The following is a 113,321-nucleotide window of genomic DNA, read 5'->3' as shown; positions in this document are numbered from 1 at the left end:
TTTGATTTGACTTTGAACCTAATCTTCAATGTCGTTTTGAGATAAACTTTGATTTTTCACACGGAAATCCCATTTTTGGTTCCAGAATCCAAATTTCCCGCTCTTTCCGCTTCTGGCACGAAAAACGAGCGTTGGAAAATGAAAATTAATCTGAAAATGACCTTGAAGATTAGGTTCAAAGTCAAATCAAAATTCACTATTGAATTCCTTGTTTAAAATTACCTGAGACTTAACGTTGTCAATTTTTTTTTCACCGAACCCCGTGAGATCTCTATAAGTTTCCATACGTTTTCCTCACCCTGTATGTACATACGCGACGTGCATTTTAACGCATAAATTATGTTGAATAGGAGGAAATTTTTTTACCGTCCGTTTATTACGTCTCCGGATCATCTCCTAATTTCAATATTACCTATAGAACAACGCGGTGAACGACGATGACTAGGAGGCAATTAGCTCGCCATTATCTTCCCCTGCAGCTCGTCACATTTCTGCCCCACCGTAAAGTGCAGCCGCTGCTGCAGATGCTCGCTTTAATGGTTATTGACTCGAAGCTTATGTAGCTATAAACCGGTAGGTATATAATTATGATTTATACATATACCGCCGGCGGTGGCTGATTGCGAAATGTTGATCGATATTTCCTCACTAGGTATTATGTATAAACGTGAGAACGAACTTCCCGTGCATTATATGAATATACTTGGTCACGTATCGCTCACAAATTTACATAGGTTATGTACCTATAAGACACGCCTTGCAGACGGTGCACGAGAAGAATTGAAAATCTTCGAAGTAGGTGCTATTTAGTATTCCATATTTCATGCAGAGATGAAAGTTTTAAAGACGGTGTTTTTCCATCGATCATGATCTTAAATGCAATTTGGATCGAACGTCAGACTGTCGAAGTAAAAAAATATATCGCTGTACATACATTTACCGAAATATTTTAAAATAAACGTATAATTCACAGGTCTGCAGGAAAATATCTAGATTTTGTGTGTATGTACAAGAAAGAGGAGGTATATAATATAGACAGTGAATTCTTAACCACTGCATAGGCCGTCGTCTGCTAAAATTTGATGCGCATCAGCGTTGCCAAAATTATTTTATTTTATTATGGAATCAGGGCCGTAAAATCATAGTATTTTCATGGTACAAATCATACTAGGAAAGGAGAACAAGATAACGAGTGTATGATATTCATAATTTTTTGTCTTCGAACACGTATTTATTTGAATAAAACATCGAACAATACTCATCATAGTTGCTCTTTGAAGGAGAAAAAAATGAACAAACAAATATATTATATTTCCGAAATTACGGTACAAACTCTAGTATAAATTGTGAAATGGCCAAATTACGGTACTACATGTACTACACAGTTACGTGTTGGCAACACTGGTGCACATGCGCTACAATCCGAGAGCGGTTGTTAGCCAGGACTACCAACCATCATAAAATTGAGCGACGGTGCGCCGCGACTTGTGTAGCATCAAAAATTGTTACAATTGGTAATTTAGCACACGCGCCAACGACAGCTGTGAAAATTTTTGAGTTTACACAAAGCGCGGGAGTTGGTCACCCTGGCAAGCAGCCGTTCTCAGATCGTAGCGCATGCGCGTTAAATTTTAGCAGACGATGCAGTCGTTAGGAATTCAGTCTGTAGGTATACGAATGAGGGGAGATTCCCACGTCCATCCAGGTTATAGCAGTGCAGTGAAGGTTGGCACTGGCAGATGAATAAGGGTACCAACTCTCTCGTATTCATATTACGTATACGGAGCGAGGAACGAGGAAATAAAATCTGCCTTTGTCGGCGCATAGCGGATAAATAGAGCCAAACTTTTACGCCGCGTTAGGTATACTTATACAATATATACATACGTGCGCACTATAGCGAAACAAACGAGCCTGCCCACCGCGGTTACTGCAACGGACACATTTCAACCTCAACTCTTGCAGGATAGCTTGAAACTTCGCTTAATTGAAAATAATCTCGTTATTTATCCGCGTGCTCCGCTACTCGCCCTGCGACAATGACGGACTACTTACGCTGACTACGGCTTGCTTATTAGGTGCGCACCTGAACATGTCGCGATGATTAACGCAGAGTTCAGCAAGTGAAACTCGCGTCTCTTTTTTCCTAGACACATGTTATACAAAGAGAATAGTTTCGTTTGTTACAGTTATATGCCAGAACATTTCGGTAGAACGAGTAACGTTACGATAACATTTTTGAAATTACAGGAAAATTTGGTACAGGTATAACGCGTAGTCGGTGCGATTATAGTTTTAAATGCCATATTTTATGGTTATTGCAAAATTAAATTTGTTTCTTCAGTTTGTTACATTTTCATTCGGTCAAGCGAAGCCTTGGCAACAATTTATTTGACTCGCATTTGAAATTGTCCCCAATGTGTTACGAAAAAATATAGTTCGTGTGACCGTAATGAATTTTTATTTTGTAGCTGGAACTACATGTTCGATTGTAAAACGAAGATAGTTAAAGACCCAATCTAGAAATATTTCCTCCAATCAGTGCACCGAATAAATTGTATCGTGGGTATCGTAAGTAAGTATATCCCAAGTCTGCGGCCGCGTTGCGCAAATTATAAAATAGTACGACTGCGGTGCAGGGGCGCTTATCTTCGTCTTATCTCGAATGCTTGAATTCTTCTTAACCTGATACCCGAAAGTTTGCTTGTTACAAACACCGCGGTGCAGCATGCAAGCCGAGGTATATAATAATGCGCACAGTGTACGCCGCGAGACTTGTGTCCATAAACGACGCAGATGCGTTATACCGTAATCTACGACCCACGCAGATGCCGTGCAGGCTTTATACTTCATGAGATCGTATAATATATTTTAATAACGCAACAGCGGTATAAGAGAAAAACTACGGGACGTCGCTCTGCCGCTTTATCCATAGGTTGCATAAGAGTGACGAAGTCGTCGCATCGCGCGGCTCCTATGCAGGAATAGACGAAAATCTAATTCAACGATGTTATAAAGGGTGTTACAAAATTCACGCAAGAAGTAATTTTCATAGAAAACAAAAGCTATGATCATGAAAATTTCGAGGAAAAAAAAAATGACAATTTTTAATCGATGGCCTATGTTTTCTCTCAAAATTACTTGCGTGAATTTTGGGACACCGTTTACACCATCGAATAAACAAATTAACCACTTGCGATTGAGTTGCTGAAAAATTCCCAAAAAATCGGCACATCGTGCTTGCGTAAGAAATTACAGTACCTCGTATTCAAAAATTATTCGACAGCAAGGATTTTTTGATATCGAAATTCTGCTTGCTGCTGGTTCTCTTGAATCCCGAGGATACACGCGTTGTTATACAGTTGCGATACCGTTAGTCACCCCTTCCGTATTCGCTGGCGGATACACGCGTGTCTAGACCTTAAGCCTTAGGAAATAGATCAGCGATAGAGAAGGTGACAGCGACACTGATCCAAGGGTATTGTGTTCTCTCCGCATAATGCAGGCCAGCCAGTCTATCTCGAGGGTTTCGTCAGCGGTGTCGTAAATTAAACGCGCTAGTCGCAATAGGATCACGTATTTACACCTATTTACACGTATTTACACGTACGTACAATGGGCATACATAAATACATGCATACATGTGCAACGCGGTGTAACAGGCCACGGCGCAACGAACCGCTCGGGTCTTTTGTTCTAAATCCGGATAAAAATAGCCACGCGTTAATAGGCTAATAAGTATAGGTATAAAGCCTATGATAGTAACAACGATTCTGACTAACACGGTTTAAAAAGCATATATGTAAATATCGCGGGGGTAAAACATTCGGCGGTCACAACCAGCTGTTATACGTGATACGGAACGTTCAACTTTAATCGTTTAGTGTACGCCGCAATGGTGAAGATGATTTCTACGATTTCTTCGAATTTTTAGGGAAATGTTTTACTCAATTTTTCTAGTTACTATACAAATGAAATTTTTCTCAGTGTAACAGAGGTTATTATCCGCGGATATAGGATATAAGTTTTCGGTCCCAATTATACGGATAGGGTGATTTAATCCTGCTTACGTAAGCGCGGCGTAACTCGCACTCGAATCAACCCTCGTCCTCCAGGGCGCAATGGATCCTCCACAACGTCAATCGTGTCTTCATGGGTTCGGCGATACCCGGCCGTTCATTGTTGGTTCTATAAATAAAGCTCGGATAGCCAGCGTAGAGAGGGTGGATCTGGGGTTGTTGACCATCCGGTGGGTGTGGCGCCGCCGTAATATCGCTAAGGGATAGAAGGTGGCGTCTGTCTCGCGAAGACTAATGCCCACGGCACCTGGGCACGTAATCTGCACCTTTCTGGACCGAGGGGAGGGGTCGAAAGTTGCAATTAACTCGATCGTCATCCCCTACGTCAGATAACGAGAAAACAAGTAAATTAGTACATTTTCCATCCCCGCGTACTTGAACGCAGGATATATTCACCAGAGATAAGAGAATCATTCGCCAAACATTTCTTCGCGTTATACGTATCTGAGCTAATAATGCAATGAGATTCGTGATAATTTCCAAATGCTCGTTAGTTTAGTTGGTTGCTAATTACAGTCGAGTCAAAGTAGGTTTGAGTTAAAAATATTCGGGATATGGCTACATTTTTGTGTGCTAGTTATCGACATTCAGGAACTCGAATCTGAAGTCACTTTTGAGCTGGATAGTAGACGTTTCGAGAAAACGGAAAGATTTGACGTTTTTTTAGTTTTTCTCAAAAACTGCTATCGATAGATGAAAAATGACTTGACCGTCGTATACAGCGAAAAATTTTGCATCGAATTATGCCCTCACATGTGGGAAACGGAGTCGGATTATCAAATTAGGAAAAAAGAAATTATTTCACCAAAATTCTTTTTTATCAATTTATTAATCCGATTCCGTCTCCGACAAACGAGGACACAATTCGACGTAGAATTTTCCGCTCTACGCGACGGTCAAGTCATTTTTCATCTATCGATAGCAGTTTTTGAGGAAAACACAAAAGATATCAAATTTTCCTCATTTCTCGAAACACCGGCTATCCAGCTCAAAACTGACTTCGCATTTGAGTTCGTGAGGGTCGAAAACCCCTGTTGTACGAGAATGCAGCAATATCCCGAATATTTTTAATTCAGATCCATTTTGATCAGACTAACTCGTTGTTAATTGTAATCAACGGGACTGAAAAGTCTCGAAAGTCTGCAATCAATTGATTCCTCCTTCCTCTTCCAGCACTTCAGCCATATAGTTGCGACGAAGGAGGGGGAACCGAGGGTCGCAAGCGTCTTGGTCACCAGTCGTTAATCAGCGTTGCAGCGTGCAGGATCATGATGAGTGACGATCGGCGCGACTTCCGTTGGTCGCTCCATCTGTTGAGCAGACTCGACAGGCAAGGGTTACTCACCGACCGGCAATGACCCCGTGTGGAGATCGACTCGCAGTCTCTCGAGGGAGAAAATTGTGTTCAGCGACAAGTTCTGACGGCGAATTCGATTCGGATGTCCGGTCATTTTTAAGGGAAAATACGTACAGTAATATTGTACAGAGAAATAGTATCTTCATGCCGTCGAATTAAGTTTTTGGATTTCGTTTCGGCGTTGAAAATTGAAAAGTACCCGAACAATATTATGAACAATTTTAACATTCATTTACTTAGCCTTTTCATTGGAATGGCAAAATCATTCAGGCAGTTATTGATTAGTTAACATGTATTGTTGAGAAATCACTACACTTCTCTTTGGAATAAACGTAAGAAAGTGTGTACAATTTTGTGACACCAGAATACAATAATAATTATCTTAATAGTAATAATAATAAGTCATCTAAATTATGTACAATTACTATAATTGTAAGAAAAACTCGTACATACTTTTTACATAGTTTGTTTTGCTTTTGCGTTGTGTCGATCAGTTTTAATCTTATTTTGTTTTTTCATTCCCCACGCTACTTGTAACATTATAAGTTGTTAGTAACGAGCAGAAGAACAAGTAACATTTACATCGTCCGGCAATGAATGATTCTGTTAAACCTGTACCGAGTTGATAATAATATTATTGATAGTAAGTATAGAAGAAATACATAAATTAATAATTACGACACGTAAAAAGATCGGATAATAATATTATCAGATACTTTTATCCGTCGCAATAACTTTAATGAATTAATATAATATTCTTTTATTCTTTTTTTTGATTTCTTTAACACTAGGTTAATTTGCATGTGAAAAAATCGTGCTATCTAAACACAAATATGAACTAAACATTCGTGCATCGAACAAAATTGGTTTTCTACCTGATTACTTACGATTCACTATAGTTATTACATTGTTTATGGGTTTGTTCTTATTAAATTTTTTTTTCCCTTTTCTTGAATATTTTGTTTCTGTACATATGAATAAATTGAGTTTATCTTATCTTACACTGTACCGAAAGTTTAGAACTTATTCTTATTTAACCTGGAACGAAGTCCTAAAAATTAAAACTCGGTTCAAGGGAAAAAAAATGAAACAGAATCTGTAGATGTAATGGCGAGTCAGGTGATCCCTGATATGATAAATATTGTGCGGTATAACTTCATCTTAGTCACAAGAAAGTGGTAATATCAGATGCAGCCTCGGCAGAAAAATGATACAGATAACAGTGAAGAACATTCAAATAATGTTTCCACGACTGAAAAAATAGAGTACGTTCTATGATAACGTTTGTGAATACCAGGAAATCGATTGTCTTACTTTGATAACACATTGCCATTATTTCATCGTCGTTTTAATTAATATTAGACCATTCAGAAAATCTAAAATTTTTTGTGAGTGCATTGAAAATTGGAAATTACGTTTGTCGCGATATCAGATAAACCCAATTACGTAATCGTGCCAGTAGACACATGATACACCATTGAATCAGAATATATCTTGTCCAAGTTTTGTTTGTATATTTAATGTACTTTATGTATATCTATCGGCCCAAATCTTACTTGAAATATAGGTAACATAATCATAATAAGCACTTATTTACAAAGCGCATTGAACTGGTTTCAATTTTGTAAGTTCGTCAAATTTTCGACGAGTCTTCATTTTTGTACCCAAGATGAAATTGGTAATTTCAATGTATGGTGGATGATAATGCTTACATATAACACTTTTCAATACCATCAAATCACCTGTGTTTTGAAATAACAAATTTCAAACTATTATACCGTATATCGTACCGCTAACATGTATTCAATTTAACTGTAAATCTAACTTCTTGCTATCCACTTTAAAAGAATTACTGAGCACGATGTAAATATGTTCCAACATCATTTTCGCCGCGCTCGCTTTACATATTACAATTGTTGCATAACCTAAGTAGTACCTCATATTTCATAATAAAAATAATAACAACATTAATAATAAGGTCATCATTACAATTATTATCCAATGTAAAAGCTTAAAATTACTACATATCTATAAATTATTATAATATGGGTGTTTATCTGTGGGTGTATGATCTAATCTGTTCACACAGTCTCTGCAATGTCACTGCTTATCACTTATGTATAGTTATATGTAACATATTTGAAGAGAAAAATATTTGACTATTAAGTAGGTAGGTAGCTATGTATAGGTACATTACCCCCGGTGTTTCTTTATTACGATATTGTCTGTAATAGATGAATATTGCTATCGTCTTCCTCGTCCTCTTCCTCTTCCTATGTACGAGGAAAAAATAGTGAAAAATTATTATCATTTAGGGAAAACAACGGATCACAATTAATGTGAGTATGAAGTTGTCACTCAGAAATTAAGAATTCAATTTATTTCGTTTTTTCACGCGGCATTGAACTGAAATAGTTAGTCAATTTACCTCGTCAAAACCGAAGCAGGTTTCCATGTCTTTTTGTAGCTTTGGATCGTTTTGCGATGATTCGGACAATCGTGTTGATTTTCTGGTATTATGGGTACTATCTTCTAGTTTCAATTCGATGGTTTCTTGATGTTCTTCTACTTCCTCTTCTTCTTCCTCCTCACCTTCTTCCGTTCCACCCACTACTTCATCCTGACTCAAAGGATCTTGCATCACCAAATCTCCATCTTCGCTAGCAACAACAGCCATCTGTTAGGAGGAAAGAAAGTAATTAATTATACAAACGTATAAATTATTTTCAGAAACAGGTATTTCATTTCAAGTTTGTTTCAATTCAATCAATAATATACCTGATCAGTTCCTTGATTATCTGCTAACTGGATCACTTCCAAGACGACATATTGCTGCCCGTCGCTTCCTTCGACGGCCATCATCTCATCCTCGTCTTCTTCATCTTCGTCATCGTAACCTTTAAGTTTAGAAGCTAAGTCTCCTGCCACGGCAACACAACACATGGAGATTAGTCAATGATCTTCATCATATCGTAAGCATCCTTGCGAAAATAATCTTAGTGTAGAGAATCCACACCCCACACGCAATCGGAATAGTTGAAGTGTTGAGAAAATGGGTCTACATTTTTCGATGTCACACTCCTTAAATCAGCCATTTCTAGTCTAAGATTAAAATTCTCATCGTATGGACAACTTTTAAGAACATTTCTCAACGTTTAAATTTCTTGAATTTGGTATCAGATTAGAAACAGCAGATTTAGAAGGTAAGGAGTTACATAATGACACCGTTCTCTTAAAAACAACGCAATGTAGTTCTGAAGAATGATAACTTGTGCCAACATACTTCAAAGAAAGTTTGGGTGGAAATTAACGAAATTTATCCATTTGTGTGAAACCGGCTGAATAGTAAAATGAATCAAATTACCGGTTCAAAAACTTCGACTTACCAGTCATAACTTCAACCCTTTGGCCATCAATGATTTGTATCTTCTTTTGACGTCCAATTTTAAGGGCCAGTTGTTTTTCTTGAAGGGACGATTCAGGATCATGTACAGCCATGTGTCGTATGAGGTTTCCTTTGTGCCTATTCAAATATCAAACATTGATTTATTCATCTACTAACATTCTATCAGATTGCATTCGACTTCTTTGAACCCCTTCGCTATCAGCAAATATTCACCTGTATTTAGCACCAGAACAAGACACTTTCCAACCCATAACCGGGTTGCAGCTGTTGATCAGAAAAATACAAATACATTTTCATCGTAATAATTTCTACACTTACGACTCTGACATTTGACATTGTTTTTATTTGTTCATTCTTTCTATATTCATAGCTTTTTTTTTTGTTTTGCAATAGTGAAGGGGTCAATTAACTACTGACTAACAATGTTATTAATTGTAAAGAAAAAAATTAATAATTCGTTTCAAACAATTGATCACATACTCATTTTAACAGTATTTAATTGTAAGATATTCGAGATTTATTACAACCACGCTTCAGTCGCAGTTGCCATATTATTTTTAGTTGGTTAATAATTTATAATGAGATTTGTAAACATTCTAATTCTCGATTGAAAAACGATAACCATCCGCATTCTAAAAGTTCTTTTGAATTTAGAATGACGAATTAGTTTAGTATCGATGATTTTATTTAACAATCGAGAATAAAATAGATGTATATACGCATGATTAATAACAATTTTATACCTGAACGGTCTTTCGCACTCTGGACATTGATGTGTCTTCTCTTGAGGTGGTGGCGGTACGTAGGAAGGATTGTGGTATAGATTACAGTGGCGTTTAAGCAATTGTTTTTGCCTAAATGATTGATAGCAATGATCACACTGATATGGTTTTTGATCCGTATGAATGAGCATGTGACTCTCAAGGTGACGAGCTGATATTGAAGCGTACGGGCAGAGGTCGCACTTGTAACATTTCTCACCTTCATGCGTTTTATTGTGAAGTTTGTAACTATACCTGTAACATAAATCCGCGATTTATGTCATCATTGAGTATCAAGTACCAAGAAGTGAAGTAGCCGTCGATTATATTAAGATTTGTCATAACACATCAGATTCTCACCTGTCAGGGAATGTCTTGCCACATCTCTTGCATTTCAACGGCTTATCAGAAGTGTGTAACTTTTGAACGTGAATTCTGAGGTCAGTTTTTCTTCCGCACGTTGTTGGGCATAATTCACATTGAAATACGGGTTTATCTCCAACTGAATACGAAAAAGTGACAGCTGATTAAATAACGCTCAGTCGCAGACGAAAACAGAAAAAAAAGAAGAAGGTAACAGGTTCAAGAATTTTTTTTCCACTCACCGTTGTGAACTAGCTTGTGAGCCTTTAAACTGTTAGACTGTGTAAATCTTGCTTGGCAGATATCACATTCATATGGTTTTTCGCCCGTATGAATGCGCAAATGACGTTTCAGCTTGAAGGTGTCTGGACTTGCATACGTACAATGTGGACACTATATCAAGAAAAATATATGAATGAAAACAATGAAGATCTATCATTATTTACAGGAATATATTCAAAATTGCTGGTACAATATATTTTTGAATTGCTAATTCAATTATGTAAATTGCAATGTGAACAAAGTGTTTTGCATGAAGCAGATAAGTTTTGTTAATAATTTATATTTTATGCAGAAAAGCAACTTAAGTTGGTAAAATTTGGCTAGAATTTTTGAAATTTTTTCAATAAATACGTAAGCCATCCCACAAATCCGTGATAAGGAAGGATCTTTTCGACCATCTTATTCTTGAAAGAAAGGCAAAGAAATCCGTTTTTCATTCATTAGACTAGGTGAACTGTGAGGTAAAGAACGTTATAGGATGAAAAACCTCGTATGGACGTTCTCCCGTGTGAATGCGCATGTGATGATGCAGTTTGTTCTTCTCAACACTAGCGTAATCGCAAATGGTACATTTGTGGGGTTTGTCGCGCGTGTGCATGTACCGAGTGTGACGAACCAGTTCCCCTGAATAATGAAAAGAAAAAGAAAATTGTATAAAGTAATAAAGGGACGTACCTGATAGGGACGTTCTCCAGTGTGGCACCTAATGTGTCGTTTAAGTTTGGACAACTCAACCGAGGCGTAATCACACTCATGACATTTGTGCGGCTTTTCATGGGTATGTCTGTACCGAACATGTCTTACAAGTTCACCTGCAACCAAAGATAGAGACCCACACTATAATCGCCAGTCTTACTCACGGCTTTTTTATTTCACATTCAAATTATTTTATACAAGAATGGGAATAAGACTAGAAAGATGGTAGTTTAAGCACAGTACGATATAAGCCACGTGCTGATTTTGCGCACTGGGATGTATTTCTAAGTGTTATCAGTACAAGTTTCTACAACGACAATATGGTTTTTTTATTTCAAAGCGTGGAATGGACCTCGAAAGCAAAGTATCTGGTGATTGACATGCACGAGGAGTTGGGATCTATATTATATAAGCACATATGGTTACTGTGAATAGAATTGAACTTTTCAAGCCACGTACAGCTGGCAACAAGTAAGGATGTTTTGTCGAATTAATCTAGAAAATTATAAGGTTTTGTAATTTAGTAACCACAATATTTCTCAAAGTTGATGTTCAGGAAGAAAAATAGAACTGGCGAAGTTATAAAAAGTAAAAAAAAGAAAAGATATTGTGAGACATTTTATTACACGGCTTCATTAGAATGGCATGACAGGGATAAGAAGTGTTAAGCAAAATGTGATTACCAAAACTGTCCAAGGCCTCCAGAAAAAAAAAAACATGTCGGTACACACAACGCATGCAGATATACACACAAATTCACAAGCATAACAACATTTACAAAGTATACAAAGAGCAGATACAATTCATGGTACACAGTATGAACATTTCACTTCGTTTCGATCCAGATCAGACCTTTGTTTTCATGAATTTTGACTTCAATTGTGTAATATTTAAACTCTTTTCGAATACTACGAAATAATAAACACTTTTTGCTGATAAACCTCAACGCATCGTAAGTTAGATATGACGGTCAAACAGGCAGGGACTGCTTTAGAAACATGCATACAATTTTCTAAAATGATTCAACTGATGTCGATTCTAGTATTACCAATTATTATTGCAAGAAGATGAAATGTTGTACCAGTTCATGACAAATTTGCAAGAAGACATGATAAAATTTATAAAAATATATCATACCAGACGTAGTGAAAGCGCTGTCGCAGAACTTGCAGTGATGAGGTTTTGTTCCCGTATGTGTGTTAACGTGGTTCTGCAGGGAAGCCAAAGTCTTAAAGCCTCTTTCACAAACGCTACATTTATGTGGTCTTTCCTCGGAGTGAGATTTCATGTGGCGAGATAAGAGATATCTGTTTATAAAATAGGCTTAGTATCATGTGGCGGATATGAAACGATAGCAAACCGACTAAAGTGGTTCAACATTAAACGATATGCAGATTAAGTAGAGAAATTATGAATATTTCTCACCGCTTGGGACTTGTGTAATTGCAGTAGTTACACATGTGAGCCTGTGTCACGGTCTGTGATTTCTTAGGGATGAATTTGATTATTTTTGTCTTATCATCTTCAGCTTCGGACTCAACAGGTGCGTCGTTGTCCTCATTGTCCTCAAAGTCATAAACAGTTAAATCTTGTTCCCCTTCCTCACCTTCGCCCACTTCCACGTCTTCCGTTCGACCATCTTTTTCCTCAGATTCAGGCTGCTGCACGATTAACACGTAGCTAACTTCACCTGGGTTTGTATCTGACGGCACAATTGTCACTGTTTGATACGCGTCACCAGAGTTAATAACCACTTGGCTATTTCCATTCGTGGATACTGTACCCTGATAAAAGAATAAAAGTGTTGAGTTCTTGCAGATGGAATTATGAAATCGATTACAGTTGTCTGAAAAGTAATCATGAGTGGTCATATAGTAATTCCGTTTCTATTCCATCTAGTTGACGAAGTTTTCAACCTTTTATTTCAAGCCTGAAATCTGACGAACCTGTTTACTCGCATTCTCTCCACTCTGCACATTCTCAAGCTCTTCTATTTCGTGGTACTGTTCATCCTGACCATCTTCGCCGTCGTTCTGACCTTCCCCATCGTCTGCTTCTTGAATTTGTACTTGAGTCATAACTGGTGGGTCGTCGCTACTGGCTTGATAATAGTACTGGCCAGATTGATCGACAAAGTAGGTGCCACCGTCGTCCCCACCGGTGAGACCCTCAACTTGTTGCACTATCAGAAATCAAAATTCTCAGGTGATCGTATCGAAAGAAAGAAATTCAGCGATGGATAAATCTTGGTGAAATTTTCAATTTGAACTTGAACCGAAGCAGGGAAAATTAGGCTTATAGCTGTGCTCACGTTGTACATGCTGAAGCTGTTCCCCCTGGCCTCCCTCAATTTCTTTGTTGAATGTCTCGAGGTACGTCTGTATCTCCGTGACAGACTCTTGCCCCTCTTCCAACTTAATCGCAGCTACGTTACCGGACATCGTGTGTAACCATACGCTAGTGCTCCTCGGTCCTCAATATTCTTCACCTGCAACACAATTGAGAAGTTCATTTTATTTGATTTTAATATGCTTTCTATGAATCTGTCGGTAGATTACTTCAAATGTCTTGGCTAACCCGTATTAAGTACCGCCAATTCATCTTCTGAATGGATTACCAGAGAACAGTGCTGCGCAGTATTTCGTTTTTAATTCCACCAATGGATTAATGGAATGTAATTTATTTTGGCATGGCTTAAAAAAGAACGAACAATTTATTTTCCAACACAACATGTGCATGTTTTTCAACCCTGAGTTGTTACTGTGTGTACAGCTACAATGTTTATCTGCTGTTATCAATGGACAAACGTGTCAAATATGCAGTGCGTTTTCATGCTATGTGTTGTATGTTGGGACTAACTTTCACATCCATATACGATCTCAAAGTCCGAAGAAATCATCAGGAGCTATAGTTACGTTTTATCCTGAACCAAAATTCACTGCAGCGAAAATACAAAGTGACGAGGAAAAAATTCCGTAAGGAATCAGCAGCAGTGAAGAATAAAACATGTATCAAATCAGGTAAATTTGCGTATCAACGGCAACGTGACACCACGTTCCTACATTGTTAGGGTGAAAATATTCTGGGCCAGCGTTGTGAGCTGCATGATGTTGTAATTTGGGGAATTCGTGGGTTGATGGGGAAAAATCAATAGAGAGAGAGGGGAAAGAAAAAATTTCATTCCACCGAATACGGAACGGATATACGCACACGCAGCAACGCAACAACGTGCCGATTACGCGGGGCCTCGACATATTCGTTCGGACACCCGTATTCCGACCGATAGATGCTCCAGATGATCAGCGAAGCCGAGAACGCCGAGCGGCGTCAAGCATCGGCCAAAGGAAAATCGGTGCGGTAAAGGAGGAACGGCGAGTAGTTAAGAGCATAGCGTGGCGATAGGAGGAAAGGCAGAGAACGGGACGTCAGACAGGCGAGCAGGCATGACTCGGACGCCATGGGCAGAGCGGCATTATCGTAGGCGATAGGCGTCGGGGCGAGGAGAGGGTCAGGATTGGGTTAGCGATGAAAAAATTCTTCGATCCTCTTTCAGCGGGAGGCCGCAGGTTGGATAAGAAATCGCGCATTCTGCCGGATAGCTTTTAAGACAATATCATGCTTTGGATTTCAGGACACAGGGGGCATTAACGGCAAAAATTTCAGAAAATTATCACCGTCGGCGCTGTCATCAATATGGAGGGCGCAGCTAGGAGGATGCGTTCCGTCCTCCGCCACAACGGACCGAAGCATTTACCGTAATACTGCGGGGTTCTACTCACCGTGAATAGTTCGATGCCGCACGGAGTTTCACACGCTCACTTAGTACGCGGATTATCACATTAACACTGCACTTCCAAATCGTTATTCCCGATAATATTCGCTTACCTTTTAACTCGGAATTATTCGTGTGAGGGCGTTGTGTAAGAGCTACAAGCCAATATGGCGACAATCGACTACGAAAGTTCAAATGCTGCGCGACCGAACATGCGCAGTGGTTCGAATGCATTTGCCCCCAAACTGGACGACTGGCTAACCAGAATTCTGCACACTTATCGTACGGCTCCTCTCCCGGCTTGCTACTTCTAACCGACGCATGATCCGCTCGCTTTGCCGATACAATATTATGTATTTCGCGATAACGCTGCCATGCTCCGTCTCCCAATACTACTCAACGCGATTTTCACTTTTATTTACCCGACAAAATTTTTAAAAAATCTACGCGTCATATTATACTGTATAAGTATGTACACACATCCGATTGACGCCAACACGAAATTTGGGCGGGAAATTAAGGGGAAAAAGATGACGCACGATCTTGTTGTGGAGTGGGGACACGGCCATTTGTAAATAAATAATTATTTATGAAATTCTCATACCCATACGATTGCTGAAAAACGTTAAATTAATTTCGTTCTAATTTACATACCCGATTTGAGCATTTTTATTTCCGACGTATATTTTGCATGAAGAGTAAAATTAATTGAACACTTAGCAGACAAAAAATTCTACGCATACTGCTACGTAAATGTATTAAATCGTTTATTCATCTGGTCATGTTCGTTGATCGGCACGGGGTGGAGATACAAAGGAATAAACGATTGAAACACGTTTCATGTTACGTAACATTTGGATATATATTTTTTTTTTTTCTATATGTATATATTTTGGTGGTACTCTAGACCGAACATAAAATAAATGATATCAACGGTTTTCTGTTTAATCTTTTCCCGATTCTTCTTCTTTGATACATTTTAGGTCGCATGGTGTAACATTATTTAATACAGATTATTCTAATACTCCGATACACAGCATAAATAATAATATTTATACGTATATTATTTATATTGCAGCCTAGACACAGAATTGAAAAATACAATTACGTATATTACTAAAAAATTTTTTCTATTTAATTTGTACTGAAATTATTCATAGCAGTATAATTACGAGATGTAAATAAAATGATGAAGAAACAAAGCAACTTCACAAGCTTAGTAGGTATGACGATAGAAAGAGAGAGAGAGAGAGAGAGAGATGTAGATCAGTATGATAGAAACGGTTTGTCACTTACAATCCAAAAGTTTTCCTTATTATTGAGTATTTCGTTTTTTTCATACTGCTCTAAGGCGGGAGAGTTAGAAACGAAAAAATGATTCAAATCTCATCAATAGTTACTGCATATTACGGAAGTCATAACGTTTGATTAGGTATAAGTACAGGTATTATATAAGGAGAGGTTTACATAAATGATAAAAAGTAAATGTGTAAAACGTAACTCGGTATTTGAAGACATAAAATTAAAAATCAGAAAATATCGTAAATGAGTAACTTTATGTGATGTTATATAGATGGACAGATATACAAAACAGAAACAAAAAACAAAATATCCAAAATATAATCACATACTTTTTCAAAAATCAAATTGCCTACAATGTTATGAGTTATGTGACAATAGCGTATAGAAACACGCATTTTGAATTAATACAATGGTAGCATACATCAAGTTACATAGGTAGTATATAAAAAAGCTTATAAAAATATGTGTAATGAAAATTTCAAGCTTAAATAGCACGTTTAATGAGTTGTACATCTTTCATGTGTTTTTTTTTTTTCTTTTTTTAATTAGTATTATTATTACGTTAATCATATGTATGAAAAGGTTCTCTCACTTAGTTAGTTTGATTTAGTGAAGTTACAGTCATTTCTCATATTACAAAACGTATCGTAAATTTTTGACGAAGTTGAGTTGATTTTTAATTAACGCATGTACGAGTGCGAAATTGCATTTCAGTTGTGCGCAAAATATGAAAAACATAATAGTCGAACACTTTCTAAATAAAATTTTATTGAATTTCTAAAACGAAGTAGTTCTAAGACTGAATATAGATAACAAACCCAATGAAAAATAGATATGAAATTCAATATTATTCTAATGGTGCTAAAAGCTAAAATAATTTGGACAAATCATAATATGAATAGCATACACAAATACTCGCTCGGTTTTAAATTTTTTTCTTCCCGTATTCTTTTTACAGTATATTCAATAAATTTACGTAGTAATAGTAAGAATGGTCGTCTTACGAGTATGTATGACATGCATGTGTTACGTCATATTTTTACGAATGAAAGTTAGTTTAGCACGTAGCTGCGGAATGTTATGTAAGAAATGGCAATAATCAAACTCCTTGGGTCGGACACAGTTGCACATCTAAGATACCATAACATTTACATCGTAATCTAAACTTGGATGAATTGGGCTTGCTCAGAGATCATTGCGACAACTCAGCCCACTCAACTAAACTTTCAGCAAAAATTACAATAATTTGGCTACGCTAAGTTTCTTTTAGGCACGAATTTCAAGTTGACAATTTTAATCAAGAGATGAACTATGTCAAACTATGGATGTAACAAATGAATTAAGTTGTCGTATGGCCGTGTATACCTAGCGTGTTAACAGCACCCACGAAAATAATGCTTACTCATTTGTTAGATTCAGGTATTGTTATTTCGTTCCATTTCAATTTTACATACTGTCCATGTTATCGGTGATAACACACCTGTTCAGCTGCGTTTCTAATATCCGATCTCAAAATGTAGATGATCCCTATTGCCATGAGAACGGTTAGGGCAATTGATATCAACTGTAATCTTCTTGAGAATACTAAATCTCCATGGAGTTTATTTTGACAGTCTTCTAACTGCGATACCTAGAAATAGAAAACAAGAAAAGATATTCATAAATCTGAACAGTAAAATAAAGATGTTTTAGGTTCGTGAAGAATGGTTAAATTTATATCCCGATTGTTCTCACCTTTGAAAACAGTCTATCCAAAGATCTATCACCACTCGAACCCGAATTGTTTGCAAAAAAATTCGATTTTGAAGTGTCTCCATTTTCTGAACCCAGACCTGCGCATCTCAATCTATGTTGCTGTGCACTTTTTCCCGAAGTCTGTAAGAGAATAAATGATCATATAATTATTGATGAGACTCAAAGTAATGGGAGAAAATTGAAAAATTTTCAATAAAAGCTGAGAAGAAAATGATTAATACTCTAAAAACTTGAGACATTATATTTTGGTGAGCTTATATTAATACCTTCCAAAGATCTGGTATAGAGGCGTTCAAATCTTTCATCGGTAAACACATGACTAGAAATTTATCGTTGCGAGGAAGTCCATGCAACGCATAACCGGGCTGCAACATTACGGTCACCTGAGCAATTTGCGCAGGTTGTAAAACTCCCATGCTAGGGCGAACTCTGAATTTATCTGGGGATGTTGTCTTGATCTGAAATAAAAAATTCACAACAGTTTTATCGATCAATTTTTTTAAATTAAAATTGACGAATACTAATTTGTAAATCGTTTAAAATAAATAAATAAAATTTGGAAAATTAGACTAAATATGTAAAGATTAGTTTATTAATCAACGAAAATAAATTGCTAATTGCATGATATTACCTTGTATGAAATGCATTTATCCGAGGTAATGTTTTTGAATGTTATTGTTCCAGAGTATTCATTTTTTTCCTTCTTAAACGTTATTACTTCAGAATCGATAGATAATACTGTAAAAATGAATATTATCCACATGAATTTAAAAAATATCATTGATTTGTTGTACTTGTATTCATTTGAATTTCACAATTCTAGTATCACGCATGACAAGCATATCTCCAGGCTACGTCAGCGTTTTAAATTTGCCAACACATTTATAAGTTGCAAAACATAATTTACTTCATTTGATTTCACAGAATTAAATGAGACTTTTTGTATAATTAAAAATATTTTCAACTTTACTGGGCAGCAATGTATACGTATATCCTGCTGCTTTTTTAAACAGTCATAATATTGTTAAATATGATCTGAATTTACTTACAAGATTCTTCATTTTCGTGATCCCCAAATCCGCTAGGTCCCTGTTCAGTCATTGGTGATCCATCGACAAAGTGAACCTGAAAAAATATCTATCAGTTATGAAGGGACATAAAGTAACGAGTATAGATTGAAAATAGTAGCGAGGCTATTGAAACATTTTTTAATAAGTGTTATACTGCCACCATCATAGTTGTAAAAAAAAGGTACGTATATTCAGATTAAAAAAATTTATGACGTAAAGTAATAAGATTACAAATCTATGAATATGTGATGCTAGACTCTTATTCAGCAGGATGCAAAAGACCAAGTTTAGTGTTACATAACTGGCCGTTGATACCTTTGGAGTTTGTTCCATGTCCAAAGACGAATGAATCTATGTATGACACAAGCAACTCGGCGATAAAAAGTGGTGGTATAAATGGTATACTTGTCAATTTGACAAGCAGGGTAGACGGACTGAGTGCAAGGTAAACTCAGCCACTGCTGAGTCACTAGTAACCGTGAATAGTTCACGCTCGAATCTGACCTTTCAGCAAAATGCCACAATTAGGTTGAGTGGGGGAAGAGGGTAGTGGGGTTTCCATCAATATAGGCAATCTAGGTCGAAGACCCTACTGACATATCAGACAGCTTGATAAAAGGACCTAATTAAAGTGCGCACAAGATATTGTCAATTCCATCAATTTCAGGAACCAATTAGTGATATGTCAAAGTACCGACGAGTGAAACTATTTTCAAAATGAATGTTTGTACAGGTGAGAAACAGAACCTTTAATCATTTATTCAAATAAAAAATTCATTTTTATTAACATATCCTCTGCTTTTCAAACATATATCTGAGTTCCATTAAAATATAACAGCCCTGAACGAATAATTTCCATTCAAATTTCTTTAGACTTTGTAGATTTTATGCAGCTTATTTTGCGAAAATTTTCGCGAATTCGAATTGACATTGAGAAGTACTTCATACCTTCTTGTTCTCCAGTTTGCCATTATTTGACGTGGTTGTTGCTCGTTCCTCGGGGACGAATGTGAAAGAATAATCATCATTTCCTCCCCATGCAGACAGAGCGTTATCTGCATCCACATATTCCTTCAGAGTCGATTTGTTGACAAATTTGATTTTCTGAATTGCCTTCGCCGGCAGCCAGGACTTTATTATTTTAAAAGCGGTGTTTAGGACCCAAGGCATCTCATAGATGATTATGTAGTTGAGAAAATTCGGATAATAGGTTTTAAAAAGACCTATCAAGTACTTGGTGAACTCCATGTCTAGATTCGAAAGACCAGTGTCCGCCATATCAAAGAACACAGATATTTGGGTTCCTTTGTCTTGTCTATAACATAAAATAATGGAAACTGTCTGTACCGATTTCTATCCTTAAGTTATTAATTTGTGGACAAAAAGAACATTTGTAATCGCGAATATTCTATTTATCACTTGTACCCCATGTTCTTCAATTTATGAATTGCTCAGTTAAAGAAACATTATCGTACGATTAACAAGTTGGAAATATGATATTTTCGACCATAACTGCAAATAAATGAAACATAACACCGTTTCTGCATTTATTAATAAATTTGTCAGGTGATATGGAACGGGGAACACAATCAGCAAAACGCCGACGACCAGAGGCACGGTTTATATACTTGTGATACGAACAGAACTTCAAATATTCTACCTTTCCAATCTTTCGAACCAGTATACGATGCATCGTTGTAATTCTCCAAAGTCTTTAGTGCCCTTGAAATGTAGTTTAGATTTAAAAATAAGCAGCGTTTTCCCATCCTTATCTTTGTTGTGAGGAAAGAAGATTCCTTCCTCTAAATAATCCCTCCTAACGTTGTTTTCAGTGATGTCTATAACAGTAATTATTTGCAGCTAGTAGAAATCTTACAAGGTTAGCACTCTGTGCGATCAAAGTTCCAATCAGTTTTTTGGTCTTGCGCCAGCATAATAATTCTGATTCTGTTACAGAGTTTAATTATCCTTGACCAACGTAAATGAAAGGTGTCAAAGTAAAGGATCGACATATGAAGTATACACTGACATTGTAAAAAATCCTATATTACCATTACAACCAAATTTTTTCCTCCAGTCGCACGAATCCCAAAGCATATTCAGTGCTTCTTGTACGTTCAGTTCGTTGTGTTGTAAAAACCTCTTCAGCCAGTTATCCGTATCTCGTATTCTGGCAATATCAGCCGGATGGAAGCCATCTGGAATGATATAACAGCAATATAAACTTCCAGTCGCATTCTTCGCATTCCAATTTCTGAATATTCAATTAGAAAACTGTAGGAGAAAACTCTTCATTTCTCTCTAAGGTGGGGATAGTCTTAAGGTAGGTATTTCATGCTTGGAATCCTCAAGTAGGCCTCAAAAATAAATCTGACACAATCAGCTGGAAAGTCATAGAACCGACAGATAAAAAGTTCAGCAAGTGCGATGAAAGTATTGCAATTTAATTTGGAAAAGCTAGTTATCAGAATGTTGCAAATAATTAAGTTAGATATCAATGTCAACTGTGAAAACTTCGTTCATTCATGGTAATTGCAAGTTTATAATTCAGTTATGATCTTGAAAAACTGGCTCCGACAGGTATGTTCCTTTTACATCGTGCTAGGGTTAAGAGGCTAATGATTGCTGCCAGTGCTAATGATTGCTGCCAGTGCTAATGATTCCGTTTTCTTTTGCCCCTTGTTTGTGATAACTTAAAGGGGAAAACAAAGGTAGTAAAAAGAATGGGGTTACCTACCAGGGTCTGGTGCGCCGTCTGCCTCGAGTTTCTTGAAAAATTTATTTCTGAGGTCAGTAATGAGTTGAGCAGACACCTCCATGATTAATCAATTTATTAATCTTTTCTTCTCACACGAAGCACACTTTGCGAAGCGTAACCGAATTGTATCCACGTATATTTCAATCGTGAGTTTCGAATGTCTCGGGACGTCGGCAGGTGGTTAAACAATAACACAAGCAGTGGTTTGTACGCGACAAATTCACCAGCTAAAATTGACCGCGAAACGTGCGATAAATTACTGATTTATCGTAACGAAATCTTACGCCGCTCCCGGTCTACGTCTTGTGCCGATATGCAATTGCTGTCAAAGTCCATCCAATCTCACTCCCTCCCCCCCCTTCGGCCCAAACATACCTTTGCCGCTCGGAGTGGGCGAGATAACCACGAACTGTGTAGATGATAAAACAAATTGGATGACGAGAAGGGGGGAGGGGGGATTGGAGAAAGGCAAAAACACTGTACGAAAAAGAAAAAAGCTCCCCTAAAACAGTATTCTGTCTTCAATTTGCTAGATTGAGCGGTAGTTTTTAAAGAAGGAACAATTTTAATTCATTGACTATGAATACATATATTCAATGTGACACATCGAATGGCTCTGATCTAGCACGAGGTCGGTTTTTCGTAAATATACACAACAAACTACGCACCAACGATTGAACTTAACGGTTAACAATTGAATAAGTTCACAGTTGTTTCAATTGGTGGTTTCCATAATCGACTGTACCTGTAGAGTCGCAGCATCTAGTGGCACTTGTTTCAGTCGTCACGGTTGACAGCCTGCACCGTTAACCGCGAAAATTGAATTTATCTTGGATCGCAGAATTAAAAAAGTCTTGATCATCATCACCACCATCCCCTTGACAGAAGGTACGGGGAATAATTTGTACGTCAAAGCTTTTAAGGAACCGCATTCCGAAAATTAATTAGGTAGAATTATTTACTTATTTTAATGAGACTCCGATTGGACGTTATACATAAAGTCCTGAATTTGAATGTATAAAATAGCGAGTGATTTTATTCAATTAGTAAAATATTTGTACATGGTTAATTACAATTTAGATCACAGTTAGGTACATTTTGAGGAAGGCTATCTTATTATCAAGCCATATATTCGTTCCGTATTCATATCCTTTTTATTTTTAGTGCGGATTTTACGGTGCTACTTGCTTTTTAACCGTTCCTCCACCTCTACATCATGGAGCAATGCAACTTACACTTTTTGCGTTTAACTTGTAATGGTCAAAGTTGTTTATTGCTAGCTTTTATATTTTCTAACGGCAAATCAGAACCATGAACACGTTCAAGTCTGTTTTCTGCTTGGCTTTCCGTACTTGATTTTATAGTTTTTTTCTTCAAAAGCGTTCCTCCAGTAAAACCTATTAGAAAAACAAAAGCGATATTACAACTTGTAACGGTATTGACTTCATTACACGAATAACTTTTACCTAACAACCCACAACCAATCGCCGTGAGACCACCAAATTTTAAACCAGCGATTAAGCCAACTGGACCTCCAAGACAGGTTCCAATTAGAGCCCCAGCTATTGGGTATGCCGCTGTTTTGTATTTTCCTGCTTTCTCTAGGAACTTTGTACCTTCTGTGACATTTACTTCAGTCTCTTCAGTATTTTCTTCTATTCTGTTTACAAACTCTTTTTGATCCTGTGAAAGTTTCAACAAAACGTTGAAATATTATTTGAAAGAATTTTCAAACAGTAATAGAAGCAAATTTCTCAAAAGTTAAACTCACGTGAACAAGTTGATTAAAGTCTACGAACAATTGATGCAGCTGTATCATATCATCCTGCAGAGAGTTCCAAGCATGCAGACAGGCCTGCTGCCTTTCCAATTCTTTCTCTTCTGCGTGCAGTTGGATATTGCCATCCTGAAATGGGTGGTTTGTGGCCTCATCTTCATCTTTGGTTGACAAACGGTTCATTGTAGGCAGATTGAGGTCCAGCGCTGCAATTATTGATAACTGAGTATTGTTGTTGTTATTATTATTATTATTGCTGTTATTATTATTATTATCATTATTAATAGTATGGAAGAATAAACAAATTATTTATAACATGGCTAGAATTTAATCATTTCCATCTTACAATATCTGCTTTACTTTTTAGTTTTTAGTTTTCAGTCAGCAGATGTCCAAAAAATTTGAACAATGCGAAAATTATTCAATGCTTACCCAAATATTCTTTGATGGCATTCATTGTACTTGCTCTAGAGTATGCTGTGAGTTGATCGAACTTAGCGATATCGCTGTCTTGTACTTGGCCTCGCAGAACATCCATTTCGTACAACAACTGTTTAAGCTGTTTGACCAGACGAGAAGCATTCGTCTGTTCTTTATAGATACGGTCCCAGTCTCCGGTTTGTTTTAGCTAAAACGTAAGACCATGATGATCAAGATTACTGATCATGTTAGCTGCCGTTTTTCTTCTCATGAGCAAAATATCGGGCAGATGGGAGATTGGGTTATCGATATATGAAAAAAATTCAACCTTGGCGATATTAGTCTTATGTCTTCTGAGCATTCCTAAGTGATGTGGTATTGCGACGTCATTGAATTTGCTAATTGGTATTTCCAGCCGTTTGATTGGTTGCTTATTTCCTACGGTTTCACTGTGCAACGACATGGTTTGCCTACGTGTTTTAACCCAAGAACACGTTAGCTGCTAAATTATCGTCTGACAGCGCTTGTTTATTGCTGATCCTTTTCAGTCACAAAACGACGTAGTTCGTTGGTTTGATTTTATTGCTTTCTAGTTACTTGAAACTGCAGATTTTAGCACCAGGCGCACTGAAAGTTGTTTTTCTTCTTTGTTATTTCTCTTTCCATTGGCGTATGTATCAAGGTACACCCCAAGACATGAAGACTAGACGGAAGGAGACCGAACGCTGTACTGGGAACGTGGTCTATAAAAGTGGAGTACATTCTTAGCGTTAAATCCGATAGGGGTGCTGCTGTCGCTAAGATGGGCAACAGAGAGAGACTAATAAAAGAGAGAGACCGCTATATCGAACTGAACAGGTCAAGGCCCTTCTCCCTTGTGCAATTTTTTAGGTTATGTACTAGTTTTTAAATTTTAGCGAAGAAAAAGCTACCTTTTGATGCTGGTAGGACATTAAAAATATTGCGGGCTTTATTCGATTTTAGGCACCCCTGTCGAGTCAAAAGAAGCGTTCCGAAACTAGTTGGCATCAGTAAAATCTCTAGGATGGAGGCAGAGCCAGCCCCTTGACACACGCTGCTAAAAGTGGTTCGCAAGATGTTCCTCGATTCTGCCACCAATTTCCACCACTAGTGACGCTAGTAGTTGTGTGACAAGCTTGCGCGCGGTCAGCGAGGGCAGCGAGCGTGTCAGAAGTCTACTGGCTCTACATAGAGGAACTAAAAAACGGGGACAAAACGCGTACAATTTTTTAGTATGCGAGCAGTGGTGAGTGTCAGGGGGCTGGGCAGAGCTACTCAAGAACTCAGTAGCGCAAGAGAGGTAATAGATTGTTGATAATACACTGGCAGCTAATTTCGGAACGCACTTAGAGGTGTTTTCATTTTCAACTGCGAGCCAGAGTGCCCACGAGTGCATTTTCCCTAGGATTTCGTCCTTACTATTGAGTGAAAAATAAGGATAAATTGCACGTAGTGTAGCCATTTGAAAACACCATAAAACGGAGTTAGAGCTACGCGCCTGATAGATAGGGTGAGAGAGATAGCAGATCGCTGGTAGTACGGGCGGCTAACTTCATGTTAGTCACGTACGGATCGAACAGAAACTGAACGCTTAGGATTGGTCGGACGGCAGATGTAAGAGTGCGCGACATTAGCAACGGCGTATTTGTTACCCAGTTTTCGCCCGTTAGACACTTTGACATGTGTTTATGTCATCGTGATGTTTTGACAGTAGAAACGTCAAAACATTCTATATCGGGACAAGAAAATCGAAATATAATTGAATTGGTGAATGGCTTCCGGACTTGGAAATTGATAGTCAAGTAAAAGACAAACGAACAAAGAGAAGTACAAGACAGAAATAAGTGATGAAGAAATTGATGTGATATCACCAGCTCGGGGCTGACGATGAATTCCCGGTGCATCAAAATAGAACCGCTTGTCGAATTCCCGGAAATTGAAGTGGTGCGGTAATAAATAAATATAATTACATGTTATTACAGTTTAACCTAACTTCACGTTCTGTCGATATTTTCTGCACACAAATAACAATGTGTGGGTATTCGATTTTATACTGCAATTGCTGAAACTATGTCAATACATGCAAAAATAGGGCTGGAAAGTATTTTAACTTTAAAATAGAAGCAAAAAATTCACAAGCGCTGCGATATTCATCATTTTAATTTTCGAAGGTTCCGATGGATACCGAATTTGATGCGACAGATAACAGATTAGTTGGGGAAGAGGTGCTGGCATTAGAAGAAGTGGATAATCCGCAATTCTACGCAACGATATTGATGAAAGAGGAGCAGTCTGAGGAATTCTATGAGGAGCCGAGCAGTAGATTGGATCATAATATATCGCTTTTGTCTGAGAGGGTGAAGAATCGTGGCGACGATATCAGTGTGGAAATAAGTTCGTTGAAGAGGAGTTTTCGATGTCCTTTATGCAGCAAGGAGTACGCAAGGAAAGATCACCTGAATTACCACATGAAAATTCATGCCGGTTTCAAGGATTTTAAATGCGACGTTTGCAACAAAGAGTTTCGACAGCGAGTCCACCTGCGTAATCATAAAAAGGTTCATACCGGCGAGAGGGAGTTTAAGTGCCAAGTTTGCGGCAAAGACTTTGTCCTTAAGCATCACTTGACCACTCACAATTCAAAGATACACACATGCAATATGCAGCATGTTGTCGGTGGCCCGAAGAGATATTTTAAATGTCAAATATGCACCAAAGAATTTGTTAGAAAAGATCACTTCCTATATCACACCAAGATTCACACAGGTTTGAGAGATTTCAAGTGCACAATTTGCAGCAAAGAGTTTAGGCAAAAAACTCACTTGAAAAACCACATGAAACTCCACACAGGCGAAAGAGACTTTAAGTGCGATTTGTGTGGGAAAGAATTTTCCCTCAAACACCATCTGACTACCCATAATTTGCGAATTCACGCCTGTAGTGTGAAACAGGTCAACGGTCAGGATAACAGGGATTTGCCGACTTGTAGAATATGTAATCAAGAATTTATAACCAAACGCCATTTGAACGGACACATGAAAGTACATTCCAATTCAATCGAGCTCAAGTAGCTGGCATCAAATACGAAGGTTTTGTTCAAAAGTATTTCCTATTTGCTGTATATTTAAGTGAGGCAATGAAGTGAAATTTATTTATTAGAATCGATACTGCTGATTTTTACATTTAAGGATACCACACGTTGTATAAATTTTTGTCTACTTTGTGGGGCTCACTATCAGATACAATATCTGTAAAATTGTACCAATCTGATAGAGATGGCTCTATTTATTTATTTATTTATTTATTTATTTATTTATTTATTTAATCACGCACTAATTCGTTGAATTATCTTAGGTAGATACAATATTTTGAGTGTATTTATACATTTATATATTTTATCCACCGAATCATGTCTCACTTCTTTCGATATGTTAGTAATCCATTGGTAGATGTTGATTGCTCACAGTGAACCCAAAAAAAAACATCCATAATTCAATGATATTTTCTAATTAAATAACAACAATCTCGAATCTTTAAATAAATATTCATCATTCTCGAGAGCGAACATCTTCTCGTACAGGATCTCTGAAGTTTAAAATTCTACGATCCCGCGACAAGTTTCCTTTTAGTAAAAAATCTCTGTACCATATTCACTGAGAAAAGAAATTCGGCCTTATGGCGACAAGAGAGCGTCAAAGATATTGCGTGATTTCAATTCAATGCGACACCTTACCTTACACCACGACCGTATTGTTGGAAGAGGTAAAAGTTTTATAGGAGAATCTTCAGAGCCCGTGCGATCGTGTCAGGTGCCAGACGGTGCTCACTTGCGTCTATATACTGTGTCTGGGTGTACATGGAAAAGATCAGAAATAGTCGACAACTAGCTAGAAAAGAAAATCTTCTTCCAGACATCCTCCTCGGAGGGCAGTTTCCCTCGAACTCGAAGCCAGATTTCCCCGCGAAATTATTTTCCCGTGACTCCGAGAACTTTTATCCAATACCTCGCGTACCATCTGGCTTCAAACACCCTCGAGTCGCAACTGCGGGAAATTGTCGAGGAAAATGTTTCGCAATTACGCCTTGCTTTGGGGGAGCGGCAAGATGAGTTTGAACAGCCACACTTGTGTACTGCACACGTTTATGTATACCCATCTCGTTCTAACATCATTACCCACCTGTAAAACTTACTTGCTAATAATATATCATGGCGGATTCCGTCTCACTGAAATTGAAATGAATTTAAACTTAGATTTCATGGTGTAGTTAAGGATTTTATTACACGGTATTCTCACCGTAATTCCATCGAAAGCATATCAAAATATCCAAATTTTCGTCTCCATCACTAGAATAACACTAAAATTTAAAGGATTTTTAACTCCACTGAAATTACACAAATTCTATATTCATATTTATAACTGAAATCACACTTGAAATCTACTGAAATTAAATAATGCGGAAAGTTTGTATTAAAAAAAAAAAAAAAACTTAGCAGTGATATTTTAGTGATACCAGAGTGGATTATCTGAGTTTAATTTTAGTAAAATCGCAGTGGAGAAATGTTACAACTGCACCGAAGAATCGAGTGAAATTTGAGTTATTACCTGGAATATCACTTTAGTATCACTTATTTTAGAATCAACTGAAAAAACACTCTAACAACGCGGTAGGAACGAATTTCGTTGCTAATTCTGAAGGAGCCGACAAAGAGTAACGAAAACCGTATTGATTGGTAAGCTTTTCCATTGAATCAGGGACGACGACTGACTGATTTTTACTCTGGAATGATTTTTCCTGAATTCTACTTAACTCGAAATTCACGAATCCTCTTCAAGATATTATACGAAGCATGGTATAATTTGACAACGTTAAATCGGCTGAATGCATTTGAAAGAGACTTTACAGATACTTAATATACAATATAGAACCTCCAACAAGTTCAAGTGCGATATTAAATTCTGCGTCAATAAAGGAAAGGCGTTGCAGTGGAGCGTATAGAATAAAATCCGCGTTTTCTCATTGTTCTTCGTTTACGATGTTTATTTCATCTCGTGAAAATCTTATTCAACAACTGTTCTCCCAGGAAACACGTAAAATCGCAGATCATACACGCAGTAGGAATTCCGTTATTCTAAAATATACCATTTTTACAATTTTCTAACAACTTTCCTTCCATTCGTGTTACGTAAAACAGATATTCTGCCGTTATATATGCGCTGAAAGCGGGGACATTTATAGGAACGATGCCAGGCTTGAATTATAAGATCTTTATAAGCGTCGAGGCGCTGTGTGTCTGACCCTACCGCAGCCGTACTACTGAAAATACATTTCACCCTTCTATCGCATCTAGAACCGTGACACTCGGCATTCGCTTGACTTCTCCGAGGGAATGATGAAGGGTTTGTTGCACCGAAGAGAGCGTAAACATTCCGGGACCAAGGCTTACACTTTTCGTGCTGCTCTATTAATAATTATGAATCATCTCTTTCGCGGTGTGAGCTGTACCTATGTACCTATATATTTGACGTTAAAAGCTGCGATCCATCAAAAGGTCCGTCTAACGTGACGTCACCGGTCCATTTCGATGTTTCTAAATCTTACGATAGGCGAGCTTTCGCGTATTCCTGCCGATCTGGAGTGAAAACGGCGGGTGTATGTCAGCCGGGAATACACACGCAGACTAAGAATAAATGAGAAAAAATAATCGATTACTTTTTCCGGAATAATCGAGTATAATCGATTATTTCGTAGACTCGGTTATTTTTGCTCGTAATCGGTTTTTGCTTTTTATTCCTCAATTTATGTGATTAAAGTATCAATTATTATTATCATTGTCTTACTTACCAAGTGCCTATTTGATATAATAAGTGAAAAATAACTGAATATTTTTACCTGAAATTGAAAAATATTTTAAACGAAATTATAAATTATAAAAAAATGTTTCCGCCATTAAGACTACATACTTATATTTATGAAATTTTGGTTTCATACGCACCATTTTAAGAAAATACGAAATACCTAATCGATGAATCGATTGATTTTTACCGTTTAAATCGAATCGTGTTCGATTATTTTTTTTCACTCGATCAATCGATTCATCGATTGTTTTAAGCTTGGCGGTCATCAGTAACACGTACCAGCTATGATACAAGAGTGAAATAAGCCCAAAGGCAAGCAGTTACGCAGGACTGCAGGTCTTCGCCAATACAATACAAAGGTCGTTGACTTTTTACACACTGCGAGACAAACGCCACGTCCAAGTGTTATTGGTCCGACGCCTGCACCGTCATTGATATTTTTCATATACCGCAGCCATGCTTCCGCCCCCGTGTTTTCATACACTGGAGGGACACTATAAAGCGTATTTTTTATATTCCAGTCAGACGGAAAAGCGCGGAGGATTTTGTATTGCGTTTTCGTGCTTCTTCCTCCTCTTTCTTCTCTCCCGACGATCCCTTTCATTTTTTTCATTTCATCGTCGAAGCTGTGTACGGGTATAATAGGCATGGGTTTTCAATGGCAGTGTCCGTCCTGCACGTAAGCAATTTTTGCTAGATTATTGCTCATTCAAGGAGCTCCTATTCTCTTTAGACAAGATTCTTTGCGATAAATGTAACGATTGAAGAACAATCAGCGAGACAAAAGAACTTGACCGACCAAAATGTTCTACGAAATAACGAAAAATCAATCGAGATAAGTCAAATCATCGAAAATAATTGCTGATCACTCGCAAGCACGTGACAGCGATAGACTTTCAGTATTTGTAGCGATTCTCTGCGTATTCTGTCCAATCCAGTTACCGCTCAAAGTCGGGTTAACATTGTAAGTCAATGGAAATAGCTCTAAATACATTTTAACGAATAGGAATCATTCGTTTTATTTACAAGCGAATTTCACCTCAAACGATAAATTGTCTACTGCAACAAAAACGTATTATCACCTGATATGCCCGTTTCACTCCGCAATTCTGAGAGCACACAATTCCGCGTAGAGCCCTAGACACAAAGATGGTCGTTCCCTTGACAGCAGGGTCGAAGGGATGGCGGCGATAAAGGTGGCGTCTACAGAAACTGAGATAAATAAAGTAAAGCCTGGGTGCTCGGGGAGGGGCTGAAACACGAGGACAAGATGAGCCACGCAAGTTAGTCGGTAGTGCCTAAGCCTGGAGGCTGCTGCGTAATGGTCCGCGAGACTTCATTTCTCTCAGCTGAGAGAACGGCGAGTACCTTGCGCCTTTTCGCGGTAAGGAACATCACCCTATTCAACCCGCGTAATGAAATTGCTTGCAGTAATATGATATGTGCGAGACTCGCGACCGATACGGGATGGAACTTGCTGTGCGAAAAGAATTTTGAGTCTAGGTTCTAGATGTCAAATTTTGATTTCTTTTATGTAATTAATGAGTGAAAAATTAGTTTTATTGGATAAAGTTTGTTTTTGTAGAAGTCAAAACGGTGTTAAGGATTTAAAAAAAAAAAATTACCCATTTTCTCAAACATTTGTTGTAAATAACAATTAAATAAACTTCAGTTTTGTATTTAAATCACTTTTGTTCAAAAATGATGATTAATAATCAACTGCAAATGTAAAAGAATTGATAAACAGAGTTTAAAAATGAATATTTTTCGTACTTCTTTTATTTTCGCATGGACTTTCTCGTATCAAACTCCAAACGTAATTTCCCACCATGGTTTCATTACACTGCGCCTGATAAGGTTAATAACAATAAAGTCCATCACATCTTGGTGACAACGATTTCCTTTTTCTTCCTCACAGGCACCCATATTATCCATCAACCAAAAACTTCAAGACTTATTTACCAACGTACAAACGATAAAAACAAACTTTATGATTAATAAGTATAGGTTTTGTTTATTATTTGATCTATAGAATCAAAATTTATTTGTCACAATAGAAACTCAAGGAAAAAAAAATTTTTTTTACTGACCTATATTAATTGCATTATATACGGTTTCCGGTTTTAGGCTTTAGCTACGTGCAACTTGATGGCAAAGTATATTACATTGCGGAATGAGTCCCATCGTATGAGCTATTACGCCTGAATAGTAATGTTACCGGGGAATTGAAAATTTAACCAGTCGAAATAAGGGTCGTTCGAGTAAATATTTGCGCGCTGTGATTCTGAGACCGAAATTATTAAATTAAATCAAAACTCGACTCGCGGAAACGGGCGGAAAACGAGAGAGAGAGAGAGAGAGAGAGAGAGAGAGAGAGAGAGAGAGAGAGAGAGAGAGAGAGAGAGAGAGAGAGAGAGAGAAAGAGGGAGAAAGCTGAAAGGTTGAATTGCTGGCTGTTCCGTAGCCATCGGTATAAGGAAAACGGTAAAAACTTTTGTTATACATTCGACGCGTGAATCAAGTATAACAGTGTGTTTACATGTAATGGCAATCTCTCGCCTCCGGCTTCTCGAGTGAAGCCTGGCTGGAAAATTAATTTTTCAGAATAAAAAAGACGGCTCCATTGCTTCGCAGAAACGCGGTTTGAACGACTCTTGCGTGTAACCGAAAAAACGGTTTATTAAATTTCGAAAAGTGGCGGTATGAAAAATTGTCCCTCCTCGAGGCAATACCGAATCTAATTCATCCGAATCGGTGAAGTGATGTGTCATTTGAAAACGATACAATCGACACTCCACTCCATTGTGGCGCGTAAATTGTGCTCAAATCTTCCTCGGCGTGAAGTTTTATAACGTTTTCCCGGTAAATAACCAGCCGGTTCAATCAAGTGGAATTGCATCGGGATTGAAAAATTCGCCCGGAACTTTCTTCGGCCCGAAAAACAAAATTGGCAAGCCCGATCATGAAGCCGCGATTTGTGACGGTGTGAGGCGTCCATGAGGCACTTTAAGGGGAGAAATAGGTTTGGGACTACGTTTTTTTAATTGTAGTGATTTTCATGAATTTTTTTGGCAAGAAAGGAATGTATATAATTTATTGAAACTTAGAGAACATTTTATACATATATTCAAATTTACTTTAAGGACACGTCATTCTTCTGTATGAACTACACTCGATTGAATTTTTTTGAGGAGTTTAAACACAGTAAAACTTAAACACAATAATGAACGTATGAAAATCATTTTAAAAATTAGTCCTAAGCCAATCCGCCCTCCCTTAATGATGCAAGTAATGAAAAACGATCGACGCCTGATGCTCGACAGTATAATTATCACCAACGCGTCGAGATTGCGAAACGATAGGTCGAGGTGTGTCCAGCTATACTTCCGGTTGAAAAACAAGATCAAGAATCGAGGGTCGCGGCGAGAAAAGCCTTTGGGTCTATTCAAGTACACAGAGCCGGAGCTTTCGAGGCGTCTTTGAACACTTTGAGGCATCAAAGTCTCGGGTTTTACCGCGTCGAGCCGAGGTGGCGTCATTGAATTTACAAATATACGAGAAGGCGCGGAAGACGGAAGACGCGCCCCGGGTGCTTTCTCAAAAAGAAAGGATTAGCAGCGATCAAGGAGAGGAGCTACTGGGACGAGAGAGACGCGAGGGTTCAGGCAAAGAGACATCTGAAAGAGCTTAAATAATCAATTGCACCCGCTGGCTCCAGCTAGGAGACACTTGGACCCGGTTGACCTGTGTGTCGAGTGTTTGCCGACCCCCCTCTCCCCGCCCCGCCACCCTTTCTCTCACCCTTATTTCTCTCCGCTTCCTCGCCCTCCGCATCCTCCACGCTTGTCCCTTTCCTCTGCGCAAGAATAAGGCAGAGGTGGAGCACAAAGGGACCTTAGTCGTCGAGTTTTATGGACGCGAGGACGGGAGAGGCCGACTTACTCGGTTTATGAGAGTGACCCTATCTATACCTATACCACCGAGCCACCCCCTAGTTCGAGGACCTTTGAGAGATGAGGTCCGCGGTCCTCTGAGGGTCTTTATTAAATTTCAGAAAAATATTTTCCCTCAATAACAAATGTGGTATGTCTACCTATATATACACACAGGCTGTATGCACTGCAGCAATTGTTTTCTATAAGTCTAGATGGTGGTAATATTCGGGACGAATATTACCGCAGGAATATTTCCTGTGAAAAAATACTGTAGCACGTGATATGAAAATTAATGAAAACCTTTAACGTGGTTCACGCGATGCGACATCGCGCAATTTTTGAGGTCCTTCAATTTTCGATGCGGGGATTTCATGGCGGGTGTATTAGCGTTTGGGGAAGATGTGGCTGTGCCCCCCCCCCGCCCGCCACCCTCGCCACCTCCTCCATTTTGCTCGGTTCTATAGCGTGGAGGGAAATTAACATGCGGCAACAAAAGGATGAATTTCAAGCGAGTTAATTCTCTCGCGCACGAGTTAATTTGGGAAACGTGCTTCCTGGATTGCTGCTATGGAAATGAGACCATCCTGTTTCCTTTTCCACCCTTCCTGTACCTCCCCCAGTCAACGCGGGTAGATGCCTCGACGGTTTGTCCTAGTTTTCTCCGCCCACGCAACACCGCTTTTTCGATCGACGTACAACACGAAGTACAAGAGAGCGGAAATCGTTGAATTGTTTTACGACCCTGTATTCTGATGCTTTGGAATTTTATCATTTCGCAAATTCAATCTTTGCACTTGTTACGTTAATGGGGTTTTTAACTCATTTAAATACTACCGGCACATCAATTTGACTTATACAGCCGTCTTCGCAATGGCTCATTTAGTATAACCACCATTCGCAAATCACTTCACCGCAATTATACGCAACGTGTCTCGCAAGTTTCTTCAGTGTTAAGACGAACGTCTCTGGCACTGCGAGTTTCTAAACTGTTACCTACTTATCGTTAGCATAATGAACTTTGCGATGTAGCGTCAAGCATCGCCACTGATAAGTCACGTGCCTCTGCTTTCAACGTGTTGGCAAAGTATCGCTTCTTACCATGACGGAGAGTGTTGCAGTGCGGTTCAACCATTGAACTATTGACAGAAATACTCCGATATTTTGCAGTCGCTACTGTCGTAGCAGCTCCCTGTCTTGATCTTCGGTGATATTGCCAACTACTAATGGGTGTCAAAGAGAAGTATAATTACTTTTCATTATTCCGGCCTTATGGGGAAAAGGGGAAAACGCGGATGATGTGCATTTGTCTCAAATACAGAGTAAGTGAATATTGGATATCGATAAAACTGGCGATATTTTATTGACGGTTGATAACTGATCATGAGTTACAATATTTACACAGGAGTTGATATACCGATGTGACGAATTATTTGAACATTTATGATAGAGTCGCAACTCTGGACGGTCTCAGCGAAATCTGATTATTGTGTAATGGGAATGTGATCATTGTACCTGAATGCCGTTGATTATTAGTTGAAAAGTTTTGTGGTTAGTGCCAAGATCACGGATGCGCAAAGGACTGTTGGACTGAACGAGAGAATGAATCCATCACTGGTGGTTTCACTGGTGGTGTCCTTACCCAACTCTTCCCAATAACTTGCTTCTACGAAATAGGGTAAGATCTCTAAGGGTGCTGGGTAGTTATAGATCCAGGTTGGACCCTCGTAAGTTTGATACGGACTGTAGGAAGCGTCGCGCCAAGTACCGCTGGGCAAAAAGATGTCTCTGGTCACGGCACCCTCTTCGATGACTGGAGCCACCAGAATTACTTCACCCAGGAGGTACTCTGCGAACGGAGTCGATTAGGCTTCAGTTATGATGAAGAGGCTTGAAAAGTGATACTGATATACTACGGAAAAAGAAGAACTGAATACGGCCTGTTGTAAAGGACTTTAGATATTCGTTTGCCGGAACCGGGTCAATAATGTGGTAACGTATGATCTTATCGATAACTTCCGTAATACATAATATTGCCTGATAGATTAATTGCGATGTTGTAAATTCCTGATATGCGATCTCGAGCCGCTTTTAACGCGTGAACAATATATTTAGAACATTTGGGAGATAAGCGCAGGCTTGATTACCGTCGGAAATGTTGAAGGCTTCACTGTTTTTTGGATCGAGCCACCAAACCGGAGGATTGACGGGGGTCCCATTGGCCACCAGGGCGTTCATTGCCTCGATTATTGTCGGAGCATACTCCTCGTGGAGGTCGGTGTACGTGCGACAAATCTCGACAGTCTACGGGAGAAAAATGATATGAAAAACACTGGATGATATCGGATATCAGAGTCCATTTGTCGCCGCGACGCTTACTTCGTTGTCGTAGTCCCAGGGAACAAAAGAGTACTGGATCGAGGGCATGAATGTGTTGGCCTGCAGCCACCTGATGAACAGTTCCTTGCTCGGGTACTCGGTCAGGGTGCTGGAGCTGTTGATGTAACCGTTGCCACCCACCATGTCTGGAAGTACGAATCCATAGCCGGCCAGGTTCATGGCCAGTAAAGTCGTGATCAGTGTCGGCAAGCCGTTGTCTATGGTCCAGGAAGTCTCCTTGTCCAGCATTCTGACGAAGATTGGAAGGTCCTGAGTCTGCCATCCCGTACGCACCTCGATTGCGGTTCCAAACGCCGCTACGGCTCTTGTGTACTGGTATGTCAGGATCCCGGGTGACTCTTCGACGTTGCCTGTGAGGACCGCTGGTTCCGGGGCCCAGGACGCCTCGCCCGCATCGAATTTGAACGAGTCAATACCGGCACTTTCCTTCAGCGCATTCAATCTCGCGCTGAACCTGTGAACATACACCATTTCGTTCGATGGCTGTTTGGCAGAACCATTAATACAGAGTGGAATGTACTTATTTGCTGGTTACCATGTCACAGCATCTTCGTTGGTGAAGTCTATGAGGGATGCGTTTTCCCCCCGCCACCAGGTGGTCAGCATATTTCCACTCTCGTCCTTAACGAAGTACCCGGCACTCTCGGCGATGGCGTACCACTCGTCACACTCGACGTTTATGAACGGGTGGATCCAGAGGGTTACTCTGAATCCAAGATCGTGGAGATCATCGGTCAAGTTCTTGATGTCCGGAAACTTACTGTCGCTCGTATTGAAAGTTAAACTGCCGTAGCACGTTTCCCAGTAGTCGTCTATCTCCACCTGACTGTGATTGAACCCGTTGTCGAGAATTTCCTGGGCGTATTCACGAACGATGCTGTCGTTCACGTTAACCTTGTACCTCGCCCAAGTCGACCAGATCGGTAAGGCGATCATCTGTTCATCTGGGATGTCAGTTGGCTTCGTAAAAAATTTCTCCACTGCAGCTTCGTGGGCAGTTTTCGGATCATCGTATCTACCAATCCAATACTCAAGGCTGGTGTAATTCCGCGCTCTGTACGGGCTCACGTTCTGTGCGTACAAGCAAAGGAATCCGTCGTGAAGGTGGTTTTGATCTGAAAAATACGACCAGCTATTTCACCGGTTCGGATTCGTCACCGCCAGAACTCACCTATGAACAGAGATGTCGCCGGATTCGCGTAGAGGTACGTTCCCTCACTGCTGACCCAGTACGGTTCTGCTATCGCGACTGCATCGTCCTCTTTCGTATAGTATGCGGTGTAGTTCCACTGGTCATTTTGAACGGGCCAAATTTGTGTCCACTGTTCTGGTCCACCGAACCAATCTACCCCATCGACAAGTTCCAGACAAGTTCCAACCGTGGTGTTGTCGCTGGTGGCATTTAAACTTGCGTGTGTGTACCCAACTCGAGAGCTGACTTCTCTTGTTAGAACCAGAGTCACGTCATTCACGACGAATATGAGACAGGCTTCCTCGTCCGTCGTGCAGTCAGTTACCGAATATTCTTGATCACTCTTCGCCCAAGACGATTCATCCGTGACAAAGGTACTCCTGATCGTTGGCTTATCTATTTCAAAATGCGTAAAAGAATAGGTGGAAAATTAGTGTGTGAAAAAACTAATGATTTCAAGCGGTAACTTCTAGTCTAGAGTTTGGTTCAGCTCGTGAAAAAGAATTGTAATAATGGTCACTGGTATTTGAGTATGTCCTCGTTAAATAACAAATGACAATAATTTTAGATGTAAAAATATATTTTATAACTCTTTGAACAGCCCACCTTCTTCGGAGATCGTGTAAAACACCCCGTTAGTTTCTTCTGAGAAAGTTACCAAGCCATGGCCGAATTTCACGGATAAAGGTAACGTGATTTCGGAAGTGGAGATCGCACCACCGATTAACCATAGAGTCAATACCGAGCTCCACATGCCGCGCATTTTATGCACTGTATACTGTTTGAGAAATACACAGCCCTCTCTTTTATAGCCGTTGTTGCACTGGGACTATCTTCACCCTCTTTACCTAATGAAAGCAATCCTACCTTGTTAGATGCAATCAATTCAGTTTGGGAATTTGATAAACTGAAAGTGTGCCTTATAGAGTTCTCCACTTATAAAATCAATCAGAGTTTCGTCGATAAGAATGTTTACAGATAGGTACCTTGACACTCAATTCCTATCGCAAAGCGAAAGATTCGGCAATTGGTTACACACGCTTCGTATATTTCTAAAACGATTAGGATACTGCTGATTATGGTGTCAATGAAATGGGTTGTCGCGATAAAAATAATGACAAGACTCGAATAACGAGTATAATTTTAATGATCAGTAACGTTCGGGACTTGTTAGCCCTTATTATTAGATAAAGCTGCTTTGCAATGTGGCATGACCTCAAGTTACATGTTTGAGACGATGATGGCTGGTACCGATATACATTTATCCATTATCTTATATTTCTAAATTAGTTACATAATATTTACAAAACGCCAGGTAAGTTATAGATGTATGACGTGTGAAGGCTATGGAATAATTTTTTATCATGAAAGAGCGAGCATTCGTCAGAGCAAATATAATTGTTCCGTTCGTATCTATTCATGGCTTCAAATTTGAAATGGATTGACTATAACGTTGCTGGCGATTAATTGAAAAGTTGTATGAGCAGAGCTAAAATTGCTGACGTATAGATCACTGTTAGACTGGACGATGGAAGAAAAGCTCCGCTCCCTGCACTCAGCGTTTCCCAGTAACTTGATTCAACGAAGTAGGGTAAGACCTCTAGTGGAGCCGGGTAGTCGTAGATCCAGGTCGGACCCTCGTAGATGTCATACGTGCCGTAGGTGGCGTCTCGCCATGTTCCGTTGGGCAAGAAGATGTCTCTCGTCACGGCACCCTCCACGACAACTGGAGCCACCAGGATTACTTCGCCGAGAAGGTATTCTGCAGAACAAAATCCACATCGTTTTGTTGTCGAATAATTTTCACCCTGATCCGCTATTGCGTAACGCCTATGCAAGCTGGATGGAATATCGGATCGTGGTCAAATGTGGGTACTAACGATAAGTCACCTGTTCAGTGGAACTAAGTAGGTGGATCTTGTTTGGGGCATAGAGAATAATCATAAATTTTGTAGATATCATCGAATATCACACTTCACCTTCGCCTCACAATTACAAGCGGTGAATTCAATACCGCCAATTGACTATGACACGCGGCGTTATCTAAAATTGCTTTGAGTACATGTAAGCGGTCTTGATATGTGATAGCGGTCGATCTGATTACCATCTGAAATATTATAGGCTTCACTGTTCGTTGGGTCGAGCCACCAAACCGGAGGATTGACGGGGGTCCCGTTGGCCACGAGGGCGTTCATCGCCTCGATTATCGTCGGGGCGTACGCCTCATGGAGTTCGGTGTACGTGCGACAGATCTCGACAGTCTGTGGGGTTAAAAAATTGCATGAAAAACTTAGAATGATATCGGATATCGGCGTTCATTCATCACTGCGACGCCTACCTCGTTGTCGTAGTCCCACGGCACGAAGGAGTACTGGATCGACGGCATGAATGTGTTCGCCTGCAGCCACCTGATGAACAGCTCCTTGCTCGGGTACTGGGTCGAGACGAGTACGCCGTCAATGTAGCCATTTCCGCCCACCATGTCGGGAAGCACAAATCCGTAGCCAGCAAGGTTCATGACCAGAAGAGTGGTGATCAAAGTTGGCAGGCCATTTTCGAAAGTCCAGGAGGTATCCTTGTCCAACATCCTAACGAATATGGCCAGATCCTGAGTCTGCCAGCCTGTACGGACTTCGATGCCGTTCCCGAACGTTGCTAAAGCCCTGGCGTACTGGTAGGTGTAGATGCTCGGTGATTCTTCCACGTTACCAGTCAGGACGGCTGGTTCCGGTGCCCAGGATGCCTCGCCAGCGTCGAATTTGAACGAATCGATTCCGGCGCTGGCCTGCAGAGCTGTCAGCCTCGAGGTGAACCTGCGAAATTTGACGGACATTATGGAAAGGTTGTAGGAGGCAGAAGTTTGGTACAACTGTGAGATGAGAATCAGGCAACTGATTGGTACCATTCGACCGCAGCCTCGTTGGTGAAGTCGATAACAGAGGCGTTTTCTCCTTGCCACCACGTGGTCAGTATCGTTCCGTTTACATCCTTAGCGAAGTACCCGGCGCTCTCGGCGATCGAGTAGTACTCCGTGCAGTCCACATTGATGAAGGGGTGAACCCAGAGAGTGACCCTGAACCCGAGATCGTGGAGGTCGTTGGTAAGACCCTTGATGTCGGGGAACTTCTCATCGCTGGTGTTGAAGGTCAGGCTGCCGTAACAGGTTTCCCAGAAGTCGTCTATCTCCAGCTGGCTGTGGTTGAACCCGTTGTCGAGGATCTCCTGGGCGTATTGTCGCACGATCGTGTCATTCACGTAGATTTTGTACCGCGCCCACGTGGACCAGACTGGCTGAGCGATCATCCGTTCGTCCGGGACATCGGTCGGCTTAGCGAAGAATTCCTCCACTGCGGCTTCGTGGGCTGTTCTAGGGTCTTCGTACCTACCAATCCAATACTCGAGGCTGGTGTAATTCCGTTCTCTGTACGGGGTCACATTCTCCGCGTAAATGCAGAGTGATCCTTCGTTGAGATAGTTTTGATCTAAAAGACACAGTGCATTATTTGGTTCCAATTCAAAAAAACCTTCGACCGGTTGTGTCAATTTAAGAACTCACCTATGAACATGGATGTGGCAGGATTGACGTACAAATACGTCCCCTGGCTACTGAGCCAGTATGGTTCTGCTATTGCAACGGCGTCGTCCTCCTTCGTATAGTAAGCTGTGTAGTTCCATTGAGCATCTTGAACCGGCCATAGCTGGTACTTAGCCTCTGGACCGCCGAACCAATCAACGCCATCGCCAAGTTCGACGCAAGCACCAATTCTCACACCATCAGTACTCGAGTTTACAACGACATGCGAGACAGACGAAGCTCGATTGCTCAGGTCCTTTTTCAGGATGACATTCACGTCGTTTATGATAAATTCAACGCAGGCTTCTTCATTAGTCGAACACTCCGTCAATGTGTATTCTTGATTATTCCTGGCTACTTTAGATTCTCCAGTGGAAATACTGTTCTCCACGGTAAGTCCATCTATTTGAAAGAGGTAAAAATACCGTTAAGCAGCATATGTGGGTGCAGAAAATTCACCCTTTACAATAAGTGTAGATGATATGAACGTCGGTGTACCGAATCGATCTGTTCTATTGCTCCTCACTCTTGTGAAAGCTCAGACTGTGTATTTGTACGGTGTTCTGATCAATACTCATAATAAAAACGATTTTACTGTCTTACCTTGTTCGTTAATGGTGTAAAAAAGTCCGTTGGTATTTTTGGAAAAGCTTAGGAGGCCATCACCAAACTTCACAGAGACCGGCAACGTAACTTCGTTGCCGAAAACCGCGCCGAAACCAGCGCATAGAAACAACACTGGCCACCACATGCTGCTTACCCACATAACCGTGTAACTGTTCGAGAAGAGCTAAGTTTACTTTTATATCCTTTGTCAGCGATTAGTATTATCTGCTAAGCTCAGCCCTGGCGTGTCTAACTTTGACGATAACAGAGTTTTTCGTTGGTGCATGTCAGTAGAGCGACTCACATTTGATTTCCCGGGGATTAATCCAAGTTCAGGCTACATAAGCAGCCTGATGATAAATTTCTGGTACCTATCCATTCGGGAATACTTTCCATGTGGTAACGTAACGATGTTTTTGCGTTCCGACGTATTCTACATTATTCATGATTCCTGACAACTTTTTTAAACGTAACATTTTTATCCTCAAGTAGTACCGCGTGTCTTTTGTATCCCATCGCAAATCTTGCAATCAAATTCTATTGGTACAATAATAACGTTATCAGGAAATATGACTGGTGAGGTTTACGGCTGTCAAGATCAGCTCTGACGAATTTCTACTTGTTAAAATGAATTGGGGCGAGCAAGTTGACATTGTTACGTCAAATTGTCGGTACACATAGGTCGGGGAAAAAGAACAAGTGGCAATTTTGTAATCTCGTTCATCACGGCATGAAATAATTTCATACCGAAAGGTATGTTCTTCGTTGAAATTGATTGAACGGGATTACAGGCAATTTGAGGCAGTCCTACATTGCGGAGAAGTGAGTTGAGCGGTATTCCATGTCTGCGGGACCCGCTACGTGGTGTGCAGCTCGGTCTGGCAGCAGTTTCTATGAGCTCACAATCAGCTCAAGAATTCAGTGCAGTTTCCTGGCGCAATAAGGTTCGGGCGAGATCTCGGTCCGGAGTTCTGCGGCTTCTATATTTGCGACCGAGGATCGGGGAGGAAAGGGATTGCCGGGTTTCTGGGTGAAGGTGGGAGGTAAACCCATTCCCTACAAGCTGAGAATGGCTGAGCTACCACACCTGGTTCATTAGCGGAACACTGCCAACGTAAGCATGCTCATTTGAGCCACTCGCTCCTGAATACGTGCGAGCAAAGTCTGCTCAATGTGTTCATGCGGGCAAATCCACATGTACGATAATGTACATGTGCAGCAATTCAGCGACTGTTATACTGACAGATGTGGCATGAATTTAGCGGTGAATTGAAGGGTTCTCTTTTGCCGATTTCAGGTCAGGATATATGCAAATTTGCTCCTTAAAGACGAGGATAAGATACGATGTGATTCCTATGTTTCTTGGAAGTCAGAGTGTCGAAGAGTGCAGAACCGAACGGATTTGACAACGAGAGAGTAGAGTTGGTTGAGAAAGAATTAGAGGGAGCCAAAGAAAACTGCAAAACGAGAAAAAGAACAGTTGAGTTAAAATCGAAAAGTTGAGTAGTGAAAATTTAATCAATGGAGTAGGAACAATCAATATTGAAATTTAATAATAAAAATGAAGGAGTGAAGTGAACAGAATGAAACCAAAGTTCAGAGGAAAAAATATCGCCTTACCTTTTTTTTGTATTTGAATCTTTGTCTTATCGAATGGAATCACATATTAACCTCAATCACTGATTGTCAGTCAGACATGTCAACCCTCTCGTCAACTATCATCCCTCAGTGGACGTTATCATAATTCATTTGATAATTTATTTACACTAATTTAAGCTTCGTTCATCCAATTAAACCTTAATCCATCATGTTTATCCATTAGGTTTAGGTTTAGGATATTGCAATTTGGCGTAAATTGCGTGAAATTTAGGAGTCGGGGATTTTTGAGCACCTAGACAGCGCGCGGATCGATAAGATCGAATAGTAAGTTACCGACATTTCAAAGAATAGCCAGTAAATATGCATTCTGCAATGCCGGAATGCTCACTGATATACTGACGTCAATGCCTTGTCCTTTCTTATCTCACGCTTCAGACGAAGATAGAAAACGTAGAGTTATCGACGCAACACCTATACCAACGTCTCATCTTACCGGCAACCAACACCAAATTGCCTCAGGCTGACTCTCTTATGGTAAGATCTAATTACACGAAAAATTAATAATTTCCACGAGTATAAAACGAGATAATTTCCATCTATTTCTTTCTCGTCTTTACTTACAAATTGAGCAAGTTAACAAGTTTCTCATATTTTCTTCATTCTTGTATCTTCGGTTTGGAACTTATAGAAAAATTCAACTCAGAGAAACTGTCCACCGGTATGTGCAAGTTACCAAAGGTATCATTATTTAAGTGGTAACAGGTTTTGAACATTCCAGGATCAACACTTGCGAGAATATGAATAAATTGAAATTTTTCTACAAAAGTAAACGTAAATTTCAACCGTTTAACCAGAACTTCTTTGCGATTTTTGGAGGTTCGAAAAGATTGTTCACGTCTGCTTGAAATACTTGACTTAATATTTCACGAACAATACAAGTCAAATATGATTCGACGGTGTATGTTTACTACAGGAGATACGACCCTCTACCGACAAGATGGAAAAGTATTGAAAAAAAAACAAATGAAAATAAAATAAAAATGCAAGGATCGATAAAAATTCCTATACACATCCACTCTTCGGTAGTCGGGAATTTATATTAAAATATGCAAATTTATCGTAGCGTATATTTGAAAACAGATAAATTATGCCCCGGTTTTGTACATCGGGCTCCTCGCTCGTGATGTAAAATATAGGCGATCGCGACTATCGCGAGCTGTTCCTCGCCCTTCGCTCGTTCATTCGTTCGTTCGTTCGTTCGTTCGGTCGCTCGTTTCGTTGGTTGGTGGGCTCAGATGCAATTTATGATGGTTATTGTGTGACGACCATAAATTAGGGTGTTATTCCACCGCGTTTCACCGATATAGCCCGTTGTTCTGGTTACCCGCTTAAAGGTATACGTCCTTTATTTATTTTTTGCTTCTTCCTTTTTCCTCTCCCTCCATTTTTACCACTTTTTATCCTCTTCCATACACCTCCACATACAGCACGTTCTTTCTTTGCCCGCCTTAACACCGATGCAATAAGATGAGATCCAACTATACAGAACCGTGGAAAAGTTCTTCCGAAAATATCGAGGCCAGAATCCGATAGACGACTTCTTTTCTCCTATTCTTTTCTGTTCTTAATTTTTTTTTATTCTTTCCACGATATAATGCGAATAAAAAAAAAAAAGTGGAATTTGAAATCAATATCGCATCTGCCCCTCTCTTGTTTCTCCGAAATCTAATGAAGTGGAAGAAGAAGGTTCTCTGGGAAAAAAAACAAAGGGAGGAATAAAAGCAACCGCGGCGGCAGTTTGTTGTAAGGGTGATGAGAGAGATAGATATTTATTTTTCGTAATTAGAAAGAGATGAAAAGAATAAGGCAAGCGGGGAGGTATACTTGTGTAAATCTGTTTCTCCCGCCAAGTGACCGATTAGAGTGAGAGGTCCGACCCCAGCTGCTGCTCTCTCTTTCTAATTACGGCTTCAATCGAAATTATTTCGTCGAAATGTAAAAAAATGTCAACTACCCCCGACTCTTACACCTTATACTTACTCCAACTCGACATCCCTCAGTACACGCGAAATTTGAATGGAATCAATTCATATTTTTAGGGGTTGTTATTGCTCAATCATATCGAGTAGGAATAAATATAGAGGGCGATTGTCGGGGCGACTGTAATTACGTATGATTTATATGATTTTGCGTCGGGATTCAGCGACCGCTGGATATTCAATTTTTCCAGTGAGATTTGGAGGTTTTTTTTTTTTTTTTTTTTTTTTTATCAAAGTTGGAACATAGTTTTTTTGGTAAAAGTTCAAGTTTCCAGCGTACTGGAGAACAATCCCTTAATTAAAGTCATTTTGGGAGATTTTTTTTTTAACCAGGTGAAAATATTATATCACATATTTATCCCCTCTCACGATAAACTCCGACATTTGACAAGTTTTATACGCTTATATATTTCAAGAGCTTTCAATTAAGCCCTACGTCAATACGATCGATGCACGGCGAGCCGAAATATATCATTTGTAATATTTGCAACGTCGTCGAAATCGTTAGATCGATCAAGAATTTTTGTTCTCATTCAAACCATATCTCCGCTTTTTGGTGTACCTATATAGGATATAGAATCAGTGATAAATCCGGTTGTCCATCTCGCTATAATTGACCCGTGGTATAAGCGATTTGTATGCATAGTAGAGAAGTACTAACAACATTACGGAGATAAAGCCACCAGCGGAGCGACGTGACGAAGTTGGTGGGTGAGAGAGAGCACGAGAATTCAGGCGTGCGGTGACAGTTTATGTTGGCCTGCCAGCAGCTGGATAGAGGCAGGAAAAGCGCAGAAAAGAGCGAGGCAGAAGCAGAGAGCAAGCCGAAATGAGTGGCTTGCGAAAGGGCGCACGTGGAAGAGACAGAGAGAGAGAGAGAAGTTTATTAATATCGGACTAATGACATTTCCAGAGTGGAGGTTCATGATTCAAAGTTCAAGCAGTTTGTGATAACACAAATTACAGCTTGGCCAAGACCATAATATGACCATCATCAATGTACAAGGAATAAAAGTGACAACGTGTCAGTGATCACAAAAGTAAGTAAAAAAATGTAAACGAAAGACAATAAAAATTATAAAACGCAGTGCCGTTAAAGTGTTTCAGGGTATATAAAAGTATTAAAAGTGTAGAGAAGATGAAAAATAAATAAGTAAATAAAAATATATAAATATGTACATTTTCACAGTCGTTACGCTTTACGATTAAACATGCGCTCGAAGGTATAATCGTGGAGTAGCTTTCGAAAATCACGCTGGTTTCACAGCCGATCCTGATGAAAATTTCTACTACTACGAATTTTTACAGAAATTAAAACACTTCGTGTTACATATTTCTTACAAAATTGTAAACATGCATAGTTTTTTCGCAAAGAGTTGTTAATTTTCGTTAAAACATGGAGTAGCTAAAAAAACACAAATTTTCATGAAAATCAACAAGTTTTTACGAGAAACTATGCATAACTACAATTTTTCATGAAAACTATTTTTAGCACAATATTGTACGAAATGTCCCGATTTCTCCACAAAATTCGTAGAAAATCGTCGAAAATAATTCGTACCAGGGGAGAAACTTCTACGTATAAACGGTATATTTGAAAAGAGAGGGCGACTTGAACGACCCGGCGATATCAGGGGATGGATGCAGCGGTTACCTTAATCTCATCAATGCGACGCGCATCGCGTTGTAGGTGTAATAAGGGTAGAAGAGAGTTTACGAGGCGGACCCAAGACAAGGCAGATGTTATAAGAGGCTGTAATTTCACCACGTATCCGCAGGCTAGGTCTTCGAGCCGCGATCTGATTAATATATAAAACAAACAATAATCAGAGTGGGGAATATCGCGAAAAAGTCAAATAAAGAAAGCGAAGGAGCGATAATGAAATGTACACAGCGAAAGAACGCGGCACACGCGTCGTCGTCACGTGCGCCGGATGAAAGGAGATCTGGGTAATATTATCTGGATCATTTTTCTCCGGAGGGTGGGGGGGGGGGGGGTGAATGCGTTTCACTCCCTCCTCCCGGCCCTCCAGGGTTCCTTAAATCCCTTTGTCCTGCGTTTTTCGGCTCGACTGTATACTTATATTTCCTTTACGTATCCCTCGTGCCCGTGAATTTTTTGCGATCCCTTTTATGTTCCTTTCGCGGTGCCGTGAGTCATGTAAGGCTCTCAACGCGAGTCGAGGAAAAATCTCCGCTAAAGACTCCCCCGTTTTCTTTGACGTACAAACGATCTTCCCGCAAGAATCGTGGACCAAATATCTCGCGTAAGGTGTATCGGTGTTCAAATAAATATTCAGAAGTGTTACGAGAGAGAAGGAAATTGACAGGAGCGTCAGAAAATTAGAATCCACCGCGTTACTCGGCCTAGGTTTCACTTTATTCTCGGAAATAGTACACTTCCGGAACTCGGACAAACCGTCGCTCAGCTTACTTCACGGTTCTCCGGTGCGTCTGATGGTTAATTCGGTGACCTGGGAGAAAAATTTTCAATTGTGGTTGACGAAAAGTTGTTTTTTTTTTTTTTTAATACTTTCAGTTTTTGCCGTAATCGAATACAGATTTATCTACGATATAAAAATGATTTTTTTCATTGCGATTAGAAAACTTAGTAGACGTACGACTGCTGTGTGATTCATCGATTAATCGATTAATTGAGTTTTTCGATCAATCGTTTTCCCAATTCATCGATTAATCGACGGTTTCCATTCGTACACCGATTGGAAAACTCGATTAATCAATTAATCACACAGCACTGATACGTGCTACTATTATTTTAGATTACGGTGAGTTGTACGATATTTGTTCATACGTAGCTGGGACAATTTGAAGTTGGCGTGGCAATGAATTAACGTTCAAGCTTTGTTTGATTAAAATGAAAATGTAGCGAAGTAGACAAACAACAGAAATGTTGCAATGACTAAAAAATGCAGTACGGACACCGATAAGTCACCTCAAATAGTAACGTTTACCAAATTTGCTTGCAATATATCAACAACATTTAAACTGTCATTGCAGCGATACCCGTTTCAATAGAATTGTCAGTTAAATGTAAATAAATTGAACCTTCCTCTACCTGGACTTCCGGCCGAGTGCCCAAAGCGTAGGCAACCGCGTCAGCCACGTCAGCTGGCTCGAGAGTCGGAATTCTTTCGAACAAGTTGCTCAGTTCCGGAGTGCCGGACGTTATCTCCGTCTTGACAAGCCCCGGACTAACGCTCTTAAAGGGGAATATAATTGCGGGTGAAATTCCCGAGATCCTTAGGGAAAATCCCAACCATACTCACGGTCATCCTGACTTTGGCCTTGACGTCGATCAGCTCCCGGCGCACAATGCTGGACATCGCTACCGTGGCGTGCTTGCAGCTGGGATACAAGTTCCAGCCCCGGTGAAGAACGCCTTCGGGAATTTCGTGGCCCAGAACGCTGAAGGATGTATTATTACGCATATGGTGGAGGAGACTTCGGAGGTGACGATCCTAAAATAAGAGGTGATCGGGCTTCTGACCTGTTGATGTTGAAGACGTGGCCTTCGACGTTCCTGGCGCGCATCGACGACACAGATTCTCTCGTGCAAATGGCGACTGCCAAGACGTTCACGTCCAGCATCCGCCTGAATACGTCGGTGTCGCTTTCTGAAAAATACAGATTCACACGACCCTGAACGAATACTGGAACACATTTGATTCCATCTTCGAAAAGTGTTTTTGTGTTCTTTAGTGTTTCAACAAAGATTTTTTGGCCGCAACTTTCGACTTGTTTTTTCTTACGAACAAAAAACATAGAATAAATTTAGAAGAAAAACGGAATGGTGGTAAGGAGGATAAACTGTACAAGCATGTCTCCAAACTTGAAGTAAAACATGTAGTGAGAAATATTTCATTTGTTACAGTAACTAGAAAAATTGAGTAAAACACGTATCGTTAAAAAAACTGTTTGAATATTGTTGGAATTACGAAAAACGAGGTACGCCTAACCATTTTGCGCTATTGTCGATTCTTTTTCGGTTATTGCAACGCAAAATCAGTTCCTGAGGTTTACTCTACTTTTTTAGTTAAACAAGTCTTTAAAGTCAATTTATCGTTGCACAAGCGTTAAATTTTCGCAACAGTTGCAAGAAAATATAGCAACAGTTATCGTAATGATAAAGAATAGTAACGGATACTAAACTTTCCGGTAACAGCTAGAAAACTAATTTTCATTTTCTACCTAGAACTATATTTTTCAATTGTGGTAAAAAATGAAAATAGTTAAAGGACTGAGCGGTAACCGGAACTAAAAATTTCTTTTAGTGTGATTGACGAGTTATCGTCAATAACAATTATGCTTCCTATCAACCCTTTCATACATGCATTTTTTCTTACATGCAATTCACGTGAAATTTTTCATTTACGGGCGCTTGGGGTCGCTAATTACGAATCTGAACTCGAAATTCAAAAATTCATAACGGCGGACAACCAAAACCAATAGAAAGAAATTTTTTTTTCGTGCGTATTAAGTTTGTGTAAAAATTGATTTCCAGATTAAGAGGAAATAATTTTTTTCTTAAAAAAGTACAAATTTCGACCATTTGTTTACATGTGCTATTTTCTCACTAAATAAATAAGTAAATTTCATATTTGTTCTGGACTAAAAAATATTTCACGGGCCACGTCCCAATAAACAATGCCAGTATATAAAGCGTATGAAATTCGTCAAAAAAGAACGTTTTATTCTGTAGAATAAACGTGCAGCACCTACGTATTTTATTGCGAAGAATGTCCGCCGTGATTTCGGTTTATTAAACGTTTTTGGTGGACGTCTTACGATAGTTGTTCATATGCAAATTTTATACGTTTGAAACCAAACATTTATAAATCGTATCTCAATTTGTTGATAAAACGTATCGAAAATCCGTTATTTTAATATTTATGGTAATCGTCTAATATTTGGATATTGATGACTACTAAGAGACGTTTCGCAAGTACGTTTTAAAACTCAAATTATGAAGGAAATTTTTTCTATTAAAATGTGTTGACAATGTCCGTTTAACTAACGTGACAAAATGTTTTCTGTTAATGACGCTTTAATCTTTCATTATTTATGTCTAAACGAATATTATACAGTGTTAAAAAACGTTTTTAATTGGACCTCTAGACTTGAATACATAACGTATCTTGGATGTGTAATTGAAAGCGTATATAGTACACTGCTATAGAGGAAGATCATTTCACGTTAGCTAGAAACAAGTCTGGGTTGAGTTAGAAAGCGTACGAATTTAGTTTATATATGTGAATCGATTTTATTATATCTTTGTTAGAACGTTACACAAATATCTTATATCTATAAATACTCATTTATCAAAAAAAAAGGTACATCTTGTAGCTCATAGACACAGCTCAACCTACACTATACTTTCGTCTTCACGGTAGTTACAACTAACAGAAAACGCTAAGAATATTACACTTATATCAGAAATATTTATATGCCTGTATGATTTGTACTTTTATATGACTGTTTTTAAAATTAGTTGACGTTTACCACAGTTTCTTAGCCCTTCTTTCGTACATAGGTATGCCGTGATCGAGCTAGTTTTAACCAGTCTTTCACGGCACACGAAACACTGGTTTCGGTTGCATCACCAATTTCCTTCTTGCCAAGAAAGGTTTGTTTCACAGCCTCTGAGAAAAAATACATCAAAAGGAAGGTACAATATCACGATATTGATAACTGATAAGGAATAATTTCAATGTAAATTGTGATGAATCTCGAATATATTGGGAAAAAAGTTAACAGTTTGCATAATTTGAATAATAATGTGTGAATAATATTGTTTTCACACGATAAATCCAAGTAATAACTGTTTCTCGAAAATTTCATGAATTATTCATTACCGTAAACAGTTTCCATTGTCAATGTCTTTTGAAATGGGACTTTGTCCCTCCCTGCCCAATTGAATTGCATCGCTAATTCGTTTGTGAGTAGTGACCTCATTATAGCCAACACACATTGGCGACCGCTTGTCCCTCCAACAGAAGCCAGTTTCCCGGTCTGCAACAAAATACTAAAATGAATGAATGTCGAATTGAATTCAAAATATTCTTACTGTTATCAACATCGATAACAATTTTGACTAGTTGGAGATTGTCGATTCCTAATATTTTTTCAGCATTTTTTAACGTTAACCCTCTCGATCAGACCGAGACCGATTTCATGTTGAATGAAAATCTCTCACCATATTGATATTTCGATGGGTGAAAGCAGTTTACCTCAGGGTTTAGGAGTATCTATAAGGCCATCTGACCTTGCTTAATGGAACTATGCAGTTAGAACCCTGACCTTGCGACCGATACAGTTTTATGAAGCCTCAAAGTGCGTGTTGCGTAGAAGCAACATACGGTCCGAGAGGGTTAAAACGTTACGAACCGCAATTCTGTATGCCTGTAGTAATTTTCATTATTCCTTTGCAGTCAACACATACCGAGCGTATTCTTCAATGAGAGACAACCCCCTCCCTAGTGCTAAGCCAACTCAGGCACATGACGCGTACGTGAAGTTCGGTCGAGTGGAGACTAACATGGCCACTGGCATTCTATCCCCTCCCGGCCGAGCCTCATGTGCCTGTGTTGGTTTGCGCTAGGGAGGGGGTTGGCCCTCATTGAAGAATACGCTCGGTATTAGTACCTATCCGTATGTCATGACATACATATTTTGAATATGATTGCAAGGTCTACTCACTAAATAAGTTCGATGCTCTTCGGATTTCAGGATATTTTCGAGGTTGGAGAAGTCTTCCATGGAGTTAAGAGGAAGTTTTGGGAATTCGGCTGGTTTCTTTGTTACGTCGATGCTGACTTCCTTCTGTTTTGAGAAGATTTTACGTAGTAGCAGATGGTTTTGTTCAGTGTAGGATTTAATGTGTTCTAAATACTGCAGAGTTTTTTCTTCAAAGGTATTCTGTTCGCGTGATGTGGTCGGGGTTGAAGGTTCAAGTTGTGAAAAGGATCTTGATAAGTCATATTGCGTGGTAGACCTGATGATCCTACTAGAAATGTTTCTATTTGATGTTTCATATCCAGACAACTGATTCGGTGACTCATGGGAATTATCATTATACTGGTGCTGTACGATCTTGTGGGCCAAGTTTTTCTTTGGTGTCTGATTTTTGGTAGATCCTTTGGCTGAGTTAATGTAGCGAGTATTCTTATTACGGTTAGAAGTCGATTCATCGACTTCGGACGGTGGCAAATTCTCGTCAGCTGAAGAGGTGTAACCTAAACTACTTGAACTTTCACGAGAACGCTTCGTTTTTTTTTTTTTGTTACTAACGTGTCGATTTTTAGCCTTCTTCTTGTCGGTTTTGTGTTTACGTTTTTTCTTTTGCGGCTCAGGTTCGACATCATCACTGTTCGTAGCTTCATTCTCGTCCACGTCATTGGTAATATCTTGCTGAGGTATTACAGTGGATTTTTTAGCGATGTTGCGAATTATTCCGGATTCATCGGACGTGCCCAGCTCCAGTAGGCGCGCCATCGTTGCTTCGGTGTCGTGGTAGTCATCTGTTAGTTAATCAAGGAATATCAATCAATACCGAATGCTCATTGATTAGCAAAATTAATCACAAATGTACAATATGATCAAAATATATCGTCGTAACTCTTATCCAAGTGAAAATTAATATGATTGAAACATTCAATCCGTATACAATTGTAAAAAAAAGTTCTACGTTCCAATAATCACCTCCGGTATGCAGTACTTTGTGAATGGCAAACTTTGGCCATGTTTTTTCATAGGCAGCCTTTGATTTTACAAGTTTTGTAAAATGATCTTCAGTTTTTGTCCGTGGCCAGTAACATTGGGTGTTGTTTTCGACCAGCCAAAGAACTGGTACCAATGCGCATTCTCTATCTTCGCCAACCAAGAATTCAATCACCGCATACATAGTTCTGCAGCACGACTGAGTAAAAACATCGTTAAATGTATCATATTCTCTAGTCTGGTGTATAAATTTATATTTGATCAAAATTCAAGCACTTTTATTCCACTCTGAGCAAAAAGTGCCAGTTTAAAAGTTTTTAATTAGGACATCAACATAGGAATATGCAAGGTAGTATATAAGTTAAAAGATGAATCGATCATGAAACATTATGAAGATTTTGGGAACGCATGTCTAACCAATACTTGAACGTCAATGTGACGTACAAAACTATAATAAATCAGCTCAAAAGTGATGTTATGAACATATGGTAGAGTTGGGTATATTGGACTACTAGGTAAATTAGACTCGGCATATACGGTATATGGTAATAGGTATACGATAATGTTATTTTTTGCTAAACATCTCAATTGAAGCAAACTTTTAATATAAAAGAGATAATGAACCTACGATTCTCGGGAATGTGTGCGAGGTAGACATAGACATACTATACATGTCTTGAACGAATCCCTCTTCCTCGTACACATTGCCGAGAATCGTAGGTTCATCATCTGTTTTTTGTCGAGAGCTCGTTTCGTTGAGATGTTTAACAAAAAATAAAAATTTTATTTCATTTCGTGTAGTATCGGAGTTACTGCGAAACCATCTTTAAATGGAAGACAGACGAATTTATGTAATATATCATCGACGCGATAAGATTTCGCTACGTTGAAACTTCTTACGAAAAAAATCCCTAGTTTGGAAGATTTAATAGGTTTCTGATAAAGGTCTCGCTTGTACTTGAACGGAGTACCTATAATTCTATATTCTCCGGCAATGAAAAGGATTGATTTGATCACTAATATTTCTGTCCCACAAGCTACTACATTATCCGGCCTTTTTATTGATATTTTGAATTTTTTCGTTTCCAGAGCCTGACATTCACGAGAATTTCCAATAAATTTGGGTTTAGGAATAAATTTTTCCTGACAATTAGTTTTACGAATAGAACTTAGTTCTTCAAGTCGATTACTCAGCTGCTGCAGCGGCAAGCGTTTCGATCGAATAAGTCGTTTCAAATGGCCCAAATGATTTTCATACACAAAGCAACTGTATTCTTCTAATGGGCCAAATCGTTCTACGTCGTCTATGACATGCAGCAGCGAATGTACATTATATACGACAAAGTTTTGTCCGTATATCTTAGCACCTTGAGTAACGAATTTTTCGATCATATCTTGCGCGATGTTTCGAAAACGCGAGAACAAGGCTGTATTCGATAGAATATACACGGCGGCAGACAATAATAAAAAATGTTTGTACTTTTTTCGATCTAGCACATCCCGCATTACAACAGGGCCGGAATATAACAAGAAAAATCTAAATTCTGTCGCTTTCCATCGATGCAAATCCAAAAATCCACGGGGCTTTCGAGGAAACTCTGCCGGAACATATCGCGCCAATAGTTTCATTATACGTTCAATTTCTAACAAAATATCCTTAGACAATTTGCAATCACGTGAACCCTCGACCCAGTATTTAAGGAGCAACCTCTTCAAAATTCCCAGGTAGATTAAATGCATGGGATCTAAAGGAAATTGGGAGACTAGTCCCACGTAAAGATCTAAAAGAGGCGAACGTCCTTTAACGTGACGATCGTTTTCACTAGGTGCAACAAAATCACTATCTTTTCGCTTCTGGAATTCGGTGTCACATGGATAACACAGTTTACGGTTGAGATGAACTGCGCGAATCTTACACCTCTCGCAAGCATCCTTACCCGAATGTCCTAAACACATTTTCAACATAGATCTCGCGGGCGCGTCACACGCGAATAAACCAACTCTGACAAAGTATTTGGTGCCATTAAACTCAAAACCATTGGTGCTTAAACGTGACGTTTCTTTAATTAAATCTCGTAAATATGAAGATAGTGGCATCGGTTTACCCGTACCATAATAAACACCAATTACAAATGGGCTATCATCGATCATTGAAATACTGCGTCCCAAAATTGGCCAAAATGATGTTCCGCTACTTTTATAAACGGGAATCCCATCAATATTAAAATCAACTCGCAACGTATGTTCAGGTGACAGTCCTTTTTTGAGACCTGACTCGAGTTTTTGTCTCAAGCATTTCTCCAAACCGAAATAACACATTTCTCCGTTGTCTAAATTTAACGTTTCAATACGTCGTGACGTGTGAAGTAGAGTCCTAGCACTTAAGGGTAAGATAGGATGTGCTGGTTTCAATAATGCTAGCAATTGATCGATCGCGTTATGTGTGATGTTATTTGAAGATGCCCAGTCGCGCAAATTTTCAACAAAGTTCGTTTCATCATCTAAATGCACTTCATCGCTGACGGAACTTGAATTATCTTCAGAACTGTACAACGTAGCTTTGATGCTATCTATGTCACTTTCGATGTCTTTGAAATCTTTATTATCGCGGTTCGAATTAGAGTTTTCTTCATTCTGTTCATTACTTTGATGGATATGATCAACATCATAATCGCTATCTATAGAGTGCACATATTCTCCGATACAAGACACATGTTCATGACTAGCATCTTTTAATTGTGATTTCGTAAGGTGCTCGAGTGCACAATTATTGCCTGCAATACTCAGTAATACTTTACGAGTATTTATAGCTGTTTTGCGACGCAAATGTCGTTTACTCAGAACTTTTAAATCATGAGGCATGTTATAAAACTAAATAATAATACACACCAGACAAGAAATGATGTACGCTTTAACGTGCTTGCCTTATTTGTCGTAAATATCCGCACACCACTCTGAAAACTAAAAGTTAAATGAACCTAATGAACGTAGTACGTGAGTCAATACAGAAGATTCATAGCAATAAAGCTTTTACACGAGTTAGCGCAACAATTTATATAAAATTTTATTGAAAATTAAGTAATTTGATCAAAAATGCTGTTTCGTGTATATTTTCTTGGATTTGGGCTAAATAAATATTAAAAAGGCATTTGTAGCCGAACAATTTTGTAAACACGAATAAAAAACGTGGTCAGCTACCCATCGAACGTATATAATACGCAGGTAATGAGTAGTTTCATTCTATTGGATTTGACTCTGACATTTACCGATAAACGCATAGTATACTCATGATTTACGTTCAGTAGTAGGAATCGTGATATATTTCAGGACTAGATAGTACTGTTACTAATATTATTATTCTATAGTACTTATAGTTCTATGTATCGCTATTTATTGTTACTACAAATTAAACAAGATCGTAGTTTAACGTTGAACCAATTCTGGGCCGATGTCCTGCTTATATTCTAATACTTTTCGAATAGTATATCATGACGCCTACTACTGAACGTAAATCATGAGTATACTATACGTTTATCGGTAAAGATCAAAGTCAAATCCAATGGAATAAAATTACTTGTTACGAATTTCCTGCGTATTATATACGTTTGATGGGTAGATGACCACTATTTTTACCAGTGTTTACAAAATTATTCAGGTGCAAATCCCTTTTTAATATTTATTCAGCCCAAATCCAAGAAAATATACACAAAACAGAATTTTGGATCAAAATACATAATTTTTAATAAACCTCTATATAAGTTGTTGCACTAACTGGTGAAAAAGCTTTATTGCTACGGATCTTCTCTATTGTCTCTATTGTCTAACATGACCGTCTTCTTCTGATGGATAATAATTGTTATTTTCAATTGAAGGGAAAAGAAAATAAAAAATATTGTCAAAATAATATTTCTGTGATTTCGATGGCACAGAAATATTTACGTGGCTGTATTACTATACTTTGTTACTTTGGAAGATGCTACGAGTTCATATGTATGTTATAGATATGTTGAAACGGTATCTAAAAAAATAATAAACACGAAACCGATTTCAAACAATACAGAGCAAAAGTTACTAATAACCGCATGATCACATGGGATGATTATTAACATGAAGTTTTCCTCAAATTCGACAAGAACTAATATAATTAACCTATAATATACGTATCATAGTAAACTTAACACATATAAATAACGTTTAAAAACAGTTCAAAAATATTCATGAACGTTATATAATAAACAATAAACTATTCCATATTTTTATGGTACATCGTTTGGTTTAGAGAAAAAGACGCAGAACATTACACATAGTTTCTTTTGAAGAAAGAAAAGAAAGGAAAGAAAAAAATACAGAAGAGACAGAATTTGAGTTGCAAAACACATTATTTTTTCAACCAAGAATGCTCGATGTATTAAGACAAAATACCACCATATTTGGAAAAATATGTAGTTGTACTTACCAGCGTTATTTAATGACGAATTTGCTTCTTCCGTCTAGGCCGCAGATTAACAATAGCTTCTCACCTTTTTTGCTACACGATCACCGATCGATCCGAGCACCTCCGCATTCGGTTGACGAATAACGCCATAACCAGCGCCTGAGGCCAGTTGCAAGGGTGGGGATGAATATAGGCTCCCAGACAAAGACAAAGATAGAGGAGACGCAAGAGCGACAGAGAGATCGTGCCCAAAAGGGAATCAACTTTGCCATATATGCCCGTGTTATTCCGAGCTGTCCTTGTCTTACCACTCGCTATACTTACACTTACTGTATGAATGCGCGGTCCATGGGATAAGTTCTGTCTCTACATATAATTATTGCGCTCTTACTCTAGCTTGCAGCGTTACCGACGCTGACGCACCAGAGCAGGAGAATAATATATCAGTAGTGACACAATGTATAACGCACAGAACTCCGATAAAATAGCGCGAAAAATAAACGTACAAACGACGTTAAAAATGCGACAGGATATGATGAACGCTTGTTTTAGCAAGTACTCATACAAGATATTGAAGTCTTGACGTAATTCGTGCCAAATAATGAGATTTAATATATTATAATATGATAACCAATATTGTGAAATAATTATAAAAATGTACAATAAATTATTATTCTTGGTACGAAATTATTCACGTTTCGGACACTTCTTTATTCTCTTCCTTTTATTGGTTATATCTATGTTCCATGCACCGGTAAATGAATACAAGATCAGTGTTCAGCTTTAGTTACCACATAATATTGGCATCAAAATAACGGGTAATTAAAGTCCATTTTTCGGAAACTAATTATAAGATAATCAACTGATTTGGCCACCGCTTGGCATCAGGCGGTTCCGCATACATGAATACTAAAAGTGCGTTCATAATCTGAATATTGTACTCAACGTTGAATTTTCCTCAATCGTGTTGAAGTAAAACAAGTATGAACCCATTTGATCAAATATACATATTATACAATTCAATGTATCTTGAAAATAGTCCGATATTGAATAAATTTCATAAACGGTTATTGAACGTAGATCACAAGTAGCAGTAAAACGTGAACAATAATCGTTGAAAAAATACGTTCATCAAACGATGAATATATTTCTGTGCAATAGTGGAAAACCGCAATAATTAAGCGCTTAATTGGGGTTGCTGGTAGTTGTATGATGAATGTACAATATATATATATATATATATATATATATATATATATATTAGGGTGTGTCGAAAATGAACTTTTTTTTTTCTTCGCTCCTACCACTCAAAACTTTAGGTTTTGACATTAAAGAGGTCCTCGTTCAAGGAGGGCGCTGTAGCTTGAAGTTTAGAAGTCGCTCAACGAGGATTTAGGTTTCCCATCTAATTAACACGTAAAAAATATTGTTTTTCGTTCAAAATGATGTCAGGCATCCAAAAAATTGGCGATTTCTGTGCTTCTTGGCTTATTTGAAAGCATGACTCATCCCCTAAACGATGATAGGTCGTTTTTCGACTTACCTTGTACCAATTTTTTTTACGCCACTTTTCGACCACAATAGTCACTTTTTCAAGTTTACAAAGTCTCCAATGTATCAATGAGTTCAAAATGAATTGCTACAAGTATTGATTCTTGATTCGAATATAAATAACCAATTCCAAAAATTAGTGAAACATACAAAATTTCTCAAAATAAACATGGTTTTTTGAATAAAATTGAAGATACGGAATTTACCAATTTTTAGAATTGGTTATTTATATTCGAATCAAGAATCAATACTTGTAGCAATTCATTTTGGACTCATTGATACCTTGGAGACTTTGTAAACTTGAAAAAGTGACTATTGTGGTCGAAAAGTGGCGTAAAAAAAAATTGGAACAAGGTAAGTCGAAAAACGACCTATCATCGTTTAGGGGATGAGTCATGCTTTCAAATAAGCCAAGAAATACAGACATCGCCAATTTTATGGTTGCCTGACATCATTTTGAACGAAAAACAATATTTTTTACGTGTTAATTAGATGGGAAACCTAAATCCTCGTTGAGCGACTTCTAAACTTCAAGCTACAGCGCCCTCCTTGAACGAGGACCTCTTTAATGTCAAAACCTAAAGTTTTGAGTGGTAGGAGCGAAGAAAAAAAAAAAGTTCATTTTCGACACACCCTAATATATATATATATAGATGTTGTAGACACCAAGATTGAAAATGAATTTCATAAACGTCTATCACGCGTAGATCAGAAATACCAATAAAACGTACATTATAATAGTCGAAGATATACGTTCATAAAACAATCAATATACTGCTGTGCAATGGTGAATAGGAAGTATGATAAACGTCTAATTAAAGTTGCTGGCAGTTGTGTCATGAATGAATATTATATGTTGTGATTACCAAAATCATAAACGAATTTCGTGAACGTTAATAGCTCGTAATTTGTAAATTCAAATGAAACGATTCTGATAAAACGTTGAAAGATGGAGTACCAACATCGTTAAACATATAAGTTTTAAACGATTTTCGTACGAATAATGAACAAATATACTATACGTTGCTTTTGCTATAATAATACGTATTTTAAACTTCTGTATAATGAAATACGCATAATAAACAGAGTAATCATACGAATAATATCCATCCGAAATATTACAGTATATGTGATACGGTTGAATTTTATACTTATACCATTATTAAACGACTTCGACGTTTCATATACGAAATTTATACTGGTGTGTGTTTATTGGGGTGGAACCAAAAAACTTGCCAGTTGTTACCAAAAAAGCAGCTTATATAAAACTGAAAAAAAGATGGGACGCTGAGCGTAAATCATTCTGCGTGATAAAAGAAAGAAATATGTAAATGAACCAAATCGAATTGAATAATTACTGGTCAAGAGGTAAGTTCTGGAAATTCATCCACTTTTACGGCCGTCTTATATTCATTCGTACGACAAACCCTCTCAATCCCATCAACGTTCCCAACTAAGAACAACAGTTCGATAATTGATAAACGAATACCGATCACTTTCGAGTAGTGGGTGATCCCGGCGTTGTTGACGACGACGTCGACTCCTCCCAGGTTCTCCGCCACCCATTCAAACCCAGCAAGGATGTCCCTCTCGTTCGTCAAGTCGCACTTGACCGGGAAAAGTTTACCCCGACCTTCCGACTCCCCTCTACTTCTCATCTCTATTTCCCTGTCTCTCAGACGTTGGTACTGGATGTCAAAGGCAGCAACGTTCATTCCCTCCTCGATTAGTCTCTCGGTAATCGCCAAACCGATCCCAGACGCCGCTCCAGTCACCACGGCCGTCTTTCCTCGCCATCGATTCATCGGAATTAGAGCGCCTGGAGTATCGCCTGGAGAACGAGAAATTATGCTTGCGAATTGACGTCAAGGTTCAATCATTCGCACTCGAGTCTTACAAGGGAATTTCTGCGGTCAGCTACCAAAGTGAGCACATCAAAGCAGTTGAATTGGACAAAAAACATCAAAGTTACAAAACGTTTTCTGACATCGTTGGTATATTAACTAATTGCGCGTTCAATCATTCGAATTTGTTCAAATTTCATTCCTGTTACGAAGTATGAACGTTGTTCAAAGATGTTATTCAAACCGTCCCTTTCTACTTTCCTAACTTTCGGTTAATTTATCTTTATTACAAGAGTTCGCTGCCGGTTGATTCGTAAACACTGATCAGCTGTTTACACAACCGTGTTAGCCCGAGTCGAAATTTAGACCCTCGTGTTCGCTTACAAATCCAACGTTTGGTAGGTCGTAGTAGGACAAGTGGTGGACTAACTTTGTGTTGAAAGGAGAATCTATTCTAGACCTAACCTTGGCCGATATTTCCCTTTCTTCCACGTTTAAGTTTAAAGTAGGACATATTTGAAATTTCTATTGGTCCTCTGTAGCCTCAAGACCTCTACCATAGAATGTGAAATTTCATTCATTGAATACTAAGATCAATACTTGAATTTGATTTCGATATTTAGATTGATCGACGTGTGAGTAGTAATACCAAATTCAAGTGTTAATCGTGTAATATTTAATGGCTGGAATTGGTCGAGTTTATTTTCCTGGCGTTAAGAATCATCTCTAAATTAAAAGCGATGAATCGTAGACACAATTATTGATAGTAAAAAATATACGGAATATTTATTTTCATACATTTATGTCGAATCTTACGAAGTATAATGGTAAGTGTTGTGTTCATATTATTCAATTTGTCATGACACTTGAATTTAATTCTCTTACTTCTAATGACTTTTGAAGTTTGTTTTCAACCTTGTTTATTTTTTCCATAAACTTGAAAAACAAGGAACTTACTTCAACTTAAAATAATATTTTAGTAACCACATATGGAGCTGTCCAAATAAATCTACCCAGCCTCCAGATGTCACCATCTTCGATTTCAATCCATTACTCATTACTTTGGTAATAATTATCGTGTTTCAAATTCATTTTTCATACTCTGACAATTATCAGTTGTGTTATTTAATTTTTCGGGTGATTAAAGATCTTAGGTTTGGGGCATTGTTTATTATTTTGGTAACAGATAACGCGTTACTATTCGAATTATTATACTTTCGAAACCTTTGTTCCTTATCGCATATAATTATGTCAAGCAAGTAGAATAATATTATCACCAAACCAGACAATATTGCAGTACTTTCCGAGGAGCTCGAAACATAAAACAGGCTCTAACATGAGAGGAGTATCACACCGAGTACCAGAATAGTTTATAACAGGACGTTAACGTCCGCAAGGGATCCAATTATGAGAATCAGCTCTCTCAAGATTCTGATAGGACTCGGGAGGTGAAACCTTATCAGTCGAGATGAACTCTCGCGTTTGGTTCACCGCAAAGAAGACACACTTGAAACGACTTACTTGCTCTTGGAAATGCTGTAGCCGCGAACCGACCGCTGAACGAAATGGAAATAACACTTCCTCGCGTCAAGACTCAACTCTCACAACTGATAAGTCTGAAGGCTGAGCGTTTGCCGGGCGGTTTATGGAGTGGGGTTAACGAGTTTCATCCATACATAACAATGCTCGTTTAGCTATGGTGACGAGTCTAACTCGCTGGTCTTGTTCTCGATTCATTGCTGAGAGGAACGGCGTACCGAGCACAAATATACGCGAGACGATCGGTCGTTTGTCGGTCAGCTTTTGAATCAGGCTTGATTGAATCGTTGTACTTTTTATGCAGTTTAATTGGTAGTTTGGTTTACGTTTTGGAATGTCAGACGTCTCAATGACACCTGTAACGTCGAGCGTAAAGTTTCTGGAGTCAGGAAAGTTCTAAAAAGAAGATAAATTGTGCGGTCCTGTAAAATGTTCAAAAACGTGTGACTGAAGATAACAGAATTGTTGCTTATTTAATTTTTTTCTCCTTTTTCGATATTGAAAATGAACTGTTCATTTAATTTTGTCGGATCAGAAGCTAATGTTCGTAAAATATGATTTCAATTTTTTCTCTTGTGGCGTGGAAAGTTCGACAATGAATGTATAATGGAAAGTTTTTAGAAATTGATAAAACAATACCGCGATTCCAGTTTGAAACAAGTGGAATTACACAAAAAGTTATAACCATGGCTTTTAAATTGAGTTTTTTTTTTTATTAAAAAGCCTCAGCTAGGCGACGGTGGGCGGGTATTATAACATTCGGAAGACCCAATTGGCGTTGGACAAATGCTTTTAGGTGAAAAATATGAAAACAGAGTTGCGAAAGAGGGGCGGGGGAGGTGGGTGCGTATTAAATAAACTCAGGAAACTGGCGGCGTTGGTAGAGCGGATTCGGTATAAAGGAGTCGGGATGAAATGGGAAATGGAACCACCAACCCTCGTCTCTCAGCTGCCGTGGAGAGCGACAATTTATCGCAGGTCTAAGTACACATGCGACGGGCGTTAAAATTCGGTTAGGAAAACGGCAAACCTCTTCCCCGAGGGCAGACTTTGAATGTTCGGAGAATTGACGTCTCTGCATGCTCGTTTCGCCCTGAAAGACAAGAGAAATTACCAACGCTCGTTGACTTTACAAATTGCACAAAATTTTGCGTAGGTGTCTGTCGAGAAATTTGGACTTATTTTATCACTTCAAATTTACACGTTTCGTTTGATTACGCGCACTTCACTGTTAAGAGTCAAGGTTGAAGACCTTTTCGAGATTGTTGAAGTTTCGCGTTGTGAGGTGAATTTGTTAATTATTAACGGTGCGATCGGTTCTGGATATGCAGGCCGTCCACGGTGATTCACGAATCTTACGCTGACGAGGGAGCGACGGAAATTGATGGCTTCGAGATTAGAAGAGACTTGCCTAATTTGCCGAGTTTGATTAGAACCGACTTTTCTACAAATTGCCTTTAACTCAACGCGAAGGAAAATGGACCGGCACCCGTAATTATTCGGTATCAAAAAATTTTCAAAAATCGGATCTCCCGTAATTGGGCGCGGATGAAATTCCGAATTTTTGGTTGTGAGACTTAAAGTAAAGAAATCAAACTTTGATGAAACGTCAAAGTTTCGAATGGTCCGAAACACGACGCTCAAAGTTCCGAAAGGACAAGATGCCGAAAACGTGTAACTTCGACAAATCAAACTTCCGAACCTGCGGAAACGAGAAAATTTAAATCATCCAAGGTTTTCAGTTCCGTGAATTTTTGTCTTCGTGAAATTTCACCTCTTTGATCGTTCTTTGTTTTGGATTTTCGATATTTTTATTTTACACCCACTCGTTGAGTAAACTAAACTTTATTTTTCGGTATTTTTCTCTATCGGAACTTCAATTTTTGGAACTTTGCTCAATCGTAACTTGAATTTTCGTAATTTTGCATTTCGGAGCTTTGAGCCGTCGGCCGTTCGACCATTCGAAACTTTGTTGTTTCTTCAAAGTTTGATTTCTTTACTTCAACTTTCGCCGTTGAATAATTCGGAATTAGGCGCTTCCGGATCATCTCAAATTCTTGAACCCCGCCTCAAAGAAAAAAAAAAAAAAAGAAACAGGTGAAACTTTCTCCGACGAAATTCCGATCTAAAGTCTTTAACGCAGCTGTCGAATCCGTTCCACGTTTGGTGAAAATTGCTAGGAAAGGAAGGATAGAAAAACTGCTCAGCGCGTCCGGAATAAAAATGTCCGAGTTGTATTTTATCGGTGAAACTGGCTTTCACCGTTCATACTCTTTACGAGTGACGTTTGGCTAAGCAACGGATGTTTCCTTCTATATTTTACGATCATAGTTCCGATAAATTTTCTCGCACCGTTTTACAGCCGACGGACACTGTACTTACCCCCGTGAAATATACCGGCTCGCCGTATTATACTTTTGTCTGGAGATCAGAAAAATATCCCCGGTTTACGAGGCCGGCTCGTTTATCACCATCCCTCCCCCCTCAAAATTATTTTCGTGCCAAATTTCCAGCAGCTGAATCGCTGTTCTCTGATTGGATACTTATCGCAGTAACGTCAACGATCTTTTCGCCACACTGAGGGAAATTTTTAGTCCCGGTTACCGCTCAGTCCTTGACTATTTTCATTTTTTACCACGATCGAAAAATATAGTTCTACATAGAAAATGAAAATTAGTTTTCTAGTATCAGTTGCTATTCTTTTTCATTACGATCACTGTTGCTATATTTACTTGCAACTGTTGCGAAAATTTAACGCTTGTGCAAGAATAAATTGACGTTAAAGCCTTGTTTAGCTAAAAAAGTAGAGTAAACCTCAGAAACTGATTCTGCGTTGTAGCAACCAAAAAAAGATAGACAATAACGCAAAATGGTTAGGCGTACCTCGTTTTTCGTAATCTCAACAATATTCGAACAGTTTTTTTTAACGATACTTGTTTTATTGAATATTTCCAGTGACCGTAACAAATGGAATTTTTCTCAGTGCAGCAAATTTCACAGCGTGAAGGAAACCATCGAGTTCAGGGTTGAAAGTGAATTTCGTACATCAGCAGGTATAACTGACGCAGAAAAAGGACAGGTGAATTTTTTCCAATTCTCTCCTGCGCGGATCTGTTTTCTTTTTCGCCCTCTTGGCAAGTCTCCCGAAATAAGGGTGGAAGAAAAATGTCTTCGACTCCCCCAAATTCTCTTTGGCGAAAGCTGCAGGCACCAGGTGATGAGCTTCACAGATCAATACTCCACTCTACCCGGCTCGTATAGAAACGGTTTTACTCCCGGCGAAGACGCTTTCCGTATATCAATTCGGTCGATGGACTCTTGATTCGTGTACGAGGTACCGTATTTTCTCAACGATTATCCAGATTCATTTCTGCCACTTCCTCACGGCTCAGTTACGGAGCCTACAATTTCGAATTCGAGTTTCCGCATCGTACCTTCTGAGAATAATATATTAGATACCGATAAAGGATCAGCGTTTCACGATTTCGGGAAGCTTCCGTCGATTCCATGAATTTTTCAAAAACAAAAAAGTGAAGATATCAGCACGAAAGAGACGCAGCCTCCGATTTCAGAGACGAACGGCTCCCGGGTTTCAGCCGATGTTTAGCGACGTGAAAATATGAGAAAACAGAGCCTGTCGGTGATGGTTTCTTCGAAACAAAGAGAGCGCAGTGCCGACGCCAGTGGAGGACGCGTACGCGGAAGGATGGTAGGTAACAGGATCAGACTGAGCCGAAGGATCTTGCAGCGAGACCTGCATCCTTTGGATTTGCTTTTCTTCCTTCTTCCGCTGGCAGAATCCGTCGGACCGTAAAACGCGGATTTGTTTCCCCGCAGCGAAGAGGCCGTTTTCACCGGACGCGAAAATCCGCGAAGGAGATTCGAAGGAAGGCGATGAAGGACGTCCGAAGCGAAGTCCGCGCGCAAACCCGATTTCCAATTTTCCCGAAGAAAGGGAAACTCCAAATCGCCTTTCCGCTACGGTAGTTAGACTTTTTTATTCTTACCACTCGATCGAAACTTTCGTCCCGCGGTAAAAACTTAGCCGCGGAAACGCAATTTTCAAAATTTGGTCTCGCCGATCTTGGACCGTTGGGAATATAATGCTCCGATCTACATAATACGAACTATCCGATTAAGATTCGGCTCGAGATGTAGTCGAGTTGAGCTGGGCTGGGCTTCCCTCAAATCTTAACCACTTAACAACTTTGGCAAGTGTAAGGAGCACCTTCTACCCTCTCTCCGATCCTTCGCCATCCCGCAGAGCCGACGGACCCTTTCGCGGTTGCCTCGGGATGCCGCAGGTATAGTCAAACCCAGCCTTTGGCGACACTTAAAGGGAAGCGAACAACGCGGCGGAGCAGGAATCGGAGGTTCTTGATCGGATCGTCAAATCGTCGGGGAGTTCGGATTTTCATGAATTTGTTGTAACGTGACGAACGAATTCGCTGTAGTGCGAAAGGACCTCGCGGAATCCTGAAAAAAATCCATGTTGGCTGGATTTACCGGTATGTTACAGTACATATCTTCCCGATCCGAAAAATTCTCATGCACTGAGAGAAATTTTCAGTTCCAGTTTCCGTTCAGTCCTTAAATCATTTCATTGTTTACCACAATCGAAAAATATAGTTCTCGGTACAAAATGAAAATTAGTTTTCCATCTGTTACCGGGAAGTCTAGTATCCGTTACTATTCTTTCTCATTACGATCGCTGTTACTGTATTTTCGTGCAACTGTTGCGAAAATTTAACGCTCGTGCAACGATAAATTGACGTTGAAGCTTTGTTCAACTCAAAAAGTAGAGCAATCCTCAGAAACTGATTTTTCGTTGCAATTACCAAAACAGGATCGACGACAGCGCAAAATGGTTAGGCGTACCTCGTTTTTCGAAATTGGAACAATATTCAAACAGTTTTTTTAACGATACCTGTTTTACTCAATTTTTCTAGCTACTATAACAAATGAAATTTTTCACAGTGTAGACACTAGCCCAAAAAATCATTAGATTCCGAAATATACTTAGCTTCGGAAGAAAGGTGTCCAGATTTTTTGATATCTATGGATTTCGTTTTTTCATGAATTACAAAGCTTCAAGGGGGACTTGAAGTCGAATGTATCACTTAAACTGCGCCGCCGATTCGCAGAGACTCCGCACATGTGTAAAACTGAGTCTGAGAGTCTCTTTCTTTACGCAAAATCTGACGTTGCACATTCATCCGGTAAACCAGCGAGTTCATGGATGGAATCGATGCATCTATGGAATCAATCACAGCGTCCTTCCTATCTTTGAGAATCAACCGTACAGTTGTTCGAGTGATTTGTTCGATTTAAATTCCCCTTGAAGCTTCATAATTCATGAAAATCCGGAAATCTGTAGATATCAAAAAATCTGGACACCTTTCTTCCGAAGCCTCTACTTTGGAAAGTACTGATTTTTGAGACTTGTGTCGATGAGAAATTTTGATCGGAAGGATATTTACTACAATATACTGAAAATCCAGCCAATTTCCATAAAGTTGCTGGGGGGTTCTTGTCGATATTATAAGTGGTAGAGAAGAGATAAACGAAAATCGCAGCTTCCAAAAATGACCCCATGTAACATTCGTTTGTTCGGATTTTAGTGACTCGAAACCACAGTTTTGACTTTTCGTGCGAGGAAGCCGGCGCTTCGAAATTCTTTTTCTCGTCAATGCGGTGAGCGAAATGCAAGTATTAAACCACCGGAGGGGGGAGTCGGTTGACATTTACGGTGTCTTGATGCCCCATCAAGAGAGAGAACTGCGAAGAGATTGGTCGCACGGTTTAAGGATCGTGATTTAGGCATAACCCGGATGAAGGGATCGAGCAGCTCAGCGATAAGTGGCTCATATAACCCCCGTGAACTACTTCCTGAACCTGAGCCCCGCTGCTCTCGCTTCTTCAGTGACATACCGCCGCGAACCGCGCTCTAATCGTCGCAGCCCAATTTCCCACTGCCAAATTATCTCTTAGCCTAAGCGAAGTTGCGCTTCGATGGCGCCAATTCACTCTCGGAGATCCCAATTTCTGCAGGAGGATTCGGGCCGACACAGCGAGATGAAGCAAAGAGTAACTGTGAGGTGGAATCTTGATTTTATGTAGCGTGATCATTTCCAAAGCATTATTTGCACTGCTTGTTTTTTTTCTCGAGTTTGCGTGCCTTCCGGATGCAAATTTCGAATGGTCGACCATTCGGGGTGATTGCATTGCGTCGAATCTCGTCAGATCAAATGGTCCAAATTCTGACCCGCGGTTCCAATTTCATGAAGATCGATGTTCCGAAAGTAAATCGTCGATTATACTATACAACTTGGGACTACGTGTGTGGAATGTTGACTCATCGGGAATTTGTACCTTGCGAAATTCGAACCAGTGGACATTTTGATCCGACCGCGTTTTCGCCGTCCCTACTAATGAGATCCAAAACACGCTGTTAATCAGGGGACACCATACATTAACACCATTATTAAGACCAGCGTCGTTCAACAGCACAAAGAGGTCTGTTATTTGTAATTAACATGTCCTGATATTTTGCAATAGTTTACAGATTACTATGTTGAAATAGACGTGTTTTAGTAATGCATCCTGTATGATTTGTAGGTTTATCAATAATTGAGTAGACAGAGTTTTCCAATGTAACATTATTCGTTCGTTCGTATTTGATTATTGGCATGGAGTCAAAAAGTAGAATGGTTACACAATTAAAGGGTCACTATATCGGATATTAAAGAACGTAAAAATCTATTTTACACGATTCTAAAATGTACAAATTCGAATTATGGTAGATTCAAAGTGCTGAAAAGTAAAATATAGAAAGACAAAGTATAGAATCGTAAGAATTTCAATGATTCTACCTTTTGTCTTGGTACTCTGAAGATTTTATATTTTCACTTGCTACACTTTGCTTTTCCATACTTCGAAGTTCCGCGATTGAGATTTTCGGATCATTGCAATATCGATACGATTTCATCCTTTTATACTGTGCTTCTTGTTCCACTTCCGCGAATGACGAGCGCGACTTGGGGTCGATGGGGCGAAGGTGTCACCGATTTTTTCCCGTAAACAAAGCTCGTCCTTTAATATACTCCAAGACGCAGCAACCACACAGGAAAACCACGCGACGAGAAGAGGAAGGCGAAGGCAGGCGAGGGTTCAGCTAAGCCGAGCCGAGGGATGGAGGGAGGAAGGATGTGGATATGCTGGGGGGTCGAAACGTGCCCGGCTGAAGGTGAGGGCGATCAGTCCTCGGCCCAAAGTAGAGTAACCTAATGCCACCGAGGAGCTAACCGACGTCGTGCGTCACTTCGTCGAGAGGATCAATATCGTTCCGCGGGGTTTTACTTTAACGGTGAAAATTGAACCGTGGATTAGGTACTCGAGGCTGCAAAGAGTATGAGAAGAGAAGATGTATGGAGGAGGTTAAAATTAAAAACAGAAGCTAAAGAAAAAAAAAAAAAACAACTCGAAATCAACCAGATTACCCGGGGGAAGAATGTCCCGAAAATTATAAACCAGCCGACGAGTGTTGCCGCCGAAATGAAGGTTGGCAACCCCTTTCAACCAGACTTCCGCTTTCCGTTCCGTTCTCTTCTGTTCACCACCCCCGAGTACGGTATCCTTGGCAAACTTTTCCATTCTTTCGCAGTTGCGGCGAACACGCGAAATATACAGCGCATACCTGCACCAGGACCCTGAAGTGGTGGCTCCTCTCAGGAGTCATAAACCCCGAACTGCGGACATAACACACATAAACCACCGCAACCTCAAACCCCCTCTTGACTCCTCTGCTGCGGTGAGATTAAGCCACGATCGTGACTCTCGGATCGTCGACTCGATCATCGGAGACTCGAGCCTGGGAGTGAATTTTGATCGCGGGTTGCGAAAAAATTAAGACCCGCAAAATTATACTCCCAGCCAAATGCTTAGAGGGTTGAAAGTAGCTTATTAAAGAGAATTCTGCGTGCAGATCCCGACACCGACATCTTACCGGCACTTTAGCCGCTTCACAGCTTAGACACAAACCCTTTTTTCGTGTGAGAGTAATCCCCGCTCTGTTCGACTTTACCGATCATCGAAAAAAAAGGGTTTGCGTCTGAGCTGCGAAGCGGATACAGTGTTGGTAATACATCGATATTGGAATCTGTACGCAGAACTTTCCTTAATATGGTACTGGTGAGTGTTTTTTTTTTTTGCTCAAGACCCGATACCTCCCAGAGTCACGCGCCTTTTCTGGTCCTGAACGCGCCCTGAATTCAGCCGAGAATATTTCCCAGACTTTTCCATCTGCAGAGGCGCTTCGCGTCACGAGACACGTGCGTATTCTCTCGTTATCATCATGTCGCGCGTAGGTGGAGATAGATATAATGTTTTCGAAGGTGCTTCGTCTCTCTCACGGATCCTGAAGTATGTCCAAAGTTCCATCCCGGAGCCAGGCTTCCCTTTAACTACGCTATATCACGTGTGCAATACACATACGTGGATTGTTTTTCGCATGCCCTGAGCCCGGCTGTCCATAACCGAAAACTTTTTTCATTCCTCCGCCCAGTATTCAACCCCCAAAAACGATGCCAGCTCTACCTTTGTGAACATTCCCACATTCCCCTTGCACGTATGTATACCCGTTTATATCTCGTCGCTATCAGCCCCGATCTTTGTTCAAATATCGTTCGGCTAAAAACAGCTGCCGGCTGATTACGTGCGACACTTTGGAATTGGCGATAGATAAATGTACGTACATTGATTGATTTGCTGTTAAGCGTTTAATCTCTGGAAAATTTGAGCCCTACGAATTTTTTTTTTTATTGAGTTACTAAATCGGAAGATTGATCAGCTTCTTAATTTCGTTTCTGCCACTCATCAGGCTGATCAGCATGAATTCAATTTTCATATCCAGTTGTGTTAACAAATTTTGGCTGAGAAGCTTTTACCCCAATTGTACGATGTGTTTAATGGGTGATGCAGGAAACTAAGTGACAACTTCCGGTTTGACCTACATACTCTCATTTGATTCGACGTATAAGGTTATAACTAAATAGAAACCGAGGCGACGCGGTACTGTACAATGTTGAAAATCTCGACGTTTCAAGTGCTATCTAAACAGGAAAACGATAAGGGGAATGCCGGAGTGCCTCTTCGAATTTTTTCTCCCTACCCTGGATCAAATTTCCCGGGAATTCAGTTTCAACAGGTCTCAGCCGGGTGGATAGAGGAGGTAGATTATACATTCCACTTTTTGTGCTGCAATTATGAGTATCCACTGTACACTATTCTCACAGTATGACTAAGTCAATCAACACCCTTGCACAATACAATAATAATATTATCAGCGCGGCTTGCGATGCTGTATAAAAAGATACAGTCGGTTGTTACACTGTGCTGATAAACGCGGAGTAGTGAATGAAAAAAAACAAAACAGAATGTATGACTATGAAAATTGTTGCAACTATTTGGGGTTGATAAAAAAAAAAAAAAAATGCGTTGCTAGTAAAATTTGAAAATCCGGCTCAGTTGGAATAGGTGGGAAAAAAAATGTCGAGTGATCAGGAAATAGAAAAATACAATAATATCGGATATTTCAAAAGTGAATTCTACATTGTAATTCTACAAAGTGAAAGTGATAAATAGTCGAAGTAACAGAGAATCGTCAGAGTGCGAATTTTCACGTCGTAAAGTTTGTGGAAAACCAAATTTCGCGGTTTATTTAAAATTCGCCTCATATTTCCTCATCTTCACCGCCACTCATTTTCAATAACAATATATTTGAACGACGCCGATTACGATACGCGCGGTAAAAACTCGCGGAAACAAAGAATTCGAGCGAGTAATTCGAGGGCGAGGCCGATATAACCGGCGTATGAGAGCTGATAACGCGGTTCCACGCTGGGGAGATAAACGCGGCGATAAACGTCGCTGGTCTCCCGGGTCGGCAGTGTCTCCGGTTCCGCGATGGCGGAGGACGTGCAGGAGGCAGAAATCCGCGAGGGATCGGTTCTCCGGGTTTCGTGGAAGGCCGACGGGGGCCGAGAGTTGCGGCTGCAGAACCGAGGGATCGGCCGCATAGCCGTAAACGCGTTCGCCGAGGCGCCGTCCGACCTGGACTGCGTCGACCTGCGAGACAACGGGATAGCCGAGTTGCCCTCGGGACTCTTCGTCGGGCTTTCGAGGGTCAGCACCTTGCTCTTGTCCCGTAACAAGATCGGCCAGATCGGCGGTGGCGCGTTGGCCGGATTGGCGAACCTTCGGGAGCTGCGGCTCACCCGAAATAAGATAGAGGAACTTCCGGCTCGCTGTTTCGTCGGGACGCCGTTTCTGGCGAGCCTGAACCTATCGCACAACGAGATATCCCAAGTGGACCCGGAGGCTTTCCGAGGCCTTGGAAGGCTGCGGGAACTTGATCTGAGCAACAACAATATCTGCACCCTGCACGGTTCTGTCTTTGAGGACCTCGCGTCCCTCGAGTCCCTCAGGCTCTCGTGCAACGGGATATCCGAGGTGAACGCCGGGACCTTTGGGAACCTGCGAAGGCTGAGAGAGCTGGACCTGCATCTGGTTAGGATAACCGAGCTGAAGGAGCGCGTCTTTGGCAACCTTTCGAAACTCGTTAAGCTCACTCTGTCATGGGGAAAGCTCGATACCATCGCGTCGGGAGCGTTTGAGGGGCTGGAATGCCTCGAGGTTCTCGAGTTGAACAGGAATCAATTGACCTGCGTACCCGACGGGGTCTTTCGCCCACTGGTGAAAGTCAAGAAACTCGTTCTGTGCTACAACGACATCGCCGACGTCGAGACGAACGCCTTTGAGCGACTGGATAACCTGAGGGACCTTAATTTGAGCAGGAATCAAATCGCTCAGCTCCCCGACGAGGTCTTCGTCGGTACTCGGTCTCTCACGCATCTAAATCTGTCATGGAATAAACTCTCCGAGGGTCTGAATCCCGGGACTTTCATTGGGCTGAAACACCTCGAGGAACTCGATCTTAGCAGGAACGGTATACACGGTGTTCAGAAGGGCCTCTTTTCCGAGCTTGGGTCTCTCGTTAAATTGATTCTATCGAACAACGTCATCGCCGATATCGCGCCGGGTGCTTTTCAGGGATTGGCAAAACTCAACGAGCTCAAGCTCAACTGGAACTACCTCGTTAACATACCTGAGGGAGCTTTCCTCGGTCTCGATTCCCTCGCCGTTCTCAATCTTTCCTACAACAAAATAAGCCAGCTGGATGCTGCTGTTTTCAAGGGTGTCGAACGGGTCAGGGATCTGGACCTTTACAAAAATAGACTTGAAGTATTACCGGACGACGTCTCGAGGGTTCTCGTCTCCATTGAAAAGCTCAAGATAACTTGATACCGATACTCGATACCCCGCGCGCAAGACTTTCATTTTCACTACACGAGTTTATTTTTCACCCCGATCCCATTGTTCGCGTAGAAGATTATAAGGATTAGCATCGACAGTTGATTTGTGAGTTACCTTGCAGTTTCTTAATCAGTGCTATCGCTATTATTTTAACCGATGACGGCACACTCTCCCCAAATAGTGTTGCACGCATACATATCTAGAGACAATCGTAAATCATTAGTCATATATAACAGAGTTAAGAATATCAAACGACGACAAGGTAAGATATGTTATACATCTACACTTGTACAGTTATCTCTCGATGTGCGATATCTTGATAAAGAAAAAGACACGCAACGTGTCGCGAAAATTTCATTTAGCGAATAGACGAACACTCATGTACCTCTCTGCATGTATTATACATATAATCTTGCACATTGTAATATATTCTTCAACCCAAGCGTTTTGCAAATATATAAATCGGTGCCTGGCACCAAGAACATCTTGTTCTCATTCAACGTGTTACATGAATCCATCCTTGCACCAAAAGATGCTCCATTCTCGACACCGAGTCTTAAGTAAGCATCGAGACAAGTAATGCTGGAATCTTTTATGGATCATAATGCTAACCAAAGTATGTTGATAAGCAACAGCTTTCCTGATAGAGAAAATACATAGTAGAACTTGTATAATGCACCACAAAACTTATGCGGAAGGTATAATTTCTCAGATTGATCTCTCCGATTTGATTTCTTTTCCGATATGTCATAGTAGACCAAAGATTAAGCGACACGTGTGTTTTTTCTCTCTGCCGTTAAGCAATTTAAGGGGCGAAACCACCCTCCAATTAAGGTAGTTTTTTTTTTTTTTCATCGCTCGTTATGAGAAAACTTTTTCAATTGGATCGGTCAAAAAAAATATTATATTCTTGCGCGTGAAACTGCCAAATCGCCATTTGACAAGCCTTACTTTGAAGCGTGGCTTCACCCTCTTTGAGTGTTTAATGGCAGATGAAGAAAAATTCGTGTCGCTTAGTTTTCAGTCTACGATATCATATCACAAAAGAAATCAAATCGGAGAGATCGACTTGGGATACTTTTCTTCTCAGTGGGTGCGATTTTACAGGCGCGTCTTTGGGATTGGCAAATCAGTGCGAATTGTAATACGCATAAAACGAACCGATTGGAGGAGGATACTGAGAATCAGAGGTGGAAACGCAGAGGCAAACCGAATTGCTGAACAAAGGCGTGTCGTCGACTAGCTGCTACGCATTGCAGGGTCGAGAGTGAAAGCGGCTGCTGCCGGGGTCGAGGGTCAAAAGTAAGGGCTGCCGGCCGTAAGCTCGGACCTCGACCCGGCATTTGGTTTCTCTCCTTTCATTCTCCGAGTAAAACCACAGGTAGCCCTTGCAGAGGGACTCCGAGTTTCCGCCATCCTACGTACCCCGAAACCTCGGGCCATTCGTTCCTCCATTAGGGCTGACCAAGGCCTGTAAATAGGCATTCATGCACAGATACCCATGTATACTCGTGTCCCGACTCTCCCCTCTTATCCTCTCCTTCACCTCCGTTCTCCCTTTCCCTTTATCTTTCCACGTCTGCAGCTAAATGAATGCGTTAAAAGGTTCTCGCGTCGCTCCAGCCTGACAAGTTTAATGCTTTACGTTGATGCACTTTATTGTCCGAATGAAAATCTTCTTTTTCTCAGTGTGTTCGTTGATGATACTGTTTCACTTGTCAGCTTACCACGAGATAATCCGAAATTAAGACCCTATCGAATTCACATGTTTGTGAAATACGATGATTTTTCTTATAAAAATTGCTGAGAAGAATATATTTGTTTTAAATCACTCTGAAATGGTCTAAAATCTGAGGGGATTCGTTCGATCTGATTCCGCGATAATTTATCTTGTTGAGATATTCTCAGTCACAATTCCACTGACAATCGAACGCTTCTTTCATCACGTTGCTATCGGTAAATATTAAATTTTCTAACATTGTGCACTGATTTGATTTCGCATGGAAAAGGAATATTAAATACTAAATTCGATACGAACGAATCTGATAGATTTCCAATAAATTTCAAGTGATTTGAAGTGAAAAAGTGAGTTTTTTTTTTCTTAAATTCTGCGAAAAATCATCCCAACTCAAGATTGTAAAAATTTAATAAATTCCGAATGTTCCATCGCCTCGTAAAAATGGAATTAAGAAAAAGGTATTGAATTTCAAATCGCCAAGCTCCTTAAGAGGGAAATAGCAATTTGGCGCCGAAAGGGTAAGAGATGATTAAATTATTGTCGGTGCTTTTGGAAGTCGGTTTTCAAGGGAATTTCAACGCCGGCTTCTATTCACCGAGCTGATGGGCCGAGTAAAATCGCTCGATTGAATTCCCGGATGATCGATTCCGCACGGGTTTACAGTTAGCTTCCGGGTAACGGGTTATAGGTATGTACTCGAGTTAATAGTCGAGTGCGTTATCGTCGTCGGCGGTAGAGGACGGGAGAATTCGAACCCAACTATAACTCAGGCTGACAATGCGTTTAACAAGCGCGTGCATTATCCGCCCGCCAATTAAGTGCCGGCGCGTTGTAATACGCCTCGTAATTCACGCGCGAAACCCTTTAATATTCAGGGACCCGCCACTGGCACCGCCATCCTTGTCGCCTTCTCCTCCTCTCCTCGTCCTCTTGTCCTCTTCCTCGTCCAGAGCCAAAAACCATGCGTCGTCTCTCCAGACGCTGACCGATTTCCAGTGAATTCTCATTCTCAGGGGACATTTACAGGAATTTTAGTTCATTTTTTTCTCATTTACGAAGATATTAAAAAATGCTTATACATGTTTTAGGTATGCATTTCTTACATATTTTTCAGAGTAAATTTGCCTCGTTGGATCCTCATTTAAATGTATCAAGTTGATGCAAAAAGTACAATTTTAATAGAGTGTACAAAGGTGAAAATTCATTGCGCGCAAGGCATTTGTAGCTTGGCGTACGGGTCTTTTCAATAGTTTCATTTTGAAAGAAAATCGATCATATTTTAAAAACGTGACAAAAAATGAACCGTTTTTCAACACAAAATTTATGGTATCTCACTTCCAGGTGAGAATTTTGGAAAAACTCTATGACAATGCGTGAAAACTAGTTGAAAAAAAAAACTAAGTGTAAAAATTTCACGCGAATCGGTCAGAAATTGTAGAAGAAACCCTGCGCGCAATTTTGAAACATCAAAAGTGAAGAAAAATGCATTTAAAGTTTAAATTCTTAAAGTGTTGCATTACGCAAACTCATACAAATTAAAGATTTTCGACACCGAAAAATTTTTTTAAGGGCAAAATCGATACGCGCCCATCCAGAGGAGGGATGAAAGTGTACGAAAATGCAATTAGCCCGTAAATGCTCCCTTCATCGGCTCAGCCACGCAGCTTTCGAGCTTTTTCTTAATTTTCCCGGAAAATAATGATTTTCCGGGATTTTTCCTTCAGGCCTTGTAAAGGAGGGTTTTCTTTTGTTATTGTACAATTTATGCTCGTCTTAATTGACTTACCGTTTCGGTTATTAAATTCTTTATTAGGAGTTGAAGAATCTTACTCCGGAAAAATTAAGGCAATATATTACAATGCAGAAATTTTTCTTGATGTCATTCCGACTGGAATGTCAAGAAATTATGTCATCTTCTCCACAACACGAGAGGAGAAATCTATAAGCGTTTCCTTCTTCTTATTTTTCTCAAGTTTCATTCAATTCCGGAAGAACTTGCAATGAAGAGAATGCGAGAATTAATAACAAACCATTTATTTTCTAATTTAAATAGTTTTAAGTTTGTTTAGAGTTTCGATATGATTTATTATTCGGATAAATTTAAGTTCAGATTTTATAAACAACTCGCTACTTTATCTCGGGATTGTCGGAAATAAGAAGCAGTTGAATAAAAATAAAATAAGAGAAAGAGAGATTTGTGAATGAATAAAAGTAACTTTTGAAGAGCAATTACTTCTGCAAACACTTAGTTGCAAAGAAATCAGTGTATTTGATAGAAGCTTTTTCATCCTCATTATTCTTCCTCAAGATTAAAAGCGCAATTGATAGATTCGCTAAACTTGTGAATATCGTAAAAGAATAAAAAGACTTCCAAAATTCAGTTGCACAGAATTAAACTAACAAAGATTTAAATAAAATTGACGAATACAAATAAACGTAAATTGGTAAATGATCTTCGTAAAATAATCAATCTCAATATTTATCTTAGAGGATAAGTTTCAAACGGAAAAATAGAACTCAGATCTGCTGCCATCGCAAGTTTTGAACGTGTAAATTCGATCGGCAATATCTTTGACAGATTCTAACTCCCGCAGCGCGGTTAATCGATCCAAGATGAGAGATGCAGTCGAGCTTTCATCGCGGCCATGTAACAACTGGTAATTATTGGGCAAGAAGTTACGACCGACCATCGCTATAACCAGCAACCGGCCTTTTTCCCATTCCAGAGAGTTGAATTTAACCGATAGTTTAAGCGTCGGGAGAATCAACTCCCGAATCGAAAGTTTAACTTCAACCAGCATCACGGAATTCTTCGAAAATCATGTTACAGCCAATTATCGACGAGGTCGGACGATCGTCTGGGACTCCATCGTGCAAATCTACCGTCGTCGGGTTTTTTGTTCATCAAGAAATCGATGACGAATTTCGGGTCCAAGGTTTGACATTTCGCGGCTTCGCCAAAGCTCCGGGCAATGGATTAGTTTCGCACTGCAAACTGCTAACTTCCATGGAATTAATTCGATAACGAATTCTCCTGCGGTCGGATTATATATTAAATGCACAGCTGGGGCATGTCTTGTCGGCACGAGTTTGTCATAGTATCGGGTCGATTAATATCGCGGAATAATATGGATCGCTCGAATAGTGCAGGATAAGCTCGCGTCGCACATCAAGGCGGGAAATTGCTCGCGTGCCTGAAACACCGAGGCCTGTACTGCACTAATTCCCGTGAGAACCGCGAGGAACCGGAATGCAAGAATCCTTCCCTGCGTCTCGATGAAGTACATCGGCTAAAGATTTACATCTGCGAATATTGCAGCGCACGGTAATCTGCATAATCCGGAATAAAATGGAACAGATATAATTTTATGCAAATTTTATCTCTGTTCAACCCTTTCAGTCACACGTTGTTGTGGCTAGTCAACTTTTGTAACAAGATAATATTCCGTGCTTTTTGGGAATCACTGATTACGAATCTGAAATCAAAATTCAAAACTTCAGGATAGCGGATCCAGTACAGTGGAGAAAAATTTCAAATTTGATCGAATACGGTCAAAAAACTGTACGGAAGGGTTTTCGGGGCTGCTGATTGGAATCGCTATAATGAATTTTCAAAATCTGATTTCAGATTCGTAATCAGCGACCCCAAAAACTTATAATTTATGCAAAGCACGTATACGTGTAGAGGGGTAACTTTCTCGGAAATCAATTATTCCTTCAATTTTCAAGATTTTTTTCAATCAATTTGCTTCCAACAATAATAATTTACGTCAAATCACTATAATTATTCTCGAGTACTGGAAGCCTATCGGTATACTATCAGGAATAGCAAAAAACCGAATAGAAACATGTTTTCAAAGTTCTCTGAATATACAAAAAATGTATATAAAATAGGTGGTAAGAATACTTATCGCACTATGATTCAAAGGGTTTATTAATCCATCGATTTATAGTTTAATTTTATACGAAGAGGTAAATTTTGTATCTGTTTAGATATTAATTAATTTTTTTTCTCTCTCGTGGGAGAATAATCTCCATTTTTGATACACCGCTAGTATCAGCGAAGGGAAAATCTCTGTGCTGAAGCTTCCGGTTCTCGAAATCACAGTTGAAGATAGTTGGGAAACTAGCGGAGAGCACATATCCTCTGGGCTTTGCAGCCTGCGTTTGTAATAATGGCACCCCGATGCCCGTGCGAACGCAATTTATACAGCAAGCTGTATAAGAAATTAAATTATTCAGTCGTCGCACTGCGGTATAAAAGTTAGCGAATTAATGTTGTATTTTTCGGTAGCACGAATTTTATTTAGGTTGTTGACGATTTTTTTTTTTGGCTTCGGCTCAAAATCAACTTGCAATAATTGAAAAACAATTGTATAAATTTTTCAGATTTTCATCTCAATTCTCATACGTGTCTATAAGAGGGTGCATTTAAAATAAATAACAGCGACCCTAATTCCTACAGCTATACAATTATATTCGAGGAGAGGAACAATTTTTGAATTGGTAAACAGGAGGAGAAAGGATTCCAATGATCATTCAAGCCGGCGAATAAGATGAGGGTTTTTAAACACCCCGCGGGTTGATTTCCACCCTTCGTTTTGCGGTCCTCGACGCATTGGCCACCTGTTCGCGAAATAGAGAGCAATAAACCCGAAGCTGGAGTGCAGAGGTCGCTTGCAAAGCTCTTGCCAAGGAAAAGCCTGTATTTTAAGCGTATTACGGTAAGCCTATTACGTAATTGCCGTCGGCTATTCGCATGCGGATCGCATGTACGCGCGTGTAAAAAATGTCTATATACGTACGTACACATTTAACGTGGATAAAACACCCGCTGTTTTCCATTGGAGCGTTAAAAACGAGGATCATATAATCGAGCGCGATAAAATATTTTCGTTTATCTATTCGCAGCTTTGAATAATAGTGAGAGAGAGAGAGAGAGAGGAAGTTGAATTACGTTCCGAATAGACTTGCACTGCGAGCGACCCCGTAAATTTATGGAAATATCAATTTGCGGCAAGTTTACGGTCTTTGATGTAATCAGAGCTCAATTACCGTGGCATTTACACTTCTGCATACATCGCCTATGCGGCTCCGAGCCTTGGGGATGGAATCTGAGGCGAGATGCATTATGCATCGACTGGCTCGAGACGAGCTATTAGTTACAAGACGTAAAATGGAAATCAGATTCAGACTCCTCTTCCTCTCACCCGGCACCTATCACTTCTGGCGACAAAATCTATTCCCGATAACTTGACACGCGGTGACGAATTATTAGAATGGTAACCGCGGAGGATCGATACGGAGGCCGATTTCCGATTGGCAAATAGTCACGCAAGCTCTGCGAAAGACGTCGATGCAGCGATACGCTGACACTTGTTACGTGAACCGAAAAATGTAACGTCTCGTTCTTGATTTCAGGGGACGAATTTTTACCCGGGAATGAGGGACGGTGAAAATCTCGGTGCCTCGGCGGAGCTTTCCTTAGTATTTTTACCACCAAGGTGGTGAAAAGCTTGCTGAAAAAGCATCGCGAGGTTCAACGTTGGCCTGCTTTTGCTTCATTTAAGACATTCATGGAGTAACTGTGTTACTTAACGAGCCGTAAGAAAACTCAGCACCGTATATAAACTCGTGAAAAATAACACCGTGGAAAAAGGGCTTCAGACATCGGATATTTCTGTTGAAAATAAGGCGAGAGTTGCCGCTATCTTATATCGATGAATATTGTTATTGCAGTCCGAAGTTAATGCAACTTCATTCTCGGATGATAATATTTCAATAATTATGCATCTCCCTCGAGTTTTCCAGAGAATTTATACCGCCGGTTGAAAATAAGAAAGAGAGAGAGAGAGAAAGGGAAAAACTCTTCGTTGCGAAATCACACCGAATGATAATTAATTTGACGCAGAGAGACGAGACGAGAGCCCGTCTGCTGCTGACGGGACGAAGGCAAAGTTTCAGCTACGACTTGAGTTCTGAATTGAAAACCGGCGGTTTGACGGGCGCGCAACTCGAAGGATCCCGGTCTCGATCCGTTGAATTTTCCCTATTAATACTTCCTGCGAAAGGACGGAATCAAAGTTGTACGTATACTACCAAAGTTGACAGCCTCGATTCACTTCGGAGATGGGAGTAAATGCCGCCCCCGACGCAACTGAGAGAGCTCAGCAAGCTCAACTTTACGGCTAATAACTGCGGAGGGATCCCAGTTTTACATCCAGGGGTTTTTGTCAGGTTTGCTTGCAGGATTCAATTCGTCCCGATGACTCAGTATCGTATCAGTATATTAAGTAACCGCAATCGGGACGAATTGAGGAAGAGAATAAAAATTTGCTGTTGAAAATTTTTAGTTCCGGTCACCGCTCAGTCCTTAACTATTTTCATTTTTTACCGCAATCGAAAAATATTGTTATAGGTAGAAAATGAAAATTAGTTTTCTAGCCGTTAGTGGAAAGTCTGGTATCCGTTACTATTCTTTCTCATTACGATCGCTGTTGCTATATTTTCTTGCAACCGTTGCGAAAATTCAACGCTTGTGCAACGATAAATTGACGTTAAAGACTTGTTTAACTAAAAAAGTAGAGTAAACCGAAGAAACTGATTTTGCGTTGCAATAAACGAAAAAGAATCGACAATAGCGCAAAATGTTTACGCGTACGTCGTTTTTCGTAATTCCAACAATATTCAAACAGTTTTTTTAACGATACATGTCTCACTGAATTCTTCTATTTACTGTCACAAACGAAATTTTCTCAGTGTAGGAGGGCGAAGTGTCTGCGATGCCAGACCGAAATAGTCGAGAGAGGATCAGAGCTAGCCTGTTCTCTGTTAGTGGTGTAATTATTGAAATTTCCACCCCTAAACCGCCGCCTACGTCAAAGACGAGATTCTCATTACCTGACCAAAATTGGCGAGTTGAATTCCTCGCAAAATTCTAGTCAAACCATCCATGCAGCGACGTGCCACTCAAGATATATCGAAACCCGTTAATTCACAAAATTATGATGATTTGACTAGAATTCAACTCGCCAATTTTGGTCAGGTAACGAGAATCTCGCCTTTGACGAACCTATCGGTATCGAGTAAGGAGCAATCCTGTGATTTCTGGATGACAGGTTTAATACCCGCGTTAATTACCGGGTCGAACTTGGATAATTCGGCACCCAGAAGATAATAGATTCGTGGAATCTGTTGCGAGAGACGATATCGCATACCGTACGTGATTCCTGAAGCACAGGTATTAAAAATAATAAGGATAATAGAATAAACGTAACTAGATAAAATTTTGCAAACTGTGCTTAAATCAACTCTCCGTACGAGGACTTGCTTTTCACACCTTTTTTCGAAGTGTTCCAGGCTTTCCAGAAATCGGAATAAATTCAGGACTGCTTCCGAAAGCGTTGACTACATTATCCAAAAGTTGGTAGACAGAAATGTTTTCAAGTATTGTTCACAAAAATTGATGTTCAGAAAACGCACTGTTTCCTAAAAGACTCAGTCTTCGCGCAAATGTAAAACAGCGAAGACTGCGACGCTGCGAGTGCAGCAGCAGAGTCTAAAGCTTCGTTCTCTCGATCCCCGGATTGCGAAATCGGTGCACTTTCGCTCTTGATATTCCTTTGCCGGCGGTCTTTAGGCAATGTAAACCGAAAGCGAATAATGGGCGGGATAAACGTAGGACGGGAATCGAGCTCCGGGATAATGCAGCGCTTTCGGGAGATGATCCAGCGTCTGGCGTAAGTGTACGAGGTTGGTGTATAAACGTTGATATCTCACAGGGGAATATCAACACACGGTATGCCGTTTCAACCCAAACATTCGGCGGGGATCAGAAAAAGCAGGAAAACATACCATCTAGCTGCAGAGTTGAGTGGCGAATACACAGAAATATAAGAACACCGTCCAGTGATGCTTGAGTAGGGGTTTAATTTCACGTGTTTTTTCTCGAGGTAAAATATCCGTCGCCCTGTAATTCGTAATCTTGAACACGACTGGAAAATAAACATTTCGATTTCATTCCGGAGAAAGGTTCCGTGCGTTTCGATTCTCGCCTTTCATCACCCATCAAGTGTAATACAAGTTTTGTTGATCCTTGTTCGTTTTCTCTATCGGGCTTTGATCCTGAGATCTTTTACTGTCAGCGAGGATCGAGTTTTTCCTACCGTGATCACAGTTTCCAGGATACTATACGCCGATCCTGGTATCGGATGCCAAGTATTCGGATAGTTAAGAAACTTGTAATAAAACCTTGTGAAAGTTTGTGAGTAAAAATGGTGGAAAGACGACTTTCGGTGTCCAATTGGGAAGGAGTTCAATCAGGAGAAGTTGATCTGCGATTGGCTTGGCAATTTCGACCGTCCTTAATCGCGTGAATTCCACGCCGTATAAAAGAGGATATCATCACGGCTGGTGGATCGTTTTTCCGGGGTTCGTCAGCTCTTGATAATGCAGTTGATCCGTTTGTCGACGCTAATGAATTGAGAGATTCGGGTTGTATTGATCCTCCACGTTTCCTCTGAAAGCGCGGATCCGGACTCGGCGGTCATCAATCCTCCAAAAAGGCGGCGAAGCCGATCGAAGCCTCTGACCCAAAGACCCCGAAAGACCGTGAAGAAGACGTTTCGCCGACGGAGACGACGAGCTTCGATCTTACGGAATTCGACGTCGACGCACAGATTGACGAGTCGGAACGATTGGATCGGGAATGGATTAAAATTGTTGGGAGAAAATTAGAGGTCATGATTCTCGAGGCTTTGGATGGACGCAAGTCTCGTTTAGACGTCTCCGAAAATCTGTGACAGCTGTGAACATCGCAGGACGTTAGTGTTGGAAAATGTCCTCACGAGGTCAGAGGTTGGTTGACGGTGCCATTTTATCACCACGTAATCCAAGTTTTTAATTTTAATCCAGGCAAATTGTAATTCATGTGCTTTCAAATTACTCGTGTCATATGAGTTAATTAAACATAATTAACGACACAGATCTGCAACCAGAAAACTACAGTAATTTTTTATACCGGTACTTGAAGATTTTTACTCACTGAAACAGGTACAAGTACTCGAAAAATTTCATCACGTCTGATTTTTTCTTGAACCCGTGTTCGTAGTTTCATTTAGAGTGAAACTCCCGTTTGACTGGAAATCTGGCATCCTATTCTCGATTCAGAAAATCTTACGCAAAAGTGATTTCTTACTTTCATTTAATATGTATTAGAGTGAGACTCGAGAATGAATACGAACAGGGAATGAGAAAATGGAAAGCGGAAGCGTGTTCGGAGAAGTATAAAAGAGAGGAAGAAAAGGTTTCATACTGAAAAAGAACGAACACGGAATGTCAAGTAAATTTCATCAAGAAATCGTTTGTTTAATTTTATAAGAAATATTGTTCAGTTCGTTGAAAGGAATTGGTAGTTTTTTCATTATTCTTATGTTTTGTTTTATGCAAACAATTTGTATTTTGCGAAAATACAGCATACCCGAAAACATAATATTTACCAAAAACATTCCGTGCAGTTGAAATAAAATATTTCTTCGCAGACACGTGTAATACGCTTGTTACGGTCAAAACAATCAGCTGTCAGCCTGGTTGCGTTAGTTTGTCGTTTTTTCCACCAGATGACACGTTGGAAAGTGAGAATTCCGCTTCTCTCATAACGGAGCCGTCTTCCTTGCGGTTAACGAACGAATTTGCGTCGAGACTGAATCTCGGCTGGTACGTAGTAATACCGGAGTCTGGTCGGCCACGGCGGAAGTCCCGATTCATGTAGATCCCGCTAAAGTCCTTATTACGCACGTATATCCCCGTCGGGGACGTGACCAGTTTGAAAAATGACGTAAGCCGCTTACACCACTCCTGATACCAGCAGCGTCCCTTCGCCCTTCATCCTCTCATCCTTTTTTCTCTCCCGATCCTCGACTGGGCATCGCTTTGCCGTATAACGTAAAAGAGGCGGGGTGACGGGGAGTCTGGAGCACCGAGGAAAACTTTGTCTATGTTGCGAGTAGAATTCATTTTCATTTTTTACCTATCTCGTCGTATTTTCTCTCATCGCCGAAAGTGCAGCCTTGATTACGCTACAAGGAAAACGTTGCATCTTCAATTCGAAGAATCGTTAACTGAGAAAGAGAAGAGACAGGAAAATAAACAATAAAAGCAAAAATTGTCAGCGTCCTTGAATCCTGCGTAAAATCGACCGCCCGATTATTCGAGACGTCGACTGAATTAAACGAGACACGCGGTCTGCAATTTCTTCGGCCTGCCTTTCTCGCTTTTGTCCTTTTTTCGATCTTCTCCCCGAAGGAGCTGATAGACACTGGAATTTCATATATAAATCGCTCGCTGCCCGTTCCATGGACTCTTCTTCTCTGAATAGCAGCGGAGGGGGTGGAAATGCTGCGGAGCCTGAGGAAACGGGGCAGGGTCAATTTTCGAATATCTTGGTCGTCCTGAAAATACGAATCCTGCAAATTCGATATGGTTTTGCAGGGTTTTTGGACAGATCGAGAATAGTTTTGCGTAAAAAGTTAAGCCATAAAAATGCTTTGAGCATTTATTGAATTATCACATGTGTAAACTGCGCCGAGCTAGATCTCTTGAAGAATATGAAAGTAGGAAGTATATTAGAATTATAAACGAAAGCTTCGATATCGATGCTTTATTTCAAGTGGTTTAAAAACGGTCGTAATCTATTAACAATTTCGTTAGATTTCATTATACACTAGTTTACTCAATTCATTCACCATATTAGATCGCCATTTTGGATCTCGCCATATGACTTCAGATTCGTTATCAGCCACTCAACAAACCGACCAGTACCAATTTTCGTCATAATCCAAATGTTTTTAGCTTTTTTCAGCTTATTGAATACGACAAATTAAAATTTTCTAAATCTGACCCCAAAAAACCTCACGGTGCCACTTTTCGTTCAAATCCGTTCATCCATCATCAAGATATAACCGTTGTAATTTGATTTTTTTGAAATTTTGTTATTTAAATAATTGAAAAAGTAGCGAACCGTTCAAAGCCAAAATCTAATCAGTTTTCAGTTTGGAAAAGCCACGTCGATTGAGATGAAAATCGTTGAAATGAGGTAACTCGTTCTGGAGATATCGTCGGATAAACAAATTGATTACATACGTACGTTACGTCCTTAAAAAGTTGATATCGGTTCTTGGCTGAATTTTCGAGGCTATGCGCATGCATGGACGCAAATGTGTGCGCACGGCTCCCAATCTTATCAACGCATTATTCAACCGCGGAGGCTGTTCGGGACTCTAACTGCCTATATTTGCATAAATCCATAGATCTCCGGTCCGCCGGGCGGCGTCTATCCGTCTCTGAATGCATGCATACGGCAAATTACGGTCTCGTTGGCAAAATTGAGGGAGGCTGGTCGTCGAGGACGAGAGGATACGTCCTGGGCCACTTCATGGATCCCAGGCATACAAATCCAGGCCGCGTTTGGAGCTCGACGCGGCCGAAAATTCGTAACGAAGGACCGCGTCGCGGGGGGAAAAAGTGCCAAGTTCAGCTTCCGTGGGAAAACCGGAATAGAGAACGGGGATTCGAGGATTTGCAGTACAGGAGCTAATTTAGTGGAAAAATTAATCGTCGGGGTAAGAATGGGCGCTAGGCCGACCTTTTTCCGTGGATGTCGCACATGGAAACCGGCGGTTTGTCCCAAATTTATTCCAGGGTAAATTAAGGGTTGCGTGGCCTCTTAATGGCCGGCGAAAAAAGACGGATCCATTTTCGCTCTTTGCTAAATCAGAATGCGAGGACGAGAGGAGCCCGCGTTCTTGTTTATTCGTTTTTTATTCTTTCGCTAACTTTCTGCCCAAAGGAATTGCTCGCTGCTGGGCTGGGTTGAAGTTCCGAATTTGGAAAATTCCGAGAGCACCTGATTTCGAATTATTCGGTGGCGAAGCTTGAAGTACGGAAATCAAACTTGGGAGAAACGACGAGATTTCAAATGGTCGGAAAGCCGACGGCTCAAAGTCCCGAAATGCAAGATTTCGAAAATTTAAGTTACGATTAAGCAAAATTGTGAAAAGTAAAAATTCGATGGAGTAAAATTCCGAAAGTTAAAATATACTTACAGAGCGTAGTTTACTCGACGAGTGGGTATAAAAAATCAGAAAAACCGAAAATCAGATTAATCAGGATTCCGAGTGTAAAAATATCGAAAATCCAAAACAAAGAAAGATCAAAGTGGTGAAATTTCCCAAATCCAGACATTCACGGACCTGAAAATCTTTGATCATTCGGAATTGCGATGTTTCAGATTTTTAAATTTTCTCATTTTTGCCCTTTCGGAACTTTGACGTTTCACCATCAAAGAGTTCGGAATTCGGTGCTCTCGGAACTTTTGAAATTTGGAATTTCAATTGTCTGCAAATTACTTAAAAGCCTCCGACGAGTTTTAGATTTTCACCGACTGATGTCAGCCGTTAAATTTTCAGGACGCTTAAAGCGCGCAGACTTGAACCCAAACTTGAAGGTTCGACAAATATCCCGTTCCTGCGGCCGCACTTATATTCTCGCATGATATATCGATCCGTATCGAGAATACAGAGCCGCGCGTGAATCATCCTGTCGTACAACGGGATGAAAATACGTCGACGAATCTTTTTGTGTTCTGACCGCAGGATCGCAGTTGTGTTTTGAATATCGCTAGATAATATTCAACGAAAACTTCGCCTCTTTTATACACGCATTGTGCAAGGATATAACATACAATACAGCGATTCAAAGGATCGAGATACGCTGAAAGCTCCAGACACCTGACCCTCGGCTTTGATGGAGTGATAAAACCCGTTCAACAAGACCATTTATCATAGTTTCGATGATCTTCGCACCAATTACATAAATCGATCTGTGTTTTCCCGATTCGTATATACCAATCGCGTGATCGAAACGAAGAGAAATAATAATTCTCTCGAAGATCGACCAGTTTGGAAAGATTAGTTGAAAAATAAACGAAGTGCTGACAAAATTCGCATTGTTGTTATATTCGTTACTTATACTCAGGCAAACAAGAAGTGCCTAACCGAGTTAAAAAGAAATAAAAATTGCCTCGTTATTCCGCAGGGTGCGTTTCTTCGAAACGATATGAAATTGCCGTTTGAACGGTTCGAGGGTTAAACCTATAGGTACGAGTCTGGCGTCAATAATGTACCTACCTACCTTTTAAGTTCGACATTATTGGCGTGCGATATTCACCGTCGACGGACGACGTCGCGAACACGTCGAGGGGACGGTGACTCTCAATAAATGTCTTTTTCAAGGGTGAAATTGAATTTCGCTTTCGGTACAATGTTTCGTTTTCATATTAGGTTGCGTCGCTCTCTCGCATCGAGAACGGGACAAGAGAAAAGAGAGAGAGAGAGAAGGAGAGAGGAGAGAGACAGCCAGTACAGCCGAGTTAAATCGAGCTTTCGCTGAATGTCTGTGACGCGGCGCGAGTAGTTAATTAACACCTCCCTTCGCCAGCTCCCTTACTTCTTTGGCTCCTCCTCCTCCTCCTCCTCCTCCACCTTTTCCTCCCCTCGCCTCTCTCTCGACATTTGTAATTAAGTCGCGCTCTTGCCGAAGAAGAAAAGAATGAACATCCTGCACCCGGAGAGCCGGGCTCATGTATTTTTAATTTAGATAGTGCCGGCCCTCCGAGACGAGAATCGCGGGACGGGAATAAAAGCTCGACTTGCGAAACGTTATAAGGGAAGGAAGTCTGTTCCGTTTATTCGAGTTTCAGTTACCGGCCGGCGACCCGCTAACTAATATAGTCAAGTGCTAAACCGTGCTCAAGACAACCGAGAGGCGGCCTCTTTCATTTCCCTCTCTTATAACTTCCTCAGGGACACGGTGCACCGGGTGAAAATTCATAAGTGGGAAAAATGGTACTGTCAGATATGATTTTTATTCGGAGAAATTGCACGGAAGGAATCAGTCGCTTCGATCGAGGCTTGCATCTATTGACTAACTTGTTTCGCTTTCCGATCGTATACCAATGCACGAATTGGAAACAATTCTTCAGATAAATTATTCAGTTTTTATTTGGTACAATTTTCAGGATCTCTGATCATGCGAGAAAAAAAAACCGGTTTCGTACGAACAGAGAAACTCGTGATAAAAATTTCATTGTTGGGAAAGATATTCTACTTTCAACCGTTCGGTGTTCAATTTTTCCCCTTCAACCACCATTCATTTTTCCAAGTTTGATCAATAACCAAAAAATGGTAGTTGATTGAAAATTTTGAAAATACAGAGAGATCTCCTCCTTCAAAATATTCCATGAAAGCTTGTTAAACACGTGCTCAGAATTTTTCGACAAAAATTGACGAGCAAGTGTCGAAAAGCAGCTCTTTCAAACTCCTTCTTATTTTTCTGTCAAAATATCCACCATGCGGCAAATGATCGGAGAAGAGTGTTTGCCGCAGGAAAAGACTGGATCGCATCATGTTAAATTATCGTTTACGATATTGGCAACATTATCACCTCTGCTGCCGGCGAAGCTCGAGCTTCGGGTTCTTCGGAGCCAACCGTTCGGTAGCTCCGATCGAAAATCGATAAACCAAGGTATAGACGTCCACAGCAGGGCAGACAAAGAAGAGCCGCGGGCTGTTCTGCATGGAACAACAAGGAGCCGGTTAAAGCAGTTCGTGATTAAAGAGCCGGTTATAGGTGTGCCGAACCCGAGAAGCTGCTCGCCGCTTTCCCCGTTGTAACAACTACTCAACGCCTCGTTCTACAACCTTTCAACTCCAGCCAATTGCCCGTGATAAGTCTTTCTCGATATTATAAAACCATTAGAATCTCGACACGGCTGCAAAGCTCCAAGACTTGTTATTAACTACCCGGCCAGCCGGCCTACAGGTGCGGAGGTTGCACATGTCTAGGTATATATGGGGCATTCCATGCCAACTCGGTAAACGGTTGACCGTTACATTTTTTTATTTTACCTAGAATTTTCCCTACGTTAGTAAGACACCTGAAAAGATTTCAAAAAAGATTTCACACTTCTTTGTACCATCGTCTTTACCCTGTGATTTTTTAAACCTATCTGAAAAACACCGAAATTGTTTTTTGTCAAACAAGAAAAAAAAAAAAAAAATGTTTGGTTTCCGAAATGAAACATTTACACGCAAGATTCAATGTGGGAACTCGTTCCTTTTAATTTTTTTTTTTTTTTATTGTACACCGTTATTTACATTCTCACGTCTGTTAAATTTCTAACAGAAAAATTTCGAAACAAATCGTGAGTTCGTTTTAGAACCAGAGAAGCAATAAAACAAAAACATCAGTAATGAAATCTTAGATGTGGTGTCTATGTAAAACGTTCAAAAAAAATAGAAACAATGATTTAAAACATGGAAAAAACGCGGTCCCATTCCGAATCTTGCGCGAAAATGTTTCATTTCGGAAACCAAATGTTTTTTTTGTTTCTTGTATCATAAAAATCAATTCGGGTGTTTTTGAGATGAGCTTAAAAAATCATAGGTTAAAGACGAGTGATTGAAAGAACTTGAAATTTTTTTTGGAACCTCTTCAGGGGTCGTACTAACGACAGAAAAGTCCTTGTTGAAATGAAAAAAATGTCACGGTCAATCGTTTACCGAGTTGGGATGGAATGCCCCGCATACATCTGGGTTCTATATCCTTCCACCTTACGGAACACGCGCAAGTTGTACTTTGTAAAGCAATTTACACCCAAGCATTCGAAGCCACGCCAGCTCTTCACCATCCGTTTAGCCAGAAGTTTGCCTAGCTTGAAATTACTTTTCTCCATGGCACAGCGATCGTTGATGAAAAACGAACGCAGAAATGTTCAATCCCAAGTTTTCATTCCAACAGGCAATCCTCCGTTAAATGGATCCTGATCTTTTATACATTTTTCAACAATCCTCGTTACACCGTCCGTTGGAAGGATCGAAAATTTGCTTGAACAGGCGTCAAAGTTTTTATACATTTTCCTGCAAAAAAGGTTTTCTCTCGCAAGCTCTAAGACCGATCGAAGGTTAAAAGGGTCGCAAAAAAAAAAAAAAAAAAAACTAAGCGATTCTACCTCGCAGACATTTTAGACATGACAATAAAAAAAAAAAATCAATCAATCTTTAAAGCCTGTATAATTGTTATTTTGATTGGAAAGCAATATCTCTAAGCTTTTGAATGTCTCGAGATTAATATAAAACGATGTATCTAAAGTATTTGAATAAGCCTAAACTTCGCGGAGTAAAATCCATTCGTAACAGGGAAATTCCGTGTGACATAATTGAAAAATAAGAAACGGAAGAAGAAAAAATGAAAAACAAAGAAAATTGTATCTAAAAAATTTTCTTTTCACTCCTGACGCAGGTATTCACCTCCGCTTTACCCTCTCGAAGCTGCTTTGCGATGCGGATATTCCACATGGTTTGAAATTCCGCTACGTGCAGTCTGCACTGCACCTGGGTTCGATCGTCGATCCGAATGGGGTTTGGGGGGTTATTTTGAGCGCGTTGAACCGAGTCGTGACGCGCCGGACGCGGAGGCTTAATTGTTTCAGCACTGTACTTAGCGTCCTGGGCGATCGGTCAAGGGTTCATTCCTGGGCTTCATCCCCCTCAAATTTCCCTTCAATTAATGGTTGCGCCGATGATTGATCGACAGTATCCCCTGATTGTCCGTTCGAGTTCTGTTCATTTGTGAACCAACCGCGATTTCCTATCCGTACCCGAAGCTTTTCTCCCCTCCTAAAATCGATCATCCCCTTCCCGAATTATTCGCACAACCGATTCCCGTACGCGGAAATTATTCATTCCGCGATAAATCGTCACTTTCACCATCTACTTTACGTTTGGAGACGTTTGTGTAACGTGGATTAATTTTTTTAAACAAATATGGGTACATATTCGCGGCCCGTCGAATCCAAAAACGAACCGATAACCCTTATCGATGATTTTGGAACAAGCTGTAGACGTGAATTTGACGCGATGCCCAGATTCCGTTAAATCGCATCAACACGAAAGCATCCGATGGGATGTGTCAGGGATTTTCGGGCTGATCAAATCCGCGGGATGATTGTTAATGCGCGTGACAGCTCTTCCGAGCTTTCCTGTATGCGGATGTGCAGTCATCCGCAATTGAAAATTGTGATTTGCGAATATGGAGCGTTTCGATGCGTGATATGACTGTAATTGTTTTCACTTTTTCATGAGGCTATAAGCGCGTTATATCAGATAGTGAAATATTTGATATCGCTGCGTGAATCCCGAGCGAGTCAGGTGTGAAAAAGAGGCTTTGGAAATCATAATCCGATTCGCAAGCGCGCGATTCAGATATTGCGAAAATAAGAAGCTGGAATTGGCGAAGCTGTGCGCAGATAATCGCGGTGAGCGAATATCGGATAAAGAAGACTGAAGCTGCAGCCGGAATCTCTATAAAAATCGGAATTACAGCTGGCTTCAAGGAAACGCTGGACTGGCCAATACGTGACCTGCAGGTTTACTGCGGCAATCGAGGAAAACCAAACTTGCGGCCAAGATAAATAAAGCCTGCACGTACTGACACGGCTCCTTGGCTGAACAGTTCTCAAGGATAAGATGGCTGCACACAGATATACCAAATACCGGGCAGCTGAGTATATATGAGGAATTCCCCCCGAGTCACAAAGCGTGTTTTACGCGTTTTTCCGTGCATAATTTCCGTACTCAAAGTACCCGTTTCCACAACGATTGACTGAGTCAGCGATGCGCATGCGCGGAGTACAGAAAATACCACATTTTAGTCCCAAGTGTTGAAAGTGGTCTTTTCTGCACTCCGCGCATGCGCTGTCGCGAACAAGTCTGACAATGTGCGACCCTAACCTCAGTTTCGTCGTTCCAAATAAAACGTGGCTCATTCCGATGCGGGAATAAATTGAAGCTCGTGATTGACGGAGAGGAGCGAGGAGACCCTTTCTACAATACCATTTGCCAAACTGGAAGGAACATAAAAAACGACGCTGACGGATTAATGGCGTCAGGTGTGGACTGGAGTTTTGTTCGAAACTCCGGGCGATCACTGCCTGCAAGATTGGGTCACGTCTCTCGTGTCTAAAGCAACGGAGTTTGATCCTCGAGGAACCATTTGGGGGCTCATAATGCGACTCGGGTGAAGGGCCTCGGTCCCTTTGTCAAACCGAATTTTCTAACTGACCTTCGGCGTGTTTCTGCCTCCAGTGAATGGCGGCCGGATGCGGAAGCTAGGCTGTGTTCCCCATTCGGTATAACGGTGAAAACGAATCGGCAGAGATGGTGTAGGTACCGCGAAAATCCCTCTTCAAGAAAGAAGGATGGAATTTAAGGGAAGAAAGGGAGAGGAAGGGAAAGGAAAGCACTCGATCAAATAGCGTCGCTGGGGGAGCTTAACGAGGACACGTAATTCTCGTCTGAAAAATTATGCCCGACGAAATAACAGTGCGCAGCAAAGATCCTCGGGAGTTATGGAAAAGACTGGATAACGAATGAATTAACCTCGTCAAGGACTCGCCAAGGAAAGTAGATACCCGAGATGTACCTCGCCGATTTTCTTCGTTTTTGCGATGCGTCGTAGCGCATCGAAAAACATCCGACGCGAAGTTTTTTTCAGGTGCCAATCCGGTCGTTTGAGAGGTGAAACCACCCTTGAAACTTATCCCGAAAGAATGAAAACGCTACACGCTCTGTTGTTGGTGAATAGTGTCCAATAATTGGATTCCTAGAACAATTCTACGTCCTCATCGTGGGTTCGTTCAGAAAAATCGATTCTTGCGGTCGATTTTAGCGTCGATTCTTACCTTTTTAACCGAATTGGCTCGTAAAAAAAATTTGTGTCTGATGTTTTTCAACGCAGTACAACATATCGCGGAATTCAGAAAATCGATGACGTGCATTTCCTGCACTTCCCTTGCAAGTGGTCACGCCGTTTCAAAGGTTCAACGTTGTACTATTGCAGTGATCGTTAACCGAACTTTTTACGCGAAAATATAAAGCCCTCGTAAACCTGGAACAAATCAGACCCAGAAGTCCGCTTCACGCTAGCGAAAGAAAGGAGGAAAAAAATAGAAAGAAAAAATACAAAATCGTGAACCGAGGGAGGACAGCCGCCATTGGCCCTTAGCCACTCACTCTCTCTCTCTCTCTCTCTTGGGCTCTTTAAACTCGGAAATATCCGATCCATCAAACTGCATCGAGTTCCGGGAAAACCCTGACTGGCTTTCACGATCAAAGAGAAGTCCTTAATCTTTCAAGAAGAGAGGAAATAAGTGGGCCGAGGAATGACGGGCGCGTCGGTAGGTTGACGGCCACTTCTTCTTCCAGTTTTTCCAAAATATCTCATGCGGTGAGGTCTAAAAGCGGTTCGTCGATACATTGAGCGATGATCACGGAGAGAGTCTTTTTGCGAGAGCTGGATGAACGCGGGTTCGGAGAGCCGGTGCTCGACATTAGACTATTTGATTAATATCAGTCTGACCTTTGTCAAGCGGCTGACTCGACGGTCGCAAAAACACAAAACGACTTTCCAAAAGGGAAAACTTTGGAGAGTTGTTGTTTGATTAATGCATTCTTCCTCCACGGCCTGCGGCGTTTCCACGTAGGGAGCGTAGCTTTAACTCTCGAAACGGTTGGAGGAAAGCTCGAGCTTTAAAACAATCGAAGACGTACGTCCGGGGGTGGATGAAAATTTTTTTCAAATTTTACCAATCACGGGAAAAGCTGTCCGAAAGCGTTACGGCGGCGGACGACTATTTGTGGGTAAATAATGCATTAGGCTCCACGCGATCCGCGCGTGGACTACAGGTTTCTTATCCTGAACCGTGCGATCGAGATTTGAAAACAAAATTTGCAATTTAGATATCGCGTGGCAGCGACGCGAGCTTTTAACCGAAAACGAGACGAAGGAGGAGTCGCGGTAAGTAAGGCCAGGAGACAAATGTTCGGAGGGGGGACGGATCGTGTACATATATAATAGATGATGTCACACTGCTAAATAATCACGTCGGCAGCACGTTTTCTCCTTAACGAGCTCATTTATCAACGAAACAACGCCCGAAAACTAATTTACAACTACCTCCGATCTCCGCCTTCTCCGTACTTCTGCACTTTCTCCTTGGATCGCCGAGCAGCCACCGAAGCCACAGAATCACTTCCAGATCCCGATTCCGATTCCGATTATTTTTCCAGATTTTTCACATCACCGTCCAGCCTCCCTCATCAGACCTCGTAGTTTTTTCTTCCAGCCCGGTTTACATCCTGGCTGTGAATTTAATTTATGGGTCGAGTTAGCTGCTGCGAGAGGGTCTAATCTCTGATTCCTGATTATGTAGTTTACGAGGCCGGCGTGCCGGAGGGCGGAATAAATCGGAGAGAGAGAGAGAAAGAGAGAGAGAGAAGGAAAGAGAGGAAAAAGTAACACTAATTTTCGGCATTTATATTCCGCACGAATTTAGGGGAAAGGCAGTCCTAAACGAAGAGGCGAGGACTTTCCGAGGGACCTAGGTAAGGGGGGGTGAAGGAGGAGAGGAGAGGGGGAGGGAGCGGGGTAATGTAAGACACGCCGTCCTGTCTCCGGGGAAATCATTTTCACTAAGATTGGAGGCCGATGACATCGCCCCCGCCTTCTTCTTCCTTTCACGGGACAAGCTTTTACGTCGAATAAATTATTTAACGACCTTCTCGCCACGTGCCCCTAGCGCGAAATTTGGCCAAACGCAAACGAATCCGCGAGCTTTTATGCGAAATTCGCAACTCTGGGACTGTTCGAGTAAGGAGGACGAGACTCGATTGCCGAGAAAAGGCGCTATTCGTCATTTTTTACAAGCCTTTGTTTACGCTTGAGATGAGGTCAAGTTCAACATTTGGTTGGTTCACGAGCCGAGCTGAGAAAAGGAGGCGAATCGGTTGAAAAACTTTTCCATCAAGGATTTAATCGTCCAGACAGAGAGAGAGAGAGAGAGAGAGAGAGAGAGAGAAGGGGTGACCTTGATACATGAAATATTGTATTTGAACAAGAGTTGGGTCGGCGAGTGGGGGGGAGGAGGAGCGATGAGGGGGCATTAATCAGACTTGAAGTTATGAAAAACGGAGCCAAGTTACGAGCAATTTACAGAATAAATGCGGGGCATTTTTTATTTTACATTCATTACGCAATGCGCGAAGAGTCTAACAACCGTGCCTCTCGGTTTTTTTCCCCCTCACCTCGGTCTCCTTATATCCCCTTCTTATTCTTATTTTTATTCCCATTCTTATTACCGCGGTTTGTCATCTTGTCTTTTTCGCGACTCTTAAATCCCACCGACTCTGATATATTGCTCTGCATCCCCACGGCTTACACAACCAACTCCCCCTCCCCCCCCCAACGACATTGCCGCGGCTTTTTCTCCGACTTGGTTTTTGCCTCGCTTATATAATACTGAAGATACAATTAAACAATTATCTCGAACGCTCGAGGCGTTATGTTAAAAAATTAAATTATCGTTGTACGAAACGGATGCTGTTAAATTTTCTCACTCCAAAAATAGAACGTGAATTTTCATGGTGAAAAGTTTATTGTAAATTACACCTCGATTCCGGTCACTGTGTGAATTTTGAATTTCGTCAGGAATATTTTTTCAGTCAGATTTGTGACAATTGAATTAAAACTTTACAACTCATTGTCGGCAATCGGATTGTACCAGAATTAGTTGCGGATTCTATAACCGAAAAATCATGACAGTAATAGATGTTTACTCGGTTAAAAGATTTCGAAAAAATTTACACCGCCTTCGGAATCGCAACTTGATTTTTCCGCCACGCGACGATTACAAACTTCGGGAGTGTTGGAACTTCCGAAACGATGGAATTAACGATAAGCGCAGTCTGAACGGAACTGATCAAGGTCCGAGCAGTCGACCATCGACTTTGCGAAGTTTAGATTGCGGTGCGGACAAGATGCAGGCTTCAGTGATCATCTCGAGGATCCAAATGCATTCAAAAAGCCGTCGCAAGCCGTGCGGAAATTCTGCTCAACGACAGGAATTGCCCGATGCAGAAACGCGAGCGGAATCCCCGAGGCTTGGGGGCGGGGGGGAGGAGGGAGGGAGGATATGCACGCAGCCGTCTAGGAGTGACGAAAATTCGCGGCTCGCAGGCGAATTCTCCGACGGACCGGAAATCGAGAGCTTGCATAGTGACGAGGACGGAAATAACTGGGATCTCGGGGCACTCGAGACGAGCTTTATACACACCCTGTGGAGGGAAAGTCGGCATACGTGTCGCGGTGACCGCTGCCCGAAGAATAACCACTCGAGCTTTCGACTCCGAAAGGACTCTTATGCTCTTCCTCGTTATTATTTTGTTCGTCCACGGCGGAGCTTCCGGTTCCTGGACGGAGTCGACGAGTCCTGTATGGTGCTTGAAAAATTCTGTCTGTTTCCACGGTGCGCGGTTGAGGTTCCAAATTTGAAAAGCTCCGAAAGCGCCCAAGTCCGAGTTAGTTGGTGGCGAAAGTTGAAGTGAAGAAATCAAACTTTGAAGAAACAACAAAGTTTCGAATGGTCGGAAAACCGACGGCTCAAAGTTCCGAAATACAAGAATTAGAACGTTCAAGTTACGATTGAGCAAAGTTTCGAAAAGTAAACTTCCGACAGAGGAAAATTCCGAAAAATGAACACTCGATGGAGTGAAATTCCGAATATTAACATATAATCACACAGCGTAGTTTACTCAACGAGGGGGTGTGAAAAATGAGAAAAAAAAACAGAAATATCAAAGAGGTGAAATTTCACGAAGACAGAAATTCACGTAACTGAAAATCTTCGATCATTCGGAATTTCGATGTTTCGGATTTTTAATGTTTATCATTTTCGCACTTTCGAAACTTTTGAGCGTCGGGTTTGGGACCATTCGAAATTGATTGATTGATTTCTTTACTTTAAGTTTCGCCACCGAAAAATTCAGAATTCGGCGCTTTCCGTACATTTGACATTCGGAATTTCAACCTCGTCCCGTTTCCACGCTGTTTTTATTTTTTCGTTATTTATGTTTTCCAAATGTGCTTTTCTTTTGTTCGTAGGTACTCGTGCACCTTAACAACCCAATGCTTTAGCTATTACAGGCACTTCGATAAGAGATAGAAATCGTAATTGCGAACTCGCGGAGCTCGGACGACTCGACTTCCGGTTCCGTTTCCACCACGCACGTTATTTATACGTACATATGTATACCCTACGGCATCTTTATCCCATATGCACCTTAACCGTCGGGATGTGGCATCATAACAAAACCCATTTAGAACCCGGCGTAGTCTCGTCGTAAAATAAATTAAATGCAATATCGGGGGCGTTGCACCCTGCGTTTATCTATACATACACACACACATATATATATATATATATATATACATGTATATTGTATATAATGCATAATACGCTTCCGGAAACGGTATTCTGCATTTATCTTGTACGTCGCCATTGTACGTGAAAGCGATCGTGGTAAATGAAAGCTAGTTGAAAAATCTAATCGAGAAGAAGTAACGAATTAAAAAAAAAATTTGTCAGTTCTGAATTCCACGAGAAAAGTAATTCGAGAGCCTGAAAAATCGAGTTTCATTTATCTGGAATGTTTTTTCCCTTAATATGTATTTCTTTTCGACATTTTGGCTGATTGTACGAAACGTTTCAAGCTTTTTTACCACCAATTTTACATCTGCGCTCAGATTAATGCTGGCGGGAATAATTTCGAGCGAGAGAAATCGGTCTGTTTGTTCATTACACACCGGGAATAAAACAATGCGATAGTCGTGCCGGCGGGTAACGCACGAGATATGTATACATATCTATACACACACACACATACATATATATATACATGTATGGCGGATATCTATCGTGAGCCGTGAATTAATGCACGGGGAATGATAGTCGGTGGTAGGCAAACAATGAAATTTAAGCGTCGTAATTCGAGTCGGCGTGCCGCTGCAAGGCCATTAATAATTTACGTTATTCCAGCAGGATCCTGATCGTGTGTCTGTGTGTGTGTGTGTAGTTGCGTACGTATATTATGCACGGTTATACGTATATAATTTAAAGGGGCTTCGGACTCGCGGGCAATCAATAACACGCTTTATTATCAATGATAAAATCGTGACCGAGGCGTAAACATGCGGGACGCGGATGTTTGACGATAAATTAGCGAACCCGTAAGATTATTATACTAGTTTCGGGCTGCATAATGCGACGCGTCTATCCTTCGGCGTGATCAACCGGGATCGCATATATTTATTATATTTTCATATTATATTTAAACCAGCAATTTACATCGTATACATACTTGGCTTAAGACTAATAGTCCCAAGGACAATAATATATACCCTGCAGAGACATTTAGCATGTCTGTGCGCAGGACTGGCGAAAGTAGATAAAGAAAAAAATAACAAAATAGTTATTTAAGATATAACTAAGAAGGTTTATCAATAATAATAATAATAATAATATAATAAAATATAATGTGAATATAAAATAAAATGATCATTTTTGTTGTAGTTTTTCGGTGCTTGAGTAGTTTCTTTGTGATATTTGGTAGCTTTTTATTTGCCTCTTTATATTTTTTTTACTACATTCTAATATTTTCAGCTCATGCGTGAGTCTGTTATAGCTCTTTATTCCCTGAATCACATGATTTTTAGCGCCGATTTAAATGCCTCCTTTTTAATTCTCAACGGTATTAAACCGCAAGCTCCGCGCGTGTCACGCTCTTCTCGTTTCATTCAATCGTCCCAATTACCCGGGGAGCTTTTCGCTAATTTCCTTAATCCCGGGCGCGAGACAAAAACCTGGTCGGGTATAACGCGGGAAATCAGTTTGTTATAAACGGCATTGTTTAAGCTGTCAGACGCTGTCAGCCACGCACTAATTAGAGACTGAAAATAATTCTCGTCCTTATATTCACCAGGGGGATTAGCTTCGGGACACAGCGCGGTTGAAAACATTCCGACACCGAGGTGAGGCTTTTTTTCTTTTCAGTCATTTCGCTCACACACACACACGGAAATCAAATGGATCTATATTTTGTAACGATTTAAATATCTCCACCGGAAATCGAAAAAAGTATCCTCTCGGTTGTAATTAACTTTTACATTTGTCGTCTCGGAAAAAAGCTCTCTCTCTCTAAAAAGCTCTCTTCAGAGCACAACGTGCCGAATTTTCGTCTCTTATAACTGTCTTCTATATTTTTGAACAATTTGACTTTGGTAGTAACTATAGTACCTTTCTCGCATAAAACGTTTAAACGAAGAGATTTGTTAAATAGTCACTAGTTCAGTGTAAAGTTGTAAACTGTGAGAAAATTCACGGTGCGGATAAAAATCCATACCGATTAGTGTAAAATTAAATATCACCAGTTCAAATCGTTCGATTCTTTACACTGACTGGTCTTAAAATGAATACCAAAATGGCGTGGACTTTTATAGAATATTTTCGGTGCTATACCGAATTTTGAACAGTGTACGGTAAATCTTGTAAGACATCTCAGAGAATGAAAGAACGTTAATATACACTTTCAACGAACGTATCGCTATTAATAACAATGACAGATCTTCGGTACGGGTTATCAAAAGTTAAGTCATTATTGAGAAAACCATTTTAAACACCAAAGAAACAAAACTTCCACGAAACCTATAAAAATTCAAGAGAGATTATTTATAAATAAGTAAAGAAAGAACAGCGAGACAATTCTATTGATAATCTGATCGTTTAAATTTACAATTTTCAACGTGACACATCTGTTGGATCAATATTCTATGTACAGAATGAATGAACGAATGATCGGGTGATTGTTTGTACAATCTCACGTAACACATATTGCTTCAAGTTGAAAGAAATATTATATACAATAAAATCCATTGTGGATCTCTGTTTTGATTTTTATACTGTCCCATAATAAAAATACTATAATTAACCGGTAAACAATAAATATTACAAGCTATTTGAATTAATTATATACGTCGAAAGTTCGGATGATAATTAATCGACCGTGTTTGAAATCACGCGCAAATTAGAACTTTGCCGCAGAGTCAAGTTTGAGTTTATAATCGTGTAAGAGATCGCCGGTTGGTGAACAGGAGACGAGACGGGATCACGAGGACCTAGTTAGGTGTACGAATTCCACTCGGAAGTACCGGAAGAATCTTTCTATTAGCATTTAAATGCAGCCTCGCTCGGTTAGGACGAGTGCTGGGGCTAAAATTCATTTAATTAAATTTAATTAGAAATCAAATCAAGAAATTTGGCAGAGCTACGCGGCTCTCTCCGTGTCTTCTTCTTCTTCTTCTTCTTCTTCTTCTTCTTTCACATCTTTTTTACGGAATTCCTTTTCTTTTTTCCACCTCTTACCGTCGCTTCGGTCCGAGAGGATTTTTAATTGAATCTCCATCGATTCCCAGCTGTTCCCGTTTTTCTTTCCCTTTCTCTCTCTCTCTCCGTCTTGTTGGTATTAAAATACGAAGGAGGGGGTGAAGGCGGTAGTGAAGCTGCGCCTCTTCGTACGCGACTTAAAACCAGACGCCACTCGCTCAAGTTTGATTGCCTCGAGATGTCGAGTCGCATATTAAACTCTATGACATTTGAATATCAAAAGTAAGCAGTGTGGTAATTTCCGTACGGCAGAAGGTGCGGAGTAGTGCTCGTCTTGTTCTTACTTCATCACCGTTGACGGTGAATCCGCTGCAGTGATGCTGGAAAATACCGGCAAAGATCCGAGGGCTTAAAGGGGAGGGTGAAAATACACGAGGATGAGGCGTTTCGGAGGGAAATTTTGTCGCATGAATTTTGAGAGGTTATTATGAGACCGGGAGAGGATAAGCATTTTTAGAATGTATACGTCTCGTCCTCTCCCCTTTATACATATTATACATACATATATATACACAATATACCCCAGAATACGTAGAACCCGGCTCGGCTTGCGGGGGTAGTGACGAAAATTTTTATTTTATTCCACTTTCACTTCCACTTCCTTTCCTTCACCTTTTTTTTTTTTATTCTTTTCTTATTTCATTTCTAAACGAGACACTTTTTCCACAGGTAGCCTACAGCGGCTTACAATAAGCACGAGTTTATCGCCCACTTGGCGAATATACGAATTTCTTTTTTTTTTTAACCATTTATACAAAGCCACCTGCCCAACGAGAAGGAATTTATATTTTATTTTTATATCTCGGAAAAGGTAGAATAAGAATGAGAAAATCAAGGGAGAAAAAAAAATATGCTCACTTTTACATTTCTTCGAATGTTTTATTATTCGCACCTTACTTTTTTCGTATAACAACACATACGTACTATTATAGCGCGACGGATTTAGTCTGGAAATAACAATGGATTCTGTAATGGAAAGGAAGCGTGATAAAAAAATAAACCTTTATTGCAAATTATTATACATTTGCCCACCTTCTCTTTACGCGATAGTTAATATAATCGTAGAAGCAGTGATTTATAATCCAATTTATATTTCCGTCAAAATTTCTACCAATATTCCAGCTTTTCCGAATACATGTTAATAAGAATCAAACCTGTGTCGTTCTCAAAATATGTAGAAGACGGAAAAAAGAAAGAAAAAAAAAACAAAAAAACAAAAAAAAAACGGTTTCCATCGACACGCGTGAAAAGTTAAACGCGGACTGGTCGAGAATGGAATAAAGATCAATCTTTATACCGAAAGCTCAGTTTATACCGAGCTTATCAGAGCCGAAGAGCGAGGCCCGGAAAAGGAGGAGGTAGATACAGGTTCCTAATGCTGAAATAGCGAGCGGTCGTTACTGCAGCGCTGATGCACACAAGCTGCACCAGCAAACAGCTCTCACTACAGGTTTTTAGCCTGCAGCAGGAGCGGCGTAGCGCAGAGCAGCGATTTTTTATCTTCTATACTTACCGTTTCTTATACATATATACAGCTTATACGTATACAACGCAGAGGTACGCTGTGTAAATTCGGATTTATCGTTGCAGAGTACGCGACCCTTGTCTGGCTCCGTTCTTCGCCTCCCCCCTTATTTACAAGCTGCAATATCCTCCTCGGTGTTCCTAATGCGCACTGAAAGCTTCCGAGAAAGCATTTTCAGCGACCGGAGTCACGCAACTATTTTTACGCCCGGTAGAGATTGACTTTTACAAAAAATCGATAATCCACGGGTCTGCGACGAAAAAAATTACACTGGTTTTTTATACTGTTTCTTATAGATTTTTACTCACTGAAACCGGGAAAAATACTCGAAAGATTCCATCACGTTGGGTTTATTTTATTTTATGTCTTTTTTTTTTTGAACTCGTGTTTGCAGTTTCGTTTGGAGTGAAATTCCCGTTTAACTCGAAATCTGGTGTCCTTTTCTTGATTCTGAAAATCCTGTGCAAAAGTTATTTCTTATGTTCATTTGATATGGATTAGAGTGAGACTGAAGAATAAATACAAACAGGAAAAGAGAAAATGGAAGCGTGTTCGCAGAAGTATAAAAGAGAAGAAGAAAAGGTTTCATAGAGAAAAAGAATGAACATGGAATGTCAAGTAAATTTCATCAAGAAATCGTTTATTTAATTTTATAAGAAATATTGTTCAGTTCGTTGTAATGAATTGGTAGTTTATTCATTATTATTATGCTTTTTTTATGTAAACACCTTGTATTTTGCACAAATACTGTATGTGGTGGAGGGAAATGGAAGTGATTTTTCGATTCAGCACACTCGAAAATATGACATTTACCAAAAACATCCCACAAAACTGAAATCAAATATTATTTTCCAGACCTACGGTGTAATCTAGAGCGACTGAGATTGAGCTTGAGAATCAAAAAACCGATATCTGTTAAAGTTTCTTCGAACGGTTAACGGAGGGTAAAGATAAGGAGAAGTATCACATATGGATTATCAACTGAAAAAGTGTCGACCAAAAAGGTAATCAACAATCAAGTTTCAATCTGATTGGCGCTGTCTTCTAAATGTGAAACTTTCGCCCCAGCAATGCCATCTTAATTGTAATCTATTTTAAGGACACATTTTATACACGTCGATAGTCCTCCGTACCTCTAACGAATAGCGGTTCCAAAAATTCCCGCAACCCCGGAAGGACGGCGTTGATATTTGAAAAACATCGAGACCATTTTGACCCTTTATATAAGGTGCGGTAAACTCTGTTAGACTCGCGTATACGCGTCGTTTCATTACAGCCTTCTCAGAGTTAGCAGAGAGAGAGAGAGAGAGAGAGAGAGAGATCGCGTATAGGTATAAGGAGGGTTAAAAATTTCAAGTTAGCGATGAGTCCCCCGGCAGTTGGGGGAGGGGGGGGGGGGGGGGGGTGAGGCTGGAAGCTGACAATTTATCAAGCGAGTCAAGAGTGCCGCCCCTACTTAGGACCCGGGAAAAGTTTGTCAATTTTTTTGCGTCCTCGGGCGGTGTCGCGGATTTGACAAGGGTCTGACTGGTATTAATAAAATAGTCAAATCACTCCATAAACTTGCAAGTACCGGAGGATGGCGCTAAACGAAAAACGTCGGGCGGAGGGAAAACGGCGAGCTTGACGTAAGCTTGCGCAAGCTCGAACCGCAACAAACTACCGGGCCGTAATATCATTGATAAAAAATACAAACATCGGGGGGGAGCGGAATTTTATGCACACTTGTATACCTGTACTTGTATCGCGAATATTGTTGTTTCCTCATGCTCGAAGTCCACCCCCCCCCGCGGCTCAGTCAACTCGTCGGCAGTTCTTACCGCGGGGACTATTTTCGTCCTGGCAAAAACACCCTAATGGCGACGTGAACTTTTACGGTAACTACTCGCGAACAGCGAGTGAGACGGGCCGACGGGCGCAGCTACGCCAAATTACCCTGGCCAATGTCTGCGTATTACTCTCTGTGCTCGTTGTCTGACTAAACCCTCTGTTCCGTACTCGTTTCCGGCTATGGTAACGCGGCGAATACGACGAAATCGTCGCACCTCAACGGCTTGGACATATTTAAACAGCGGAAATGAAAGTCGAAACAGTGACGGGGCTGGATCGTGGTTCTAAGCGAATGGTCTTACTGTTCTGACAAAGTGGCATATTCTCCGTGTGCAGCGAACGCTGGTGATATCAATTTCGAGAAAAGATTGCACAGGTTAACAAGAAGAAAATAAAAACACATTTCTTTCAAAGTTTCTGTTCGGATGGATGAATTTCGATTCTATGCATCGAGTAATAACCAAAACTTTTATTTATTAGTTGCAAAGTTTGTTTTCGTCGTTTTTACGTTGATAAATAAGTCTTGCAGTTTTTGGTTGATTGCTGATATGGGTGCCTGTTCAAGTGGAAAGGGAAACGTTTTCACCGAGATGTGAAGAATTTTATCGTTATTACCGTTATCACGGCCAGTGTAATGAGAGCCTAATGGGAGATCGCGTTTGGGGTTTGATAGGAGAAAGTCCATGCGAAAATAGAAAAAGTAGGAAAAATATTCATTTTTAAACCTTGTTTAGCAATTCTTTTACATTTATAGTTTATTATAAATTATTATTTGTGAATAAATGTGATACAAATGCAAAACTAAACTTTGTTTAGTTGTTATTTACAATAAACGTTTGCGACAATAGGCAATTTTTCTTAAAATCCAAAATATCGTTCTGGTTTCTACAAAAACGAACTTTATCTAATAAAACTGTTTTATTTATTGAGAGTGACGAAACGTCTCCAGGATTAAAGATTCTACACGTTAAACTTGCGGTTGTTTCTGAGATGTATCATGAAAACAACAGAGTGAGCGAAACTTTGCGAGAGGTTTTCCTCTAAGAGCAGCCAAGTGCCATCTTCTTACACATTTCTTGATAAAAGAAGCTTCCCGTGCAATTTAAGAGTACAAAGCATCAATTTCAGCTTCTCTTTGGAAACGCGGGCGTTCTAAGTTGAAAAAAAAAAAACGAGGAACACGGTAGATTGCCCTTAAAGAATAGGCACCGTGGGCGGAGGACGAAAAGGTAGAAGAGATATATACACTCGGATGGATGGGTATCAGTGCCGCAGTCCGAGGACAAAGACTAAGCGAGCTGCCACTCACTGCCAGTCACTCGAAGTCCCCTCGCATTAGTCAGTCTTTCTGGAAAACCTCGTTTCTCCTGAAAATTTCCTCCAAATCCCGAAACCCTGGACGTCCAGCATCCACGCTTCGGCCGGACATCCCCATAAAACACTCTTGTCCACAATCATCCGTAGGATGCGTTCCTAATTCCAATGGGGGGGGGGGGGATCAACCGTGTTTCACAAGTTCACAGCAATCGATTTATCCAGGTAGAAAAATACAGTTGTACAAAATAATTAGGAGATGAATAAGGTAATCAAAAGAGGGAGATGCGAACGAGGAATTAAGAAGAGTCGCTCCCGCGCCTCGCGAGTATACTGAGAAAAATTTCATTTGTTACAGTAACTAGAAAAATTGAGTAAAACGGGAAAACTAATTTTCATTTTCTACCTAGAACTATATTTTTCGATTCTGGTAAAAAATGAAAATAGTTGAAGGACTGAGCGGTAACTGGAACTAAAAATTTCACTCAGTGTAATAAATGGGAGAAAGGTAGAAAGGGGTTGTTGTATAATGCAGGCGTGTTACACGGATAGAATAGAGCCGGGTGTTGGCACAGCGATGAGTTTGAGTTTGAGGAGTTTAAACGGAGCGGGTGAAAGCATTGATATAGTTTTCGCGACATGCATGGTGCCCCAAGATGCCGGGGTGGTGAAATCCGTCGGCGGTAAGCAAGACCACGCGCGAAACCGTCGGGATCCCGGTTGTCTAGTCTAATGAATCTGATCCGTTCTATTCACGCTAGATCCTCTGCCTGGATAATTAATTCATTGTTAGTTTCCCGGGAAGAGATTTAACAAGTTTCAACTGACCGAGCCCGACGACTCATCAGCTGTTATACCTGCGCGAATCGAGCATCGAGGTGTCTGCAAGTTATTGAAAATAAAAAAAAAAATTGAAACAGATATCTTCGACGGATTAACGGAGAGGAGATGCAGCTAAAACGCGTGATAAAACAGCGAAATTCTGTCCATTTTTCGTCCGGCGTATATTAAAGTTTATTACACCTACCCCGCAAACGTTGGGTAAGGTATAATATGAGAAAAGTTTGAATAGTAAATATTATTAGTTGGGGTATAAAAAAAACAGGACGGGGGGTGGGGGGTTTTGGAATGATGCTGCCAACTTTTTACTGCTTCGACGCGGTTTACGGTCCGGGTATCGTAGGTATAAGGTGTAGGTATCCTCCTTCGCTCGGCTCCGCGTCTCGCCGCTTATGAAATATCGGTTTTAATACATTCACCCAGCGGGTATCACGGCTGAATGCAACCTTCGTTATTTTCCACATCCTGCAGCGAACAACCTCGCTGACTAATTAAAGCAAAAAGAAATTGCTCGACGGTTAGGGTCTTTTTAATTCCGAGGCAACACACGATCCGTCAGACGAAAACAACTTCAATCGCACGACGCGACGTATCGGATTGCCGTGAAACAGCTTTGGATTGACACGAAATTATAGTCCGCCGAAGTCCACAGAGCATTTTTCTTACAATGCTCCGATCGGTTGACGGATTTTCGATTCGAGGATAGAGGAGTCGCTTCGAAGGGTCAATTTACCTAACGAAGGATCGAGGATCAGCCCGAAGAGACCGCGGACAAGAACCAATTACGTTCGAGAGGCTAGAAGAGGACAAGTTCCAGATCATCCCTCCCACGCATGGTGCCGGTATTTCGAGAAATCGGAAGAAAGGAAAGACCAAGAGCTGATTCTCTTGAGCGTCGTTACGTGTCGAGCGACTGTGCTTCGACCACTTGCAGGGTCCATCAAAATTCATCGCGAACCAGCTGTGACCATCCGTGCCACCGGGGACCGTTTGAAACCGATTCGAACGGCTCCGACTCCAGTTTCCTGATCGTAGCTTGGCGCCCGCTACCAGCGTCGATTTATCAACACCGCGGGCCCGTAGGAACTATTACGCTCGTACGTCAACACCGTTCCAACTTCGACTGTCGTTTTACTCGCCTTGGCAATATCTGCAGCACGCTGAGATTTACTGTTCGAACTGCAGTTCGTCTCTCGACAGTTTAGATTTCCCACTTACCTTAGATCTATAACCCCAGGTTTTGGTCTGCAGGGACGAATTAAACGATTGGTTGGACTAGTTTATGCTTACGAAAAAGGCGCCATGTCTGGATTCCGAGACAGTGGACTTGGGCGTTGAGTCTGTTATTCACCGTTCGGTAACGAGTATGAAAGGTACCAGTCGGAACGGTCGTTTCAAAGTCGACTACACTCGTGAGTCGTAGAAATTGATTCAAAGGTCAGTATGCTCTTCATTGTTTTGACGGTGGGTGGAGGTTGAAGTAAGCAAGTCTGAATCAGACGGTTGGACTAGTTTCTGGATACAGAAAAAAGTACAATATTTGAACTCGTTGTGGGATTCCAAGACCATGGACTTGGGTACAAAGTGCGATTGAGATTAAACGGACAGCTAGAGATTCAAGGTACAAGTTGAATCGTGAATTGAATGATTGGGTTCAGAAAATGGCAGAGCATCTGAACTCCTTGCGGGATTCCAATACCATGGACTCGGGTATGAAGTGGGATCGACTGTATAATTGGATAGCAGGAGATTGAAGGTAAAAGTTGGATCATTCGTTTCAAAGTTGACAACACTTATGGTTCAAAATTGATCCGGAAGTCGATCCGCTGTTTGTTGTTTCCGTGGCGTGTTGGAAAAGGGAGAGAGGTAAGTGGCCGTTGTGGCGAAGACAATATCCCGACAGCTTAATTCAGATTCTGATCTCCTCTCGTCTGGTGATTACGGCCGAAACTTCCGTAACGAAAAGTTGAACTTTCAGGGATTGGGTTGCGGGGTAGGTGGAGTGTGGTCTGTACCGCATAAAATTCTACGGCCGTGTCGGAGAACTTTGAGATAACTAGGGCTAGGGCGCGAAGCGGAAGAGCAAGAAGAAGGAATAAGAAGCTCGGAGAAGATATTCCTGCAAGTTGGACGATCTCGCCGATCCGTGCGGCGCGCGGTTGTCGCCGCGAGGCATCGGGCCTAATTTCGTATTCATGACATCGTACTTTTTTCCGGGGAGAAACCCCGAATTCGGGCTTTAGATATCGTGTAATTTTCTGCTTCGCTCAGTTTGCCTTGCCCGCCCACCTCCCCGCACGACAAGACTCTTGACGTTTGGTTAACGGCTTTTTTTTCCTCACCTTCTCTCGCTTCCCATACCTTATCCTTATCCTTATCCTCTTAAAATACCGGGAATTAACATTTGTCCCCGACATCCCTCAAGTTCTTTCCCCGGCCGAAAATCCCTGTGCCTCAAAAATTGTCTCAACGTTACTCGCAAATTTACAATTCCTTGCACTGCGCAAACTGGGACACTTGAAATTTTCAATATTAGAAACAACTTCGTAATCCTCAAGTTCGAACTGTACCCACAAATTCAAACCAAAACACTCGATAATTCTCATCCGCGAATTATTCCCATGATTGCTCAGAAGTGTTTCTGGGCCAACATTTTTTTCCGATGACATTACAAGCCAATCATCCGGTCGGTACGTAGATCGTTGGATAGGTGCTTTTGGTGCTTGCGGGGGTGAATCGACCCGCAGGGAAAATGCCCTTCTCCCTCATCACCGTATCGCTAGGACACACGAACCAGGGGTTGGGGGAGGGGGGGACCAAGCTCGAAGCGCACTTCACCCTTTCACCGCGTAATACAAGAGGACCCGATCTTGCGGCTAGGCAGGCGCAAAACCCTCGACCAAACTGTTGTTTGTCATCGTCAATGTCAGGCGGTTTCTTTCCCTGTACCACCTATACCTGCCTATACATATACCCTAGATACTTGCTACCTCCTCGACATTCCTAAACTAATTAAAACTTCGACCCCTCTCTTCACCTGCCGCAACCAACGAGGAGGTGAAGAGATTCGTGTCCCAAAAAGATGAGAAAGTTTTAAAACCGAGTGAGCACCCGTGTAGCGAGCACTCGTTTATCAGAGATCGGCCGTTTGCGGTTCGGTTTCGAATTTATCATCGTTTGATGTTAATATTGTACCATTACGAAAAACCATGTTCAAAGATAAAAGCGAAACTAGCGAATGAATTTTAAATGCGCCAGTGTTCGTGGAGAGAAAAGAAAGCCCGATGCAAAGTAGGGAGGAGAAAAGAGAAAAAGAAAAAATGTGAAAAGAGAATTCTTTTACCTATGTTCGGGACTCTTGATATTCGATTGGAAGGCGACAAGTAGCGCTGATCGATTCGTAAGACGGAAAAATATCTCTTTGGTTATTGATCAGATGCAGATGTAATATTCGGTATTCGGTTCGCACAGGCGAACCTGCGGAAGGGGAGGAGGGGGGGAGGGGGAGGGGGTGAAAACCGAATGGGTGGAGGGTGTTTGATATTCACATCGCGTCCTATTGGATGAGACCGGGGAGGCTGACAGATGCTTGCCGTGTTTGCGTCGCAAATATATTGGTCCAGAAAGGGGGCGCGAGGACAGCGAGTCTATCAGTTGCCTACGGGCGTCTTTGAAGCTCCATAATTCAGACCTTCTGCAACCTCGACCTTGTGCCTTACGCGTTTACACAATAATAATAATAATAATAATAATAATAACTACAATAATAATAATAATTGGGGTACCGGTGATCGAGAAGGAACGGTGAGGTGCTTTTTATTTTTTATTTTTTTTTTTTTTGTGTGAACTTGGATTTTGCGAACCTCGATCATACAGGCAGGCTGAGAATTGACCCTTAGACGATTTTTCTCTCTCTTTATAGGTATACAATATCGAGGTATATAATATCTGTTAGAGTTTCGCTTTTTCTATCATAACTTGCCCGGGAGGCCGTTACTTCAGAGACGGTGGTGACAATTTATATTTATGATAGATATATAAAGGAGGAATAATACTATATCACGATATTAGAGACAGGTGGGTTCTTACAGACGTCGGTACCGGTTATCGGACATAAACAAGTCATTTAACAGCTGCAGGGAACAAATCGACGCCGGGCGATTACATCCCGCGATTCGTCTTACCTTTGTATTGTTTCCGTTATTATGGATTATTATATATTGCCAAGATCTTTAACCGGGGGCAATTTTTTCACTCAGAAAATAATAACAAGCCTGTAGTTCGCGACGACGATGACGAAGTCTACGACGATTATCGGAATTCCCGCGTTCGATCGGACGTGATCGAGCGAATTGGGGGAGGGAGGAATACTGCCACAGAGGAAACAGAGAGTCGGGAAAAAATCCCGGCTTGGATCAGGACGGCCCGCACGAGTCGGCAGAACGTGAGAAATTTGCTGACGTACATCAGACGTTCGTCGACTCCCGATGCGGGGGTGCAATCCGCCCACCTTTTCGCCCGATATACCTTCCACCGTAAAAGGGGCAACGTCCTGTTTCCCCGGTGTTCAAACCCCAGGCCCAAGAAGGACATTGCACAGTCCAAATCTGCAAGCGGCTAACGATTCAGCCCGAGCTGGCTGCGGGGATCGGTTGACGAGGAAATAAATGTTCTTTTAACGGTCAACCATCAATCCGTGCAGTTTTATCGACGCCTTAACGATTCCGCCCTGCAGCGTCGCGCCATCGACCGTTGACTTCAACGCGAGGAAAGTCGTGCCTATTCGTTCAGTTTCACTGAAATCGTAGTGTAATATACGCAAATATGCAATTCATGGAAGGCTTATAAGATGGTGGGTCGATTCTACACTGAGAGAAATTTTTAGTTCCAGTTACCGCTCGGTTCTTAACTATTTTCATTTTTTACCACAATCGAAAAATATAGTTTTAGGTAGAAAATGGAAATTAGTTTTATAGCCGTTACCGGAAAGTCTGGTATCCGTTACTATTCTTTCTCGTTACGATCGCTGTTGCTATATTTTCTTGCAACTGTTGCGAAAATTTAACGCTTGTCCAAGAATAAATTGTCGTTGAAGCCTGGTTTAACTAAAAAGTAGAGTAAACCTCAGAAACTGATTTTGTGTTGCAATAACCAAAAAAGGATCGACGATAGCGCAAAATGTTTTTCGTGATTCCAACAAAATTCAAACAGTATTTTCAACGACACCTGTTTTACTGAATTTTTTTAGTTACTGTAAGAAATGAAATATTTCTCAGTGTACTCCGTGCATCAGGAATTCCCCAACAGCCACGACGTGGAACGTCTTATAACGACTGCTGGCCGACGGGTTTCTGGCTAATGATGGGGTCGTGACCCCCAGGAACTGGAGCGAAAAAGTACGCGAAACATGGGCCGCCTTTGAAAGCGGCTTAAACGCGTCCTGGTTTCTCGGTGAATTTTTCATACGACAACCTGAGACGCGGCTTGATTTACGCTCGCATTAGTCTCTGCTCTGTGCTTTATATACCTATACATATATACAGGTATATCTAAAGTGCCGGGAAGTTGGGCTTGCCATTTCGAATCGCCACCCCAGAGGCCAACCCTTGGTCCCATAAATATGTCGAGTGGGCTTAAAACTGTCACTTGAAAGCTTTTAGAAGTGGTCCAGGTTATCGCAGTTTCTGACCCACTCCACCCTTTCCTCACCTTGGTCGACAAGTGGCTAAGTTTCTTTTTTCCTCTCGGATTCAGGACTGTTTCGAGCGGCATAGGATTAATCCTTGACTAATCGCTTGGAGAAAAAATCATGGACGATGTCTGAATTGCCTTTGTTAGATTGTATTCTGAAAAATTGACTCTCGAATATTATCTGCAATCAGAAAATTTCTGCTCGAGATGATCCGAACGGCTCGAAAGTATCTTTTCTGCAACAACACTAGGGGGAAAAAATTCATTCAAACTTTCTTTTTTCCGTGTCATATTTCCTCCGGAGAGTAAATAACGTGCGTGTATATTCGTTTTGCGGTATATCAGACCGGCGGAAATTATCTGCTGAACCACGTCGCCGGCAGAAATTGCTGATTTCTGTGGTGAAAAGATGATGCGTGGCGGGGGGATGAAACGGAGGGGGCGGAACGAAGGGAACCGAGGATTTTATCAAGAAAGAAACCCTTCCGCGAGTCCT

General features: G+C 40.5%; 9 protein-coding genes across 28 annotated transcripts; 2 read left to right on the top strand and 7 right to left on the bottom strand.

The window, feature by feature from the left end:
• Positions 1 to 6,180: 6,180 nt before the first annotated feature.
• Positions 6,181 to 14,916, bottom strand: LOC124174608 (transcriptional repressor CTCFL). 11 transcript variants are annotated; one of them, XM_046553874.1, is made up of 14 exons: positions 14,724 to 14,916; positions 13,256 to 13,432; positions 12,891 to 13,126; positions 12,370 to 12,728; positions 12,082 to 12,251; positions 10,736 to 10,872; positions 10,209 to 10,359; positions 9,964 to 10,105; positions 9,586 to 9,858; positions 9,056 to 9,106; positions 8,823 to 8,959; positions 8,215 to 8,357; positions 7,865 to 8,113; positions 6,181 to 7,709 (listed from the first exon to the last, which is right to left on the bottom strand). In XM_046553874.1, exons 2-14 carry the CDS (start codon positions 13,383 to 13,385, stop codon positions 7,650 to 7,652), a joined length of 2,238 nt encoding a protein of 745 aa, XP_046409830.1. In that variant the 5' UTR covers positions 13,386 to 13,432; positions 14,724 to 14,916; the 3' UTR covers positions 6,181 to 7,649. The 11 variants fall into 11 exon arrangements, with proteins under 11 accessions (XP_046409830.1, XP_046409825.1, XP_046409824.1 ...); XM_046553869.1 differs by lacking the exon at positions 10,736 to 10,872 and adding an exon at positions 10,924 to 11,060 and having other exon boundaries at positions 14,619 to 14,911; XM_046553868.1 differs by lacking the exon at positions 10,736 to 10,872 and adding an exon at positions 10,924 to 11,060 and having other exon boundaries at positions 14,724 to 14,910.
• Positions 14,917 to 15,559: 643 nt separating this feature from the next.
• LOC124174612 (motile sperm domain-containing protein 2) lies at positions 15,560 to 22,467 on the bottom strand. Its single transcript, XM_046553882.1, has 9 exons — positions 21,581 to 22,467; positions 20,895 to 21,041; positions 20,504 to 20,681; positions 19,792 to 20,158; positions 18,823 to 18,898; positions 18,405 to 18,511; positions 18,040 to 18,231; positions 17,753 to 17,893; positions 15,560 to 17,648 (listed from the first exon to the last, which is right to left on the bottom strand). The coding sequence occupies exons 1-9, from the start codon at positions 21,660 to 21,662 to the stop codon at positions 17,481 to 17,483; spliced, it is 1,458 nt and encodes a 485-aa protein (XP_046409838.1). The 5' UTR covers positions 21,663 to 22,467; the 3' UTR covers positions 15,560 to 17,480.
• Positions 22,468 to 22,609: 142 nt separating this feature from the next.
• LOC124174618 (syntaxin-17) lies at positions 22,610 to 24,498 on the bottom strand. Its single transcript, XM_046553914.1, has 5 exons — positions 24,127 to 24,498; positions 23,811 to 24,006; positions 23,373 to 23,584; positions 23,068 to 23,284; positions 22,610 to 22,998 (listed from the first exon to the last, which is right to left on the bottom strand). Exons 1-5 carry the CDS (start codon positions 24,259 to 24,261, stop codon positions 22,862 to 22,864), a joined length of 897 nt encoding a protein of 298 aa, XP_046409870.1. The 5' UTR covers positions 24,262 to 24,498; the 3' UTR covers positions 22,610 to 22,861.
• A 972-nt stretch (positions 24,499 to 25,470) lies between these two features.
• Positions 25,471 to 28,274, top strand: LOC124175853 (gastrula zinc finger protein XlCGF8.2DB-like). 2 transcript variants are annotated; one of them, XM_046556443.1, is made up of 2 exons: positions 25,471 to 25,768; positions 25,991 to 28,274. In XM_046556443.1, the coding sequence occupies exon 2, from the start codon at positions 25,997 to 25,999 to the stop codon at positions 26,888 to 26,890; it is 894 nt and encodes a 297-aa protein (XP_046412399.1). In that variant the 5' UTR covers positions 25,471 to 25,768; positions 25,991 to 25,996; the 3' UTR covers positions 26,891 to 28,274. The 2 variants fall into 2 exon arrangements, with proteins under 2 accessions (XP_046412399.1, XP_046412398.1); XM_046556442.1 differs by having other exon boundaries at positions 25,472 to 25,763.
• A 6,673-nt stretch (positions 28,275 to 34,947) lies between these two features.
• Positions 34,948 to 38,138, bottom strand: LOC124175669 (myogenesis-regulating glycosidase-like). Its single transcript, XM_046556072.1, has 6 exons — positions 37,808 to 38,138; positions 37,181 to 37,597; positions 36,545 to 37,124; positions 35,989 to 36,463; positions 35,757 to 35,913; positions 34,948 to 35,458 (listed from the first exon to the last, which is right to left on the bottom strand). The coding sequence occupies exons 1-6, from the start codon at positions 37,962 to 37,964 to the stop codon at positions 35,142 to 35,144; spliced, it is 2,103 nt and encodes a 700-aa protein (XP_046412028.1). The 5' UTR covers positions 37,965 to 38,138; the 3' UTR covers positions 34,948 to 35,141.
• A 187-nt stretch (positions 38,139 to 38,325) lies between these two features.
• On the bottom strand, positions 38,326 to 41,981 carry LOC124175671 (myogenesis-regulating glycosidase-like). Its single transcript, XM_046556073.1, has 7 exons — positions 41,686 to 41,981; positions 41,379 to 41,551; positions 40,758 to 41,177; positions 40,104 to 40,683; positions 39,540 to 40,014; positions 39,306 to 39,462; positions 38,326 to 38,963 (listed from the first exon to the last, which is right to left on the bottom strand). The coding sequence occupies exons 2-7, from the start codon at positions 41,539 to 41,541 to the stop codon at positions 38,665 to 38,667; spliced, it is 2,094 nt and encodes a 697-aa protein (XP_046412029.1). The 5' UTR covers positions 41,542 to 41,551; positions 41,686 to 41,981; the 3' UTR covers positions 38,326 to 38,664.
• Positions 41,982 to 44,066: 2,085 nt separating this feature from the next.
• Positions 44,067 to 62,192, bottom strand: LOC124175093 (farnesol dehydrogenase-like). Of its 3 annotated transcripts, none has more exons than XM_046554986.1 (6): positions 62,108 to 62,192; positions 60,232 to 60,573; positions 48,528 to 48,654; positions 48,307 to 48,445; positions 48,096 to 48,239; positions 44,068 to 44,731 (listed from the first exon to the last, which is right to left on the bottom strand). In XM_046554986.1, exons 2-6 carry the CDS (start codon positions 60,545 to 60,547, stop codon positions 44,519 to 44,521), a joined length of 939 nt encoding a protein of 312 aa, XP_046410942.1. In that variant the 5' UTR covers positions 60,548 to 60,573; positions 62,108 to 62,192; the 3' UTR covers positions 44,068 to 44,518. The 3 variants fall into 3 exon arrangements, with proteins under 3 accessions (XP_046410943.1, XP_046410942.1, XP_046410944.1); XM_046554988.1 differs by lacking the exon at positions 44,068 to 44,731 and adding an exon at positions 47,005 to 47,493; XM_046554987.1 differs by lacking the exon at positions 48,096 to 48,239 and having other exon boundaries at positions 44,067 to 44,731.
• Positions 50,029 to 57,831, bottom strand: LOC124175092. Of its 7 annotated transcripts, none has more exons than XM_046554984.1 (6): positions 57,213 to 57,831; positions 55,646 to 55,717; positions 52,739 to 52,955; positions 51,737 to 52,557; positions 50,893 to 51,062; positions 50,029 to 50,679 (listed from the first exon to the last, which is right to left on the bottom strand). In XM_046554984.1, the coding sequence occupies exons 3-6, from the start codon at positions 52,938 to 52,940 to the stop codon at positions 50,637 to 50,639; spliced, it is 1,236 nt and encodes a 411-aa protein (XP_046410940.1). In that variant the 5' UTR covers positions 52,941 to 52,955; positions 55,646 to 55,717; positions 57,213 to 57,831; the 3' UTR covers positions 50,029 to 50,636. The 7 variants fall into 7 exon arrangements, 5 of the variants coding, with proteins under 5 accessions (XP_046410940.1, XP_046410937.1, XP_046410938.1 ...); XM_046554981.1 differs by having other exon boundaries at positions 50,276 to 50,679; positions 50,893 to 51,049; positions 57,213 to 57,816; XM_046554982.1 differs by lacking the exon at positions 55,646 to 55,717 and having other exon boundaries at positions 50,276 to 50,679; positions 50,893 to 51,049; positions 57,213 to 57,816.
• Positions 62,193 to 72,058: 9,866 nt separating the features above from the next.
• Positions 72,059 to 73,993, top strand: LOC124175857 (insulin-like growth factor-binding protein complex acid labile subunit). Its single transcript, XM_046556446.1, has one exon. The coding sequence runs from the start codon at positions 72,089 to 72,091 to the stop codon at positions 73,484 to 73,486; it is 1,398 nt and encodes a 465-aa protein (XP_046412402.1). The 5' UTR covers positions 72,059 to 72,088; the 3' UTR covers positions 73,487 to 73,993.
• The last annotated feature ends 39,328 nt before the right edge of the window (positions 73,994 to 113,321 follow it).

Source organism: Neodiprion fabricii, chromosome 2, assembly GCF_021155785.1.
Source record: "Neodiprion fabricii isolate iyNeoFabr1 chromosome 2, iyNeoFabr1.1, whole genome shotgun sequence".
Classification (NCBI taxonomy): Eukaryota; Metazoa; Arthropoda; class Insecta; order Hymenoptera; family Diprionidae; genus Neodiprion; species Neodiprion fabricii.
Note: the sequence above shows the minus strand (reverse complement) of the source record. Positions and strands in the feature narration are given on the sequence as shown.

What these genes read in the sequence shown, in the direction of transcription:
- LOC124174608 (XM_046553874.1), bottom strand. Translation starts at nt 13,385, where the DNA reads ATGTCCGGTAACGTAGCTGCGATTAAGTTGGAAGAGGGGCAAGAGTCT. An exon ending in ACAGCTTCAGCATGTACAAC is followed by an intron (nt 13,127 to 13,255) that starts GTGAGCACAGCT and finishes GATTTCTGATAG; the next exon opens with TGCAACAAGTTGAGGGTCTC. An exon ending in GAGTGCGAAAGACCGTTCAG is followed by an intron (nt 9,107 to 9,585) that starts GTATAAAATTGT and finishes TCTGATCAACAG; the next exon opens with CTGCAACCCGGTTATGGGTT.
- LOC124174612 (XM_046553882.1), bottom strand. Translation starts at nt 21,662, where the DNA reads ATGGAGGTGTCTGCTCAACTCATTACTGACCTCAGAAATAAATTTTTC. An exon ending in AGACGGCGCACCAGACCCTG is followed by an intron (nt 21,042 to 21,580) that starts GTAGGTAACCCC and finishes ATATCATTCCAG; the next exon opens with ATGGCTTCCATCCGGCTGAT. An exon ending in CTATACCAGATCTTTGGAAG is followed by an intron (nt 17,894 to 18,039) that starts GTATTAATATAA and finishes ATTCTCTTACAG; the next exon opens with ACTTCGGGAAAAAGTGCACA.
- LOC124174618 (XM_046553914.1), bottom strand. Translation starts at nt 24,261, where the DNA reads ATGTCGTTGCACAGTGAAACCGTAGGAAATAAGCAACCAATCAAACGG. An exon ending in ACTTTAATCAACTTGTTCAC is followed by an intron (nt 23,285 to 23,372) that starts GTGAGTTTAACT and finishes AAACTTTCACAG; the next exon opens with GATCAAAAAGAGTTTGTAAA. An exon ending in GATTGGTTGTGGGTTGTTAG is followed by an intron (nt 22,999 to 23,067) that starts GTAAAAGTTATT and finishes TTTTTCTAATAG; the next exon opens with GTTTTACTGGAGGAACGCTT.
- LOC124175853 (XM_046556442.1), top strand. Translation starts at nt 25,707, where the DNA reads ATGAATTCCCGGTGCATCAAAATAGAACCGCTTGTCGAATTCCCGGAA. An exon ending in AATTCCCGGAAATTGAAGTG is followed by an intron (nt 25,764 to 25,990) that starts GTGCGGTAATAA and finishes TAATTTTCGAAG; the next exon opens with GTTCCGATGGATACCGAATT.
- LOC124175669 (XM_046556072.1), bottom strand. Translation starts at nt 37,964, where the DNA reads ATGCGCGGCATGTGGAGCTCGGTATTGACTCTATGGTTAATCGGTGGT. An exon ending in TTACACGATCTCCGAAGAAG is followed by an intron (nt 37,598 to 37,807) that starts GTGGGCTGTTCA and finishes ATTTTGAAATAG; the next exon opens with ATAAGCCAACGATCAGGAGT. An exon ending in AGCCTTCAACATTTCCGACG is followed by an intron (nt 35,459 to 35,756) that starts GTAATCAAGCCT and finishes CTCCGTTCGCAG; the next exon opens with AGTACCTCCTGGGTGAAGTA.
- LOC124175671 (XM_046556073.1), bottom strand. Translation starts at nt 41,541, where the DNA reads ATGTGGGTAAGCAGCATGTGGTGGCCAGTGTTGTTTCTATGCGCTGGT. An exon ending in TTACACCATTAACGAACAAG is followed by an intron (nt 41,178 to 41,378) that starts GTAAGACAGTAA and finishes TCTTTCAAATAG; the next exon opens with ATGGACTTACCGTGGAGAAC. An exon ending in TGCCACATCCATGTTCATAG is followed by an intron (nt 40,684 to 40,757) that starts GTGAGTTCTTAA and finishes TGTGTCTTTTAG; the next exon opens with ATCAAAACTATCTCAACGAA.
- LOC124175092 (XM_046554981.1), bottom strand. Translation starts at nt 52,940, where the DNA reads ATGTATGCGGTGATTGAATTCTTGGTTGGCGAAGATAGAGAATGCGCA. An exon ending in CAAAGTACTGCATACCGGAG is followed by an intron (nt 52,558 to 52,738) that starts GTGATTATTGGA and finishes ATTAACTAACAG; the next exon opens with ATGACTACCACGACACCGAA. An exon ending in GACAATGGAAACTGTTTACG is followed by an intron (nt 50,680 to 50,892) that starts GTAATGAATAAT and finishes ATTTTTTCTCAG; the next exon opens with AGGCTGTGAAACAAACCTTT.
- LOC124175093 (XM_046554986.1), bottom strand. Translation starts at nt 60,547, where the DNA reads ATGAATCGATGGCGAGGAAAGACGGCCGTGGTGACTGGAGCGGCGTCT. An exon ending in CACGTCTTCAACATCAACAG is followed by an intron (nt 48,446 to 48,527) that starts GTCAGAAGCCCG and finishes TACATCCTTCAG; the next exon opens with CGTTCTGGGCCACGAAATTC. An exon ending in AGGCCAAAGTCAGGATGACC is followed by an intron (nt 48,240 to 48,306) that starts GTGAGTATGGTT and finishes TTCCCCTTTAAG; the next exon opens with AGCGTTAGTCCGGGGCTTGT.
- LOC124175857 (XM_046556446.1), top strand. Translation starts at nt 72,089, where the DNA reads ATGGCGGAGGACGTGCAGGAGGCAGAAATCCGCGAGGGATCGGTTCTC.